Raw genomic sequence first — 113,525 nt, forward strand, 5'->3', positions numbered from 1 at the left:
ATTTAGGGACAGAGTCTTGCTCTGTCACCAAGGCTGGAGTGCAGTGGTATGATCATAGCTCACTGCAGCCTCAACTTCCTGGGCTCAAGCGATCCTCCCGCCTCAGCCTCCCAAGTAGCTGGGACCACAGGCATGCGCCCCAAAGCCCAATTAATTTTTAATTTAATTAATTTATTTTGCAGACTGGGTATCACTCTGTCACCGAGGCTGGAGTGCAGTGGCTTGATCTTGGCTCACTGCAACCTCTGCCTCCAGGGCTCAAGCAATCCTCCCACCTCAGCCTCCCAAGTAGCTGGGACCATGGGCACATGCCACTTTGGCCTGGCTTATTTTTGTATTTTTTGGTAGAAACTGGGTCTCACCATGTTTCCCAGACTGGTCTCGAACTCCTGGACTCAAGGGATCCTCCTGCCTTGGCCTCCCAAAGTGCTGGGATTACAGGTATGAGCACTGTGCCTGGCCTAATTTTTGTATTTTTTGTAGAGATGGGGTTTCGCCATGTTACCCAGGCTGATCTGAAAATCCTGGCTTCAAGTGATCCGCCCACCTCAGCCTCCCAAAGTACAGGGATTACAGGCGTGAGCCACCGCGTCCGGCCAGGAGTTGATTGTTTTTGTTTTTTGTTTTTTTTGTTGTTGTTATTTTTACTTATTTATTTTTTTGAGACGTTGTCTCGCTCTGTCACCCAGGCTGCAGTGCAGTGGCACAATCTCAGCTCACTGCAACCTTCATCTCCTGGGTTCAAGTGATTCTCCTGCCTCAGCCTCCCAAGTATCTCGGATTACAGGTGTGCACCACCATGCCCGGCTAACTTTTGTATTTTTAGTAGAGGTCGGCTTTCCCATGCTGGTCACGCTGGTCTCGAACTCCTGACCTCAAGTAATCCAACTGTCTCAGCCTCCCAAAGTGCTGGGATTACAAGCATGAACCACCGCGCCCGGCAAGGAGTTGACTGTAACTGCAGAAGCCTGAGCGTGTTTTCATGCTGAACTGGTGGAGAGGAAGGAGTAGAGGAGATGGAATAGGGCTGGGGTGCCCCAGGGAGCAGTGTGTCCATGCCTGTTTCTCTGGGAGGGAGTGGAGAGAGAAGAGGGCAGTGGCTGGGAAGTTTGCTCCTGGCCCATAAGGATGTACAAGGAGTGTGCATTTCACTTTCTGCTTTGCTCCGGCCTGGGAGGAGAGGGTGGGGAGAGAACCCAAGCCTTGTGGAAAGGGGCAGGGCAGTGGGCTGGTGCAGGCAGGAGGATGCTCTTCTGGGAGCCCCAGGCAATCACTTGGAGACCTGACCATCATGTTTTTTTGTTTCATTTTGTTTTGTTTTGAGACAGAGTCTCGCCCTGTCGCCCGGCTGGAGTGCAGTGGCGTGATCTCGGCACACTGCAACCTCCACCTCCCCAGTTCAAGCGATTCTCCTGACTCAGCCTCCTGAGTAGCTGGAATTACAGGTGCCCACCACCATGCCTGACTAATTTTGTTTGTTCGTTTTTGAGATGGAGTCTTGCCTTGTTGCCCAGGCTGGAGTGCAGCGGCATGAACTCGACTCACTGCAACCTCTGCCTCCTGGGTTCAAGTGATTCTCCTGCTTCAGCCTCCAAAGTAGCTGGGATTACAGGCATCTGCCACCAAGCCCGGACAGTTGTTATATTTTTAGTAGAGATGGGGTTTTGCCATGTTGGCCAGGCTGGTCTTGAACTCCTGACCTCAGCTGATCCACCCGCCTCAGTCTCCCAAAGTGCTGGGATTACAAGTATGAGCCACTGCGCTCGGCCTAATTTTTGTATTTTTAGTAGAGACAGGGTTTTCCCATGTTGCCCAGGCTGGTCTCGAACTCGTGACCTCAGGTGATCCATCTACCTCGACCTTCCAAAGTGCTGGAATAATAGGCGTGAGCCACCACGCCTGGCTATCATGTCTTGATACTTAGGATAGTGCCTGGCACGTAGGTACTCAAAATGAATGAAAGGGCCTCTGCTGGCATGGTAGCTTACTCCTGTAATTCCTGCACTTTTGGGAGGCTGAGGCTGGAGGATCACTTGAGGCCAGGAGTTCGAGACCTGCCTGGGTGACATAGTGAGACATTTCTACAAAAAAAAAATTAAAAATAAAGTTAGCTGGGTGTGATAGCACATGCCTACCCATAGTCCCAGCTACTTGGGCAGCTGAGGCAGGAGAATAGCTTCAGCCCAGGAGGTTGAGGCTGCAGTGAGCTATGATTGTGCCACTGAACTCCAGCCTGGGTGACAAAGTAAGACCCTGTCTCTGTTGAATGATATCAACACCAGCAAACATTAGCGCCGGGCGTGGTGGCTCACACCTGTAATCCCAGCACTTTGGGAGGCCGAGGCGGGCTTATCACCTGAGGCTGGAAGTTCGAGACCACCCTGACCAACATGGAGAAACCCCGTCTCTACTGAAAACACAAAATTAGCTGGGCGTGGTGGCGCATGCCTGTAATCCCAGCTACTCGGGAGGCTGAGGCAGGAGAACTGCTTGAACCCAGGAGGCGGAGGTTGCGGTGAGCCAAGATCGCGCCATTGCACTCCAGCCTGGGCAACAAGAGCGAAACTCCGACTCAAACAGAACAAAACAAAACAAAACAAAAACATTTATTAGCACTGCCTAGGCACCAGGTTCTGTACGAAATGCTATCCATGTGTCATCTCTTAAATCTTCCAACAATCTCAGCTACTTGGGAGGCTAAGGCAGGAGGATCACTTGAGCCCAGGAGGTCAAGGCTACAAGTGAGCTATGATCGTGCCCCTGCACTCCAGCCTGGGTGACAGAGCGAGAGTGAGGCCCTGTCTCCAAAATGACAAAAAACAAACAAACATTCTTCCAACAATCTTAGGTGGGTAGAGTATTAATTTTTCTATTTCTGTGTAACAAACTACCATAAACTTAGAGGCTCAAAACAACACCCATTTATCATCTTGCACTTCTGTAGGCCAGAAGTCTGGCTGGGTACTTGTCTGGACAGTGCACATGCTGAAATTGGAACAAGAGTGAAAAAGTTAGCATGGCCCTTGGCCAAGGATGATGCGTACATTTGTAAAGCATTCAGATCTTTACAACAGTGTACATGTAGTTAATGCTGCACTGTACATTCAAAATTTGGTGAAGAGGCCGGGCGCAGTGGCGCACGCCTGTAATTCCAGCACTTTGGGAGGGCGAGTTGGGCAGAACACTTGAAGTCAGGAGTTCGAGACCAGCCTGGCCAACATGGTGAAACCCCGTCTCTACTAAAAGTACAAAAATTAGCCAGGTGTGGTGCACTCCTGTAGTCCCAGCTACTCGGGAAGCTGAGGCAGGAGAACTGCTTGAACCCGGGAGGTGGAGGTTGCAGTGAGCCAATACAGCACCACTGGACTCCAGCCTGGGCGACAGAGTGAGACCCTATCTATTTAAAAAAAAAGAAAAGAAAAGAAATTGGTGATGAGTAGCCAGGCATGATGGCACATGCCTGTAATTGCAGCTAATTGAGACAGATTCTCCTGCCTCAGCCTGTGAGGTGGAGGCTGCAGTGAGCCGAGATTGCACCAGTGCACTCCAGCCTGGGCAACAGAGTGAAACTGTGTCTCAAATAAATAAATAAATAAATAAATAAATAATAATTGGGCTCACGCCTGTAATCCCAGCACTTTGGGAGGCTGAGGCGGGTGGATCACCTGAGGTCAGGAATTCGACAGTAGCCTGATCAAGATGGTGAAACCCTGTCTCTACTAAAAATACAAAAATTGGCCTGGCATGGTGGCACGTGCCTGTAGTCCCAGCTACTCGGGAGGCTGAAGCAGGAGAATCACTTGAATCCAGGAGTGGAGGTTGCAGTGAGCTGAGATCGTGCCACTGCACTCCAGCCTGGGTGACAGAGTGAGACTTCATCTCAAAAAAAAAAAAAAAAAAAAAAAAATTATCCATGCATTAGTTTGGCACAGAAAAAAAAAATTGGTGAAGAGGGCAGATTTCATGTATTTCCCTTTTTATTTTATCTTTTTTAGAGACAGGGTCTTCTTTCTGTGGGCCAGGCTGGGGTGTGGTGGCATGACCATAGGTCACTGCGGCTTCAAACTTCTGGCTCAAGTGGATCCTCCTGCCTCAGCTTCCCGAGTAGCTGGGACCACAGGGATGCACCATCACACTTAGCTAATTTTTAAACTTTTTGTAGAGGCTGGGGTCTCTCTATGTTGCTCAGGGTGGCCTCCAACTCCTGGCCTCAAGTGATCCTCCTGCCTCAGCTTCCCAAGTAGCTGGGATGACAGGTGTGAGGCACTGCATACAGCCTCTGGGGTCTCTTTTATGAAGCATTAATCCCATTTATGAGGGGCCATTATGACCTAGTCATCTCCCAAAGGCCCCACCTCTTTTATTTTTTATTTTTATTTTTTGAGATGGAGTCTTGCTTTGTCACCTAGGCTGGAGTGCAGAGGCGAGATCTTGACTCACTGCAACTGCCACCTCCCGGGTTCAAGCAATTCTCCTGCCTCAGCCTCCCGAGTAGCTGGGACTACAGGCATGCACCACCACGCCCAGCTAATTTTTGTACTTTTAGTACTGATGGGGTTTCACCATGTTGGCCAGGCTGGTCTCGAACTCCTGACCTCAGGTGATCCACCCACCTCGGCCTCCCAAAGTGCTGGGATTACAGGCATGAGCCACTGGCACCCGGCCTAAGTTTCAATATATAAATTTTGATAGAGAATACACACATTTAGACCCCAGCAATTATAGCAGCCCAGGCTGATGGACACAGTTGGCTCCCCTGGATTAGTGGAGTCCTGCCTTCAAGGCTGCCTGTGTATGTGGCAGGCGGGGTGCAGGGGACCTTCCCACCCACATACGGGGGAGCGTGCATTGGAATATGCAGGCAGGGCCAATGATGAAGTCAGGAGCCACTCTCTGGAGACGCGTCCAGAAAGCCTGTTCCTGGGAGTGTGTTCATCCAGAAAGAGTGAGATTTTCTTCTGGGTGGTCGCAGAAAGACCCTTTGTATTATTCATCTACTGGTATGTGACAAATTACCCCACAACTTAATGGCTTAACAGAGTAGAATGTTAGTGGCCAAGGGCTAGGGAGTGAGAAGCTGCTGTTTAATGGGTATAAAGTTTCAGATATGCAGGTGCGGTGGCTCATGCCTTTAATCCCAGCACTGTGGGAGGCCGAGGCGGGCGGATCACAAGGTCAAGAGATCGAGACCATCCTGGCCAACATGGTGAAACCCTGTCTCTACTAAAAAATACAAAAATCAGCTTGGCGTGGTGGCGCATGCCTGTAGTCCCAGCTACTCGGGAGGCTGAGGCAGGAGAATCGCTTGAACCCGGGAGGCGGAGGTTGCGGTGAGCCGAGATCGCGACGCTGTACTCCAGCCTGATGACAGAGTGAGACTCTGTCTCAAAAAAAAGTTTCAGATATGCAAGATGAATACGTTCTACAGATGGGTTATATAACATCTTGCCTGTAGTTACCAATACTATCCCGGGCACTTAAAAATTTTGCTAAGAGGGCCAGGCGCGATGGCTCACGCCTGTAATCCCAGCACTCTGTCACAAAAAAAAAAAAAAAAAAAAAAAAAAAAAAAAATCACATCATGGTAAATAGGATATTGAGACCTCATCTTTTATTTTTTTTTTTTTTTTTTTTTTTTTTTTTTTTTTTTTTTTTTTTTTTAATTTCTGAAGTATTTATTGATCATTCTTGGGTGTTTCTCGGAGAGGGGGATATGGCAGGGTCATAGGATAATAGTGGAGAGAAGGTCAGGAGATAAACACATGAACAAAGGTCTCTGGTTTTCCTAGGCAGAGGACCCTGCGGCCTTCTGCAGTGTTTGTGCCCCTGAGTACTTGAGATTAGGGAGTGGTGATGACTCTTAAAGAGCATGCTGCCTTCAAGCATCTGTTTAACAAAGCACATCTTGCACCACCCTTAATCCATTTAACCCTGAGTTGACACAGCACATGTTTCAGAGAGCAGGGGGCTGGGGAAAAGGCCATAGATCAACAGCATCCCAAGGCAGAAGAATTTCTCCTAGTCAGAACAAAATGGAGTCTCCTATGCCCACCCCTTTCTACACAGACACAGCAACAATCTGATCTCTCCTTCCTTTCCCCATACTTCTTCCCCTTCTCTTCAACAAAACCGCCATCGTCCTCATGGCCCGCTCCCGATGGTCGCTGTCTCTTCGGAGCTGTTGGGTACACCTCCCAGACAGGGCAGCTGGGCAGAGGCGCTCCTCACCTCCCAGACAGGGCGGCTGGGCAGAGGCGCCCCTCGCTTCCCAGACGGGGCCGCCCGGGCAGAGGCGCTCCTCTCCTCCCAGACGGGGCGGCCGGACAGAGGCGCTCCTCACTTCCCCGACGGGGCCGCCCGGGCAGAGGCGCTCCTCGCTTCCCAGACCGGGCCGCCCGGGCAGAGGCGCTCCTCAGTTCCTCCCAGACCGGGTGGCAGCCGGGCAGAGGCGCTCCTCACCTCCCAGACGGGGCGGCCGGGCAGAGGCGCTCCTCACTTCCCCGACGGGGCGGCCGAGCAGAGGCGCTCCTCACTTCCCAGAGGGGGCGGCCGAGCAGAGGCGCTCCTCACTTCCCAGAGGGGGCGGCCGGGCAGAGGCGCTCCTCACTTCCCAGACGGGGCGGCCGGGCAGAGACGCTCCTCACTTCCTCCCAGATGGGGTGGCGGCCAGGCAGAGGCGCTCCTCACCTCCCAGACAGGGCGGCCGGGCAGAGGCGCTCCTCACTTCCCAGACTGGGCGGCCGGGCAGAGGCGCTCCTCACCTCCTAGACGGGGCGACCAGGCAGAGGCGCTCCTCACTTCCCAGACGGTGTGGCGGCTGGGCAGAGGTGCTCCTCCCTTCCCAGATGGGGCAGCCAGGCAGAGGCGCTCCTCACTTCCCAGACGGTGTGGCGGCCGGGCAGAGGTGCTCCTCCCTTCCCAGATGGGGCAGCCAGGCAGAGGCGCTCCTCACTTCCTCCCAGACGGGGTGGCGGCCAGGCAGAGGCGCTCCTCACTTCCCAGAGGGGGCGGCTGGGCAGAGGTGCTCCTCACTTCCTCCCAGACGGGGTGGCAGCCGGGCAGAGGCACTCCTCACCTCCCAGACGGGGCGGCCGGGCAGAGGTGCTCCTCATCTCCCAGACGGGGCGGCCGGGCAGAGGTGCTCCTCATCTCCCAGACGGGGCAGCCGGGCAGAGGTGCTCCTCACTTCCTCCCAGACGGGGTGACGGCCGGGCAGAGGCACTCCTCACCTCCCAGACGGGGCGGCCGGGCAGAGGCGCTCCTCACCTCCCAGACGGAGTGGTCAGGCAGAGGCGCTCCTCACTTCCCATATGGGGTGGCGGCCGGGCAGAGGCGCTCCTCACTTCCCAGATGTGGCAGCCGGGCAGAGGTGCTCCTCACTTCCTCCCAGACGGGGTGGCAGCCGGGCAGAGGCGCTCCTCACCTCCCAGACGGGGTGGCCGGGCAGAGGCGCTCCTCCCTTCCCAGACGGAGTGGCCAGGCAGAGGCGCTCCTCACCTCCCAGAGTGGGCGGCCGGGCAGAGGTGCTCCTCACTTCCTCCCAGACGGGGTGGCGGCCAGGCAGAGGCGCTCCTCACCTCCCAGACGGGGTGGCCGGGCAGAGGCGCTCCTCCCTTCCCAGACGGAGTGGCCAGGCAGAGGCGCTCCTCACCTCCCAGAGTGGGCGGCCGGGCAGAGGTGCTCCTCACTTCCTCCCAGACGGGGTGGCGGCCAGGCAGAGGCGCTCCTCACCTCCCAGACGGGGCGGCCGGGCAGAGGCACTCCTCACCTCCCAGAGTGGGCGGCTGGGCAGAGGCGCTCCTCACTTCCCAGAGTGGGCGGCCGGGCAGAGGCGCTCCTCACTTCCCAGAGTGGGCGGCCGGGCAGAGGCGCTCCTCACTTCCCATAGGGGGTGGCAGCCGGGCAGAGGCGCTCCTCACTTCCCAGATGGGGCAGCTGGGCAGAGGTGCTCCTCACTTCCTCCCAGACGGGGTGGCGGCCAGGCAGAGGCGCTCCTCACTTCCTCCCAGACGGGGTGGCGGCCAGGCAGAGGCGCTCCTCACCTCCCAGACGGGGCGGCCGGGCAGAGGCACTCCTCACCTCCCAGAGTGGGCGGCCGGGCAGAGGCGCTCCTCACTTCCCAGAGTGGGCGGCCGGGCAGAGGCGCTCCTCACTTCCCAGAGTGGGCGGCCGGTCAGAGGCGCTCCTCACTTCCCATAGGGGGTGGCAGCCGGGCAGAGGCGCTCCTCACTTCCCAGATGGGGCAGCTGGGCAGAGGTGCTCCTCACTTCCTCCCAGACGGGGTGGCGGCCAGGCAGAGGCGCTCCTCACCTCCCAGACGGGGCGGCCGGGCAGAGGCACTCCTCACCTCCCAGACGGGGCAGCCGGGCAGAGGCGCTCCTCACTTCCTCCCAGACGGGGTGGCAGCCGGGCAGAGGCGCTCCTCACATCCCAGATGATGGGCGGCCGGGCAGAGGCGCTCCTCACTTCCCAGATAGGGCGGCCGGGCAGAGGGGCTCCTCACATCCCAGACGATGGGCGGCCAGGCAGAGACGCTCCTCACTTCCTAGACGGGGTGGCGGTGGGGCAGAAGCTGTAATCTTAGCACTTTAAGAGGCCAAGGCAGGAGGCTGGTAGGTGGAGGTTGCAGAGAGCCGAGATCACACCACTGCACTCCAGCCTGAGCACCATTGAGCATTGAGTTAGCGAGACTCCGTCTGCAGTCCCAGCACCTCGGGAGGCCGCGGCAGCCAAGGCTGCCTGTGTATGTGGCAGGCGGGGTGCAGGGGACCTTCCCACCCACATACGGGGGAGCGTGCATTGGAATATGCAGGCAGGGCCAATGATGAAGTCAGGAGCCACTCTCTGGAGACGCGTCCAGAAAGCCTGTTCCTGGGAGTGTGTTCATCCAGAAAGAGTGAGATTTTCTTCTGGGTGGTCGCAGAAAGACCCTTTGTATTATTCATCTACTGGTATGTGACAAATTACCCCACAACTTAATGGCTTAACAGAGTAGAATGTTAGTGGCCAAGGGCTAGGGAGTGAGAAGCTGCTGTTTAATGGGTATAAAGTTTCAGATATGCAGGTGCGGTGGCTCATGCCTTTAATCCCAGCACTGTGGGAGGCCGAGGCGGGCGGATCACAAGGTCAAGAGATCGAGACCATCCTGGCCAACATGGTGAAACCCTGTCTCTACTAAAAAATACAAAAATCAGCTTGGCGTGGTGGCGCATGCCTGTAGTCCCAGCTACTCGGGAGGCTGAGGCAGGAGAATCGCTTGAACCCGGGAGGCGGAGGTTGCGGTGAGCCGAGATCGCGACGCTGTACTCCAGCCTGATGACAGAGTGAGACTCTGTCTCAAAAAAAAGTTTCAGATATGCAAGATGAATACGTTCTACAGATGGGTTATATAACATCTTGCCTGTAGTTACCAATACTATCCCGGGCACTTAAAAATTTTGCTAAGAGGGCCAGGCGCGATGGCTCACGCCTGTAATCCCAGCACTCTGTCTGGGTGACAGAGCAAGACTCTGTCACAAAAAAAAAAAAAAAAAAAAAAAAAAAAAAATCACATCATGGTAAATAGGATATTGAGACCTCATCTTTTAAACCAATGGTCCCCAACTCTTTTGGCATCAGGGAACAGTTTCGTGGAAGACAATTTTTCCACAGAAAAATTGTAGGTGTAGGGGGAAGTGGAGGATAATTTCAGGATGATTCAAGTACATTACATTTTTTGTGCACTTTATTTCTATTTATTATCACATTGTAATATATAATAATTATACAACTCACCATCATGTAGAATCAGTGGGAGCCCTGAGCTTGTTTTTGAAAGACTCTCCCCAAGGCCTGAAAGCTTGAAGGGATGAGGAACTCCTCCTATCTCAGGCCCAATCCCAAGGTGCAAGGCCAGTTGCACCAGCAGCGGGCGCCAGCAAGATTGCAGAGCAGGAAGAGAGCCTGGCTGGAAGACAGGTACCCTGGCCGGAAGACACCTACCCCTGAAGATGGAGAGAGAGGCCATCCGGGTACCATGTAGCAGTTACGTCAGACTGGGGCACTGCCTGTTTACAGGAGACTATAAAACCCCTGCCCTGTCCTCATTTGGTGCTGATGCCATTTTAGGCCTCAGCCCGCCTGCAACCAGGGGCTCACTAAAACAGCAAGTTGCGGCTGGGCGCGGTGGCTCATACCTGTGATCCCAGCACTTTGGGAGGCCGAGGCAGGTGGATCACCTGAGGTCCAGAGTTCGAGACCAGCCTGACCAACATGGATAAACCCCGTCTCTTCTAGAAATACAAAATTAGCCGGGCGTAGTGGCGCATGGCTGTAATCCCAGCTGCTCCTGAGGCTGAGGCAGGAGAATGGCTTGAGCCCGGGAGGCGGAGGTTGCGGTGAGCCGAGATCGCGCCATTGCACTCCAGCCTGGGCAGCAAGAGTGAGACTCCGTCTCAAAAAAAAAAAAGGCATGTTGCTCCACACTGCCTCGTGTTGTCTGTTGGCACGTTCTTGGGGTTCGAACCGATTACAAGAACCTTTCAGTTTTCCTATAACTAGATGGTCCCATCTGGGGGTGATGGGAGACAGTGACAGATCACGGAGCGCGCAACCTAGATCTCTGCCTGTGCAGTTCACAACAGGATTTTGTGGGATATGATAAGGTTTCTCTTCAAATAATCTGATCAATCTTTTATTCTTTAATTCATCTTACCCCCCCCCCTTTTCCTTTTTCTCCTTTTTTTCCTTTTTGCCTTTGTTAGATGCCCAGGCACACCACAGTACCAGGCGTTATCAGTACCAGCTCACATTCCTTTCCTTATTTAAAAAAAACCCCTAAATTTCTAGCTCATTAAAGACACCCCTTCCCCTTTCCTCTCCACTTTCTTTTACGTGCCCACCTTATCTAAAAAAGATCAAATGTTTAGCCAACCAAAATTAGTTTAAATTATACAACCCGAGCCTGGCCAATAAAAAAAGAGTACAAAAAACAAAACTTGCGTCAAAAATAAAGGCTCTCGTGCCCCTCTGTTCAAGTATACTCATAACAACTGGCCAAAAAAACGCCCCTCTGCACAAAAATAAAATTACTTTGCTAAAAATCCTTCGTTCAAGTGTTCAATTTCCTTAAAATTTTAAGCGTTATTCCTAACAGTTTGCACTCCTGTGAGAATCTAATGCCGCTGCTGATCTTACAGGAGGCTTGAGTGATGGGGAGCGGCTGTAAATACAGATGAAGCTTTGCTGCCTGCCTGCTCACCTCCTGCTCTGCGGCCCAGTTCCTAACAGGCCACAGACAGGTAACAGTCTATGGCCCAGGGGCTGCAGACCCCTGTCTTAAACAAAAACAAAAAACCAAAGCACACTTAATGTGAGATCTACTCTCTTATCAAAATTTTTGTTTTTGTTGTCGTTGACACGGAGCCTCGTTCTGTTGCCCAGGTTGGAGTGCAGGGGCGCGATCTCGGCTCACTGCAACCTGCTTCTCCCGGGTTCTAGCGATTCTCCTGCCTCAGCCTCCCGAGTAACTGGGATTACAGGCAACCACCACCACGCCTGGCTAATTTTTGTATTTTTAGTAGAGACGGGGTTTCACCATGTTGGTCAGGCTGGTCTTGAACTCCTGACCTCGGGTGATCCACCCCCACCTTCGCCTCCCAAAGTGCTGGGATTACAGGCGTGAGTCACCGTGCCCGGCTACTGTGAAGTGATTATTATGCATCGTATGCCTGTATCAACATATGTCCTGTAGACCATAAGTATATACACCTACTATGTACCCACAAAAATTAAAAATAGGCAGGGCACAGTGGCTCATACCTGTAATCCCAGTACTTTGGGAGGCTTAGGCGGGAGGATTGCTTGAGCCCAGGAGTTCGAGAACAGCCTGGGCAACATGGTGAAACTCCGTCTCTACAAAAAAAAAACAAAAAAAAATTAGCCAGGTGTGGTAGAGAGTGCCTGTGTTCCCAGCTACTCAGGAGGCTGTGGTGGGAGGATTGCTTGAGCCCAGGAATGAGAGGCTGCAGTGACTGCATCACTGCACTCCAGGTAACTAAAGTACAATGGGGCCGGGTGTGGTGGCTCTCACCTGTAATCCCAACACTTTGGGAGGCTAAGGTGGGTGGATTGCTTGACGTCAGGAGTTCAAGGCCAGCCTGACCAACATGGTTAAAATGTGTCTCTACTAAAAATACAAAAATTAGCCGGGTGTGGTGGTGGGTGTCCGTAGTCCCAGCTATTCAGGAGGCTGAGTCAGGAGAATCACTTGAACCTGGAAAGCGGAGGTTGCAGTAAGCTTAGATCGCACCACTGCACTCCAGCCTCAGCAACAGAGAGATACCCCGTCTCAAAAAACAAAAATAGAGGCCGGGCACAGTGGCTCACGCCTGTAATCCCAGCACTTTGGGAGGCCGAGGCAGGCGGATCACGAGGTCAGGAGATCAAGACCATCCTGGCTAACACGGTGAAACCCCATCTCTACTAAAAATACAAAAAATTAGCTGGGCGTAGTGGCGGGCACCTGTAGTCCCAGCTACTCGGGAGGCTGAGGCAGCAGAATGGCATGAACCCGGGAGGCGAAGCTTGCAGTGAGCTGAGATCGCGCCACTGCACTCCAGCCTGGGTGACAGAGCGAGACTCCGTCTCAAAACAAAACAAAAAACAAAACACAAAAAACAAAAATAGGCCAGGCGTGGTGGCTCACGCCTGTAATCCCAGCACTTTGGGAGGCTGAGGCGGACAGATCACGAGGTCAGGAGATCGAGACCATCCTGGCTAACACGGTGAAACCCCGTCTATACTAAAAATACAAAAACTTAGCCGGGCGTGGTGGCGGCGGGCGCTTGTAGTCCCAGCTACTTGAGAGGCTGAGCCAGGAGAATGGCGCGAACCTGGGAGGCAGAGCTTGCGGTGAGCCAAGATCGCGCCACTGCACTCCAGCCTGGGCAACAGATCGAGACTCCGTCTCAAAATAAATAAATACATAAAATAAAAGTATAAATAAATAAATAAATACATACATTACAATGAGGTTATTAGAGTATGAGCCCTAATCCAGCACAACCGGTATCCTTATAAGAAGCAGAGATCGGGCAGGGTGCGGTGGCTCACGTCTGCAATCCCAGCACTTCGGGAGGCTGAGGCGGGCGTATCACTGAGGTTGGGAGTTCGAGACCAGCCTGAGCAACATGGAGAAACCCTGTCTCTACTAAAAATACAAAATTAGCTGGGCGTGGTGGCTCACGCCTGTAATCCCAGCTACTCAGGAGGCTGAGGCAGGAGAATTGCTTGAACCCAGGAGGCGGAGGTTGCAGTGAGCTGAGATCGCGCCATTGCACTCCAGCCTCGGCAACAAGAGGAAAACTCCATCTCAAAAACAAACAAACAAACAAATGAACAAACGAAGCAGAGATCAGCTGGGTGCGGTGGCTCAAACTTGTAATCCAAGCACTTTGGGAGGCTGAGGTGGGCGGATCACAAGGTCAGGAGTACAAGACCAGCCTGGTCAACATAGTGAAACCCCATCTCTACTAATAGTACAAAAATTAGCCAGGCGTGGTGGCATGTGCCTGTAGTCCCAGCTATTCTGGAGGCTGAGGCAGGAGAATCACTTGAACCTGGGATGTGTAGGTTGCAGTGAGCCAAGATCACGCCACTGCACTCCAGCTTGGGCGACAGAGTGAGACTTCATCCCCTCCACAAAAAAAGAAGTGGAGATTAGGACACAGATACACACAGAGGGATGACTGTGGGAAGACACGAGAAGACGGCCATCTGCAAGCCAAGGAGAGAGGCCTCAGAAGAAAGAGACCCTGCTGTCACCTTGATCTCAAACTTCCAGCCTCCAGGACTGTGAGGCAATGCATTTCTACTACTGAAGCCACGCGGTCTGGGTGCTCTGTTACCTGCAGGCCAAGCAAACCAATGCAGGTGCCCCTCAGCCTCTTCCCTCTGGCTCCCAGCCCCCCACCCACTCGCATTGGCTGCTGCGTGCAGGCCTCTGCCATCTGTCTGCCTTCTGTCTTGCTTCCTTTCCACTTCTGTACCTTCTACCCAGCGGACTCCTCCATCTCCGGTTCTCCTTCTCGAGGTATAATTATAGCTGCTGGCACTAGTGCCTGTCTCCTCTGTGCCAGAGAGTGTTCCTGGCCATTGGAGGCCGTATCTTATTTAACACCAACTTGGTAACCCTGGGAGGCAGGGGCTATCATTAGCTCTCTTATACCAAAGCGATGCAGCACCCAAGGCTTCCAGAGTGGAAGGGGGTTGCCCAGGGCCACGCAGCTAGCATGTAAAAGAGAATCTGTCACCTGGGCATGGTGGCACATGCCTGTGGTCCCAGCTACTCAGGAAGCTGAAGTGGGAGGAGTGATTGAGCCCAGGCGTTCGAGGCTACAGTGAGCTGTGATTGCACCACCGCACTCCAGCCTAGGTGACAGAGGGAGACCCTGTCTCAAAAATTAAAATAGAAGCCGGGCACGATGGCTCATGCCTGTAATCCCAGCACTTTGGGAGGCCGAGGCAGGTGGATCACGAGGTCAGGAGTTCAAGACCAGCCTGGCCAAGATGGTGAAACCTCTGTCTCTACTAAAAATACAAAAATTAGCTGGGCGTGGTGGTGGGTGCCTGTAGTCCCAGCTACTCAGGAGGCTGAGGCAGACAATTGCTTGAACCCAGGTGGCAGAGGTTGCAGTGAGCTGAGTTTGTGACACTGCACTCCAGCCTGGGCAACAGAGTGAGACTGCGTGTAAAAAAAAAAAAAGAAAAAAAAAAGAAAAAAAGAATTAAAATAAAATACAATACAAAAAATAAAATAAATAGCAGGGTGTGGTGGCATGTACCTGTAGTCCCATGTACTCAGGAGGCTGAGGTAGTAGGATCGCTTGAGCCCGGGAAGTCAAGGCTGCAGTGAGCTATGATGACATCCACTCTAGCCTGGGTGACACAGTGTGAGACACTGTCTCTAAAAAAATTCAAAACTGGCTGTGGCCAAGGCATCATTTCCTCCTGCCTGGATTCCGGACTTTCCGGAGGCCTTTGGCCCTACCGGGGCAGTTCAGGCATCTCTCCTGAGAGGTCCCAGGTCCATTACAGGCTAGTTCCACGGTCTCGACTTCCCCAGCTCTTTGACGCTGGCCAGTGGCCGGCCACGGGCTGTGGGTTGGGGGATCCATGGCTTTCGCTGAGGACCCGCAGGCCTGTCTCCATGAGGCTTGACTTGATAGAAACTGGCACTGGGGCCTGTCCTGTCATGACTACCCTTGTCAACTGCCCCTTCCTAGGTGCACCCTTCCCCCACTCTCTTATCCAGGGTTCCGTCAACTGGAAAGGAGCCTGATTCAGTGGCCTTGCCCAGGCCTGCTCCCTCTCCTCCCTCCATGCGCTTGCTCTCTCAGCTGCAATTTCTTCTCCTTACCCATGCCCCACTCACTCCACTGGCCGTCGGCCGGCTGCCATTCCATTCCTCCTACCTGTCCTCCTCCACCTCCTCCTCCTCCTCCTCTCTCTCCTCCTCCTCTTCCCTCCTTCCTCTCCTATTCTTCCTCCCTCACCTCCTTCCCCCTCCTCTCCTCCTCCTCCTTCTCCTCCTCTTCCTCCCTCTTCTCCTTCCCCCTCCTCCTCCCCCTTCTCTCCTCCCCTTCCCCTCTCCTTCCTCTCCTCCTCTTCCTCCCTCTCCTCCTTCCCCCTCCTCCTCCCCCTTCTCTCCTCCCCTTCCCCTCTCCTTCCTCTCCTCCCCCTCCTCCCCTTCCTCCTCTTCCTCTTCCCCCACCATCCCCCAGCATTAACATCCCTCACTGTGAGAAAACCAAACAGACAAAATGCCATCCTTGCAATGAAGGTGAAAGGACATGGTCTACAAGAAGTCCTAAGATGAACTGAAAAGTTCTGAGCGGAGACTCGATTGCATCAGGTATTTGGGAGAGAATTCCCCAGTCAGGGCCTTCAGCAGCTGCCGGCAGGGACCCCGGGGGGAGGAGGCTGCCCAGGAGGCGCAGGGAGTGCAGGGGAGGTTGACAGGTGCTCAAGAGCCCCCGGCTTGGGTTAGTGCTTTCTGTTGCCATTTTGAAATTCTTTTTTTTTTTTTTTTTTTTTTGAGACGGAATTTTGCTCTGTCACCCAGGCTGGAGTGCAGTGACATGATCTGGGCTCACTGCACCCTCCACCTCCCAGGTTTAAGCGATTCTCCTGCCTCAGCCTCCAGAGTAGCTGGGACTACAGGTGCACACCACCACGCCCAGCTAATTTTTGTATTTTTAGTAGAGACGGGGTTTCGCCATGTTGGGCAGGATGGTCTCAAACTCCTGAGATCAGGCGATCCTCCCTCCTCATACCAGTTCTCAGGACAGGTTGCTGAGAACTCCTCAGGCTCTGAGGACACTGAGGTGGGAGGGAACCCGCGCTCTCCTCGCCCCTCGCCCCCCAGTGAAAACACTCTCATGTCAGGACTCGGCTCTCGTATTACTAAACACAAACCGTGGTTCTCCGGACAACGCAGGTGTCTAGGTTTCTCCTTCTCTTCCAGAAATCCTTTTAAGTTGTGCTAAGAAATTACTGAGGTTGAAACACACACACAAAGCCCAGGGGAAAAAGGATGCAGGCCTCAGACCCTTGACCTTGAAGGGAGCAATGGAAATAGCTCCCCCCCCGAGGCGGGGGTCCGGAGGGGACTGGTGGAACTCGAACGTCCCCGCAACACACAGGGCCCTGGCTCGGGGCTGGACCTCTCGGGCTCTGAATTCTGGGGTGAGGTGGGGATCGGGAGCCATCTCTTCTCCTTGGAGGAGCTCGGGGTGGGGATTTCCTTGCTTGGTTTGGGGTGGCAGCAAGACCTGTGGTGAGAGCATGGGGGGTGTCCAGGCCCCCTGGTGTCTGATCCTGAGCCCCTGAGCCCTGTCTACCCCTGCAGGTCATGCAGGCAGTACTCAGCCTCCTGCCCACCCTCAACTTCCCATCCATGTCTAAACCCAGAAACAGATAGTTCAGAGGCACAAAACTAAGGGTGCGGCCGAAAGCCAGGATGCTCTACGCCAAACTAAGAAAATTATCACCAGCACAGCGTGTGTTTTCTAATCTGCCAAGTTCCGCTGTGTCATCTGTGAAATGGGTGCATGAACAGTAAAGTACTGTGTACAGCAAAAAGCCAACATTCACTTGTGTCCTTCCTGTTCCAACATCACTCCCTTAAGGGCCCTGCCCCTGCTGCCCAGAGCGTCCCGGCATTCAGCACCCCTACTGTGTGGGGCAGGCGTGCCCAGTCTGTTCTCTCTGCTGCCCAGTGGGTGGGCCCAAGGGTGGGCCCTTCTGGATGGAGTAGAACATGTTTAAGTCCTTAACCTGGGACCAATGCTCCCTTGTCCACAGGGCTGCTGTGGGATGTCAAGATGGTTTCCTGGCCAGGCGAGTTGGGTGGCTCACTCCACTTTGGGAGGCCGAGGTGGGACAATCACCTGAGATCAGGAGTTCGGGACCAGCCTGGCCAATATGGTGAACCCCGTCTCTACTAAAATTACAAAAAACTAGCCGGGCGTGGTGGTGTGCTCCTGTAATCCCAGCTACTCAGGAGGCTGAGGCAGGAGAATTGCTTGAACTGGGGAGGTGGAGGTTGCAGTTGAGTCAAGACCGCGCCACTGAAGTCCAGCCTGGGCAACAGGCAAGACTCCATCTCAGGCCGGGCACGGTGGCTCAAGCCTGTAATCCCAGCACTTTGGGAGGCCGAGGCGGGCGGATCACGAGGTCAGGAGATCGAGACCATCCTGGCTAACATGGTGAAACCCCGTCTCTACTAAAAATACAAAAAATTAGCCGGACGAGGTGGCGGGCGCCTGTAGTCCCAGCTACGCGGGAGGCTGAGGCAGGAGAATGGCGTGAACCCCGGGGGGCGGAGCCTGCAGTGAGCCGAGATCGCACCACTGCACTCCAGCCTGGGTGAAAGAGCGAGACTCCGTCTCAAAAAAAAAGGCTTCCTGAAGTTGTGGCAGAGGATCAGGGACAGCAGAGGGTGAGATTCACTGCGCTCCCCACCACCCCAATAAAAACACTCTCATGTCACAGCTTGGCTCTGGTATGACTAAACAAACCGTGGTTCTCCAGACAACGCAGGCATCTGTTTCTCCTCTTCCAGAAATCCTTTTAAATTGTGCTAAGAAATTATTGAGGTTGAAACACACACACGCAAAACCCAAGGACAAAAGGATGCATGCCTCAGACCCTTGACCTTGAAGGGAGCAATGAAACTAGCCCCCATAGAGGCAGCGGTCTGGAGAGGTCTGGTGGAACGTGGGTGTCACCTGCCATGCACAGGCGCCTCGCTGGGCCTCCCGGGCTCTGAATTCTGGGATGAGGCAGGGATGGAAGCCATCCCTGGAGCAGAGGTGGAGATGGGGGCTGTCAGGTTTCATTAAGGTTCGTCCCACACAGGGGACTCTTCTAAACTTCTTGCTTCTCAAGGCGAGTCTCTGACACTGCGTCACCAGGGAGAAATACAGGTTCTCAGGCCAGGCGCCGTGGCTCACGCCTGTACTCCCAGCACTTTGGGAGGCTGAGGAGGGCAGATCACCTGAGGTCAGGAGTTTGAGGCCAGCCTGGCCAACATGGTGAAACCCCGTCTCTACTAAAAATATAAAAATTAGCCGGGTGGCGCGGGCCTGTAATCCCAGTTGCTCGGGTGGCTGAAGCAGAATTGCTTGAGCCCGGAAGGCGGAGGTTGTAGTGAGCCAAGATCGCGGCAGTGCACTCCAGCCTGGGCAACAGAGCGAGACTCTTTAAAAAAAAAAAAAAAAGAAAAGAAAAAGAAAATGCAGATTCCCAGGCACACACCAGACCTGCAGAAGCTGAATCTGCTTTGAAACGATGCTCCCCTGTAGGAGGCAGATGCATTCTTAAGTTTGGGAGGCGCAGACACCCGGACCCCTTCTCCTGGGTTCACAGGTTGGGCGGTCAGGAGATCCACTAGCCTGAGCCAGTGGAGCTGCCCAGAGGCCACAGGAGCCCCAGCTGTCGGCCCCTGGGGTCTGAACACCTGAGGGATGGCCCTGAGCACTGTCAGGGCTCTGGCTGGAGCACAGCCCTGGCCCTTTGGCCCCAGGTGGTGTTGGACAACATGGGTTTTTCCTGGAAGCCGAGGGATCATTTAGTCACATCTGGAAGAGAAGGTGATGAACGCAGACCCACAAGACGCACAAGCAATAGAGAAACTAGCAACTTGAAAACGGGCTCCATAAATGCTTTCCGAGAGGCTGGCCTGCGGGCCCATGTTAGCTCAGCTCTCTGGGTGCTGGGCGCGACCATCCAGTCCTTGGCTGATTCTTGGTAGCAACTGTCACCATTCCTACTTGATCTCATTTTCCTGAGGATCTGGAGCAGGTGGGCAGCGTGGACCCATTTCACAGAGGGTAGAGTGGAGACTGAGAGAGCCAGGGACTTTCCCCTGGGTGGCATGCTGGGGAGTGGTGTCAGAGCCAGGATTTGAACCTGGGCTCTCTGACCTTGAGACCCCTAACCATTCCCATCCCAAAGGAGATCAGTCTCACGGAGGGGACGCTCAGGATGGCCCCAAGGCTCGGGAGTGACTATGGTTCCACATACGGACAGGGAAGAGGCAGGATCCCTGGGTCACTGCTGGGGGAGCACTGGTGTGGGAAGCAGACGGAGGGGGGCCATACACAGGGGCCACTCGGTGGGCCCACTGACCTGTGAACCTAGAGAAGAGGGGCATCTGGGTGGGAGCTGAAGGGCCATGGGTCAGCCAGCACAGGGCACACCCGAACTGCGTGTCCCCTCGTGGGCTCCCGGGGCCTGGCACAGGCTTACCTCGGAGGAATGAGGTCCCCATCCCCTGGCACTCTATTACTGGGCTGTGGGCTGCTCACAAGTCATACACCATCACCCCTACACCAGCACATCGCAATGATCCCACTTCATTTATTACCAAAATATCACAGAATTCCAGTCATAGTTAACATACAGTGTTTAACACGAACCTGATACCTGTAGAAAGAACTGAGTATCCGGACAATTGAGTCGTTTGGAACTGAAAGCCACGCCCCAAACCGCATCACTCCGTACTTCAAAAATATGCTTTTTTGAGAGCTTTGGAAACTGAATTAAAATGTCTACACAGCTATGAACAATTGTTTAATAAAACTTTTTCATGTTTCCATTACATGTAAATATATCAATTTGGCATCTCTATAAAAACTCTGAAAATGGTGCAAAAGTTTCATTCTCTTTGAGAAAGCCATTGACAAAAAATATTCACACTTCACTAAAATTTTGAAAAATGGTCTTCTTTCAAAGCTTCTTTATTAATCTGAAGTCTTCTGGGTTATCAAAATCTAGGTTTGCTTTTTCCTCCTAAAACACTAAAGAACATTTATTCACAAGGATTAAAAAAAATAAATAAAAAGGCAATGGGCTGATGGAAAACTGATAAGGGCTTTTTTTTTTTTTTCTGAAAATAATTTAAAAAGCTTAAAAGTTACATAGGCATCTTCAAAAGAACACAATGGGATTCATTTTTTTGTTGACTTTTGGACACCAGTGTCAGACTTTATTGAAAACAAACCCATGTAAAAACAAAGTTAAAATGAAAAATGGCACCTGAAAAATAAATTATTTTATATAAAACAAATCAATAACTTAAAACACACTAATATACAAAAGGTCTAACCATCTACTGTACAACATGGGAATCGGTTAAGAGAGCCTCCCCTCCCCCAAAGCAAGTCACTGTAAACGGAACATCACATGGTCATGGTCAAAGAGGTGGCCCCAAACCAACGGAAAAGCCTTCTCTTCTGGTGGAAGAAAAATCCAGTCCTGTCAAAGTCTCCGTTAGCCTAACTTAGGTACTGGCAGTGACTTACAAGTGAGAAAAAAAAAATTGTTTTTTTAAATGGCCAAGAAAGAAACCTGAACGATGTCACTGAAAGGTTGTAGAAAAATAGGATCCAGCCATTAGAGGTCAGGGGAAATCAAAAGGTTTGGAAATGTGAACCCTGCCTGGGATCCGAGATTCAGATTCTACTGCCATCGTTACATGCCAATTGCCAATGCCACTCAAAAGAAAGCACTTGTGACTTCAGGGCTGTCTTGGGAAGTTTGGGGACAGGACCCCTTGACCCCCAGAGTCTGCTAAACCCCAGGGGTCTCTGCTAAGGAGCTGCCTCAGGTCCTAGTAGGTGAGGTAGGTCTGGGGAAGATGGGAGGGGATTGAGATGGAGGGTGGGGTGGAGGGACAGGATAGAGGCCTTCTGTCAGCTGAATTCTTATTCTCTTTCATCCAACACAGGAAGGCTGCGAAAAGCACATGGAAATAAAACGGGGCTGAATCGGATGTGAAATGTAACAGCTGAGTGATGTCAATTTCGATTTTTTCAAGTCCGATGCCGGACTGGGTAAGTCATGTCTTTTCAATGCCTGGTGGACAAATGGCCTTCGTTTGGAAGCAAACCGGGTCAAGGAATTGCCACTAACCGTCTTCGGGTGCTTCTATTTCTCTGATCCAGCAGGGACCCCTGGGCTCCCGGCTCCAAAGGGCCGGTCTTGGCTCCCGACAGCAGCACGGTTCAGTCCCTGGAGGCTGGGTCTCCAGGACTAAGGCCAAGCGCAGACTCTCAGAGGTTAAGGCAGCTGCCCTTGGCCAGGAAAAGGCCCACCTTCCAGGAGAAGGTGGCGGAACCCACCCAGCACCACCTGCGGGCGGGCCCCCAAGGAAGCCCATGAATTTCAGTATATTCACGCAGGATGGTGGCCAGGGAGGGGACTGAGCACCCGGGAGGGAATCAGTCACAGAGCTGTGACTAGAGGCACAGCCAGCACAGAAAACTGCGGCTTGGCAGATTACATTGAAAACGAAATAATGGCAGAGCCAAGGGGGAACAAGGGAGAATTCATCTGGAAGCAGGTTCACAAATTCGGAGCTGCCTGGGGTCTAACTACCAGAGGAAGTTACACACGGGTCAAAAGGGAATTCAGTCAAAGCCTCTTTGGTATTTCCCAAACCAGATTTTTGATAAATGAACATTATCTACTCTGAACGCTTTTTCATCGAAATTCCCAAATAAAAGGAGAGCACTCATTTTTGCTAAATACAAATACAACTGATCTATGTAAAATTTTTTAAGAAATGGTTTCTTTTGGGTTGAGCCTTTTTTAAGAAAAGGGATCTCCCTTTTGCAAACAGGCCTTGATAAGATGTAATGAACTTTGAGGGCACAGGGCCAGCAACTAGAACCCTGATGGAACGGAGATTGCTTTTCAGGAGTGACAGTTCAAAAGCTAAATCCTTCCACAAGCTTGCAAGCTAAGACTCCCAAATAAAGGCTTTGGAATTTTTTAGCTAGAAGGCTGTTCAAACAGTGGAGACCACAAACAATGAGAATGTTCCTGAACTGAGAAACTTCAGGGAACTTTCAAAGGCTCATATACTTCAGTTTCTTCTCACCTGTCCCAGCATCAGAACAATTGATAGGATTCAGATAAAAGGGGGCGAGGAAAGAAGCTGAGGTGCTGGCTACAAGCCCGTCATCATTTTCACAGTTGAAGCTTAAGACAGAGTTCTCTGTTGAATGCTAGCTACGGGCATGTGTGGGAGTGAGACTCCAGGGGGCGTTTCAGAAGCGGGAATCCCGCCTTCCATCAGATGTTGGCTCCCACCTTCCATCAGAAGATGCTGGCCCAGGGAAACCTGAAAGGCTTCTTTTTCCAGGAAAACATTCTGGTCCCAGGATGGAAACTGCTCTCAGGCAACAGAGCAGGGACCCTCTTTTGTGTCGAATCCGGGCAACGGGCCTCGGTTTTGGCTTTTCCTGAGGATCTGGATTCTGTGGGAGAAAGGAGGTCCTCTCTGGCACCAGGCCGACTTTTATGAGACACGGCCTGGGTACGGATGGCAACATCATCAATTTGCAAGGATCGCGCACACAGCCCCTCAGTAAAAGATCAGGGAAAGGGGAGGGGATGGGCATCCTCAATTGTCCAGGGGCCTCTCGAGACGCTGACCTGCTCTGGGGACGGTGGTGCCTGCCTATTGCTCAATTTCTCACTTCAATAAATAAATACATAAATAGATAGGTATAAATAAACAGATAAATACAGCCGTCATCTCATGAGAGCAATAACTAAAAAACAGCCTACGGTCACGTTTTAGTCTCACGTCAAGATTAAAAACTGCTGGTACTAAGTTATCCTGTTTGTGATTCTCTCTGTATACTAGTTATTTATAAATGCCAGATCCCAGTCCTGAGGAGTTTTGGGCGATCTGGCCCTGCCTATTTCACAGGCTTTCTCTTTCACCCTTCCTCCGGGCTCCTGGTTTAAAAGCCACCAGCCTGTAACTGCACATTCCTGCGTGCGTCACAGATTCAGAAATGCTTTTGCTTGAGGCAAGTATTGGTTTCTTAAGATCTCACGATTCCTCCCTGAATGCTGGGCCGCCTGCACCTTCCCTAGCCAAAAAGAAAGAAAAGGTAAAATAAAAAACAAAACAAAATTCGAGCAAAACAAAATCAAATTTAATGGTCTTAAATGCAAAAGTAAAAACAAACAAAAAACACAAAAAAGCAAAAGAAAATTAACAGAACAGAACAACCCAAAATGTCAAGGCAGTTATGAAGAGAACTTTGAGGGTTAATCTTTAAAACTACAAATCAAAGGGTTTGGTTAATAGATAACTGGCAAGAAGTAAGTACTTTTCTGCTGAGTGTTCATACAAAAGCAAAATTCCAAAACAAAATCTGACTAAAACAGAAAAAGGTCTAAGCGCTCACGAGAAGGGATGCGAGAAATACAATGCTCAAATGTTTCTGTGTTATTAAAAAACAGAGCCATTTTACGCCTCCAAGCTATGTTAAATGCTCTGGAAAACGGGAGAAATTATCGTGAACAACAGTATCCAATGTGTGGGGCGCTGTGCATGCAATGTGTGGACAGAAACTCGGGGTGTCAGAGTAGCAACACATCTTCAGGCGTGCCTGGAGCTTAGATCTGACTCTGGAATATACTGGAGTTTCCCTGAAACTCTTTGGTCCATTCCCATTGGTGCCTGGGCTTACGAAACACGTTTGTGTCCTTCTCTGGAGGGCCCGTCCGGCATGCGGCCCCCGGCCCCAGTGGTGGCCCACGCTGGACGGGCCCACCGCCATTCCCAGGACCACTCGGCAGAGCCCGGGACTGAGTGAGCAGGAGGTGGCAACGGGACCTGCCTGGAAAAGGAACTTCCTGTCAACCAAAGCATACATCGCTTACAATGTTGAAGCGGTTGAGAAAACGCACACTCAGCATCTGTCTAACATCTTTAGATTAAAAACTAAAACTAAAAGGTGATTTTTTTTGCTACCCAGTCTGTGGAGACATTGAATGAAACGCGTGTTAGACAGTCTTAGAGGTTAAAGCATGCTTCAGGTTCACCACCATCCAGAGGGACTGGTTAGTCAATGCAGTTCTACTTAGATTTCTGTTTAATATATATCTTAAAGGAAATAACTTACGAAACTTAAGATTGGTCTAACATTGTGGGATTTCAAACATTTGAACATGTCGGTTGCATCCCAGAGTATAAAAACCTTCTCACTTCTCATTCAGACAAAGACAAACACTTGTGAAAATTGGCGCAAAATGAGTTGTACACTAACAAGAAAAGTTTCAACTCCTTCACTCTTAATTATCTATTCCGTACAAAAAAAAGCATGAGCGAGTTATTTGTGGGACTTGTTGGTTTTGAAGGAAACCTGTAAGATTTTGTCCCCCAGGCGGTAGCCGTTCAGGCTGGCTATGGCCATCGCGGCTTCTTCATAGTTTGTCATGGTCACAAAGCCAAACCCTTTGCACTTGTTGGTGTTGAAGTCGCGGATCACTTTCACATTGGTGACAGCGCCAAACGGCCCAAACATCTGCCAGAGGATCCCCTCGTCGGCGTCCTGCCCCAGGTTGTAGATGAAAATGCACCAGCCGGAGGAGGCGTTTCCTGGCACGTTGACGCCAGAGAGCCCGCTCATGTGATCGACGCCCATGGGGGAGAACCTGGCAGACAGAGAGCAAGCGTCAGGCCACAGTCAGCGCAGGCAGCCTGGGGATGGGGCAAGGCCTGGACGCATGCTGACCATGGCCGCCGGGCCCCATCTCGCTCTGCGCAGCCATGAGGTGCTCACGGTCGAGACACCTGCATGGGTCAAAACCCTGGGAGGAATTAAATACAGTAGTGGAGGAGCGGGACCCTGTTCTGCAGGGAGCTGACTCTGAGGGGCTGGTTGGTACCCTCCACTCCTCCCACTGTGTATGTGGGGGTTTCTGTTTAGGGGTTCCTGCAGTTCCCCACATTTTAGATGATGGGTGCTTCTCCTGGTCCTCCGTTGAGGGTAGAAACGCTCTGCAGGCCTCTGACAGCCTCAACTCTCCCTGGAGGAAACTCTCCTCGTACTGTGGGGTACGTGCAGGGGCTGAACTCCTTTTTCCAAATTTTGCACCTTCCGCTCATCATGACCCGCCCCCAAGGGTTCACAGCCCAGTGGTCTCTGGTTAGAGCACACCTTTGCCAGGGCCACTGTAGGGCACAAAAATTCCTTCCCAAGCACCAGGCAACCAACCCTCTGGGGCTGGAGCTCAACATCCCACGAGGGTCAGGGGCCAAACCACTGAGGGTTGAGAACTCAAGGGACAGGGAAGGGCCCTGGGACACCAGCAACGGCAGGTTCACCAAACTTGACCACACACGTGGGGCTCTTTCCACAGTGATACTTTTATTTACATAAAAAATAAGCCTTTCTGGGCCAGGCATGGTGGCTCAAGCACGGAATCCCAGGACTTTGAGAGGCCAAGGTGGGAGGATCACTTGAGGCCAGGAGTTTGAGACCAGCCTGGGCAACACAGAGAGACCCCATGTCTAGGACAAAAACAAACAAAAACCTCAGAAAACGAAAACTAAACTAAACTAAAATAAAGCCTTCTGAAAACGTACAGATGCCGTAATAAGGATTAAGGTAGATGACAAAACAGTTCCTAAAGCCATGGTTCCCTCTGGAACTTTCTCAAATTAAAAAAGTAAAGGTCTGAGGGTCAGTTTGGGAATATCTGAGTAGCATAATCTGTGAAGCTGGCATCTGTGAAGCCGCACGATGCATGCAGAGAAGCATCACCTGCTCCAAAATAAAACTGGGCTTCAGGCTATGGCCCTATCAGCCAAGTGCAGCCCTGCAGGCCCCAGCCGGGGTAAGCGAGTGCCTTCAAGTGCCATTAAACAGATTCACCCTCTCGACAGACACGAGAGGACACCAGCTGCCACGGGGCAGCTCACTAGCCCAAGGGTGATTTTCTTTTTTTTTTTGAGAGAGGGTCTCACTATGTTGTCCAGTATGGTCTCAAACTCTTAGGCTCAAGTGATCCTCCTGCCTCCTGAGTAGCTGGACCACAGGTGTGTGCCACCATGCTGGGCTAATTTTTACATTTTTTGTAAAACCATTTTCAGGATGGAAAGACTAAGGAGACAGGGTCTATGTTGTCCTGGCTGGTCTCAAATTCCTGAGCTCAAGTGATCCTCCTGCTTTGGCCTCCCAAAGTGTTGGGATTACAGGCGTGCGTCAATGTGCCTGGCCTTCTTAGGAATTACTCTTGTTGGTAGTTTTTCTCCTGCTGATTTCTCTGGTCTTGACAGTCATAAATCTTCTCCTCTCTTCCTCCAACCCAATTCTTTGCCATCCCTTATCTCTGGGCTTTTCTGGACGTGATAGGGATTGACTGCAAACTCCCTGCAGTCTGGGTCTTTCTTCCTCCTCTTCTCTCAGCCTCCTGAATGAATCTTTCCCTCTTTCCCTCCAGACTCTCCCACCCTCCCCACTTCCTTCCATCACTTTGTCTTAGTGGTTGCCCTGCCACTCGCTTTACTGCTCGACCAGAAATATCCACTTCTCCGGTTTCCCCTTTCTTTTCTTGTCCTCATTACTGGGACCAGAGTCCCATGTCTCCTCCAGCCTTCCCTGTTTTCCTTCCAGGCTAAGAAGCAGTTCACCCAACCCCACCGCCCATATAGCCTGCCCCATCAAGAGCAGGGCCGACTGTATGACCGGATTTCTAGAGCTGGATTTTAAGATTCAGCTCCATTCCATCCAGAGAAGCTTCCCCAGCCTTGTCTTCAAGCCAGAAACCTCAAGGAAGGCAGGCCAGCTTTGGAATTTGAGCCAGGCTGAGAATGCTGGGTAACTCAGCCATGAGAATAACACCTCTCACAGCAGCATGTGTGGCACTGGGCAGCGCCCACCCAGCCTCACTGTTAAAACAACAATGGGGCCGGGCTCATGCCTATAATCTCAGTACGTTGGGAGGCTGAGGTAGGAGGATCACTTGAGGCTAGGAGTTTAAGACCAGCCTGGGCAACATAGTGAGACCCCATCTCAACAAAAAATAAAAACATTAAAAAATTAAAAAAGGGAAATTTATCCTTGTCATACCTGAGATAAGCCCTCGATGCCACTCCTTGAGGTTTTGACAAAAACAAAACAAAACAGCCCTGACACTGGGACCTCCGCTGTTTCTGAGGTGACAGCACACCAGGAGTCCAAGGCCCTGACTCTCATCGCCTCTATCCCACTTCATCCTGGCAGCCAGAACCATTTTCAGGATGGAAAGACTAAGGAATCCGGGAAAACTCCTCCCCTCTAGGACAGGGCTTATAAACAGAATGCATACATACAACATTCACCAATACAAATGACTCCACAAGGCAGGTGTTTGAAAAAGGTTTGCCTTAGGGCTGCTGATCAAATGTCTAAGAACTCTGGAAGATCTGCTCTCACCCGAGTATACCTAAGGCAGCATCTTTTCTCCCACAGATATGAGATGTTCATTATTCATTTATTTTTTAGAGAAAGGGTCTCACTCTGTCACCCAGGCTGCAGTGCAGTGGTGCAATCATAGTTCACTGCAGCCTCCACCTCCTGGGTTCAAGCGATCCTCCCACCATGGCCTCCTGAGTAGCTGGGACTAAAGGCCAGCACCACCAAGCCCAGTTTTTTCATTACTTTTTGTAGGAACAGGGGTCTCACTTTGTTGCCCAGGCTGCTCAAACTCGGGGCTTCAAGTAATCCTCCTACCTCGGCCTCCTGAGAGCTGAGATTACAGGTGTGTGCTCCCCCACACTGGGCATGAAACCATCTTTAAAGCTCGCAGCTCCGTTCTGCTGTTACTAGGAACTGCGTGCTGAAGCTCTAAGTGCTCACACTCACAGCAACTGGTGGGGACTGGTGCTATCTTTTTTTTTTTTTTTTTAAATAAAAACAAAAAAAGACAGGTTCTGGCTCTGTGGCCCAGGCTGGAGTGCAGTGGTATGATCACAACTCACTGCAGCCTCAACCTCCTGGGCTCAAGCAATCCTCCCACCTCAGCTTCCTGAGTTGCTGCAACTACAGGAGTGCACCGCCATGCCTGGCCAGCTTTGTATTTTTCGTAGAGATGGGGTCTCGCAATATTGCCTAGGTTGGTCTTGAACTCCTGGGCTCAATTGATCTTCCTCTCTCGGCCACCCAAGGTGCTAGGATTACAGGAATGAGCCACTGTGTCCAGCCTGGAGTCACTGTTTTGATTCCCATGAAAGACAACGCCCCATTGGAAGTAAACGGCTTTCCTACAGACACCTTTCTGATGGAGGTTGTGGTGTGGAGCTGCAGAATGATTCTGAAACGCGCTCTCTGATGGGATCAGTCTATCATCCCCGTGGTTTCTACTCTGTGGCTGTGCCGTCGCCTGCCAGCGGGGCTAAGTATGGCTTTCAGGAGTGCGCACCCTCCCGACCCACCTGAATCTCTGCGCCTGGTGGTGAACGGGGCCTCCGAACCGTCGCGCTGGCGAGTGGTACAGCTGCGAGAGGAGTGCCACGTTTTTGTTCTGGTTGGGGTTGGCTGCAAACTTCACTGTGATGGGCTCAGAGGAACCTGGGGGTTTATGACCATTGAAACTGGTAATTGCCTCTTCTGCCTCCGACCGTTTGTCAAACCGGATAAACGCAACCCCTCTGGACAAACCTTTTTAACAAATCAACAAAAACGGAGTTAGGGGGAAAAACGCTAGGACTTTCAAAACTGAAAAGCAAAAGTCAGGTCAGTCTACTGTGGGCCAGGCTGGAAGTCTGGTTAAGGAAATAAACAAAAATTAAACCTAAAAGTGAAAACAAATGGATGGAGTAAAGAAAACCAATGACTAACAGAAGATTAAAGCTTCAGACTTTCTTCCCGGCTGAAGCCATGACTCTACAGTGTCGGCGCCCAAAGACATTTTGGTGACAGACATCCCCAATAGACACCCAGGCCTCTTATTTGGAAGAAAGCAACATTAGGAAACAGCACATCCACCGTCACTATTTAGTCGCCAGGTGCCTGCCACAGAGTGGGTGCGTGGGTGTGGTGTGTGGTTGGTGGGTGACAGGGTTGGAGTGGGGACTGCGTCTGAGAGATCCTCCCTGGGCTCTGGGGCCACTCTCCTGGCTGCTGTCTCTGGGCCCGCTGTGACAGCAGGCCTTGTGGCCGAGCCTGCTGCAAAGGTGCCCAGCTCAGCCTGCATGCCTTCTCCTTCATGCCAGGAGGGAGTGGGATCCTGTGGCCACCCGCTGCCAGCTCCATGCTGCCGCTGTCACCTCACTCCTGTCTTGGGATACTCCACTCTAAGGTCCTACACCCTCCCGTGGGCCCCAAATTGCCGTCAGAATCAAATGAGGCCAGAACACTGCCCAGGCTCACACAGCAGAGCTGAACCTATCCACAGGCTCGCCAGGCAGGCCTGGGGTCCCTGTGTGGGAAGGGCCAGGGCCCCAGCAGCCAAGCCCAGAGGGCACCTTCTCTTGCCACCTCAACTGACCCACCCAAGGGCCAGTCCCGGTTTCCCGGCTAAACCCAATCCCTGGACGGAGCAGTGTGAGACCTGAGGCCCGTCCTGCTGTGGGGGACACTGGTCAGCTGGGGCATGGGTGTGAGATGCCGAGCAAGGCGGGTGGAAGGAGAGCATGGCTGTCCTCCACTCCTGCCCATCTATACGCTAGGCCCAGGAGGGAAACATGAGTAGCCCGTCCCTTGAGGAACCTGGGGAGCGGGCTGGAAACTGGATGAGGGGGATGGGGATGAGGGCACACTGAGCAGCAGACTAGCTCCTTCTCCTGGGGCAAGGACACGATGGAGTCAGGGGAAGGCCCAGGGGTGGGGGAGGTGACAGCTGAGGGGCCAGTCTGAGAGTGACATCACTAGGCGGGAGTTGCGGGTGTGTCCTAGTGGGAGAGGCTGTCACAGACAGCCCAACCCAAACACCCTGGTTCTCAAGACTTTTAGTCAAGCCAGGCCAAGGCTCGTGCCTGTGGTCTCAGCTACTCCAGAGGCTGAGGCAAGAGAATCGCCTGAGGCCAGGAGTTCAAGACCAGCCTGGACAACATAGTAAGATCTCACCTCTTAAGGAAAAAGAACGACTTCCAGTCAAAGGGTGTCTTAAGTCAGGTTTCTTCTCCAGGCAAAGGCCTCTGGCGCATGGTAACAAACAATGACCAAAGCCAGGCAGGCAGGGCCTTGGGTGACCTGTCCAGCGGGCACCCAACTGTCCCCATGTCCTGTCTCCATGCCTCACGCGGCACCTTACTCCACCACTTCCCAGAGGGTCCCGCCAGCTGCCCCCACAATCGCGACACTGCAGGCCCCCCGTGAGCACACAGACAGCAGCTTTAGTAAGGTCAGACCTAGCGCTACGCACATGTGCCAGGAATATTCTGGGGCTCAAGCTCATTTCTGAGCTGCTGCTCAGAAGGAACACCTGAAAACATAACCCTGACAGATGCTGTTTTCTTTGAGTCTCTCACGACACGAATGACAGCTTAGTCAGTCTTGGAAACCTAAATGAAAATCTAACTTTAGGCAAATACGACTTAGAGCTGACGCTGGCCAGCTCGTAGGGAAGCTGGCTCCAAGCAGATGGCTTCATTCTGTTTCTAAAGACCCTGCGGCCCAGCAGAGAGAAGGCATGCATGCAAGTGTCGGTTCCTCGTCTGGGGTTGTAGAGTGGCTTTCAAATGCAAACTGCCTGAGTGAGACGAAGAAAACTCTAGTAAGGGGGGTAGGAGGGATGCTGTTTAACACAGGGGGATATCAATTCACTCAATTATTTAATGGATGTATACTTTCTGAAGATGGCTCTGCATTTTTGTTTTGTTTTGTTTTTTTCTTCTCCTAGTGTTTTTTATTTATTAATTTTTCTTAAGATGGAGTCTTGCTCTGTCGCCCAGGCTGGAGTACAATGGCACGATCTCAGCCCACTGCAACCTCCACCTCCCCGGTTCAAGTGATTCTCCTGCCTCAGCCTCCTAAGTAGGTGGGACTCCAGGCGCCTGCCACCATGCCCGGCTAATTTTTATTTTATTTTACTTTATTTATTTATTTAGAGACAGAGTTTCGCTCTTTTTGCCCAGGCTGAAGTGCAGTGGTGCGATCTCGGCTTACTGCAACCTCCGCCTCCCGGGTTCAAATGATACTCCTGCCTCAGCCTCCCCAGTAGCTGGGATTACAGGTGCCTGCCACCATGCCTGGCTAATTTTTTGTATTTTTAGTAGAGATGGGGTTTCACCATGTTGGCCAGGATGGTCTCGACCTCTCGACCTCGTGATCTGCCCACCTCGGCCTCCCAAAGTGCTGGGATTACAGGCGTGAGCCACCATGCCCGGCCTATTTTTAGTACAGATGGGGTTTTGCCATGTTGGCCAGGCAGGTCTCGAACTGCTGACCTCAGGTGATCCACCCACCTTTGCCTCCCAAAATGCTGGGATTACAGGCGTGAGCCATGGCCCCTGGCCCCCTTGTGTTTTTTAGAATTTAACAGCAGAGTCCAAGAAACGGCATAATCTCCAGATGAATACACTATAAAGTTCACAATTAAGGTGGATATAGAAGCGAAGGAATAAAAAAAATTAAGCTCTGTCAGCTCAGGATGGGATTTTTTTCTCTTTTTTTAAAAAGAGTTGGGGGTCTCACTATGTTGGCCAGGCTGTTCTGAACTCCTGGGCTCAAGCAATCCTCCCACCTCAGCCTCCCAAAGTATTAGGATTACAGGCGTGAGCCACTGCGCCTGGCCATCCTCATCTATTTAACACTAAAAAGCCCATCACAGGAAGGCAAACTCCACACAGGCTGGCCTGCCACACACTTCCCTGCTGGCCGCCTTGGGCCTCATGAGATCCCAGCAACAGGCACCCTCTGTCTCCAGCAGAGGGAGCCACAGCCCTGGGATGGGAGCCTCACCTTCCCACCAATTCTGCACCCTGGGGTGGGAACCAGAGCCGGGAGACTCTCCTGGCTCCCTTCTCTCTGCCTCCCTCACTGCTCTGCAAAGATGCCAAAGGTTCCTTAGGCCACCTTGAGGTTCACAGCCGACCCTGGGGGCGCAATACTGAGGTGCCCCCAACACCCTGGGAGACACTACCTTGCAGAGGGAAAGGAAGCAATGCCCCCAGCAGCTGTGTGCAGAGGGGAGTTCCCCCTGCCTGCGGCCCGTGTGTGCCTGAGAGACTAGGGAAGGCCCCAGGAGGGTTGGGTGGCTGGAGGTGTGTTCTCAGGCATTGGGGGCTCCAAGTGGAGCACAGGCTTCCCTCATCAGGGCCATACTGGACACAGACAGGCCGAGGCAGAGCCGTGCATGTGGGGTCTAGAGGAGGAGGGGAGTGGACTGTGGGCCAGTGAGGTCGGCTCCCCCGGCCCTGGGCCCTGCGCAGCCAGCTCAGATGCCCCAGTGCAGAATGGGGGGCAATAAACCCACACACTGGCCCACTAACAGGATCGTTCGCTCAGCTGGCACTTGAAGGTAAGTGAGGGGACTTCAGAGACCACAGGAGACTCTTCTGGTGCAGACCAGGGGAGTTTACACCGAGTAACTGGCATCCCCTGACCCTCTCCCCAGAGCAAAGGCAGAATGGCGGCAGCCGTGCGAGTGAGCCCTGTCCTTCGGCACTGCCCGGTGCCAGGGCGCGAGTCTGTGCTAGGCTACAGGCAGCTCCCAGGGCCCCCATGAAGTGCAAAGGGGCCCTTCTCCTCCTTGGGCCCCAGCGGGAATGAAGGCCGGCAGGGGCAGAGCCAGTGCATGCCAGGTGGGGTTCCTACAGCCGGAAAGAAGGAGGGAGAGAGACTGATAAGGCCGCCCACCCCAAAGCATGCAGCTCAGGGGATGCAGGACAATGTGCGTGCTCCTCTAGCCTGCAGGCCAGGAAGGCCCCACCTGTGTGCACATGAAAGGTGAGGCTCTGGGCTGCTGGGGGAGTGCTGCTGTCCTCTCAAAAAGAGGTCACCTCAGAGCATGACTTCCTGTGGCCCAACTACTCGGTGTTATTTCAACATCACAGTCAAGGTGGGGCACACACAGTCTGTGTGGGAAGAATATGAAAACCACCCATACAACACATGGGCCTCACTGGGCTCGGGGAGCGGACTCTTCCCTGCTGGTTAGTTAGCACACTCTTGCTCCTGCCCCAAACAGAGCTGAGCGATCCTAAATCCCCTCAGGGTGGCCCGAGCTCCCTGTCCCCCAGGCGGGGCCACGTGCAGGGCTTGGCAAAGGATGTGGTGGGGCACTAGTTCCTAGCCTAGTGCGGCAGGCGGGCCAGACAGTGGGGCCGGAGCACAGCCGTGGGCGTGAGCGTGTCCCCTGCTCATCTCCGCCTGACGGCGTCACACAAAGCCCAGAGCCCACGTCCAGTGCCAAGACGGACTGGGAGGGCCAGCAAAGTGGCCAGGATTGCCTGCCCATTAGAGGAATTCACTGCCATGTGCTCTGTGCACTTTAGATGTGCTCCCCAGAGAGGGGCATCCGAATTCTGGGGATTTGGGCCATCAGACTACTGCACCCCAAATGCCTGCAATGAAAGCCACAGTGGACAAATGTGCAGCAGCCTTTTTTTTTTTTTAAGAAATAGGGTCTTGCTCTGTTGCCCAGGCTGAAGTGTAGTGGCGTGATCACAGCTCACCACAGCTGTGAACTCCTGGGCTCAAGCAATCCTCCCACCTCAGTCTCCTGAGCAGCTGTGATGACAGGCCCGTGCCACCGCACCTGGCTGCAGTATCTTTTTTTTTATTTTTTTTTGAGATGGAATCCCGCTCTGTTGCCCAGGCTGGAGTTCAGTGGCGCAATCTCGGCTTGCCGCAATCTCCGCCTCCTGGGGTTCAGGCGATTCTCCTGCCTTAGCCTCCCGAGTAGCTGGGATTACAGGCGCCTGCCACCACACCTGGCTAATTTTTGCATTTTTAGTAGAGATGGGGCTTCACCATGTTGGCCAGGCTGGTCTCGAACTCCTGACCTCAGGTGATCCGTCCGCCTCGGCCTCCCAAAGTGCTGGGATTACAGGTGTGAGCAACCACACCCAGCCTGCAGTGACCTTTTCACCCCATTCATGGGCAAGGCCAGGACATTTGGGTGCCTAAGGGAAAGTGCTAGAATCTCTTGGTGTTTTCACTGTACATAAAATGCTGGCCTAATCCCCAGATTTTTTTTTTTTTTTTTTTTTTTTTTAAAAGACGGAGTCTCGCTCTGTCACCCAGGCTGGAGTGCAGTGGCAAGACCTCGGCTCACTGCAACCTCCGCTTCCCAGGTTCATGCCATTCTCCTGTCTCAGCCTCCCGAGTAGCTGGGACTACAGGCGCCCACCACCATGCCCAGCTAATTTTTTGTATTTTTAGTAGAGACAGGGTTTCACCATGTTGGTCAGGCTGGTCTCGATCTCCTGACCTCATGATCCACCCGCCTTGGCCTCCCAAAGTGCTGGGATTACAGGCGTGAGCCACCACGCCCAGACATCCCCAGCTTCTTTTAATGCCATCTTACCTCCTCAGCCTCCTCAAACCAAAGCCAACGTCTTCTCATTTTGGTGCTGTCCTCGTTTGCGGAATAACTAATGACATTTAAAATCAAATGGTGATCTGCCTTCCCTAGAAAACCCAGCCCCCACCTGGAGAACACCCTCCCCACGCGTCTGGGGCCCCTCTGGTACCTGTAGTCTGATCCACGAGGACCCGCGAGTTGATGATCCGCCCAAACCGAGAGAACATGTCTTCTACGTCCTTCTGGGTCATGGTCCGCGGGAGCCCGCTGATGTACAAGTTGGCGTCTTTGATCACCTCTGAGCTCGGGCGAGCATACGACACCTTGAGAACACAACCACTTTCCGAGATTAGTACAGGCACGTGGCCAAGGCATTGAGGAGGGTGCTGAATGTTGGGTTAGGAAAAGCCAACACTGCGTGTTACAAATCATGCAGGGAACGATTATCATCACTGACGCTCACCGCCTGCAGCCGCATGGTGGCAAGCTCACTGAGGGATGGGCCATGAGCCGGGGTGCCTGGCAGCGCTTCCTCACTGGGTGCTCACCATCCTCAAGGAGGCAGGCGTGACTCCTATGTCACAAAGCCCAGCAACCGAGGGCCCGCAGCTTGTGGGTGGCTACCTCTCTGATGTGCTGGACAGTGAGCCGGTGCCACAGATAGGTCCTGGTGCCTGAAAGCAGCCCGTGCTGCAGCGGGCAAGCAAGCTGGGAGCTACTGGGAACACATGAGACTCCCCTGCCAAAGGGCAAGCTTGCCACAGAAGCCCTGACGGGGGCCGTGAGTTCTGGGAGGACCCCAAGTTTGTACTCAAATCCACTCAAGTGTTCAATATTAAACGACTCAATGCCTTTTGGATTTATATTTTGCAAAATCAAAGAAAACTGAAGAGAACCTTCTGGGTGCTTTGACAAAATGGTACATTCATCATTCCTGTGGAGAGGGTGGTGAGGGGAGCCCGGAGACCAATGCAAGACAAGGTCTTCGGTGCTTTCTCAGGTTGGCGCTGATGGCCGTGCAGACCCCATGGGCCCAGAAGGAGGAAAAGGACCACGGCGGAACCCCTCTGCCTGTGAAGGGGCAGCCTGGCAGGACTCACAGCCTCGTCAGTAGGCTGGAATATGGAGGAGGGAGCAGGAGCTGTGTTCCCAAGAAGGGTGGGGACTTGAACTTGTGTGAAAGGAAGTTCGTTCCCTTTGAGTGAGGGGCACAGAACTGATGAGCCAAGGTAACTGAGACCAGAACGCAGGGAGAAGCCGCCGCTCAGGAGTCACTGGGCAGAATCTGTGTGCCGAGAACACACACACAGCATCCTCTGAGAAGCTCCTATCATGTTCCAGAGAAGGAACAACAGACATTGCCCCTGCTCATAGGGCAGTGGGCGGCCCAGCAGAGGAACAGGACAGCCCCACAAGGAGAGGAGTGTGGGGCTGGAGGCCAGCTCCGCCTGGTAGCGGTGGGAATCGAGGGAGCATGTCACTACGGAGCCTATGAGGTCTCTGGGGAAGCCGTGCTGCTCTCAGGCCGGGGGCACCTCCATCAGCCTGTGGACAGGAGCTCTGGGGACACTTGCTCACCCCATGATGTGGGTCAGGGGCTGCCAGTGCTGTCCCCAGAGAAAAAGAGGCTGCCTTGGCCCCCAGCCTCCCCTAGTGTCCGGGCCTGCCCTGGCTCTCTGCAGACCCGTGTGGACTGGGGCAGTATTTGGGGGCCTGCCAAACCGTGACCCTGGCGCCGGTGGAGCAGAGCTGAGGCTGACACTGACTAGACCTACTGCCGTCCCTGGATGAAGCCCCAGAGGAGAAGTGCCTTAGAGCCAAATGCTGGGGAAAGCTCTGATGCCTCCCAAGGACAGGTGTCTCCAAGGACCATGGGAACTCTGCTTTCCTCTTCTCTCTGGACACTGTCATGTTCAGTCAGGCTAGAATCAGAGCAGCTGGTGCACAGCGGGCGTGCACTGACCTGGGGCTCCCCGGCCCCTCGGCCAGAACCCTCTTTCCTAAGCTCCCAACATCGCTTGCTCTTTTGCCTCAATCAGGTCTTTTTCTGGCTGCCCATTCTCAAGAATTCATCCAGTGAGGGGTTCAATCGTGTTCCCCCCACCCCACAATCCAAATTCATATGCCGAAGTCCTAACCCCTCGGGACCTCAAAACGTGACCCGATTTGGATACAGTCATTGCGGATGCAATCAGTTAAGACGAGGTCACACTGGTATAGGGTGGTCTCTAATCAAATGTGACTGATGTCCTTATAAAAGAGGGAAATTTAGGCCAGGTGTGGTGGCACAGGCCAGTATTCCCACTGTTTTGGAGGCTGAGGTGGGAGGATCGCTTGAACCCAAGAGTTCAGCCTGGGCAATATGGCAAGACTCCATCTCTACAAAAAATAAAATTAGCTGGTTGTGGTGGGGCATACCTCTAGTCCCAGCTACTCAGGAGGCTGAAGTAGGAGGATCACCTGAGCTCAGGAGTTTGAGGCTGCAGTGAGCCGTGATCACACCACTGCAGTCCAGCCTGGGTGACTGAGTGAGGCCCTGTCTTTAAAAAAAAAAAAAAAAAAAACTATTTTTTTTTTGGCTGGGTGCGGTGGCTCACGCCTATAATCCCAGCACTTTGGGAGGCCGAGGCAGGTGGATCACCAGGTCAGGAGATCAAGACCATCCTGGCTAACATGGTGAAACCCCATCTCTACTAAAAATACAAAAAATTAGCCGGGCATGGTGGCAGGCGCCTGTAGTCCCAGCTACTCGGGAGGCTGAGGCAGGAGAATGGCGTGAACCAAGGAGGCAGAGCTTGCAGTGAGCCGAGATCGCGCCACTGCACTCCAGCCTGAGTGACAGAGCAAGACTCCGTCTCAAAAAAAAAAAGTATTTTTTTTGAAAAAATAAATTCAATTTAGAAAGGCGGGAAATGTGAATACAGGCACTCTCACAGGGAGAAGGCTGTGTGAAGATGGAGGCAGACACTGGGGTGATGCTTCTCTAAACCAAGGAATGCCAGAGACCGCCAGCCTCCACCAGAAGCTGTGAGAGAGGCCTGGAACAGATCCCTTCCTAGTGCCTTCGAGAGAAACCAACCCTGCTGACACCTTGGTCTTGGGCTTCCAGCCTCCAGAACTGTGAGTTGATACCCTTCTTCTGTTGAAGCAACCTGGCCTGTGGGGCTTTGTCACGGCAGCTGAGCAAACTCCTGACCACTCAGCTTGCCACAGATCCCCCCACTGGCATCAACGCCCAGTTCCTCCTGTCCCTATTTAGTTCTTGACTGCGTTGATCATGACCTGACACGCTACATTTTTTATTTATTTTTTTAGTTTTTTTTGTAGAGACAGGGTCTCACTATGTTGCTCAGGTTAGACTTGAACTCCTGGGCTCAAGTGATCCTCCTGCCCCAGCCTCCCAAATGGCTTGGATTACAGGCATGCACCACCCTGCCTGGCATCTATTTTACTTATTTAACTTTCAACTTTGCAAACAGACTCTGTGAGGGCCAGACTTGTGTGTCTCCTGCCGTATCCAAAGCACTCAGAGTAGCCTCAGGTGAACGGCAGGCATCTGGGGACCGCTGTTGCGTGAGTGGAGTGCATAGTAGCCGCTGCTGTGAAGAACGCCTGCCTATCTGCACTGCAGTCCCCGGTGCTGGCTTCTGTGGGTGACAGGAGTTTTGCTGTTCTGGTTCCTGAGGCTTGGATCTCACAATGTGCTGGGGAAGCCTCCAGGTGACAATGTTAAGTGCCTATAGCCACACACAGCACCCAGTTTCACACCCTGGCTTTGCCCCTCCATCCCTCCGTGACCTTGGCAGAGCTGTTTCACTACTCGAAACATCAGCTTCTTCAACCCGAATCTGGGGACCATTTTTTATGGGGCTATGGAGAGGGCACGTGAGATACAGGATGGAAGGTCTGGCCCCCCGTCAGCCTTTGGTAAGCACTGGCTGTGTGTGGCACACAGGGAGCCAGCAGTGATGCAGAGCTGCACACAGAGACTGTGCAGCATCCCGGCAGGGACACCGAGCTGCATCTGGGACATGCTCAGCCTGTCGCCTCCATGCAGGACCACTCCCATTGTGGCTGCCTGGGCTGCTACTACGGGAAAAAGATAGACAGGGATGAGGAGACAGGACTCCTCCTTCTCCACTCTGCCACCAAGGCAATGACATCAGGACCAAAGAGGACAGAGCAGACAGGGTGAAGGCAAGGCACATCTGGGCTTTCTGTGCAGGGCTGGGGCCTCAGAGCCCAGGATGAGCACAAGGCTCCGGGAGACCCCGCCTGCAGGGGAGGAGCAGGGCAGAGGCTTGGGGCCAGCCTGCAGCTCCCATGATGTGCCTGGCCACCGGGTCTCCTCTAGGATGCGGCCCTTGCCTTGTGCCCTTGCAGGTCCTGCTGCTCAGAATACCCTCATCTCTACCCTGGCCTGGCTAACTCTCTCTCCTCCTCCAGATCTCAACTCTGGCTTTCTTTAGGGAGCCTCCTCTGGCACTGGCCACTATTATAGGCTCCTGAGCCCACCCTGGGACCACCTTACAGAGAATAGTGGGCACCGCTGGGCTCCCCGAGGGCGGACCATGGGCCAGTGACCCCCAGCACCTGGCAAAGGGCTTGGCCCTAGCCTGTATTGTCATAAAGGATTTGTCTGGTCTTTGTCCCAGATTCCTAGGAGGAAGCTTGTAAAACCCCTGGAATTTCTGTCTTTGTTACCATGAGGCCTTGGATCCCACTTGAGTTTGTGCTAAGATGGCTCAGGATGGGCCCTGGCACCAGAAAGACCAAGCATGTGACTAGAGGGCTGCGGCTGTGAGCTGGGCGATACCGGCCTGACCTCCAGGGTGGGGGAGGGGAAAGGGGTGCTGGGGATGGAGTTCAATCACATGGCCGAAGAGTCAATCGGTCATGCATTTGTAATGAGCCCAGTAAACACGGCAGACACCAAAGCTCCACGGAGCCTCCTGGCAGGTGCACAGGTCACATGCAGGGAGGACTAGGCACCTGATCCCACCAGATGCAGACAGGTGAGCTCTGTGCTTGGGACCCTCCCTGTGTGGCTCTTCATTTGGCAGGCCCTGAGTTGCAACCTTTATAAACAAACTGTTATCAGAAGTGTGAGTTCCAGGAGTCATTCTAGTGAGTCATGCACCCTGAAGGGGTGGCAGGAACCTCTGAATTTGTAGCCAGTTGGTCAAAAGTGCAGGGGCCTGGGGTCCCCCAAAGGGTGACTGGCATCTGAGGTGAGGGTGGTCTTGTTGGGGACTGTGGCCTTAAATGTGCGGGGGCTGTGCTAACTCTGGGTGACTGGTGTCAGAACAGAACTGCAGGACACCAGGTGGCATCAGACCAACATGCAATAAAATCCAGGACGAGTTGAACGCACAACTCCATCCAGGCCCTTATCACGCTGCACAGATCAGTCACCTTTAAACTGGGGAGGGCAGGGGATCCGAAGTCCCTCAGTATCAAGGTATCTGGCCCAGTACCAGACACTGGCCAGGGGCTCAGTAAAGGTTTGCGGAATGAACACACTTGGAACACAGAGGACCCCAGGGCCGCGCCAGGGGAACTGCTAGAGGAGCCAGGCCCAGGCAGCCTCGGGGAGACCTGGGGAGAAATTACTTAGGGCTGTCACGTCCCCATGAGGCTGGCCTGTTTCTGCAGAACTAGGACAGTGGTGGGAAGTCATCGAGAAGCAGACTCTGCCGGCAGAGGGCAGGGCCGCCGAAGGTGAGGCAGGCTTCTGCATGCATGGCCGGGATGACAGGGAGGGACACCTGCCCAGGCCTGGGCCCCTGGGGTCCTGTGAGGCTCTGGCTCCAAACTCAGGCAGCCACTCCAGCCTTTCCCACCAACATCAATCCTAGAGAGGTAAGAGAGTCCTGTTTACACACTGGGCACCTGGCTCCTGCATCTGAGTAAACGGAACAGCTGTGCAGGAATAATCAACCATTCTGCTCCACACCTCAGCCTGGCTGCCTCAGAAACAAGAACCTTCAAACATTTTCTAAATGGGGGAGAGAATTCCTAGAGGGGGAGTCCAGGGCCAAGGATAAGCCACCCGGGGCTGGAGGCGAGGAGGGGCTGCCCCTGCTCAGGTGGAATCCCATGGCTCTTGGCTGCCCTCACCAGCCCCCACCAGGGAAGGTGCCTGCACTGGACACGAGGCAGGAGTGGCGCCTGCCCTCAGGGAGCCCACTGCACACCACGTCCATGCGGCATGGGGCGGGTCTGGGAGAGCTGCTGCTGAGCCAGGGTTTGGCCACTGGGTAACCAAGATCATGGGGCAGTCTGAAGGCAGGGACAGAGGCCACCTGTTGGCTGAAGATGCTGTCACTGCCAGGTCAAAGAACCCCTCTTGGTGGGCAGGCAAAAATCCAGGCTCCCAGGCCCACCCTGCAGTGACTCAGGAGGCCCCCCTGTGGCCTTGGAATCTGTATTTTACAGCTCCCCAGGAGGCCCTAATAATTGGCAGGTCCAAGAGGGACCCTTCAGGGTGCCTGATGTGACTCAGGGAGCACCTTTCTCTGGGGCAGGGGAATCTAGCAGATCTAAAGGCTCCCACAGGACCACCTCATTCCAAATGGCCTCGGAGCCAGAGAGGGGATTCTGGCCGGGAAGCCCTCACGTCTGTGGGTATCTTGTGAAGGTGGGCACTGAGGGCAGGTGGGTGCAGTGGCTGCTGCAGGAAGCCCAGTTGCAGGGGCCTGCCTGGGGCACGGGAGGCTCAGGGAAGGCTCAGCAGCACCCAGGACTGACAGGAGACCAGGGAGCAAAGGTTGGAAAGACACGAGGCTTGATCCAGGTGGCAGGAGCTGCCCACGAACCCGGGAGCCAGAAGGCAGACACGTGGGGACGGGGGTAAGTGGGGCTCTGGGTTGATAGCCCCAGTGCACGAGGGCACGGGTCAGATGATGACAGAGGAAATCCATCTGTGTGACCTGGAGGACCTGCGACTCGTCCCAGGAAGCCACTATGGCCCTGCTGGAGGTGCCGCCCCTGGGCTGCTGCACAGTTGGCTTCAAGTCACCTGCCGCTGTGGAGCCTCCACACACAGCAACTGCCTGTCACACGTGGCTATCCTCTGTCTTGTTTACTGTCTGCACCCCCGACCCATGGGGGCACTGAATTTGTCTATTTTGGTCACTGTGGGGTACACAGTAGGTGCTGAGTGAGGTGCTGGGTGAGGGAAGGGTTACAACTGGCCCCAAGGAGCGCAGAGGGAGCGCTGGGCAGGATGGGGGTGGATGGAGCTGTCCAGGGATGGGAACACAGAGAGCCAGGCAGGAGAGACGACAGGGGAGGCCTGGGAGCTGACGCAACCTGTGGGCACCCTGGGCGGGGAGTGGGTCCTGAGACACCCATGTAAGGCCTGGGTCAGATACACCTGACCAGGGTATCTGATGGGAGCCCCCGAGGAGCGGCTGTGCTCATAGTCCCTTGGAGAGTGACTGTGAGGCTGGGTGGGGCCCAGCACAGACCTGTGCCCAAGGCAGGAATGGACGCGGTGGTGATCAGATCCCTTTACCTTAATGGTTTTTGACTGGAGCCTCAAGCCGTTCAGCGTGTTGATTGCTCTCTCTGCATCCTTCGCGGTCACGTAGTTCACAAAGCCATAGCCCAAGCTGTGTCCTGTGCAAGAGAACATGAAGACATTGGTAAGCCAACCATTTGCGAGTGAGGGACAGGGAGGTCGGGAAGCACTATATCTGCCTGGCTTTTGGGAAATGGGATTACAGGTGCTAGCAAACTTTCTTATTTTCTTTGGCAAAGACATACATTTTCTGCAATGAACACAGGTTACTGTTTTTGTTTTTTTTTTAAGAGATAGGATCTTGCTCTGTCACCCAGGGTGGAGTCCAGTGCTGTGATCACAGCTCACCGCCACCTCAAATTCTTGGGCTCAAGACAGCCTCCCACCTCAGCCTCCAGAGTATCTGGGACTATAGGCCCGCTCCAGGAAGCCCAAGCTAATTGTTAAAATGATTTTTAGAGATGGGGTCTCACTATGTCACCCAGGCTGGTCTAAAACTTCTGGGCTCAAGCAATCCTCCCACCTCGGCCCCACCTCGACCTCCCAAAGTGTTGGGATTACAGATGTGAGCCACTGCGCCTGGCCAAGAGGTTTTACTTTTGTAATTAAAATAACCCCAAAAGTTATTTACAAGGAGTATTTTTAAAAAATACTGTGCTACGGACAGCATCTTTCTGAACGACCAGTCCCGTGGGTGCCGGCCGCTCTGTGGGGCCTGGGTGGTGAGGATGAGGAAGGCCACGGCAGTGGACAGGCTGGTGGGACCCCAGTTTGTGTCACTGCTGTTTCTCTGCCACTTCCTTGTCCAGAGCAGGAGGGCCTGCTGGCACCACCCACCACCAGTTCCATTTACCTTCCCAAGCCTGAGACCAGCCCGACCCCGCTGTGGGGCAGAAGAGTCCAAGGAGAGGCCAGGGGCTGAGAATCCCCAGCCCTGCCAGACAGTGGAGGAGAACCAGGTTCACAGGCAGGTGTCCCTGCACCCCCTTTGTGAAACACTCAGCACAGGTACAAGTGAACACTCACTCACTGGATACCATGGGAGGGACTCGGGAGGGCAAGGGCAGGACCAGAGGGGACAGCCTCTGGGGTCAGGGTTCAGAAGGAGCTTCAGAGGACATATGGCCAAATGCTCTCACTAAAGGGGAAGTGAGGAGGCACAGGGAAGAGCGCAATCCCCGTCTCCCGCAGCTTATCCATGCACTTGCAAGGCTGCTGAGCATCTGCTGTGGGCCTGAGCCTCGCCCAGCACTGCTCCATTCCCCCAGCCGGCAGAGCGCGACAATGACCAGGTCACTGAAGAGGCGGCGGCCTTGAGCCCCACTGAGGCAGAGATCCTCCTGGCAGCTGCGCCACGGGCATCCAGATCCATCTCACCGACAGCAAGATTACAAATCCAGCAGAGAGCCTAACCCAGGTTTGCCACTTTCTTTTTAAAATGAATTTTATTTTTCAAAACAGTTTTAGGTTTACAGAAAAATTACAAGGATAATACCAAGTTCCCATATGGCCCCCTCCCAGTTTCCCCTATCGGTACCACCGCAAGTGAGTATGAAATGCTGGTGACGATGAATCTTCCCATTACCTCTGGTCCACGCCCCAGTCGCTTCCTTAGTCTTTCCCTCAGGTTCTTTCCTGCCCCAGGACCTCATCCAGGATCCCACGTGACATTTAGTAGTCACATCCCCTCAGGCTCCTCTCGACTATGACAGTTTCTTGTTTCTCATGACCTTGACGGTTTTGAGGACTGGTCGGACATTCCGTAGACTCTCGATGGGGTTTGATGGAGTCTCTGTCATGGCTGGAGCGCCCTTCTGGTCACACCATGTCAAGGGCACAGGCCGTCAACGTGACTCATGGCTGCTGGTGCTGACCCTGATCACTGGGCCGAGGCAGTCAGTTTGCCAGGTTTCTTGGCTGTAAAGTGACTCCCACCCCTTTCCACACCACCCTCCGCAGAAGGAAGTCAGGACGCCCAGCCCACACTTAAGGCATGGCCCTGACGTAGCAGCTACAGAAATGACGTGCAGTTAGTTCTGCATGGGGCACTCTCTTTCCTAAAGAACAAAACCAAAATCAGATCCTCTAGACCTGTATTTCTAATAAAACTCCACGGGGCTAAGAGACTCAGCTCTGGGGCCCTGGACAAAGTGAGAACCCGGAGCACCAAGACCGCAGGACCAGGCCCGTGTGGAGCAAATTGGGATCGCAGCCTGGAGAACAAGCAACGGAGCAGTGCAGCCAGGTCAGGACTGCCAGGGCCTCTGCAAGTGCTCCAGAGAGCAGTGTGGAACTGGCAGGGCAGGTGTCCCCGCACCCCCTTTGTGACACACTCAGCACAGGCACAAGCGAACACCCACTCACTGGACACCACAGGAGGGACTCGGGATGGCAAGGGCAGGACCAGAGGGGACAGCCTCTGGGGTCAGGGATTCCTGTGATATGGATTGTTGACCACGACACCAGCCTGGCTGGGTTTTTTTCACTCCTGAACACCTGCTCTCGAATTGCTCAGCGCCATCTGCATCCGGGCCCCATCTTTCTGCTCCATAAACAAGCCTGGACCACCTGCCTCCTTGGCTGCGGCGCCTCAGGCAGCCTAAGTGCTGCTTGAGAAAGTCATACACTGGTAAGGACTTGAGCACCAATCCCCGTTCCTGTGTCCTCAGCCACAGCCGGTTCCTCTCAACACAGAAACATGGTCCCTGCTTCCTCATCTCCCAGGTGCTGGGTGGTCCTGACTGGTCCCCTAGGATGGTCACTGCCCCGGGGACCATTTCAGGATGTGTTCCCTGAGCTTTCGGCAGCTCAGGGTAGGGCCTACCTTCTTGGGACACCCCTCCTCTGGGATGTGGAAACCACACCAGGTTTCCGTCTCCCTGGCTGTCCCTCCTCAGGCTCCTCACTCCCTGTCCATTCCATGGAGACCCACGGGCCCTGAGGACCCACCTTTGGCCCTTGTCTCTGCCATATGCTCTTCCTCACCACATGTGCCCACACCTGCCAACATCACCGAGGGAGTCGCACACCCTTGGGCTGCCCGTTGCCTTCCATGGTCAAGCTCTTCTCTGTCCTCAAGGGCCTGACGCACTAACTGAGCACCTACTATGTGTCAGGCCCTGTGCTTGGCTGGGGGTTAGTGATGCATGACAGAGGACGGTCGCTGCCGTCATGAAAGCCGTCACATCCCTGGGGGCAAGTCAGACAACATGGTGGTGAGAAACTGACAAGCATTAAGACAGGGGTCAGGAGGGCCCGTGGCAGAGGAGATATTTTAAACAAAACCTCTGCGTGGCTGGCGTGAGCATTCCAGACAGAAGAGCAGGTGCCAAGTCTCCGAGGCAGAGACAATGCCAGTGTATTCCCAGAAAGTAGAGGTGGCCCGTGTGGCAAGGGCCTAGGAAGTGGCCACTGGCAGCAGGGCAGAGCCAGTGTGGAGCCAGCGGGGCTGGTGATCTAATCCAGATGGGAGACGCAGGCTATGTGCACAGGCCAGGGCAGTAGAGGAATGCCCCACCCAGAGGACTGGTAGTGGGGGCGGGCCCCTGACCTCCCTACAGGCTGAGCCTTGTGAGTCAAGGCCTGGTTTCATCCCCAGAATCTGCTCTCCTCTCTGTGGTAGGTGCCTGGAGGCAGCGGGAAGACAGGCAGGTGAGGGATGAAGGTGCCCTGGTTTCCACCCGCTGGGTGAGGCCGTCACTGGAAGGGCTTTGTCCAGCACCTGACCACCCACCTCCACCTTTGCCTCCAATACAAACAAACCTGGGCAGCTTTCTAAGCCACCACTGACTGCCCAGGCGACACCCCCAATCAATGAAGTCAGAAAAGGAGGAGGTGGGGGGGTTGCCAGTTGGCCTCAGTAGTTTTAAGACAGGGTCTCAGTCTGTTGCCAAGACTGGAGTGCAGTGGCATGATCTCGGCTCACTGCAACCTCTGCCTCCTAGGCTCAGGCGATGCTCCCACCTCAGCCCCCCAAGTAGCTGGGACTAGAGGGGCACGCCACCATGCCCGGCTAATTTTTTAATTTTTTGTAGAGATGGGGTTTCGCCATGTTGCCCAGGTTGGTCTCAAACTCCTGAGCTCAAGCAATCCTCCCACCTCGGCCTCCCAAAGTGCTGGGATTACAGGCGTGCACCACCGCGCCCGGCCTCCTCAGTGGTTTTTAAAGCTCCCTGGTGATTCCAGTGCATGCGGGGCATGGGGCTTCCCATGGTTATGCAGAGGAGAGGAGGCCTCCAGAGGAGAAGTGGGAATGGGCCCCCAGGTTACTGTTTCTCCAGGCAGGGTCCACAAGCCACCTGCACCAGGGGCATCTGGAGTTCAAGGCAACAACTTGGCTCCCTAGATGCCCCTACCCCATCCCGGGACCCATGATGTCAGGCAGGTGTGGGATTCCACATCTCCAAACTCCTTACAGATGCTCCTCCTGCCCACCAGTGGCAGAGCCTGCCAAAGCCCCTGCCTGGAGATGGGAGATCAGCCCCAAGACAGGAGGCCTGAGGGTCTGCGAGGGAGCAGGAGGACTGGGAGCCAAGCTCAGAGGGGCCTGGCTCCTGCACAGGCCGCGGTGGGCCTGCCTGGTGTCGGTGTTTGGGGGGCAAACGGGGCCCCTGGGATGGGAGATGGGATGGAGAGGATGTGGGTGGGAGATACGGGGAAGCAGGAAGGAGACTGGCAGGGAGGAATGCAGGACGCAGAACCCAGGAGTGAAATGCAGGGCTGTCCCGGAGGCCAGCGCATGCCCGGCTCTCACTTCCCTCAACTGGAGGAAGAGCCTCCTCACCCTTTCTGGCCACAAGGCAGGGTCTGAGACTCACATTTCCCCAAGTATCCTGATGCTGCTGCTGGCCCAGGGACTGCACCCTGAAAGCTGCTGCCTGAAGACAAAGCTGCCTCTGTGGGGAGCACCATGGTTGCCTTACTGGGCACCCATACCCCGCCCACACTGGGCAAACACCGGCCAGTGCTCTCAAACTTTCAAACACATTTCTCCCTCTCTTTGGATGAGGGTTAAGACTGGAGTGCTGCTTCCTTGTCTTACGCTGCCAGACACAATGCTTCCACCCCTCTGTGCTTCTTGCAGCTGGAAGCGCCCTGACCTGACATGGGGTGCAGGGCTGAGGGGGCGAGTGCCCTGTGGGTGAAGCCCTCCTCTGCACCGTGAGGGCAGGTACCGTGAGTTCTCTCTTTAAAGGCTCAAGGGAAGACTTCACTGAGAGACAGAGACTGGAGGTGGGGAGTGAATTAATTCAGCAATAAATAAGAAACAGCAAAGGTCCGCAAAAGAAAAGAAACGGGCAAAGGACAAGAAGGATATTTTACAAAAGAAGTACAAACAACCACTAAATAGAAACAGTGATGAACTTCACTCGAAATAGGAATCACCCTGATCGGATGTTGCTCATCCCTCACAGGGTGGCAAACGTGAGAAATCCTGCCAAGGCTAGCGGATAGCAGGGCTGGACAGAAGGAAGGGTGAACTAAGCGTCCCCTAGAGAGCGAGTTAGCGACAGGCACCAAGAGCCTTTAAAAGGTGCGCTCTCCCATCTGACACTTCGCAGGCAGGAAGACTTTCTATGGAAATAACTAGTGAACAAAGATTTGTGCCAGGACATTTATCTCAGCGGGGCTTCAAATATCAACAAATGGGAAGCAGAATACTATGCGACCGATGATGATGGGATCGCAAGATGTTCAGCGAAGTGGAAAAATGTCCAGATACAGGAAGGAAAGTTTATCCACAGCCTGAGGGAAGAGCCCATTCTGTAGAAGTACGTGACTGCTTATGGCCATGAATACGTAAAGAAAATCGTTTGGAGGGACATGTGCCCAACAGCTAACAGCGGTGTGATTGTGGGTGATTTTTGTTTGTTTGTTTGTTTTTGCTTGGCTCATGCTTAAGTTTTTTTTTCTGTGAGGAGCAAACATGACTCATATTAAGAAAAAAGCCGTCAGGCTGGGGAAAGTCCGGAAGGGCATTCCTGCAGAGGGAACAGTGTTCAGAGAATCATGAGCGCCCAAGAGTAAGGCCTGACTGGGGGGTGCCGGGGGCGGGGGGGTACAGCGAGTGGGGAGAGGGGGCAGGCGCCCAGGGGTGTCTCTACCCTCTCGGGACACCCCTCCTCCGGGATGTGGTTAAAGCCTTGGGTGGGGGTGCGGGCTTTAACCTAACCAGAGATACACAGCAAGACAGAAGCCGTGAATGGGGCTGCAGCCTGGTGGCTCCGGCATGACAGGCCGTCCATGACAGTAGAGGGCTGATTCCTTCTGATCCCCCGAGGGACATACGGGGCCACTGTGGAGAGACCAGACACTGGGGCAGGGCTGCCCAGGAAGGCAGCGGGCAGGACCGCTGGGCGCTGCAGTGGCCTCCTTAGCTGGTGTTTGTGGATGGAACAGCCAACAACCAACCAACCCCATATCCCCAACATAGGGACCAGGGCCAGGCCAGCCAGAAACATTCTGAGTCTTGAGGGCAGCACATGGGGCAGTCCCTTCCTCCCAGCCATCACCACGCCCCTCCTTCCTCCCGCCACCAGTGCCCAGCCCATGGCTGGCACTCAACCAGTATTTGCTGAATGATGATCTGCACTCTCCCCTATCCCCAGCACCACTCATTCATTCATTCCTTCCTTCACTCTGCAAACACCGACTGGCTATGTCTAGGGCTACGGAGATTAACAAAGCTTCTCCCTCCAGGAGAGATACTGATGTGCTAGACCAGAAAGCTCCAGCTCAGTGCCAGGTGGAAACCCCACAGTGCAGGTCGGCCCAGGTGCCATGGGAACCCACAGCGGAGCATCTGACACTTGGGCCAAGGGAGGCCTCCTTAAGCAAACACAACCAGGACCTGAATGGTTTGAGGAGGGGAGTGATAGGGTCACATGCGGGCTGTCAAACAGGCCCCTCTGCTGCAGTGAGGAGAGTGGTCTTCAGGGAGCATAGGAGGCCAGTTAAGAGGCCAAAATGACAGCGCAGGCCACAAGCAGTGGTGTCCTGGGCTAGAATGGTGGCTGAGGAGAGACGGGAAAGGGATGGACTGAAGAAACACCCAGGAGGATGAGAGCCAAGGACACTCCTAGATTTCTGAGCAGAGTTACCAAGTGGATGGTGGTGCCATTGGCTAAGGTGGGGCCAACTGGAAACGAGTGGCTGGCTTTAGGGAGAGTCAGGTCAGTTTGGAATATACTGAATTTGAGGGGCCGAGGGCGTCTGGAGCTCAGGACAGCTTTCTGGTCAAAAAGGAGGTGGCAGACAGAGGGCAGCTGGGAGCCATGGGGTGACTCTGCCCACCCTGAGTGTCAGCTTTGGAAGAAGAGGAGAATGACATAACCCTCTGAGCATAACCCTCTGGCATAACCGGCTGAGTCAAAGGCTGGGGAAAGGTGCTAAAGACAGATGGTGCATGGCCTCAGGGGCAGTTAGACGGGTGGGAGGAGGAGGTGCTCCTGAAAGCCAATGGGAGAGGATGCTTCTGGAAGGAGATGGAGACAGAGAACGGGACAGTATGTGGGTGGGAGGCCAACACACACAGCAGTGGCTCTCGCTAAGGGAGACTCTGCCTCCCAGGGGACATGCGGCAATATCAGGACATTTTTGGGTTTCACTACTGGGATTGTCACTACTGGGACCACGTGGGTGGAGGCCAGGGATGCTGCTCAACACCCTGCAGCATCCAGTGCGGTGTCCAGCCCTGACGTCAGGAGCCACAAACGTGGAGGAACTCCGAGCTAGAAGAAGCTGGAAGTCTGGAAGGAATTCAAGACACTCGAAGCCCAGGAAAAGTGGGCACTTGGAGAGCCTGAGACACTGTTAGTTCCACTGCGAAGCGGAGGGTGGTCATCAGCTGAGGGTGAAGGGGGTGGTCAGAGGACTGCGGAGGGTAAACATGGGGAAATGGCTGCTGTGGGGCTCGGGGACACCCGTGTTGTGAGCTGAGCTAGGCCAGGGATCAGATTCGCCGGGGTGCCTGCCTGGCCGGGTGAGAGGCTGTCTTGGGAGGCTGGGAGAAAGCCGTTGGCTAGGGAGAGTGGTGGTGAGACCCAGCGCTGTGCCCTAGGCCCTGCCAGCGAAGGTCTGCTCACACTGGCGGCAGGCTGAGCAAAGCCAGGTTGCAGCATGTTCTCCATAAAGCTCCAGTCACTTGAAGAGCTGCTAACAAGAGGCTGGGCCAAGATGAAAGCCCAGGCCCAGCCACTCCACAACTCCTGGTGCGCCAGTTACTAACTACTGTCCAAAGATAAGACAGGGCTCACCTCTGAACTGAAATAATTTCCAAATTACACTTTTGCAGCCTTCACTGATTCTCAAAACCAGTTCTCTCCAGACTCAGCCAAATCTAGGTGTTCCTTTAGCATAGCTCACATTCCTGTGAAAACCACAAGGGAATAGACAAAGAAGTCAGGCTGCAGGAGAATGACTGCAAATTCCATGGGAATGCTTGCAAAATCTCCGGTGCTCAGGAATATCAAGGAAAATTCCCTTCCACCAGAAAGTCAGAGGAAAAAGGTGAGACTTGTTAGTGGCACAGGAGAATTTTAAAACCCTTCTCTTATTCAGGATGGTCTCCTGGAGCAGGAGAGAGATGCTGGCTTCTAGAACATTCTAACACTGCTCAAGTTTGTATACTGCGTAAAATCCCTATTGAGAAGGCGTTTATTAAATCAGACTCTCGGAGTTGGAAGGAGAGAAGGCTTTGTTATTCAGTGCCTGCATCTGAAGAGCTAATTCCCTGTAGAGCGGCCAGGCAGGCTCTTTGGGAGTCATTCCAGGGTCAGGTGTCTTAAGGTTACTGGGGAAAATATTGAAGATAAAGTGCAATGATGGTTACATCAGGTTCAACACATCACTCTATATTCATGTATGCTTGAAATGTTTCATAATAGAAACTTTTTTTAACTTTTATTTTGAGATAGAGTCTCACTCTGTTGCCCAGACTCGAGTGCAGTGGCGCAACCTCAGCTCACCGCAACCCCCGCCTCCCAGGTTCAAGTGATTCTCCTGCCTCGGCCTCTTGAGTAGCTGGGATTATAGGCGTGCGCCAACACGCCTGGCTAATTTTTGAATTTAGTATAGACAGGGTTTCACCATGTTGGCCAGGCTGGTCTCGAACTCCTGACCTCAGGTGATCTGCCTGCCTTGACCTCCCAAAGTGCTGGGATTATAGGCATGAGCCACCGTGCCCAGCATTTAACTTTTAAATTAGTTTTTTTTTTTTTTTTTTTTGAGACAAGGTCTCACTATGTTGCCCAGACTAAAGTGTAGAAGACACTTTAGTACCAAGTGGTACTTGGTAAGGTGCAATCTCAGCTCACTGCAACCTCAACCCCCGAGACTCAAGCAATTCTCCTGCCTCAGCCCCCCAAATAGCCAGGACCACAGATGCGGGCCAACACGCCCAGCTAAGTTTTTGTATTTTTCGTAGAGATGGGGTTTCACCATGTTGCCCAGGCTGGTCTTGAACTCTGAGCAAGTGATCCTCCCACCTCGACCTCCCAAAGTGCTGGGATTATAGGTGTGAGCCACCATGCCCAGCCTGAAGTGAGTTTTCAGTATAGGGAATCACAGTCCCCAAATCCAGGGTGGCAGCCAGAGCCCCAAGAGGACTGGCCACTCCTTGGCTTCCTAAAGCAGGGCAGAGACAGAGAGGAAGGCAGGGGGGTGGGGGCGGGTAGACGGAGGAGGAGGAAGAGGGGCCATTGGGAGAGGAGGAGGAGGAGGACAGCTCTGCACATGGTCTCTCCATAATTCTCTCCAGAGTCCCTGAAGCCACGCTCTCAGAATGGAGGCCACTCTGTAAGGAGGGCCTTCACAGGTGCCAGGACCTCTGCAAACACCTATGAGGTAGGGACCACCGGGATGTAGGAGCCACAATCTCCACATTCCGGATGGGGACACAAAGGCTTAGAAGTCCCACTGTGAGGGAGTGGAACAGCAGGGCTTTTAGCTGCCAGGCTCCTGCCCCTCTGAGTTCAAGCTCAGCATGGTGCAGAAGTTCAAGTTGATGGCGTTGACAGTAGACAGAGCAGCCCAAACATAATGAAGGGCTGTTCACGAGGTCCTCGGTGTTCTGCTGACCTGGGCCTGACCAAGCATGGGGGCCCGGACAGACATGGGCGGGCCTACTTGCGCCTGCCCTGGACAGTACACTCACCAGGGTCCCTTCCACACGTGGGACCCAATCAATCTGCCCAGGCCAAGCCAGGTCAGGCTGTGGTTCTCCAGCCCCTTCCAGCTCTCAGAATGCCCTGTCTCTGGTTCCTTCCTCTCCTCCCACTGTCTTATTTTGTACATGCTCTCTGTCTTACAATGAATTTTTCCTCTTTTGGGAACTTATGTCCGATCTTATACAAGAGCAATGGACAGAGTTTGAAATAAAAATGAAACTTCACAGCCATCGTTTCAAGGCTGTAGTTATCCTGCACTGAGGAATGCCACAGAGTCACAGGCAAAGGAGACAGTGCCCAAAGGACGGCCACCAATACCCGGTTTACTAAAACGCCTCCATTTCTTTACCTGCTACTTTATCCCGAATAAGTTTTGCAGATTCAACTTCACCAATGCTGCTGAACAGGCTTCGTAACTCATCCTGGGTCATGTTCTGAGGGAGGTAGTTGACGATCAAATTCGTTCTCCCGATGTCACCCCTGCAGTCTTCGGCCATGTGGTCTTCATAACCATTAGACATTGTATTTTTCAAAAATCTGCCAAGAGAAGAAGAGCAAGTAAATTCAAAATGTTCATACTGCAGTATATGAAGGCAAAACTAGTAACTGCATCTGCATTTAGAGATTTTTTTTCTTTCCTTTCTTTTGTTTTGTTTTTGAGACAGAGTCTCACTCCGTCACGCAGGCTGCAGTGCAGTGGCACAATCTCAGCTTACTGCAACCTCTGCATCCCAGGTTCAAGTGATTCTCCCACCTCAGCCTCCTGAGTAGCTGGGATTACAGGCATCTGCCACCATGCCCAGCTAATTTTTGTATTTTTAGTAGAGCCGGGGTTTTGTTGTGTTGGCCAGGCTGGTCTCGAACTCCTGACCTCAGGTGATCCACCTGCCTCAGCCTCCCAAAGTGCTGGGATTAGAGGCGTGAGCCACGGCACCTGGCCCTGCACTTAGAGATTCTTTTCTACGCTGCATGTTAACTTACAGCCACACAAAAATCTGCACGTGGATGTTTACAGCGGCTTCACTCATAATTGCCAAAACCTGGAAGCAACCAGGATCTCCTCCAATGGGTGAATGAATAAACAGACTCCATTCATGTGGTTCAGCTGCACACCGGCATATTTTTTGACGATAAAAAGAAATGAGCTATTAAGCCAGGGAAGACATTTAAAGGAACTTTAAATGTCTATTGTTAAGTGATATACTGTATGATTCCAACTCTATGACCTTCTGGAAGAGGCACACTACAGAGAAAAAAATCAATGGTTGCTAGGGATGCAGGTCGGGGTGGGGGGACAACAAATAGTGGAACACGGGATTGTCAGGGTTTTAGGGCAGTGAAACTATTTTGCATGATATATAATGGTGGATGTGACAATACATGTTTGTCAAAACCCATAGAATGAACAATATACAGAGTGAACTCTAATCTGAATTACGCTCTTTAGTTACTAATAATGTGTCAATATTGATTCACCAAGAATAACAGGTACCACGTGAATGTGAGATGCTAATAATGGGTGTGGTGGCGCCATCACAGCTCACAGCAGCCTTGAACTCCTGGGAGATCCTCAAACGATCCTCTCACCTCAGCCTCCTGAGTAGCTGGGAACGCAGGCATGCGCCACCACGCCCGGCTAATTTTTAAAATTTTTGTAGAGATGGTATCTTGCCCAGGTTAATTTTGAACTCCTGGCCTCAAGTAATCCTTCCATCTCACCCTCCCAAAGTGCTAGGATTACGGGCATGAGCCACTGTGTCCGGCTTCTTTCTATTTTAAAAAAATTTTATTCAGTCAATACTTCATTGTAATGCTACGGAACGAGTGTTCTCCACTTCGAATTTTTCTGTAAACCTAAAACTGCTCTAAAAAATAGTCTATGGACACAAAACAGAACAACTCCAAGTTCACTAAGAGGGCTTCGGAGAGACCTACAAACAATTCCAGCACCACAATTTAAGATCCTGTAAAAATGCCTTTGGGTTGTCTCTTGAGAGAATTCCAGATTTCCAATTGTTTTCTCCCCATGTCCAGAGCCTGTGGGGTGTCCCTGAACCCCACCCCTGGACACCCTGCTGCTGAGGGGGCAGGTAGGCAATGGTCCTCTGCACCTGTTTATTCCCAAAGATGCAGTGACTGAGCTGGAAAGAGGTGAGGGTTTCTCTACCAGTCAGAGGAACTTGGTCTTCACAGTTTGCAGGCTTTGAAATGTCTTTCTCAGTTGCTGAAGTCTTTCCTTTCAGTGATAAACATCAGAGCCAGTGATGACTTTGGAGAAGAGTCCAGATCAATGCGGCCAAGCATGCCGAGCCTGCCCTGCTGAAAGTGCGCCGCACACTGGGCTCGCTCCTCAGAGGCCCCTCATCCCTGCCTCTAAACACGCAGGTAGTCATCCCTGTGGATGGCCACCCGCCTGGAGGGCTCGGTGAGAGCCCACCCCTTTCCCCAGATCCCTGTTGCTCAATTCTGTTATGTTTGAACACCCAGTGCCCACGGTCACGCGCCTTTGGCCTTCTTTAAAAATAGCCTTGCCAGCAGTTACATAAAAATCTGAACACACCTCTCATGTGGAGATTTCCTACCTACTCCCTGAATCAACGCCGAGGGAAGAATTAGGTCTGGTTTCTTTCCTCCTGGTAGAAACATCCAGGTCTTCCCTACCCTCCTACTACTCTCAGACAATGTGCAAAATCAGTACAATTTCCTAGCATTTCTTTTATTTGAGGATGTCCTATGCTCCCTGCTCTTTAAAAAGTAGGTTAGCATCAAAAGCCATAGAAAAAAAGACTGAGAAGTGAGACTCCATGAAATTAAAAACTTCTGTACAGCAAAAGGCATCACAGACCTAGACAAGGAGGAGTAGCCTGAAGAAAAGATTCACTGCATATTCTATTATTTAGACCTGTGGTTTTCACACTGGGCCATTCTGCCCCCAAGGGGACACAGGGCAATGTCTGGAGACATTTTTGGTTACTGTGACTTGGTGAGGGCCAGGGGTCAGGGGGAGGGGGTGCTACTGACATCTGGTGGGTAGAAGTCAGAGAGCTGTAAAGCACCCTTCAGGGCACAGGACGGCCCCACAACCAAGAATTATCTAACCCCAAATGTCAGTACTGCCGAGGTTGGGAAAACTTGATTCGGAACATGTACAAATTGGTAAGGGATAAAAGAAGAGACGTAACCAAGAGGGAAGCAGGCAAAGGATGTGAGCAGCAATTTATAAAGGCCTTAAATTCAAATGGCTCATAGGTCCAGAAAAAGACACTGAACTTCATCTTCATGAACAATGAGGAAAATGCAAAAGAAAACCAGATGCTATTTTCTGCCAGTCACATGGAATAAAATCCAGCGCAAGATCACCTGCTACTGATCTGAGTATGAGATGGTACAACCTTCTGACTCACAACTGCAGGATCTTCCTACAGAAATAATCACGCAAATGCAGGAGTTCAAGACCAGTCTGGACAACAACATGAGACCCTGACTCTCAACAAAAAATAAAATAATTTAGTGGGTATGGTGACCCAAGCCTATAGTTTCAGCTACTCGGGAGACAAAGGCAGGGAGGATCGCTTGAGCCCAGGAGATCAAGGCTGCATGAGCCATGATGGCGCCACTGCACTCCAGCCTGGGCAACAGAGTGAGACTCTGTCTCAAAACAAAACAAAACGTGCAAGGAAGGCACTACCTCATGGTTCATAAGAGTATAAAACTGGATAGAATTCTAAATATTCGCTAACGGGAAATGGCTAAATTTCAACTTTCAGTAGCAGCTCGGGACCTACAGAGTTTAATCATGAGAAACTCCACGTGTCTGTTACACCATCTGTGGCCACGAGATTTTAAAATAGATCACTGGCTCAAAAACAAACAAACAGACAAAAACATTTGCTGGAAGCTGATCCAAACAGACCACAAGGGTTAACTCTGAAGAATTAAAATGCACACTGAAGCTTGCTCAAAATGTAATTCAAGCATTTCCCTTCTTTCTTCCTCTTTTTTCCTTTACTTTTCCTTCTCCTCGCCGTTTCTCTAAGAGTTAGGCATCTACTTTGCTTTTTCCCTCATTCTGCTTTCATGGACGGTGAGATGGACAATGGCTGCCCCAGGCTTACTGTCCACAGTGTGGTATCCTCTAGGCCTGGGAAAAGTGGACCTTCTGAAACATACATCATGGCCTGTGGGACAAATCTGGCCCATTGCCTGTTGTTATAAATAAAGTTTTATTGGAACACAGCTTGTCTCATTTGTTTATGTATTGTCTGTCTATAGATAGTTTTGTACTACAATAACAGAGTTAAGTAGTAGCAACCGTATGGCCAAAAAAGCTGAGAATATTTACCATCTGGCTCTTCACACAAAAAAAATCTGCCGACCTCTGTTTTAAAATGTAAAAATATAAAATTTCTTGGAGAAAAATCTTTGTGGCATTGGGCTGGGGAAAGATTTCTCAGACACAACACCAAAAGCCCACTTCATTACAAAAAAAAAAAAAGGATAAACTGGATATCATCAAAATTTAAAACTTTTGCTCTGTGAAAGATACTGCTACGAGAATTAAAATCCACCAACTGGAGTAAACATTTGCAAAAGAGACTTGTAGTCAGAACTCTTTTTTTTTTTTTTGAGTCAAAGTCTCAATCCATTGCCCAGGCTGAAGTGCAATGCCATACTCATAGCTCACTGCAGCCACAAACTCTTGGGTTCAGGCAATCCTCCTGCCTCAGCCTTCTGGCTAATTTTTTATTTTTTGTTGCGATGGGGTCTCACTATGTTGCCCACGCTGGTCTTGAATTCCTGGTGTCAAGTGATCCTCCCATCTTGGCCTCTCAAAGTGATAGAATTATAGGCGTAAGCCACCTCACCCAACCCAGAACACTTTTTTTTTTTTTTTTTTTTTTGAGATGGAGTCTCGCTTTGTCACCCAGGCTGGAGTGCAGTGGCATGATCTTGGCTAACTGCAAGCTCCACCTCCCGGGTTCACGCCATTCTCCTGCCTCAGCCTCCCAAGTAGCTAGGACTACAGGCGCCCGCCACCACGCCCAGCTAATTTTTTGTATTTTTAGTAGAGACGCGGTTTCACCGTGTTAGCCAGGATGGTTTCCATCTCCTGACCTCGTGATCTGCCCATCTGCCCACCTCAGCCTCCCAAAGTGCTGGGATTACAGGCGTGAGCCACCGCACCTGGCCCAGAACACTTTTTTTTAAGCTCTCAAAACATAAGCAGGCCAGTGTGGGGGCTCACGCCTGGAATTCCAGCACTTTGGGAGGCCGAGGTGGGTGGATCACCTGAGGTCAGAAGTTTGAGACCAGTCTGGCCAACATGGTGAAACCCCATCTCTACAAAAATACAACAAAAAAAACTTAGCAAAGCGTGGTGGTGGGCATCTGTAATCTCAGTTACTGGGGAGGCTGAGGCAGGAGAATCGCTTGAACCCGGGAGGCAGAGGTTGCAGTGAGCCAAGATCGCGCCACTGTACTCCAACCTGGGCGATAGGGCCAGACTCCATCTCCAAAAACCAAAAACAACATAATGAGTAAACAACCTGGTTTCAAAAATGGCAAAAGATCTGAACAGATACTATACCAAAGAATATATATGGATGGCAGACAGGCACATGAAAAGATGCTCAACATCATTAGTCAAATTAAAACCACATCGAGACACCGCTACCCACCTATTAGAATGGCTAAAGCAAAATAAAACAAAAACAACCAACAGCAACAAAACAGACAATGTCAAGTGTTGGCAGGGATGTGGAGAAGCCAGAATATTCATGCACTGCTGGTGGGAATGCAAAAATGTGAAATGTGACAGCCACTTTGGAAAACAGATTGGCAGTTTCTCATGGTGAAATATACACTTAGCATGGGATCCAGCAATCCTACTCCTAGTATTAAAGCAATAGAAAGGAAAATCTATGTTCACACAAAAATCTGTATATAAATGTGCAGAGTGGCATTATTCATAATCATCCAAAACTACAACAACCCAAATATTCTTCAAGCCATTCATGGATAAACTGGGATACACCACACAACAGAATACTACCTGGCAATAAAAGGTATCACCAATTTATGCTACTTGTGTGAATCTCAAATACATCTTGCCACATCATTTCTGTGCCTTCCTGGAAAAGGCAAAACCATAGGGATGGATCTGTGGTTGCTAGGGTTAGGGAGTGAGGGGAAAAGTTGATTACACAGGGACAGGAGGATGGAGTATTTCTGTTTGTGGGAGAGCGAACTTTCCAATCTTTATTATGGTGGTAATCAAACAACTTTATCCATTTGTCAAAACTCAGAGAACTCTACTCGAAAAAATGAATTTTCCTACATGCAAATTTAAAAATAAATTGTCTGAGTGTGGCGACTCATGCATTTAATCCCAGCGCTTTCAGAGGCCAAGGTGGGAGGACTGCTTAAGCTTGGAGTTCAAGACCAGCCTGGGCAGCACAGAGAGATGCCATCATTACCAAAAAAAAAAAAATTAAAAATTACCCAGGAATGGTGATGCACACCTGTATGCAATACCAGCTAATAGGGGGGCTCGGTTGGGAGGATCACTAGAGCCTGGGAGGTCAACACTGCAGTTAGCTATGATTGCGCCACTGCAGTCCAGCCTGGGCGACAGAGTGAGATCCTGCCTCAAAAACAACAACAAAACCACAATAAAAATAAATTTTAAAAGGTTTAAAAAGAGAACTTCTGCTTTGCGGCCCTGTTCCTCCTAACACTCTGAGTCAAGGCTGAGCAGCCCCTGCAGGTCAAGTTCTTGGTCAACTAGCAACACGGGAGAAACCAACAACCTGCCCTGCAAAGCAGTTTCATGGCATTTCTGGGCCCCCACCCCACTCTCTGGAGGCCCTTCCCTTGACCTTCTCCAAATCTGCATCATCGATCCCGGGCCAAATCAGCTTCTATCCCACAAGCTCCAACCACAACCAGGCCTTGTCACCACTCAATTATCAATGACTCCCAAGTCGTAGCCACTTCTGTCTCTCGAGGTGCAAGGCCTGCACTGTCCCGCAATCAAGATGCTCACCCTTCTGGTCTTCCCTGTCAGTAGTCACCACCCACTGAGGCTCGGCGGTCACACGATGATGCTCACCGTCAGGCATGCCGTTAATAAGTGGCAGGGCCAGGCCTCAAGTTGTCATGACAGTGCAACTGTCAAACTGGCAAGGCCCTTCACAATTGGACCCAGGTGGTTCTCCAGCCTCAGTCACCACCCTCCCTTCCCGCTCACTCCAGCTTCTTGCCAATATGCTACAGGCCTCTGTTTTGGCTGTTCCCTCTGCAGGGCACTAGTGTCCTCTCCTTCACTTTCCAGCTCATTTTTTAAAATTAGTATTTTTTTTTAAAGAGATGGGGGTCTCGCTTTGTTGCCCAGGCTGGTCTTGAACTCCCAAGCTCAAGTGGTCCTCCTACTTTGGCCTCCCAGCTCACTTTTATATTTACTTATTTTTCTTTTGAGACAGGGTCTTGCTCTGTTGCCAAACTGGAGTGCAATGGCACAATCACGGCTCACTGCAGCCTCAAACTGCCTCAGTTTCCCAAGTAGCTGGGACTACTGGCGCGTGCTACCATACCCGGCTGATTTTTAAATTTTTTGTAGAGACGGGTCTCATTTTGTTGCCCATGCTGGCTTCAAGTCATCCTCCCACCTGGGCCTCCCAAAGTGCTGGGATTATAGGTGAGAGCCACTACACCAGGCTGGCTCATCTTTAAAAAGCTACCTTCCTGGCCTGGTGTGGTGGCTTATGCCTGTAATCCCAGCAATGTGGGAGGCCAAGACAGGCAGATCACCTGAGGTCAGGAGTTTGAGACCAGCATGGCCAACATAGTGAAACCCTGTCTATACTGAAATTACAAAAATTAGCTGGGCATGATGGTGCATGCCTGTAGTACCAGCTACTCAGGAGGCTGAGACACGAGACTCGCTTGAACCCAGGAGGCAGAGGTTGCAGTGAGTCAAGATCACGCCACTGCACTCCAGCCTGGGCAACAGAGTGAGACTGTCTAAAAAAAAATAAAAAATTTAAAAAAAAAGTCACCTTCCCCCAAGACAACAGGTTACTTACTCTAGTTCTCAGTGCCTCCATGCCATTGCTGTAAACCTTTGTTACTGTCCCAACCACTCCTATCATTATTTGCCTTACACTCAATGACCAATGTCAATGGTGAGAACCTTGAGGGCCCAGGTTATATCATTGCCATCTAAGAGTCCCCAGGCAAACCCAGGGTGTGTCACACAGCAGGACAGGAGGCTGCTGGCTCTCAGACCAGGCTGGAGTGCAGAGGCATGATCACGGCTCACTGCAGCCCCGGCCTCCTAGGCTCAGGTGATCCTCCCACCTAAGCCTCCCAAGTACCCAGGACTGCAGGTGCGTGTCACTACGCAATCCTACTAAGTCCTCTATGTAGTTCTGTCTAAGCTTTTTTATGTTCTGCAGAGAGGGGGGTCTTGCTTTGTCACCCAGGCTGGAGTGCAGTGGTGCAATCTTGGCTCACTGCAACCTCCGCCTCCTAGGTTCAAGCGATTCTCCAGCTTCAGCCTCCCGAGTAGCTGAGATTACAGGCACCTGCCACCACGCCCGGCTAATTTTTTTATTTTTAGTAGAGACAGGGTTTCACCATGTTGGCCAGGCTGCTCTCGCACTCCTGACGTCAGGTGATCCACCCGCCTTGGCCTCCCAAAGTGCTGGGATTACAGGCATGAGCCACCACGCTTGGCCGCTTTTTTATGTTTTGTAGAGATGGGGGTCTCACCATGTTGTTCAGGCTGGTCTTTAACTCCTGACGTCAAGTGATCCTCCTACCTCAGCCTCCCAAGCACTGGGCTTACAGGCGAGAGCCACCGTCGGTGCCTGGCCTCTGGGAGAAGTCTTGTTTGGATGATCTCTGAAGGTTTTTGACTCCAATGCACTATCTTAAACAATCCTGGTTGTCTATGTGACATCAGTGATGTTGTTCACATCCGTCGATCATCTAGCGCATATCCAGGGGAGAGAGATGTGTGCGTCTTTATGTGTGACAGAAAAAGAGTGAAGCAGTGAGGCTGCTTTCCACCAGGCATGCATGAGCATCACTTCCATTGCATCATGACGGAGCAGGTATTCTAAACCACTTGAGCCAGAGCAAAACTAGAACAGTCAAATCTATCTTCAGGCTCAATCTTGACACTTCACACATCATCTGACAGGGCTTGGACCCAATAATGTTTAAGGTCCTTTCCAGATGCAACATTCTGTCTTCAAGGTAAAAAAGGCTTAGGTCATTCAGGAAATGCTCTGCTGCCAGAAAAAACCCAAAGCACCACCTGACCCAGTTATAAATGCCATGCAAGGCGAGGTCTCAGGTGGACATGGCACCAGCTTCTTCCAGGCCCCTGCCCATGGCCCACAGAAGGGCAGGATGCCTGGCTGGAGCAGCTCCAGCTAAGTGACAATTCCCTTTCAGACAGGCTGAGAAGCCCGGGGCAGGAGCAGGTCAGGTGTGGCTGGCCTGTGGCCCAGTCCAGGCACCCCACAGCCCTGCTAAGAGCTCTGGCTTCTTTTTGGCTGGTCAAGGCCAAAGGCCACTGCAGGGATCTCACACAGAAGTGCAAAGCAACAGGGCATGGCAGGAAAAAACCCTGAGCTCTGGAGCCTGGCAGGCCTGAGCTGGGCACTAAGTCTCCTGCTCATCGGCTGAACTACTGTGCAGAAGTGGCTCCTCTTCCCAGAGCTTCAGCTTCCTCCACTGGGGATATCACCCCTTGCTCCACAGTGCCTGGTACAGCGAGCACCTGTCTCTAGTCCCACTTCATGAACAAAATCAAGGTGAATGTATGTCTCCCCAACCTCCCTGTCTGCAGCTACAAACACCTTCATCTCCTCTCCTCCTGTCCTTGCCCTCTCTTCAAACCGCCTCCGCCCCCGAATTACTTCATTTGGTGGCATAGCCCCACCTGTCCCCCAAGCCACCTCTCTCTATCCCGTGGACCTAATCAAGCACCATGTCCTGCCAGTTTGACATGTGAGATCTCTCACTGTCCTGCCACCTCTCTGCCACCATCCCTATTCAGATTCCTGTCACCTCCTGCTAGACCGACTCCTAAGTGGGATTTCAAACTCAGTGTCTCTAAACCCAGCTTCATCTTCTTCCTCCTAGTCGCTCCCCTTCCTTGAGTCTGCCTGTTTCTGTTCATGGTGACATGAGTCTGGCCATCAAGCTGTTCAGGATTGTTCCCTCTCCTGTGATTCCTTCCCCTGACATAAACGTCTCGCTCTTAAAATTTTTTTTTTTTTTTTTTTTTTTTTTTAGAGATGGGATCTCGCTAAGTTGCCCAGGCTGGTCTTGAACTCCTGGCCTTGAGCAATCTTCCACCTTGGCCTCCCAAGCTGTTGGGGTTACAGGTGTGAGCCACTACACCCAGCCACAGATGTCTGTTTGACAGGTACCTGGATCCAGTCACTTCTGAGTAGTCTGCCAATCTTTCCTTTCCCTGGCACAGACAAAATATCAACCACGTGCCAGGCACAGAGCAAAGCATCAGGCATACAAAATAAAGCAGCAGTCCCAGTCCTGACCCTCAAGCGGTTCAGCCATTACCGGGCCACCTCAGTACTGCAATAGCCTGTGACTGGTTTCTCCTTGTCTCCCCCCAGCCTCTCCACCAGGGTGAGCAGTGAACTAAAACTGCTCAGTAGCCACCCCTGGCCTAGCTGCAGGGTAACAGCCAAGCCCTCTGCCCAGTGGACACCTGAGCACTCCTGCCGCCACTACCCATTTCAGCCTTCTTGCCCCTAAAGAACCCACGTGGTTCTTTGAACACACCATGTTCTCTGAACACTGCGATGTTCCCACCTCCGGGCTTGGCTGTATCCTACAAAGCCCCACCCTATTGTCTTTGCCTGGTTAGCTCCTCCCCACCGCTACTGCCTCCTCTCCTCCAGGAAGCATTCTGGGCTCTCCTGTGCCCACCCAGGTCCCTTTTCTGGGCTTCCACATCAGCCAGGGCATAATTCTCACAGCACTCATCAGAGTGGGCTGAGATGACCTACACACATCATGCACACTCTCCAGAGCCTAGCGGGGGCCCGGGACACAGCAGCGGAGCAGGGAGAGTCGTTCAGAGGAGGGAGCGAGCCTCACTTCCCTCCCACAGGCTGGCTTCCGTCGGTCTTCCCCTGACCCACAGCTCGGGTCGGCCGCACCGCCTCGCTACTGCCACCTACGGGCGCCAGCCCGGCGCTGCGCTTCTCTCGCCATTCAGCCTTGAATTCGATTCAATAAACTGAATGGGATGGGAACACTAAGGAGGGAACAGTTGATTCCGGTGCGGGTGGAGGAAGAGTGGCAGTCAGACGAGGCTTCAAACGGCCAGTGAGCTCTGGGCTGAGCCATGGAGCATAAGCAACGGATCTCCAGGTGGAAGAGATCTGTCTCCAGGTGGAGGCTGCAACAGGCAGGGAGGGTTAGAGTTTGGGGTCTACGTGCAGGGGCGGGGAGGGTTAGGGAGTGAAGGAACTGGCACTCCAAACTAAGGGCTTCTAGCTTTATCTTTTAAGCCACCAGAGAGGTCAAGAAAACGTGTCTTTTTTCTGCGCAAAGATTTTAAATCAGAAGGGATACAATTAGATGTGCATTTACAGAACACAACTCCTGCTGGAGTGTGAAAAGAGGGAAGAGATGGAAAGCGGAGAGTGAGAGAGGCAAGAAATTTTCATAAACAGTTTTTTCATAATTCTCTCATTTCTTTTACTTGAAATAGCACCATGGGCCGGGCGCAGTGGCTCACACCTGTAATCCCAGGACTTTAGGAGGCCAAGGCGGGTGGATCACCTGAGGTCAGGAGTTGGAGACCAGCCTGCTCAACAAGGTGAAATCCCATCTCTACTAAAAATGCAAAAAATTAGCTGGGCGTGGTGGCGGCTGCCTGTAATCCCAGCTACTTGGGAGGCTGAGGCAGGAGAATCGCTTGAACCCGGGAGGCGGAGGTTGCAGTGAGCTGAGATGGCACAATTGCACTCCACCCTGGGTAACAAGGGTGAAACTGTCTCAAAAAAAAAAAAAAGAAAAGAAATAGCACCATGGGCCAGGCGCGGTGGCTCACACCTGTAATCCCAGCACTTTGGGAGGCCGAGGCAGGCGGATCACGAGGTCAGGAGATCGAGACCATCCTGGCTAACACGGTGAAACCCTGTCTCTACTAAAAATACAAAAAATTAGTCGGGCGTGGTAGCAGGCGCCTGTAGTCCCAGCTACTCGGGAGGCTAAGGCAGGAGAATGGCGTGAACCCGGGAGGCGGAGCTTGCAGTGAGCCGAGATCGCACCACTGCACTCCAGCCTGGGCAACAAGAGCGAGACTCCGTCTCAAAAAAAAAAAAAAAAAAAAAAAGAAATAGCACCATGATCTCAGACTCAATACATCCAGACTGAAACTCTGTGTGCTCAAAACCAACGCATCAACATAAACAGTATTATTTCCTTCCACATTTGGAGACGTTCATGTATCTCAACCTCTTTGTGGGCCTCAAAGTTGCAGAATTTGATAATAGATCCCAGCACAGAACTTTGCACACAGAAAATATTCGATGACAACTGAGTGGAGTGCCCTGGAGCCTTGTGATTATAGGAGCAGTACAATCGAGTGGTTAACAGTAAGGGTTTTGAATCAGAGGGCCCGAGTTCAAACCCTGGCGCGGCCACTTTAGTGCATGAGACTGGTCATATCAAGTGACCCATCTAAGCCTCAGTTTCTTCATCTCTAAAATGGAAATTAATGGAAATTATAACATCACCTGCCTCAAGGACTGCAGACAAACGTCCACAAAGTGTCAACCACATAGTAAATCCTCAATAAATACTGGTGGTTATGTACAACATTATTTATTCAGTGCCTACCAGGCACAGACCACGCACAACGCAACGGGCTTCCCACCCTCTTCAATTTGCACCACACTTTTGTCCTTCCCATTTTACAGATAAGAAAACTAAGGCTCAACAGAGTCAAGCTTGTTCGAGGTCTTGGGAGCATCTCCCAAGGCATTAGAACTTTTGGAGGAAGAGCATTTAGTTCAGTAATGGTTCTCACCTGTGTGTGTGAGAGTGAAGAGACCCCTCCCCCGCAACCCGGGCCATCTGGCAATGTTTGGAGATACTTTTGATCCTCACGACCTGGGGCATGGGGATACTGCTGGCATCTAGTGGGTAGAGGCCAGGAATACGGCTCAACTTCCTACATTGCACAGGGAAGCCCCCACCACCACAACCAAAAACTATCTGACCCCAAACATCAGTAGGGCCAACGTTGAGAAACCCTGCTCTAGACACATCATTCTCCTCATCTTCCCACTTCTGGCCATCCAGATCTTAGACGAACACCTTCTAGCAAGGGGGCTCAGTCCCACCACGGGAAGCCCGTGCAGAAGTTGTGCAGAAGTTCTTCTCCACCTGCCCTGCACACAGTAGGGACCAAAACCCATTTTAACAAGCCCCACAGCCCAGAGCACCGGAAAAGGAAGGAAGGGCATCCATCCCCCATTGTTCAACTGTGTGCAGCTTGTGTTTCCAACAGGCACACACACATATTTTACAAATCCTAACGTCCCACGCCCCACAAACAGCTTTGTTAGAGATGGCGCTCAAAAAAAGATGCAGTTTAGATTTTTATTTTCCCCAGGACTCCCGTGTATCTACTGAAGGGTTTGCACACTTCTCAAAGGACCTCGCACCGGCCGCGGTGCTCTGACAACGACCACAAAAGAATCTGTGGGATTTCCCGGGGGAGCAAGCCCGTGGGCCGTGACCTCTGCGCGCTCAAAGCGTTCCCGGCGCTCCCCCGTCGCTGGCCCCACTCTCCCGCCCCCGGAGCCGGAGCTTCCAAGGCGACCCGGGCCCCCGGCCGTGCAGCCCGGCCCCCCGGCGCATGCCCACGCCGTATCCCCCTCGTCCGTCCCTCGAGGCGCCAGAGGAATCCGGCCCCGGGGCCTGTCGCCGGCGCCCACACCGGCCCGCCCCGACCCGCCCGCCGCGGCCCCCGCGCGCGTCCCCTCCCCCGGTCCGGCGCGGCCTGGGCCTCGGCCGGTGCAGGCCCGCGGGCGCCCCGCGGCCAGGCCAGGCGAGCTCAGGCCTGCCGCGGCCTACCCCGTCGGGCGCCGCCGAAGGCCCCCCACTGCCTCACCTGGACGCGGGCGGGCGGGCCCGGGGCTGCTCCGGGGCGGGCGGGAGGCGGCGGCGGCGCGGCGCTAACGGCTCCGCTCGGCCTCGGTAGCGGTGGCGGCGGCGGCGGTGGCGGCGACGGCGACGGCGGCAGCGGCTCCTCCTCAGCGCGCACGACCCGCTCCGGCCCGCGGCCCGGACACGCCCCCCCGGCGCGCGAGCCCATTGGCCGACGTCCGCCACGGCGTGCTGCTCATTGGCCGGCGTGGCTGTCGCGACGCTCCGAGGCGCGCGGGAGAGGCGGGACTTCCGGTCGGCGCCGCCAGCGAGGGGCTCCGCGGCCGGCGGAGACGAGGGCAGCCAGCGATGGCCGCGGAGGGGGCGAGCTAGGTTCCGGCCCTCGGAGGCTGACGGAAGGCGGTGGCTGAGGAGCGGCGCCTCTGGTTGAGCGCTCGCCGTGTGTCCCGCACTTGTCTGTCCTGCCGCCGCCCGGTAAGGTAGGAACGGTCAGCGCGCCGGGGTTACAGGTACAGAACCTGGGTTCGAATCCCGGCCCCGACGTTTCCGCGCTACGTGCCGTTGGGCAGGAGCTGACGTCACCTTGCCGGGCCTCAGTTTCCTTCTCTGGTACGCTGAGGAGGCGGGGCATGGAACGTGGTCAGCGCTCCATCGGTGCTGGCTCTTTGAGCAAGCCAGTTCCCGAAGGCTCAGCATCTCATTCATTCATTAAAATGTCATTGAGCGCCTACTGTGTGTCAATCACTGTATGGGCAGTGAGCAGAAAAATAATACCTGGTCTTATTGGGCTAACATTCTAAGCCAGCGCTGGCCTAGAATGCCCTAGTAGAAATACATGCAAGCTACATGTTTAATTTTTTTTATATAAAGATGGGCTCTGGTTCTGTTGCCCAGGCTGGTCTCGAACTCCTGGACTCAAGCGATTCTCCTGCCTCCGCCTTCCAAAGAGCTGGGATTACACGCATGCCTGCACTCTGCCTAATTTTTTCTTTTTTTTTTTTTTAATGATCTGAAAATAATAGGCTTTTTATTTTTATTTATTTATTTATTTGAGACAGAGTCTCGTTCTGTCGGCAGGCTGGAGTGCAGTGGCGTGATCTCGGCTCACTGCAACCTCTGCTTCCCAGGTTCAAGCGATTCTCCTGCCTCAGCCTCCTGAGTAGCTGGGCCTACAGGCGCTGCGCCACCACAACCAGCTAATTTTTGTATTTTTAGTAGAGACGGGGTTTCACCGTGTTGGCCATGATGATCTGTATCTCTTGACCTCGTGATCTGCCCGCTTCAGCCTCCCAAAGTGCTGGGATTACAGGCGTGAGCCACTGCGCCTGGCCTACAATTTTGCTTTTCTTTTTGTTTGTTTGTTTGTTTTTTGAGACAGGATCTCACTCTGTCACCCAAGTTGGAGTGCAGTGGTGTGATCACGGCTCACTGCAGCCTCAACTTCCCCAGCTCAGGCAATCAATCCTCCGGCTTCAGATTCCTGAGTAGCTGAGACTACAGGATGTGCCACTATGCCCGGCTAATTTTTAATTTTTTAGTAGCGATGAAGTCTTGCTGTATTGCCTAGGCTGGTCTCAAACTTCTAGACTTAAGTGATCCTCCTGCTTTGGCCTCCCAAAGTGTTGGGATTACAGGCGTGAGCCACGGTGCCCAGCCTATTTCTTTTTTTAATCATATTTTCTTAGAAAAGTTTTTTGTTTTGTTTTTTTTGAGACAGCGTCTCAATCTGCTGTGCAGGCTGGAATGCAGTGGTGTGATCTCAGCTCACTGCAACCTCTGCATCCCTATTCAAGTGATTCTCATGCCTCAGCCTCCCAAGTAGCTGGGACCGCCTGCTACCATGCCTGGCTAATTTTTTTGTATTTTTAGTGGAAACAGATTTCATCATGTTGGCCAGGCCAGTATTGAACTCCCAACTTCAGGTGATCCACCAACCTCGGCCTCCCAAAGTGCTGGGATTACAGGCATGAGTTGCTGCACCTGGCCTCCGTGTGTGTTTTGTAGGGTTTTTTTTTTTTTTGCACTTGGCACATGGCTGGTACCATTAAAGAACTGACTTTCTGGCCAGACAACGGTGGCTCATGCCTGTAATCTCCAGGACTTTGGGAAGCCGAAGTGGGAGGATAACTTGAGGCCAGGAGTTCAAGACCAGCCTGGGCAACATAGCAAGCCCCCATCTCTACCAAAAATAAAAAAAATAAGCCAAGTGATATGGTGTGGGCCTTTAGTCTCAGCTACTTGAAAGGCTGAGGTGAGAGGATTCCTCAAGCCCAGGAGTTCGAGACTGCAGTGAGTTGTGATCATGCCACAACACTTCAGCCTGGGCAACAGAGCAAAACCCCATGTCGAAAAAAAAAAAAAACTGAGCATAAGTTTTTAATTAATTCAAATTTAAATAACTACATAAGGCTAGTCGCTCCTATAGTGGACAGCATAGGGTTGGTATAGTGGTGACAAGTCCTCTGAATTAAGTGGGTCCTTCAGGGCAAATGCTTTATGGACATCCTCCTGTGAAATCCTAGAAATAGGCCGGGTGCAGTGGCTCATGCCTATAATCCCAGCACTTTGGGAAGCTGAGGCGGGCGGATCACGAGGTCAGCAGTTCAAGACAAGCCTAGCCAACATAGTGAAACCCCATCTCTACTAAAAATACAAAAATTAGCCGGGCATGGTAGTGGGCGCCTGTAATCCCAGCTACTCGGGAGGCTGAGGCAGGAGAATCGTTTGAACCTGGGAGGTGGAGCTTGCAGTGAAACGAGATCACGCCACTGCACTCCAACCTGGGCAACAAAAGCCAAACTCCATATCAAAAAAAAAAAAAAAAAAAAAAGGAAACATTTTAAACTGAGATTGGGGTGATGGGCAACAGAGTGAGACTCTGTCTCAAAAAAAAAGTAAACTGAGATTGGGGTGATGGGCAACAGAGTGAGACTCTGTCTCAAAAAAAAAAGACCTTATTTTTTAGAAAAATTTAGACCCGGCACAGTGGTTCACACCTGTAATCCCAGCACTTTGGGAGGCTGAGGCAGCAGGATCTCTTGAGGCCGGGAGTTTGAGACCAGCCCACGTAATATAGCAAGACCCCCATCTCTAGTAAAAATTTAAAAAATTTGCTGGGTGTGGTGGCATACACCTGTACTCCCAGCTACTGGGGAGGCTGAGGTGGGAGGATTGGTTAAGCCTGGGAGGTCAAGGCTACAGTGAGCTGTGATTGCACCACTGCCCTCTATTCTGGGTGACAGAGTGTGACCCTATCTCAAAAAAAAAAAAAAAAAAAAAATTTTTAGATTTACAGAAATACTGCCAAAGTAGTAGTAGAGAGTTACCAGGCCTGGTGCAGTGGCAGGTACTTATAATCCCAGCTACTGGGGAGGCTAAAGTGGGAGGATCTCTGAGCCCTGGAGTTGCAGACCAGCCTGGGCAACATAGCCAGACCCTGTCCTTTTTTTTTCTTTTTTTTTGAGACCGAGTCTCACTCTATCGCCCAGGCTAGAGTGCAGTGATGTGATCTTGGCTCACTGCAATCTGTGTCTCCTGGGTTCAAGTGATTCTCCTGCCTCAGCCTCCCGAGTAGCTGGGATTACACGTGCCCACCACCACACCCAGCTAATTTTTGTATTTTTAGTAGAGCTGGGTTTTCACTGTGTTGGCCAGGTTGGTCTCCAACTCCTGACCTCAGGTGATTCACCTGCCTTGGCCTCCCAAAGTGCTGGGATTACAGGCCTGAGCCACCAGACCCTGTGTTAAAAACAAACAAACAAAAAAACAGAGTTATCATTATTCTCTATTAGTAACATATTTTAGTTACAAATGAGTAACATATTGGTAACAAATTAATAATGATAATTTGTTGCAGTTAATGGACCAATACTGATACTTTGCTATTAACTGAAGGTCAGAGTTTATTTAGTCTTCCTTTGTGTTGCCCTAGTATCTTTTTTCTCTCCCAGGATCCCACCCAGGAGACTATCTCACTTTTTTTTTTTTGAGACACAGTCTGGCTCTGTCACCCGGGCTGGAGCGCAGTGGCGCGATCTCGGCTCACTGCAGCCTTCACCTACCTCCTGGGTCCAAGTGATCCTCCCGCCTCAGCCTCCTAAGTAGCTCGGACTTCGGGCACCCGCCATCATGCCTGGCTAATTTTTGTATTTTTAGTAGAGACGGGGTTTCGCCATGTTGGTCAGGCTGGTCTTGAACTCCTGACCTCAAGTGATCCACCTGCTCGGCCTCCCAACGTGCTGGGATTACAGGCATGAGCCACTGCACCCGGCCAGTCCATCTCACTTTTAGTTCTCTTATCTCGTTAGGCTCTTCTTGGCTGTGACAGATTCTCAGACTTCCCTAGTTTTTGATGATCTTGACAGTTTTGAGGAGTGCCAGTCAGGTATTTTGGTAAGAGTGTCCCTCTTTTGGAATTTATCTGGCGTTTTTCTCATAAGAGTGGGATGACACATTTTTGGCAGCAAGATCAAGGAAAAAAGTACCATTTTAATCACACCATATCAAGGGTACATCCTATCAAATTTATTATTTATTTACTTAAAGAGGCAGGGTCCCGGCTGGGCACTGTGGCTCACGCCTCTAATCCTAGCCTTTTGGGAGACAGAGGCAGGTGGATCACTTGAGGTCAGGAGTTCGAGACCAGCCTGGCCAACATGGTGAAACCCCATCTCTACTAAAAAAGTACAAAAATTAGCTGGATGTGGTGGTATGCACCTGCAGTCCCAGCTGCTCTGGAGGCTGACGCATGAGAATTGCTTGAACCTGGGAGGCAGAGGTTGTAGTGAGCCAAGATTGTGCCATTACACTCCAGCCTGGGGATTACAGGTGTGCACCGCCATGCCTAGCTAATTTTGTATTTTTCAGTAGAGACGGGGTTTCACCATGTTGGCCAGGCTGGTGTTGAACTCCTGACTTCAGGTGATCCACCCGTCTCGTTCTCCCAAAGTGCTGGGATTATAGGCATGAGCCACCGTGCCCAGCCGCCCCCCCCCCCTTTTTTTTTTTTTAATACTGTGGAAGGAAGTCACTATATGTAGCCCACATCTAAGTTGTGGAAGGTTATACTCTATTTCTTTAAGGGTAGACTGTCTACATAATTTTTTTTTAATTTTAGAGACAGAGTCTTGCTGTGTTGCCCAGGCTGTAGTACAGTGGTGTGATCATGGCTCACTGTAGCCTCAACTTCCTAGGCTCAAGAGATCCTTCCACCTCAGCCTCTCTAGTAGCTGGGACTACAGGTGCGTGTCATCACATCTGGCTACTTTTTGTATTTTTTTGTAGAGATGGGATCTCACTATGTTGCTCAGGCTAGTCTGGAACTCCTGGCCTCAAGCACTCCTCCTGCCTTGGCCTCCCAAAGTTTTGGGGTTATGATTTGCATCACCACGTCTGGCCCTACATAAATTATTATTATTTTTTAAGCTTGTCCACAGCTGAAACATAAGTTTTCTAGAATCCTGCCACATGGGAGATTTTTCTCGCTCTCCCCCACTTATTAGGTCATTGAATTATATCAGGATGGAATGCTGGATATTTATTTATTTATTTATTGTATTTTGCTTTTGAGATGGAGTTTTGCCCTTGTTGCCCAGGCTGGAGTACAATGGCATGATCTCGGCTCACCACAACCTCCGCCTCCCGGATTCAAGCAATTCTCCTGCCTCAGCCTCCCAAGTAGCTGGGATTACAGGCATGTGCCACCACGCCCAGCTAATTTTGTATTTTTAGTAGAGACGGGGTTTCTCCATGTTGGTCAGGCTGGTCTCGAACTCCCGACCTCAGGTGATCCACCAGCCTCAGCCTCCCAAAGTGCTGGGATTACAGGCGTGAGCCACTGCGCCCGGCCTGGATGTTTCTTTTATGCTTTGTGTTATAACCCAATACTACTGTATTTTGTCGGTCAAATTGTTCCAGCTTTGGCCGTCTACCACTCTTTAATTTGGCTTCTGTGGCCCTTTGACATATTCCCATCAATGTGTTTTTCAGTTGTTTTTTTGTTCGTTCATTTTATTCGAAGCAGTTCCTTAAACTTTGTGGCAACAGAAAACGCTGCAGGCCTATCTTGTGTATTTCTGCCCTTCATCCTAGAAGCAGCCATGTCTCCAAGGGGGCCCTGGTTCCTTTTGGTAGAGAATGATATAGAAAACCAGGATCTGGGGTACCGGAAGTGCTCATTGCTACTGGAATGTTGTTTCTTTAGATCTTTAGATCACCAATAGCTTTTTTTTTTTTTGAGACGGTGTCTCGCACTCTCTCCCAGCCTGGAGTGCTGTGGTGTGATCTCGGCTCACTGCAAGCTCCGCCTCCCGGGTTCATGCCATTCTCCTGCCTCAGCCTCCCAAGTAGCTGAGACTACAGGTGCCCGACACCACGCCCGGCTAATTTTTTTGTATTTTCAGTAGAGACGGGGTTTCACTATGTTAGCCAGAATGGTCTCGATCTCCTGACTTTGTGATCCACCTGCCTTGGCCTCCTGAAGTGCTGGGATTACAGGCGTGAGCCACTGCGCCCGGCGTTTTTTTTTTTTTTAAGACAGGGTCTCACTATGTTGTCCAGGCTGGAGCGCAGTGGTGCTCACTGCACCTCAACCTCCTGGTCTCAAGCTATCCTCCCACCTCAATGTCCCAAGTAGCTGGGACTGCAAATGCACGCCACCGTGCCCACCTACATTTTTGTATTTTTTGTAGAGATAGGGTTTTACCATGTTGCCCAGCCTGGTCTCGAACTCCTGAGCTCAAGTGATCCACCCACCTTGGTCTCCTGAAGTGCTGGGATTAAAGGCGTGAGCCACCAAACCCAGCATCAATAGCTCTTTTCTTTTCTTTTTCTTTTTTTTGTTTTTGGGAAAGGGTCTGCACTCACCAGCTGTGTGACCTTGGGCGAGTCATATAATCTCTCTGAGTTTCAGCTTCCTCATCTCTAAAATGGGGGTGGGCCAGATGCGGTGGCTCACACCTGTACTCCCAGCACTTTGGGAGGCTGAGGTGGGCAGATCATTTGAGGCTAAGAGTTCAAGACCAGCCTGGCCAATATGGTAAAACCCCATCTCTACTAAAAATACAAAAATTAGCCAGGCATGGTGGTACACACCTGTAATCCCAGCTATTCTGGAGGCTGAGGCAGGAGAATCACTTGAACCCGAGAGGGGGAGGTTGCAGTAAGCCGAGAGGGTGCCACTGCACTCGTCTGGGCAACAGAGCGAGACTCTGTTTCCAATAAATAAAAATAAAATAAGGCCGGTGCGGTGGCTCACGCCTATAATCCCAGCACATTGGAGGCCAAGGCAGGCAGATCATCTGAGGTCGGGAGTTCGAGACCAGCCTGACCAACATGGAGAAACCCTGTCTCTACTAAAAATACAAAATTAGCTGGGCGTGGTGGCGGGTGCCTGTAATCCCAGCTCCTCGGGAGGCTGAGGCTGGAGAATCGCTTGAACCTAGGAGGCGGAGGTTGCGGTGAGCCGAGATCGCACCATTACACTCCAGCCTGGGAGACGAGTGAAACTCCGTCTCAAAAAATAAAATAAATAAAATGGGGGTGATCACAGTACAGGTGATCCTTGAACAACCGGGTCTGAACTGCACAGGTCCACTTACAACTGGATTTACTTCCACCTCTGCCATCTGTGAGGCAGCAAGACCAACCCCTCCTCCTCCTCCTCCTCAGCCTACTCCGAGTGAAGATGACGAAGATGAAGACCATTATGATCCACATCCACTTAATGAAAGATGAATGTATTTTCTCTTCCTAATGATTTTTTTTTTTGTGGAGACAGTCTTGCTGTATCCCCCAGGCTGGAGTACAGTGGTATGATCTTCGCTCACTGCAACCTCCGCCTCCTAGGTTCAAGTGATTCTCCTGCCTCAGTCTCCCGAGTAGCTGGGATTACAGGTGCCCGCAACCATGCCCGGATAATTTTTGTATTTTTAGTAGAGATGGGGTTTCACTATGTTGGCCAGGCTGGTCTCAAACTCCTGACCTCAGGTGATCTGCCTGACTTGGCCTCCCAAAGTCCTAGGATTACAGGCATGAGCCACCTTGCCTGGCCTCTTCCTAATGATTTTTTAAAATACATCTTGTTTTCTCTATCTTACTTTATCATAAAAATATATGATACAAATAAAATACAGAATATGTGTTAATGGACTGTGTATGTTATGAGTAAGGCTTCCGGTTGACAGTGGGCTATTATTGGTGGTTAAGTTTTGGGGGAGTATGTGTTCAAGGGTCAACCGCACTTCCTGAGGGCACTGTGAGAACTAAATTAAATAACCCACTTTTACAATCTTTGGAACCAGGGACAGGTGCTGGGGCTCACATCTGTAATTACAGCACTTTGGGAGGCTGAGGCAGGAAGATCCCTTGAGGCCAAGAGTTTGAGACCAGCCTGGGCAACAAAGCAAGACTCCGTCTCTACAAAAATTTTTAAAACTTAACCAGGCAGCTGGGCACGGTGGCTCACGCCTGTAATCCCAGCACTTCGGGAGGCCGAGGCGGAAGGATCACAAGGTCATGAGATCGAGACCATCCTGGCTAACATAGTGAAACCCCGTCTCTACTAAAAATACAAAAAATTAGCCAGGCGTGGCGGCATGTGCCTGTAGTCCCAGCTGCTGGGGAGGCTGAGGCAGGAGAATGGTGTGAACCTGGGAGGTGGAGCTTGCAGTGAGCTGAGATTGTGCCACTGCACTCCAGCCTGGGCGACAGAGCGAGACTCCGTCTCAAACAAACAAACAAACAAAAAACACTTAACCAGGCGTGCTGGCGTGTGCCTGTAGTCCCAGCTAGTCAGGTGGCTGAGGTGAGAGGATTCCTTGAGCTCAGAAGTTTGAGGTTGCCGTGAGCCATGATCGTGCCACTGCACTCCAGCCTGGGTGACAGCAAGACCCTGTCTCTAAAAAAAATTTTCTAAAAAAACAAAACCCAGGTCTGCTTGGTCTCAAAGATCTTTATTTGCCTGCTCTGATTGTGAGATAGGAAGTTCTTATCTGGTTTTGCCTTTTTATTTATTTATTTGTTTTGAGATGGAGTCTGTCTCTGTCATCCAGGCTGGAGTGCAGTGGCACAATCTCGGCTCACTGCAACCTCCGCTGATAGCGGATTACACTTTTATTTTTAGTTTTTTATGAGATGGAGTTTTGCTTTTGTCGCCCAGGCTGGAGTGCAATGGCAAGATCTTGGCTCACTGCAACCTCCACCTCCCGGGTTCAAGCAATTCTCCTGCCTCAGGCTCCCAAGTCGCTGGGATTACGGGTGTGCACCACCATGCTCGGCTAATTTTTTTGTATTTTTAGTAGAGACAGGGTTTTGCCATGTTGGCCAGGCTAGTCTCGAACTCCTGACCTCAAGTGATCCACCCACCTCGGCCTCCCAAAGTGCTGGGATTACAGGCGTGAGCCACCACGTCTGGCTCTGTTTTGCTTTTTTTTTTTTTTTTTTTTTTTAATCAGAAGCATAGTCTTGATCCTGGGGAGTAGGAATCAGCCACGGTAGTTTGGGGTATTCTTGCTGTCCCTTTCAGTCCCTGTCTGTTCCTTCAGCACAAGCTGTTGTGAGTCCAGGAGGTCAGGAGACACAGAAGCTGACTGGGCCCAAGTCCCTGCTCTAGAGGACATCACTGCCCTGAGGCAGAGATGGACACGTGGACACATAAATCCACCCAGTGTGACAAGGGACGGGCACAGATCGGCCTCCCACGGAGGGCAGTGTTGGGGCCACATTAATCCATGAGGAAAGGTCGGCTGGGCAGAGAAGAGAGATGGGGAGTTGCAGACAGAGGGACCGGCAGGAGCAATGGCACAGATTTGTCAGGGAGGGTCATTTGGGGAGCAGGGGTGCCGCTTCGGAGGGGAGATCACAGTGAGGTGGCACTGGCCTCGAGGAGCCCTGGAAAGTCGGGCAGAGAAGCTCTGATGTGATCCCATAGCTCATGTAGTCAGCCCACTACAGCCTGATTCGGCCCATGCCTGTTTTTCGGCGGCCCGTGAGCCAAGAATGATTTTTCCACAGTTGGAAAAATAACAATAGTGTTTTATGACATGTGAAAATTACATGAAATGCAAGTTTCAGCGTCCATAAAGTTTGACAGTAACACAGCCACGCCTCTCCTTTGTGTGTGGCCAGGGGACGCTCTTGAGCTGTCATAGAGGCGGAAGTTGTGCAGACAGGACCCGCTTCATGGATGTGCAAACTGCATCACGCGGGGCCCTGGCCTTCCACTGTCCCCATTCTGAAGTTCTTTATAGTTTATGATTGAAGGGCCCCAGGTTTTTATTTCGCATCAGGCCATGGACATTATATCATGTAGGGTACATAACAAGAGACCATGTACCCTACAAAGCCCCAAATATTTGCTATCAAGCCCTTTTCAGAAAACATTGATGGATCCCCCGCAGAGATTTACATGTCCTGACACCCTGGAACCCATGAATATGGTACCTCACACGGCAGGCTTAAGGGTTTTTTTTGTTTGTTTTTTTTTAAGAGATAGGGTCTTGCTGTGTCACCCAGGCTGGAGTGCAGTGGCACAATCACAGTTCACTACAGCCTCAAAACTTTTAGGCTCAAGCAATCCTCCTGGCTTAGCCTCCTGAGTAGCTGGGGCTACAGACATAATGCCCAGCTAACTAAAAAAAAAAAAAAAAAAAAAATAGAGATAGGGTCTCACTATGTTGCCCAAGCTGGTTTTATTGAATTCCTGGCCTCAAGTGATACTCCCAACTCAGCCTCCCAGTGTTGGGATTACAGGCGTGAGCCACCGTGCCCAACCTGGTTAAAGATTTTGAGATGGGCCAGGCATGGTGGCTCATGCCTATAATCCCAGCACTTTGGGAGGCTGAGGTGGGCGGATCACCTGAGGCCAGGAGTTTGAGACCAGCCTGGCCAACATGGTGAAACCCTGTCTCTACTAAAAATACAAAAATTGGCCAGGTGTGGTGGCACACACCTGTAGTCTCAGCTACTTGGGAGGCTGAGGTTGCCGTGAGCCGAGGTCACGCCACTGCACTTCAGCCTGGGCAACAGAGTAAGACTCCATCTCAAAAAAAAAAAAAAGATCTTGAGATGGGAGATCATTCTGGATGATCTGGGTGACCCAATGTCATCACAGGGTCCTTTATAAGAGGGAGGGAGGAGGGTCAGAATCAGAGATTGGAAGAGGCTGCATGCTGGCTTGAAGGTGGAGGAAGGGGCCACAAGCCAAGGAATTCAGGTGGCCTCTAGACGTTGGAAAATGCAGGGAAATGGATTCTCCCTTGGAGCCTCTAGAAGGAACTAGCCCTGCACACACCTTGATTTTAGAACCTAGTAAGAACTAATTTCAGACTTCTGACCCCAGGATTGTAAGATAATAAAAATGTGCTGCTTTGGGCTGGATGTGGTGGCTTACATCTGTAATTCCGGCACTTTTGGGAGGCCAAGGTGGACAGATTGCTTGAGCTCAGGAGTTTGAGACTAGCCTGGGCAATATGGTGAAACCCCATCTGTACAAAAACTGAAATTAGCTGGGCGTGGTGGCACGTGCCTGTAAGTCTTAGCTACTTGGGAGACTAAGGTGGGAACATCAGCTGAGCCGAGGAGGCTGAGGCTGCAGTGAGTCATGATCGCACCACAGCATTCCAGCCTGGGCGACAGAGTGAGGCCCTGTCTCAGATTAAAATAAATAGCTGGGCACGGTGGCTGATGCCTGTAATCCCAGCACTTTGGGAGGCCGAGACAGGCGGATCCCGAGGTCAGGAGATCAAGACCATCCTGGCTAATACGGTGAAACCCTGTCTCTACTAAAAACACAAAAATTAGCCGGGCGTGGTGGCAGGCGCCTGTAGTCCCAGCTACTTGGGAGGCTGAGGCAGGAGAATGGCGTGAACCCAGGAGGCGGAGCTTGCAGTGAGCCGAGATCGCACCACTGCACTCCAGCCTGGGCAACAGAGCGAAGTCTCAAAAAAACAAACAAACAAACAAACAAAAACAAAAAAACCACCACCGCCACCAACAACAACAAAATTAAAATATATGAAATAAAATAGTTGTTTTAAGTCACGAGGGTTGTGGTTATTTGTTACAGTAGCCTCAGGGAAATAAAAGGGGGTAGGCATTGAAAATTTATTGGACGGGCACGGTGGCTCACGCCTGTAATCCTGGCACTTTGGGAGGCTGAGGCGGGCACATCACTTGAGGTCAGGAGTTCGAGACCAGCCTGGCCAACACGGTGAAACCCCGTCTGTACTAAAAATACAAAAATTAGCCGGGCTTGGTGGTGGGCGCCTGTAATTCCAGCTACTCAGGAGGCTGAGGCAGGAGAATCGCTTGAACCCGGGAAGTGGAGGTTGCAGTGAGCTGAGACTGTGCCACTGCATTCCAACCTGGGCGACAAGAGTGAAACTCCGTCTCATACAATATATATAAAAATACAAATACAAGTACAAAAATTAGCCGGGCATGGTGGCACATGCCTGTAATCCCAGCTACTCAGAAGGCTGAGGCAGGAGAAAGGCAGGAGAATCGCTTGGACCCAGGAGTCGAAGGTTGCTGTGAGCTGAGATCGTGCCACTGCACTCCAGCCTGGGCGACAGTGTGAGATCTGTTTTAAACGAACAAACAAACAAAGAATTTATCTTTTAGCTGAAAGAGTTTAAAACTGAGAGACTTACGTGATTCTCTTTTTTTTTTTTTTGAGACAGAGTCTTGCACTTGTTGCCTAGGCTGGAGTGCAATGGCGTGATCTCGGCTCACCGCAACCTCCCCCTCCTGGGTTCAAGCAATTTTCCTCCTGCCTCAGCCTCCCGAGTAGCTGGGATTACAGGCATGTGTCACCACGCGGGGCTAATTTTGTATTTTTATTAGAGATGGGGTTTCTCTATGTTGATCAGGCCGGTCTTGAACTCCCAACCTCAGGTGGTCTACCCACCTCGGCTTCCCAAAGTGCTGGGATTACAGGCGTGAGCCATGGCGCCTGGCCGTCTCTGTCTCCTAATTTCTCTCTTTCTTTCCTTTCTTTCTGTCTCCCTTCCTTCCTTTCTTTTCTTTTCCCTCCTTCCTTCCTTTCTTTTTCTCTCTCCTTCCTTCCTTCCTTCCGTCCTTCCTTCCTTTTTTCCTTCTTTCCACTGGAACCTGGGGCAAGTAGAAGATACAACATGAGAAGGGGGAGGCCTCCAGGGAGGCCATCTAGACAACTGAAGGAGAGACGGCAAAGCGGACTGGTGGCCGGAGGAGTGCTGGAGGGTTCTGGAGAGAAGGAGGCTGATTCCAGATGTTTAAGATGTGGGGTCAGCAGGACCCTGGGTGACCAGTGAAATGTGGAGAAGGTGGCAGCCAGGTCAATTAGAGACAGATGTAGGGGAAAGCCATTCTCTCTCAAAATTTTGGAGGGTTCCATATATGGGATGGAGTTATTCTGGGGACATCATCAGAAATGGGTGTGCCTGTCAGGCGAGCAGTTCACTGGTCAGCCCCCACACAGAGCTGAAGCATCATAGCCCACCCCAGTTCACTGCCCATTCTGAAAACAGAAGCCGGGCAGGCTCCAAAAAGCTGGAAGAACCTTCTAGAAGCCCTGTGTTCTTCTGAGGCCCAACTTCAATCTGATGCCATCTCAAGCGCCAGTGAGATCGGTCATAGGAGAAGATTAGAGTCTTTATTTTTTCTCAGGCAATTGAGTTTATTTTCAGGTTAGCAGCAGTTTGGAGTTCACTTCCTGGATGAGGTCAGAGTTGGAGGGGCAGGTGGCCACAGTGTGCTGTGTGCAGAGTCCTTGCAGCCACAACACTTTGGCCGTTCTACCTTGTGCACAGTTCTGACTCAAAGAGACTGGCCCCAAAGCAGGCACAGAAATACCAGGCTTACTTACTTACTTTATTTATTTATTTGTTTATTTTTGAGATGGAGTCTCACTCTGTCGCCAGGCTGGAGTGATCTCGGCTCACTGTAACCTCTGCCTCCTGGGTTCAAGCGATTCTCATGCCTCAGCCTCCCAAGTAGCTGGGATTACAGGCACGTGCCACCACACCCAGCTAATTTTTGTATTTTTAGTAGAGATGGGGGTTTCACCATGTTGGCCAGGATGGTCTTGATCTCCTGACCTTGTGATCTCCCTGCCTCAGCCTCCCAAAGTGCTGGGATTATAGGCGTGAGCCACCGCACCTGGCCTATTTATTTATTTAAGACAGGGTCTTGCTCTGTCGCCCAGGCTGGAGTGCAGTGGCACGATCTCAGCTCACGGCAATCTCTGCTTCCCAGATTCAAGTGATTCTCTTGCTTCAGCCTCCTGAGTGGTTGAGATTACAGGTACCCGCCACCACGCCTGGTTAATTTTTTTGTATTTTTAGTAGAGACAGGGTTTCACCATGTTGGGCAGTCTGGTCGCGAACTCCTGATCTCAAATGGTCGGTTCGCCTCAGCCTCCTAAAGTGCTGGGATTACAGGCGTGAGCCACTGCGCCTGGCCACCAGGCTTAACTTTAGGAATTACTTCACTTTCCCCAGCCGCAGTTTGTTTATTTGTACAAGGCAGGCAGTACCGGTGCCACCACCTCGAGAGCCTGTTTAAAGCAGGCACCAAGCAGGGCACTTAAAGCACCTTCTTGGTGGCTGTCCAGTAAACAACATGGGGGTCAGTGACCCAGAGGGCAGCACAGACCTCTCCACTGCTTGTCACAGAATTGCAGCCTCTTTAACACCACGCACAAGATAACATGGGTCACTGGCCTGAGCCAGCTCAGGACGTTTTCCAGAGTTCACTTTCTGGATCCTACCTATAACCCTTCCATTCCTCTCTCTTTCTCTCTCTTTCTTCCTTTCTTTCTTTCCTTCTTTCTTTCTTTCTCTCTCTCTCTTTCTTTCTTTCGCTTTCTTTTCTCTCTTTCTTTTGCTTTCTTTTCTCTCTTTCTTTCTCTCTCTCTCTTTCTTTTTCTCTTTTTTTTTTTTTTTTTTTTTTTTTTTTGAGATGGAGTCTCGCTCTGTTGCCCAGGTTAGAGTACAGTGGCATGATCCCGGCTCACTGCAAGCTTCGCCTCCCGGGTTCACGCCATTCTCCTGCCTCAGCCCCCCGAGTAGCTGGGACTACAGGCGCCTGCCACCAAGCCCAGCTAATTTTTTGTATTTTTTAGTAGACACGGGGTTTCACTGTGTTAGCCAGGATGGTCTCGATCTCCTGACCTTGTGATCCACCTGCCTCGGCCTCCCAAAGCGCTGGGATTACAGGTGTGAGCCACTGCGCCCGGCCTCTTTTCTTTTTCCCTCTTTCTTTCCTTCTTTCTCTTTCTTTCTCCCTTCCTTCCTTCCATCCCTCTTTCCCTCTCTCTCTTTCTCTTTCTTTCTTTCATGGAGTCCCATTCTGTCACCCAGGCTGGAGTGCAGTGGTGCAATCTTGGCTCACTGCAACCTCAGCCTCCCAAGTAGCTGGGACTACATGTGTGTGTCACCACACCTGGCTAATTTTTGTATTTTAGTAGAGATGGGATAGTGCCATGTTGGCCATGCTGATCTCAAACCCCTGACCTCAAGTGATCTACCCGTCTCGGCCTCCGAAAGTGCTGAGATTACAGGTGTGAGCCACCATGCCCAATCTCCAGAATATTTTCATCACCCCAGAGAGAAACCCTGTACCCATTACCTGTCACTCCCCATCCCTGGAACCCACTAGTCTACTTCCTGACTCCATGGATTTTTCTACTCTAGGTACTTCTTATAAATGGAATCTTATCCAATGCATTATTTTGTGTCTGGCTTCTTTCACTGAGCATGTTTTTAAGGTTCACGTGCTATTGCAGAAGGAGTTAGTACTTCATTACTTTTTAGGGTTGAATATAATTTCATCCTATGCCGGAGGCTGAGTCAGGAGGGTTACTTGAGGCCAGGAGTTCCCTTAGGCAACATAGCAAGACTCTAACTTTAAAACATCTTTGAAAAATTAAGCCCGGGCTGGGTGGTTCATGCCTGTAATCCCAGCATTTTGGGGGGCCAAGGCAGGCAGATCACCTGAGGTCAGGAGCTTGAGACCAGCTTGGCCAACATGGTGAAAGCCCATCTCTACTAAAAACGCAAAAATTAGCCAGGCGTGGTGGCAGGAGCCTGTAATCCCAGCTACTGAGGAGGCTGAGGCAGGAGAATTGCTTGAACCTGGGAGGCAGAGGTTGCAGTGAGCCAAGATTGTGCCACTGCACTCCAGCCTAGGCGACAGAGCAAAATTCCGTATCAAAAAATAAAAATAAAATAAAAATTAGCTGGGGGTTGGCAGGGTGCAGTGTCTCACCCCTATAATCTTAGCATGTTGGGAGGCCGAGGGGGGCTGATCACCTGAGAATTGCTTGAACTCAGGAGGCGGAGGTTGCAGCGAATGTAATGGTGTGATCTTGGCTCACTGCAACCTCTGCCTCGTTGGTTCAAGCGATTCTCCTGCCTCAGCCTCCCTGAGTAGCTGGGACTACAGGTGCCCGCCATCACGCCCAGCTAATTTTTTTTTTGTATTTTTAGTAGAGACAAGGTTTCACCATGTTGGCCAGACTGGTCTTGAACTCTTGACCTCAGGTGATCCTCCCGCCTTGGCTTCCCAAAGTGCTGAGATTACAGGTATGAGCCACCATGCCCGGCCTTTTTTGTTTTCTTTTCTTTCTTTTTTTTTTTTGAGACAGAGTCTGCTCTGTTGCCTAGGCTGGAGTGCAATGGCACGCTCTTGGCTCACTGCAATCTCTGCCTCCAGGGTTCGAGCGATTCTCCTGCTTCAGCCTCCTGAGTAGCTGGGATTACAGGCACGCACCACCACACCCGTCTAATTTTTGTGGTTTTTATTTTTATTTATTTATTTTTTGAGACAGAATTTCTCTCTTGTTGCCCAGGCTGGAGTGCCTCGATCTCAGCTCACTGCAACCTCCGCCTCCTGGGTTCAAGAGATTCCTCCTCCCTCAGCCTCCCGAGTAGCTGGAATTATAGGCATCCACCACCATGCCCGGCTAATTTTTTGTATTTTTAGTAGAGAGGGTTTCACCATGTTCGCCAGGCTGGTCTCAAACTCCTGACCTCAGGTGATCCACCCACCTCAGCTTCCACCTCAGCTTCCCAGAGTGCTGAAATTACAGGCGTGAGCCACCACGCCTGGCCTAATTTTTTTATTTTTAGTAGAGACAGGGTTTCACCATGTTGGCCAGGCTGGTCTTGAACTCCTGACCTCAGCTGATCTGCCTATCTCAGCCTACTGAAAGTGCTGGGATTATAGGCGTGAGCCACCATGACTGGACTTCTTCCTATTTTTTTTGTTTTGTTTTGTTTTTTGAGACCGAGTCTCGCTGTGTCGCCCAGGTTGGAGTGCAGTGGCGCGATCTTGGCTCACTGCAAGCTCCACCTCCCAGGTTCATGCCATTCTCCTGCCTCAGCCTCCAAAGTAGCTGGGAATACAGGTGCCTGCCACCAAGCCCGACTAATTTTTTGAATTTTTTTTAGTAGAGATGGGGTTTCACCGTGTTAGCCAGGATGGTCTTAATCTCCTGACCTCGTGATCCGCCTGCCTCGGCCTCCCAAATGCTGGGATTACAGGCGCGAGCCACCGCGCCCGGCCCCTTCTTCCTATTCTTTCAAAGCCACCAGTTGCCCTCCTATGATAACCCATTATCTATTAACCCATAGATCTGTTCACCCATGAATGGATTAATCAGTTGATGAGGGCAGAATTCTTATGACCCAGTCACCCCTTAAAGGCCCCACCTCTGTCAACACGGCCACATCAAGGATTAAGTTTCAACGTGAGTTTTGGAGGGAACGAACATTGAAACTGTGGCACCAGGTGTTATCAGTCTATTAAAAGCTCATGCAAATTGATAAGCACCAAAGGTGCAAAGATCAGAAACAGACGATTCCCAGGAGGATAAGGGGGGTCTAGGAGCCTAAGAGTGGATGTACTGGGCATCAAGGGAGGGCCTGTTGGGCAGGGTTGGTCACAGCAAGGATCATTCCAATGCTGCCGGGACCTCAACACTTGCTTTCCGGCCGGGCGCGGTGGCTCCCACCTGTAATCCCAGCACTTTGGGAGGCCGAGGTAGGTGGATCACGAAGTTAGGAGATCAAGACCATCCTGGCTAACATGGTGAAACCCTGTCTCTACTAAATGTACAAAAAATTAGCCGGGCATGATGGCGGGCACCTGTAGTCCCAGCTACTTGGGAGGCTGAGACAGGAGAATGGTGTAAACCCGGGAGATGGAGCTTGCAGTGAGCAGAGGTCGCACCACTGCACTCCAGCCTGGGTGACAGAGCGAGACTCTGTCTCAAAAAACAAACAAACAAAAAACACTTGCTTTCCAAAGGGGTGGCTGCCACTTCCATTGGAAAGACCCTTTGGACAATGCACACCCAGCATACAAGAGGGTTCATAGGCCAGGCGTGGTGGCTCCCACCTGTAATCCCAGCACTTTGGGAGGCTGAGGCAGGTGGATCACCTGAGGTCGGGAGTTCGAGCTCAGTAGCTCTCTAAAAACACAGATCACCTGAGGTCAGGAGTTTGAGCTCAGTAGCTCTGTAAAAATACAATAATTAGCCTGGCATGGCGGTGCACGCCTGTAATCCTGGCTACTGGAGAGGCTGAGGCATGAGAATCGCTTGAACCTGGGAGGCGGAGGTTGCAGTGAGCCAATCGCACCATTGCACTCCAGCCTGGGCAACGGAATGAGACTCCATCTCAAAAAAAGAGGGTTCGTAGTCTGAGCTTGTGACTATACCACTGAAAATTACCCCAAGCCACCTGTGGAAGGGCTGCCTGCAGGAGGACGTGTCTTAGGCTCTTTAATAAGTTATCTTCTGGTTGGAAACTACCTAAACGCCCAGCATGCAGGCTGGCCCGGTAAATCATGCACCCATAGGAGTTATGGTCAGGAGGCCTGTGACTCTGTAGAGTGGTAGTGGCTCCTGGGCACTGGGCCAAGCGCTGTACTGATGCCCTCAAATCCTCATGGTAACAGCCTGTTCAGTTCTGTTCACCCCATTTTACAGCAAGGGGCTGTTCTGGGGAAGGGGAGGAGCCCAGCTGGGTGGGAGATCATGGATTCATGGTGGCATCTGTGGGTACTCCATGCAATCAAGGGCCAGAGGCTTAAGAAGCTTGAATTTGGGGGAGACAGGGACATTCTCAACGGTGCAGTTAAAGCAGTGGCTTCAGGTCCAGGTGGGAGAGGAAGAAACTGAGCCTGGGGAAAAGGGATGTATTGGTCTCTTTTTTGGAGACAGACTTGCTCTGTCGCCTAGGCTGGGCTGGAGTGTAATGGCACGATCTCGGCTCACTGCAACCTCCGCCTCCTGAGTAGCTGGGATTACAGGCATGTGTCGGCACGCCCAGCTAATTTTTGTATTTTTAGTAGAGACAGGGTTTTGTCGTGTTGCCCAGGCTGGTCTCGAACTCTTGGGCAACAGTGATCCGCCCACCTCAGCCTCCCAAAGTGCTGAGATTACAGGCATGAGCCACCGCCCAGTCTCACTGATCTTTCATCTTTGTTCCATCCTCATTCCCATTCAGCACCTGATGTGCTTCTCTCTTACTGGGGTGCACCCCAGAGGACGCATGACTGTGCTACAGCCCACAGGGTTTCAGCAGGGTGAGCAGAGGACCTCAGGTGGCCCTTGTTACCCACACTCATTCCCTGCCAGGTCTTCCACAGGTCAAGGAGCCAGGATTCTGGGGTTTGGACACCCCATTCTCTGGTGGATGGGGCTGGCCTGGAGCCTGGGTGGCAGTGCTGGGTTTCATACATCAGGGGCTCAGGCTTGCGGAGGAGGCACATGGAAGTCACCTGGCTGGCCAGAGCAGTTGCAGCCACAGCAGGTAGAAGGCAGGAGCCAGGATTGGGTGGGCCCCCATGGGAGGGACGGCCAAACCCTGAAACTAGCCTCCACCCTCTGGGGTGCAGGGGCTTCCCTGGACACACGCTGGCCTTCCTCGTCCTCCTCTTTATACCATTGCACCCAGGTTTGTCTGTTTTTAGTGACAGAGGCTTGTTCTGTCGCCCAGGATGGAGTGCAGTGGCACAATCTCAGCTCACTGCAACCTCTGCCTCCCAGATTCAAGCGATTCTCCTGCCTCAGTCTCCTGAGTAGCTGGGATTATAGGCATGTGCCACCACATCCGGCTAATTTTTGGTTTTTTTTTTTTTTTTTAGTGGAGACGGGGATTCATTATGTTGGCCAGGCTGGTCTTGAACTCCTGACCTCCAGTGATCTGCCTGCCTCGGCCTCCCAAAGTGCTGGGATTACAGACATGAGCCACTGCACCTGGCCCCTGGGGTTTTATTTACCCAGATCCCTGCTGCCTTCCCTTCCTGTGGCTGACATCTCCCTACCTTGTCCCCCAGAAACACAGCTGCTTTGCCCTCAACCACAACTCCTGCATCCAGTGCAGGGCCTGGCTCTTGACTGAGACATCAGCAAATGTGAGCCCTGCTCTCCTGAGTCACTGCAGGCTCCTTCAGGAAGGAGGCGGGGATCTGTCCCCCTTGGCATACCCAGTGCCCAGCATGGGGGGCCTGGCACCCATGAGGCAGCCAAGGCTTTCGGACCGGATGAACAAGCAGTGAGCCCTACATTCGAGGGCCTGTCTTGAGGACACCAGGTGGGTTTATGACATCTCAGTGGACATGAGGCCCCCAGGGACCAGTTCCTCTCCGGCATTGGCACCAGGGCCCCTGCCCCACTGGATCAGACCTCCCAAGCTTGGGGTCCCTTTTCCAGTAGGCAAGAGAGGCACCTCACTCCTGCTTCAGCCCAAGGAGAACCTGCCGACTCAAAAGGGTGGCCATTGAGGGGATCAGTGACGTAAGTCCTTCAGAGGCAGCAGGGACAAGGAGCTGTAGGGAAAACAGGGCAGGCCTGGGGTGGGGGGGGGTGAGGGGTGCTGGCAAGGTGCAGACCCACCACCCCAACCCAGCCCCTCCTCTGCAGATCCATCACCTCTGCCCCATGCCCCATGAATGAACCAGCTCATTCTCTGGCCCAGTGACCAGCACGGGCTCCAGATGTTTCCCTCGGACATTGTCTGCCTGACCACGTCTTCCAGCACAGTGAGGGGCCTGGGATCCGGAGGCCAGAGTGGGCCAGGCCTAGGGGTGGGGAGAAAAACGTCCTCCAGGGCCCAGGCCAGGCGGAGCAGTCACATTCCAGAGGTAGAAACCATCAGCCCACACAAATGCTTGTGTTCCCTGAGGAGGCCAAGGGTCACCAGGAACTAAAATCAGCTTTTCCCAAGAAAGGCGGGAGACAGGGTGAGGGGCGGGAGGCAGGGTTAGAAAGGCCAAAGGTCACCCAATAAAACCTTCCAGCTGCCCTTGGTGGAAAGCCCCTCTGAGTCCTGAGGGATGAGGACAGAAGGATTCTCACCCTCTAATCTATTCTGTGGGCTGGCTGATTCTTCCTGGTAGGGGGCGGTCCTGTGCAGTCTAGATTATTTAGCAGCTCTCTGGCAGCCCACCGTCCCCCCCAACCCCCCAGTGGTGACAGCCAAATCTCTCTCCAGGCACGGGCCAGGTGTCCCCTGGGGGAAAAATTGACCCCAGATGAGAACTGTACTTTCCCAAACAGAGCTTCCAGGTCACGTCTGGGGTAGGTATTTAGGATCGTGCTGTTCTATGGACTCTGTTCTCTCAGCCTGGAATCCTCTTCCCGCATAGCACAACCCCCCGCCAGCCCTGCAATCTTCCAGAACTAAACCCACACATCACCTCCCTCAGGAAGTGTCCTGTGGGCCCCCCATCTTGTGATTTTGGCCCCCACGGATGCTGTGGTAGGTAAAATAAAGCCCCCTTGGCCAGATACGGTGGCTCACACCTGTAATCTCAACACTTTGGAATGCCAAGGAGGGAGGATTGCTTGAGCCTAGGAGTTTGAGACCAGCCTGGACAACATAGCAAGACACAGTCTCTACAAAAATAAAAATAAAAAAGGTAGCTGGGGCCAGGCGCAGTGGCTCACGCCTATAATCCCAGCACTTCGGGAGGCTGAGGCAAGTGGATCACCTGAGGTTGGGAGTTCGAGACCAGCCTGCCCAACGTGGAGAAACCCTGTCACTACTAAAAATTCAAAATTAGCTGGGCATGGTGGCGCATGCCTGTAATCCCAGCTACTCGGGAGGCTGAGGCAGGAGAATCACTTGAACTCAGGGGGCAGAGGTTGCAGTGAGATGAGATGGAGCCACTGCACTCCAGCCTTGGCACTGCACTCCAGCCTTGGCTATAGAGCGAGACTCTGTCTCAGAAAAAAAAAAAAAATGAGGAGGCAGGAGGGTCACAGTCAGAAAGGGACTGGAAGAGGCTGCACTGCTGGCTGTGAAGGTGGAGGAAGGGGCCCCAAGATGAGAGCTGTGGGTACCTCTAGAAGCTGGGAAAGGCTGAAAATGGAGCCTCCAGGAGGAACCAGCCTCATCAACGCCTTAATTTTAGGACATCTGACCTCCAGTGCTGTAAAATCATAAATCTGGGTTGCTTTAAGCTGCTCTGTTTCTGGTCATTTGTTTCAGCAGCCACGAGAGACTCATACCAGCCTCTGCTCTGTGGCTCTGAGTCAGCCCTGGAGAGTCACCGGGCAGTCGGCCTGGCATTTGCCTTTCCTGGCATGAGCTTTGTAACCCGGCAGAGCTGCTGGCCATGGCAAGTATCTCCTAGGAGATGGGAGAACTCAATGGAAAAAGGTTTCAGAGTCAGGGCTTGGGTGGACCACATTCCTTCAAGCTTTATACCATAGAGAGCTTCGTTAGGGAGGTGGAGAAGCAAAGTGACTTGTGTTCTCTCCAATTTATTTATTTATTTAATTTATTTATCTTCAGACGGACTCTCTCTCTGTTGTCCAGGCTGGAGTACAGTGGCTTGACCTTGGCTCACTGCAACCTCCGCCTTGTGAGTTCAAGCGATTCTCTTGCCTCAGCCTCCCGAGTAGCTGGAATTACAGACATGTACTACCACACCCAGCTAGTTTTTTGGTATTTTTAGTGGAGACAGTTTCACCATGTTGGCCAGGCTGGTCTCCAACGCCTGACCTCAAATAATCCGCCTGCCTTGGCCTCCCAAAGTGCTGGGATTACAGGCTTGAGCCACCATGCCCAGCCCAAATAATTGTTTTAAAAGGCCAGGCTGGTGGCTCATATCTGGAATCCCAGCCCTTTGGGAGGCTGTGTTAGGAAGATCACTTGAGCCCAGGAGCCCGGGGGTCCCAGGCTGTAGTGAGCTATGATTGCACCACTGCACTCCAGTCTGGACGACAGAGCCTACCCCCATCCCTGCCCCCACAAAAAGTTATTCCTATAAAGACCCAAGGGCCCAATCTTTGTTTCATGGTACCTTTGTTCTTTATTTCTTACTACTTATTCATTTTTAAATATTCTGAATAGTCAAAGTCAAGATGTAGCTGACTTTAAAATGCTTCCCTGTCAGGTGCAATGACTTACACCTGTAATCCCAGCACTTTGGGAGGCTGAAGCAGGAGAATTACTTTAGCTTAGGAGTTCAAGAGCAGCCTGGGCAACATAGCGAGATCCCTGTCTCTACAAAAAAATGAAAAAGTTAGCTGGGCATGATGGTGCACACCTGTAATCCCAGCTACTTGGGAGGTTGAAGTGAGAGGGATCACTGGAGCCCAGGAGTTTGAGACTGCAGTGAGCCATGATCACACCACTGCACTCCACCCTGGGTAACAGAGTGAGACCCTGTCTCAATCAATCAATGAATCAACGTTTTAAATATGAAACGTTTTCCACATTCTTCAACATGTCCTAGGGCAATCCTTGTTCCGTTTCCCTAGGACAGCTCATCTTTGAATTTTAGAACCAATGCTGAAAGGAAAATGTGTCTGTGTTTTTTTTTGTTTGTTTGTTTGTTTTGAGACAGAATCTCACTCTGTTGCCCAGACTGGAGTGCAGTGGCACGATCTCGGCTCACTGCAACCTCCACCTCCTGGGTTCAAGCCATCTTCCTGCCTCAGCCTCCCGAGTAGCTGGGACTACAGGTGCCCACCACCACGCCTGGCTATTTTTTGTATTTTTAGTAGAGACGAGGTTTCACCGTGTTAGCCAGACTGGTCTCTATCTCCTGACCTCGTGATCCACCCGTCTCAGCCTCCCAAAGTGCTGGGATTACAAGCGTGAGCCACTGTGCCCAGTCCAGAGGCATACTCTCTTACAGACTAAGAGGTTTTTTTGTTTTTGGGTTTTTTGTTTGTTTCTTGTTTTTGTTTTGAGACAGAGTTTCACTCTTGTTGCCCAGGCTGGAGTGCAATGATGTGATCTTGGCTCACTGCAACCTCCGCCTCCTGGGTTCAGGTGATTCTCCTGCCTCAGCCTCCCGACTAGCTGGGATTACAGGCATGTGCCACCATGCCCAGCTAATTTTTGTATTTTTTAGTAGAGACGGGGTTTCACCATGTTGGCCAGGCTGGTCTCGAACTCTTGACCTCGTGATCTGCCCGCCTCAGTCTCCCAAAATGCTGGGATTACAGGCGTGAGCCACCGAGCTCAGCCCAGACTGAAAGTTTTTAAGGATTCAGGGTGGGAGAGTTTATCAGAGGCTTGGACTGCTTCTGTGTCTCTTTGTTGTGCATATCTGGGAGGGAGAGTTGTATGTCTGTCCCCATACATCTTCTTGCAGCTGCAGGCATACCCGCCCCCCAACAACCCCCTCCTGGAGTCTGCCTTTAGCTTCCCTATTTCAGTGCATCTGAAGGGAAAAGAATGTGCTTATTAAGTAAGGCCCCACTGTTTTACTGGGGCCCATTGTATGAGGGTGAAATTTGGCAATTACCCAAGAGACTTTCCCCCTACTTCCCTCTGTGCCTGAGCTGTCTTATCTGTGTTTTACTATCTGCTCTTTCTGGCTGCTTGTAGTTAGAAGATAAGTGATTTCCTTGAAATGTAAGAGGCTAGAGAGGGAGCTGGAACTTAAAGTGGTGGGGTTTGTCCGAGATGACGGTGCTCCTGCTCTGTCATTCCAGACCCTATAGTTGTAAAAGGACAAGGGGCGACGTGTTCTTTCTGGCTACTTCCTGCTGATGTGGGGTGAGGGGGAGGTGCGGAGAGTTTTTTGGTCTTGGATTGTCTGCAGGAGCAACATTGTGTGTAGATGTTTTGGGTAGTTGTCTGCGAAATGGCCATAAAGGGTGAAAACATTAGTCCTAGGCTTTTCAGCAGCGTTTCTTTCTTCTTTTCTTTTTTTTTTTTTGAGACGGTAGGCTGGAGTGCAGTGGTGCGATCTCGGCTCACTGCAAGCTCCACCTCTGGGGTTCATGCCATTCTCCTGCCTCAGCCTCCCAAGTAGCTGGGACTACAGGCGCGCGCCACCACGCCCGGCTAATTTTTTGTATTTTTAGCAGAGATGGGGCTTCACTGTCTTAGCCAGGATGGTCTTGATCTCCTGACCTTGTGATCCGTCTGCCTCGGCCTCCCAAAGTGTTGGAATTACAGGCGTGAGCCACTGCGCCTGGCCTTCAGCAGCGTTTCTTATTAGGCCTAATTGGTTGAGACAGAATCAACATATTTTTTCCCAATGACAGGCAGAGGTGCATGTTTGGGAAGACCCATGTGTTGTTTGTTTGTTAGCAACTGTTATTCCTGGTGTGAGGATAATAACTAAGCCAAATGCTACAGTAATTGAGACTCTCTGTCTGCTATCCCACCCTGAGGGTACTACAGTATATAGTCCTACTGCAAATAGTAGACTAAAGCAATTCCCACGAGGGTGGCATAGTAAATAATTTCCATTAAAAAAGGTTTTAATATTTGGCTTAAAAGGAGACGTAGAAATGACAAAAAGTATTTGGTGAGGTAGGGGTGAGACTAAAATGAGTAATTTTCACTTAGTTACTTATCTTTTTTTTTTTTTTGAGACGGAGTCTTGCTCCATCGCTCAGGCTAGAGTGCAGTGGTGTGATCTCAGCTCACTGCAACCTCCGCTTCCCGGGTTCAAGCAATTCTCCTGTCTCAGCCTCCCGAGTAGTTGGGATTATAGGTGTCCATCGCCACACCTGGCTAATTTTTGTATTTTTAGTAGCAACGGGGTTTCACCTTGTTGGTCTCAGGCTGGTCTCAAACTCCTGACCTCAGGTGATCCACCCACCTCAGCCTCCCAAAGTGCTGGGATTACAGGTGTGAGCCACCTTGCCCAGCCACTTATCTTTCATGATTTTCAGGTTAAGATTTCTTATTTTTTTTACATTGATAAGACATTTTTCTGGGCTGTTAGGGGTTGCTTTCTCCGCTCTTTAGGCTTTGAGTGTAATGTATCCAGGAGTTGTTTTCTGTAACACATATAATTTAAACTATAGAAAATAATAAAAATTGAAAAACACTAGGCAAGACTAGAATTTAACAACAGGTGTGCTATAGTTTTTGAAACATAATTTTCACTCTTCAGTCTCCCATTTTTATTAAAAGACAAATCATGGTAGGACCGGTTTGCTTTATTATATTTGGCTTAATTATTTGTATAGAGTGCAGCAAGAATAATTATTTGCTATACAGGCCTTTTTTTTTTTTCTTTTTTTCTTTTTCTCGAGACGGAGTCTTGCTCTGTCACCCAGGCTGGAGTGCAATGGTATAATCTCAGCTCACTGCAACCTCCGCCTCCTGGGTCCAAGCAATTCTCCTGCCTCAGCTTCCCAAGTAGCTGGGATTACAGGTGCCAGCCACCAGGCCCGCTAATTTTTTGTATTTTTAGTAGAGATGGGGTTTTACCATGTTGGCCCGGCTGGCCTTGAACTACTGACCTCGTGATCTGCCTGCCTTGGCCTCCCAAAGTGCTGGGATTACAGGCGTGAGCCACCATGCCCAGCCGCTACATAGGCCTTTTAAATCAGCTTTGATGGAACTTTGTTATATAGAAGAAATTTGAGGTAAGACTTGTTTAAGCCAAGCCCAGCCATGGCTTTGTACCATTAAATACCTATGAGTTGGGTGAATTCCTCTCCTCTTGAGGTTTTAAGATAACTTGGGGTTCCTGGCCTGTCAGAAAGTGACCTTCTTTACTTACCACAGATCAGAAACCCTGTACAGGAACTGTGTACACAAAATATAAGGCCAGTTTCCAAGGGCTTTATTGACTCCATAAGTCACTCAAGGTCAGGAGTTCGAGAGCAGCCTGGCCAACATGGCGAAACCCCGTCTCTATTAAAATACAAAAATTAGCCAGGTGTGGTGGCACGCGCCTGTAATCCCAGCTACTTGGGAGGCTGAGGCAGGACAATCCCTTGGATCCAGGAGGAAGAGGTTGCGGTGAGCTAAGATCACGCCACTGCACTCCAGCCTGCATGGCAGAAGGAGACTCCGTCTCAAAAAAAAAAAAAAATTAGCTGGGCATGGTGGCAGGTGTTTGTGAATTGCTTGAATCTAGGAGGCAGAGGTTGCAGTGAGCTGAGATCGTGCCACTGCACTCTGGCCTGGGCAACAGAGGGAGACTCTGTCTCAAAAAAACAAACAAAAGAAAGGAAATTCACAGTCAAATGGACACCTACCCTATGCAGCACCCTTAACCCTTTCAGTAGCAGCTAAAATAGGAAGATCAGGCTGTGTTGCCTCGGCATCCCCTGGCCTCTGCTGTCAGCCGGGGGGTCCACCATGCCTCTTCCTGATGCCAGAGATGAGGGCTGGGGGAAACGCCTTGAACAAACAGCCTTGTGTCAGAGGTGATGGAAAGGAGGCTGTGATACAGACACTCATAGGGCTGTTTCTGCAGCTGAAAGAGAGAGAGCTGTAGGGAGCGGGGGCTAAGGCTGTTCAGCTTAAATTGGGAGCCAGTGCAGGGGTTTAGGACCGGAAGGCGAGAGAGGGGACAATGAGGCAGGATGGGATGGGGGAGCTGGATTTCTTTGGCCTGGGGGAAACTTGAGAGCAATCCTGGCATTTATCCATCTGGTGCCAGAGGGAGCGGCTGTGGAACCAGGGAAGGGAAAACAACAGGTGGTCAGAGAAGACAGAGGGTGATGTATGAATCGTGGTTTTAATTTTCTGTGCTTATGATACTTTAGATCTAGGGCTTTGAAGACCAGGAGAGGGACGGACGGTCCCTTCTGGGGCTGGCCAGTTCCTAGAGATAGAAACACTTCCCTCCAAGTGTGCCTTTTCTGTTCTGTTCTGTTCTGTTCTTTTCCTTTTCTTTTTCTTTTTCTTTTCTTTTGCTTTTCCTTCGTTCCTTTCCTTTTCTTTCCTTTCCTTTCCTTTATTTCCTCCTTCCTCCTTCCCTCCCTCCTTCCTTCCTTCCTTCCTTCCTCCCTTCCTTCTTCTTGGCTTTCTTTCTTCTTTCTTTCTTTTTTTTTTTTTTGGCTCTGTCACCCAGTCACCCAAGCTGGAGTGCAGTGGTGCAATCTCAGCTCACTGCAACCTCTACCTCCCGGGTTCAAGCAATTCTCCTGCCTCAGCCTCCCAAGTAGCTGGGACTACAGGCGCACACCACCACACCTGGCTAATTTTTGTATATTTTTTAGCACAGATGGGGTTTCACCATATAGGCCAGGCTGCTCTCAAACTCCTGACCTCAAGTGATCTGCTTGCCTCAGCCTCCGAAAGTGCTGGGATTACAGGCGTGAGCCACCGTGCCCAGCTTCTTCTTTCTCTTTTCTTTTTCTTTTCTGTTCTTTTCTTTCTCTCTCCCTTCTTTCCTTCCTTCCTTCCTCCCTTCTTTCCTTCCTTCCTTTCTCTCTCTCTTTCCTTCCTTCCTTCCTTTCTTTTCTTTCTTTCTTTTTCTTTCTTTCTCTTTCTTTCCTTCTTTTTCTTTCTCTTTCTTTCTTCTTTCCTTCTTTTTTGAGACAGAGTCTTGTTCTGTAGCCCAGGCTGTAGTGCAGTAGTGCAATCACAGCTCACTGCAGCCTCAACTTTCCAGGCTCAAGCAATCCTTCTGCCTCAGCCTCCCTAGTAGCTGGGACTGCAGATGTGTACAACTATGCCCTGCTCATTTTTTTTTAAAGATGGGGTTCTGCTATGTTGCTCAGGCTGGTCTTGAACTCCTAGGCTCAGGTGATCCTCCTACTTCAACCTCCCAAGTAGCTGGGATCACAGATGTGTGCCACCACACCTGGCTAATTTTTAAATTTTTTGTAGAGACAAAGTCTCACTGTGTTGCCCAGCCTGGTCTCAAACTCCTGGGTTCAAGTGACCCTCCCACCTCGGCTTCCCAAAGTGCTGGGATTACAGGTGGCAGCCACCGTGCCTGGCGGGGAAGCATTTCAAAGTCAGCTATGTCTTGACTTCTACTATTCAAAATATTAAAAATAAATAAAAAATAAGGAACAGGCCAGGAGCAGTGGCTCACGCCTGTAATCCCAGCACTTTGGGAGGCCAAGGTGGGCAGATCACGAGGTCAGGAGATTGAGACCATCCTGGCTAACTCGGTGAAACCCTGTCTCTACTAAAAATACAAAAAATTAGCCAGGCATGGTGGCAGGCGCCTGTAGTCCCAGCTATTACTCAGGAGGCTGAGGTAGGAGAATTGCTTGAACCTGGGAGGCAGAGGTTACAGTGAGCCGAGATCACACCACTGCACTCCAGCCTGGGTGACAGAGCGACACTCAGTCTCAAAAAACAAACAAACAAACAAACCTGTGAGTAGCTGGGACCACAGGTGCACCTGTGGTCCCAGCTACTTGGGAGGCTGAAGTGGGAGGATTGCTTAAGCCTAAGAGTTCAAGGCTTCAGTGAGCTGTGATTCTGCCACTGCATTCTTCCTGGGTGACAGGTGAGACTCTGTCTCAAAAAAAAAATCATTAGCCAGGCCTGGTGTGGTGGTTCACACTTATAATCCCAGCACTGGGACAAGAGGATCACTTGAGCCCAGGAGTTTGAGGCTGCAGTGAACTATGATCACATCACTGCACTCCAGCCTACCTGAGAGAAATCCTGTCTCTAGAGAAAATAAAACAAAACAAAACAAAATAAAACACTTAGGTATACATAGACAGCAACGGGAACTGCGAGTAACAAACTTTTTCAATAGTCTTCTGATCTGTTGGGCTCCCCATACTTGAGTAAATACTAAAACCTGCATTTCAAAACAATGAGGGACAGAGCTGTCACTGGAAAGGGACAAGAAGGAGAAAATGGGCACGAAAGAGGCAGAGGAAGCCTCCGTGGGATGGAGGTCCCCTTGGCACATGAGAGAGAATTGAAACTTGGATCAACAAAGTCCCCACTAGAGCAGTGGTTCTCAGCAGGAAGGGAGGGGCAGGGATTTTTGTCTGTAGACATTTTTGGTTCTCGTGACTAGGGAGCAAGGCTATCGGCAGCTAGTGGGTCGAGGCCAGGTCTCTTAGTCTGTTTTGTGTTCCCGTAATAGAATACCTTAAGCTGGATTGTTTATAAAGAAAAGAGGTTTATTTAGCTCACAGGTCTGCAGGCTGGGAAGTTCAAGAGCATGGCCCTGGCTTCTGGTGAGGGCTTTTGGGAAGTGTCATAACATGACAGAGAAGGTCAGAAGGGATGAAATTAGACATAGAGATAAAACCAAGAGACAGGAGTTCAAGGCCACAATGAGCTATGATTGCAATACTGCACTCCAGCCTGGGTGACCAACTAAGACACTGTGTCTTAAAAGGAAAAAAAAAGGCCAGGCGCAGTGGCTCATGCCTGTAATCCCAGCACTTTGGGAGGCCAAGTTGGGCAGATCACGAGGTCAAGAGATCAAGACCACCCTGGCCAACATGGTGAAACCCCATCTCTACTAAAAATACAAAAATTAGCTGGGCCTGTTGGCACATGCCTGTAGTCCCAGCTACTCGGGAGACTGAGGCAGGAGAATTGCTTGAACCTGGGAGGCAGAGGTTGCAGTGAGCTGAGATCATGCCACTGCACTCCAGCCTGGTGACAGAGTGAGACTCCGTCTCAAACAACAACAACAACAACAAAAACCCAAAAAACTCTAGGGGCGTGTTAATCCGTTTCTAAAAGAACTGGTCTAGTCTCACCACAGTGAGAACTCAGTCACTACCTTGAGAACAGCACCAGGCCATCCATGAGGGATCTACCCCCATGACCCAAACACCTCCTGCTGGGCCCCACCTCCCAACAGTGGGATCAAGTTTTTTTGTTTTTTTTTTGAGACACAGTCTCGCTCCGTTGCCTAGGCTGGAGTGCAGTGGTGCAATCTCGGCTCACTGCAAGCTCCACCTCTTGGGTTCATGCCATTCTCCTGCCTCAGCCTCCCGAGTAGCTGGGACTACAGGCACCCACCACTACACCTGGCTAATTTTTTTGTATTATTAGTAGAGACGGGGTTTCACCATATTAGCCAGGATGGTCTTGATCTCCTGACCTCGGGATCCGCCTGTCTCAGACTCCCAAAGTGCTGGGATTACAGGCGTAAGCCACCGCACCCGGCCTTTTTTTTTTTTTTTTTAATGTATATATGCAGTCTCACTCTTCCACCCAGGCTGGAGTGCAATGGTGCAATCTCAGCTCACTGCAACCTCCGCCTCCTGGGTTCAAGCAATTCTCCTGCCTCAGTCTCCTGAGTAGCCGGGATTACAGGTGTGCACCACCACGCCCCACTAATTTTTGTATTTTTAGTAGAGATAGCATTTCACCATGTTGGCCAGGCTGGTCTCGAACTCCTGACCTCAGGTGACCCACGCGCCTTGGCCTCCCAAAGTGCTGGAGTTACAGGAGTGAGCCACTAGGCCTGGCCACTGGGGATCAAATTTTAACATGTGTTTGGTGGGGACAAATAAGCCATATCCAAACCTTAGTGCCAGGGAGCTGCTCAATATCCTACAATGCAGGCTGGGCACAGTGGCTCACGCCTGTAATCCCAGGACTTTGGGAGGCTGAGGCAGGCAGATCACTTGAGGTCAGGAGTTCGAGACCGGCCTGGCCAACATGGTGAAATCCCATCTCTACTAAAAATACAAAAATTAGCCGGGTGTGATGCTGGATGCTTGTAATCCCAGCTACTCGGGAGGCTGAGGTAGGAGAATCGCTGGAACCCGGGAGGCAGGGGTTGAAGTGAGCCAAGATCAAGCCACTGCACTCCATCCTTGGAGACAGAGTGAGACCTGGAGAAAAAGATTACAGCTGGTATACACAGTAGATGCACTGGAAGATTGGTAGGAAAAGCTAGGAAGAGCTTTGCTTTGGGGAATAAGGGCTTTGAGACACCTCCTGCATATAACAGGGAATGTAGAAAGCCATGTGCGCATGCGCAGTATGGCACGCATGCTCAGGAACGACTAGGGAAGACCCTAAGCTTTCACCTCCAGCTGATCTTTAGGCTTAGTACAAGCAGGCAGTGAAGGCTACTGCAGATTTGTAAACAGTCTGCATTAGTGGTTTATTTTATTTTAATTTTTGTTTGTTTGTTTGACGGAGTCACTGTTGCCCAGGCTGGAGTGCAGTGGTGAGATCTTGGCTCACTGCAACCTCTGCCTCCCGGGTTCAAGTGGTTCTCCTGCCTCAGCCTCCCGAGTAGCTGGGTAGCTGGAATTACAGTCATGTGCCATCACCCCTGGCTAATTTTTGTATTTTCAGCAGAGACGGGGTTTCATCACGTTGGCCATGCTGGTCTTGAACTCCTTGCCTCAGGTAATCTGCCACCTCGGCCTCCCAAAATGCTAGGATTATAGGCGTGAGCCACCACGACTGGCCCACATAAGTGTTGAAGGAGTGCCTCAGCTCAGAGTTCATCTGCAAAGACTGGCAGAGTACTTTATACTTTTTCTTTCTTTTCTTTCTTTTTCTCTTTCTGCCTCCTGCCCTCTTTTGGCTCCAGGCATTTATGAAATTTCTGTCAAATCACTAGCTGATCAGAAGCTAAAAAGCTAAAGGACCACACTCCATAGACCACACACAACAGGGAATACTTTTTTTTTTTTTGAGACACAGTCTCACTCTCTTGCCCAGGCTGGAGTGCAGTGGTGCAATCTTAGCTCACAGCAACCTCCGCCTCCCAGGTTCAAGCGATTCTCGTGCCTCAGCCTCCTGAGTAGCTGGGATTACAGGCATGCACCACCACACCCAGCTAATTTTTCTATCTTTGGTAGAAAATGGGTTTTTTCCATATGGCCGGGCTGGCCTCAAACTCCTGACCTCAGGTGATCCACCCAGCCTCCCAAAGTGCTGGGATTACAGGCCTGAGCCACCGCCCCCAGCCAAGAAATACAGTCTTTAGAAAACAGTTTAGGCATTTGTAAACTATTCATCGGACAAGGAATTAATAACCAGAAGATAAGGAACTCAACTCAATAGCAAAAGCCCCAAATAATCTGATTTTTAAAAAGGCAGAAAAACTGAATAGACATTTCTCAAAAGGTGACATACAAAAATGGCCAACAGGTATATGAAAAATGTTCAACATCACTAATCATTAGGGAAATGCAGATCAAAACCACAGTGAGATATTGCCAGGTGCAATGGCTCATGCCTGTAATCCCAGCACTTATGGAGGCTGAGGCAGGTGGATCATCTGAGGTCAGAAGTTCGAGAACAGCCTCACCAACATGGCGAAACCCTGTCTCTACTAAAAATACAACAATTAGCTGGGTGTGGTGATGTGTGCCTGTAACCCCAGCTACTGGGGAGGCTGAGGCAGGAGAATCACTTGAACCTGGGAGGCAGAGGTTGCAGTGAGCCGAGACTGTACCAGTGTACCCCAGCCTGAGTGACAGAGCAAGACTCTGTCTCAAAAAAAAAAAAAAAAAAAATGAAAGGAAATCAGTGTATTGGGGTGATATCTGCATACTCATATTTATTGCAGCACTAATCAAGCTAGACATCCATTGACATATGAATGAATAAAGAAAATGTGGTATATATGCACGATGGATTGTTATTCAGCCCTCAAAAGGAGTGAAGGCTGGGGATGGGGGCTCGCACCTGTAATCCCAGCACTTTGGGAGGCTGAGGTGGGAGGATTGCTTGAGCCCAGGAGTCCAAGACCAGCCTGGGCAACAAAGTGAGACCCCCATCTCTTAAAAAAAAAAAGTTGCCTGGCGTGGTGGCTCACACCTGTAATCCCAGCACTTTGGGAGGCCGAGGCGGGCGGATCACCTGAGGTCAGGAGTTCGAGACTAGCCTGACCAACATGGAGAAACCCTGTCTCTACTAAATATACAAAATTAGCCGGGCGTGGTGGTGCATGCCTGTAATCCCAGCTACTTGCTACTTGGGTGGCTGAGGCAGGAGAATTGCTTGAACTCGGGAGGCAGAGGTTGCAGTGAGCTGAGATCACACTATTGCACTCCAGCCTGGGCAACAAGAGCGAAACTCCATCTCAAAAAAAAAAAAGTTTAGCCAGAGATGGTGGTGTGCACCTGTAGTCCTAGCTACTCAGGAGGCTGAGGTAGTAGGATTGCTTGAGGCCAGGAGTTTGAGGCTGCAGTGAGCTATGATCACATCACTGCACTGCAGCCTGGGTGACACTCCAGCCTGGGTGACAGGCTGGTTCAAGACCAGCCTGGACAACAAAGTGAGACCCCCATCTTTAAAACAAACAAACAAACAAAAAAGTTTAACCAAACATGGTAGTGTGCACCTGTAGTCTTAGCTACTCAGGAGGTTGAGGTAAGAGGATTGATTGCTTAAGCCCAGGAGTTTGAGGCTGCAGTGAGCTATGATCATGTCACTGCACTCCAGCCTGGGTGACAGAGCAAGACTGCCTTCTTCTAAAAACAAAACTCTGGCTCATTCCCTCTCCAAGCTGGTGACCTTGGGAGCTATATGTTAAAGATGGCAGAGCCAGAAGATGGAAGGGACCTGTGTTCTGGAAACAGCCCTCAGAGGAGCCCTACCTGCCAATCAGGAACATTCATCATGGGGACGTGACTGTGGTGGGTGGTATCATTTGTTCACAATTGTCTTGGTTTAAATGTTTGTGTCCCTCCAAAATTCATACATTGGAACTTAAAACCCAAGGTGTTAGTATTAGAAGGTACAGCCTTTGGAACATGATTAGGTCATGAGAACTCTGCCCTCATGAATGGGATTAATCCCATTAGAAAAGGCTGGGTGAGGGGGCTCATGCCTGAAATCCCAGCACTTTGGGAGGCTGAGGAGGGAAGGATTGCTTGAAGCCAGAAGTCTGAGAGCAGCCTGGGAAACACAGCAAGTCCCCATCTTTACAAAAAACAAAAAAGTTATCTGGGTGTGGTGGCATGCTCCTGTAGTCCTAGCTCCTTGGGAGGCTGAGACTTGATGATTACATGAGCCCAGGAGTCAAGGTTACATTGAACTATGATCGCACCCCTGCACTCCAGCCTGGGCAACACAGCAAGACCCTGTCTCTAAAAACACAAGAGAGGGGGTTGAAGGGGAGTAGGTAGGTCCTTTTTACCTTTCTGCTATGTGAGGGTGCAGCAAGAAGGCTCCACCTTGGGAGCAGAGAATGAGCCCTCACCCAGGTACTGAATCCTCTAGTAACTCGATCTTGGACTTCCCAGCCTCTAGAACTGTGAGCAATAAACTTCTGTTATTGACAAATTACCTGGCCTCAGGCATTTTGTTATATCAGCACAAAGAGACTAAGACAACACATCTTCCTCTAATACAACACATCTTCCTCTCTTCCTCCCCTGGTCACTGCTCCCTGTGGGTGGGGTGCACTCCCCATTCTCCAGCTTAGGTGTGGCCATATGACTTGTTTTGGCCAATGTGACCTGCATGGAAGTGACCCTCACCAGATCAGAGACAAAGGCTGAGGAAGCACCACGTGGTCCCACCACTCTGCTTGCATGTCACCTTCCCATGAAACAAATATGGGCCCTGATGAATTGCCTGAGTTCAGGAGTTCGAGACCAGCCTACTCACCATGGCAAAACTGTGTCTCTACTAAAAATACTGAAAATTAGCTGGGCATGGTGGTGGACACCTGTAATCCCAGCTACTTGGGAGGCTGGGAAAGAATGAAACTCCATCTCAAAAACAAAAAAACAAATATGGGCCCTGAAGACTCTGAATGAAGAGACACATGGAACAGATGCAAATCTAACTCACAGCCTGGAGCAAGTTCCAGTGGGGCTACAGGTGACCCCCAGACCCACAAAGGGAAAATCATTGCTTTTTATTTATTTATTATTTATTTATTTATTTAATTTATTTATTTATTGAGACAGAGTCTTGCTCTGTCACCCAGGCTGGAGTACAGTGGCATGATCTCGGCTCACTGCAAGCTCTGTCTCTGGGTTCAAGCGATTATCCTGCCTCAGCCTCCTGAGTAGCTGGGACTATAGGTATGCACCACCACGGCCCAGCTAATTTTTGTATTTTTAGTAGAGATGGGGTTTCACCATGTTGGCCAGGCTGGTCTCAAACTCCTGACCTCAGGTGATCTGCCCACCTCGGCCTCCCAAAGTGCTGGGATTACAGGTGTGATCCACCATGTCTGTGCTTATTTTATTTTTTTAAAACAAAGCAAAACAAAACAAAAAACCACTTGGGGCCGGTTATGGTGGCTCATGTCTATAATCCCAGCATTTTGGGAGGCCAAGGCAGATGGATCACTTGAGGTCAGGAAATCAAGACCAGCCTGGCTAACATAGTGAAACCCTGTCTTTCCTAAAAATACAAAAATTAGCCAGGTGTGGTGGTGGGCACCTGTAATCCCAGCTACTTGGGAGGCTGAGGCAGGGGAATCACTTGAACCAGCAAAGTGGAGGCTGCAGTGAGCTGAGATTACACCACTGCACTCCAGCCTGGGTGACAGAGTGAGACTCTGTCTCAAAAAAGTAACAACAATACTTGGCTTGGCTACCCTGATCAAATCACAAATTCCTCATGTGTAGAATGGAAATAAGTATATTGTTTACCTTAATGTGCCACTGTAAGCATCTACTGCAACAATGCACATGAAATTAGCCCAGAACAAGGGAGGCACACAAGTAAGTGTGGAGTGTGGGGGGAAGTGGGAAAGCTGGGGGAAAGGGGGGCCTGAGAAGAGTTTTTATTTTATTTTTTATTTTTTTGAGACAGGATTTTACTCTTGTCACCCAGATTGGAGTGCAATGGCACAATCTTGGCTCGCTGCAACCTCTGCCTCCTGGGTTCAAGTGATTCTTCTGCCTCAGCCTCTCGAGTAGCTGGGATTACAGGCACATGCCACCATGCCTGGCTAATTTTTTTGTATTTTTAGTAGAGATGGGGTTTTGCTTTTTTTTTTTTTTTTTTTTTTTTTTTTTTGAGACAGAGTCTTGCTCTGTCGCCCTGTTGCCCAGGCTGGAGTACAGTAGCACGATCTCGGCTCACTGCAACCTCTGCCTCCCAGCTTCAAGCGATTCTCCTGCCTCAGCCTCCTGAGTAGCTGGGATTACAGGCACGCACCACCATGCCCGGCTAATTTTTGTATTTTTAGTAGAGACGGGGTTTCACCATGTTGGTCAGGCTGGTCTCGAACTCCTGACCTCATGATCTACCCACCTCAGCCTCCCAAAGTGCTGGGATTACAGGTATGAGCTACTGTGCCCAGCCTGGGTTTTGCTTTTTTTTTTTTTTTTTTTTGTATTTTGAGTAGAGATGGGGTTTAGCACTATATTGGCCAGGGTGGTCTCGAACTCCTGACCTCAAGTGATCCCCCCACCTCGGTCTCCCAAAGTTCTGGGATTACAGGAGTGAGCCACTGTACCCGGCCAGGCCTGAGAAGAGTTTATAGGCCTGTGAAGGGCTGGACAAGGTGAGAGCTCCCTTGGGCACTTGGGGGCCTACAGCAAGGAGGCTTGGTCCACTCTCAAGTCTGAGGTGCTTGCTCAGACTCTGTTTGTGGGAAGGGGAACATCACAGGCAAAGGGATGACTGAAATACATCCCTTACATGAGACTTGATGGCCTTGAAGTGGAGGCACGTACACAATAGGATTTCAGGGGCAGACAGAGATGAATAGAGCAGTCCTGGCCAGGCGCAGTGGCTCACGCCTGTAATCCCAGCACTTTGGGAGGCCGAGGCGGGTGGATCATGAGGTCAGGACTTGAGACCAGCATGGCCAAGATGGTGAAACCCCGTGTCTCCTAAAAATACAAAAATTAGCCAGGCATGGTGGCAGGCACCTCTAATCTCAGCTGCTCGGGAGGCTGAGGCAGAGAATTGCTTGAACCCAGGATGCGGAGTTTGCAGTGAGTCGAGATTGTGCCACCACACTCCAGCCTGGTTGAAAGAGCGAGACTCTGTATCAAAAAAAAAAAAAAAAGAATAGGTCAGTTCCAACATGTAGCCCAGGGTGACAGGGTGTCAGAGCTCAGAAGCTGAATACATAATCCCAGCCATGCTGGCTGCCTGGAGATGGGCAGAGTGAGGGCTTGCCAGGCAGAGTGCCCTGCTAGGGCAAAGGCTCAGCAGGAGGCAAGTGGAGGTGGGAGCCCTGGGGGAAGAGAAGGCGCCGTGAGAGAAGAGGCAGGAAAGAGGAACCGTGGTGACCCAATCTTCCTCCCCAGCCTCCTCTCCAGCACCTCGCCCCCAGGACTGAGTGGGCAACTGGCAGATCTTAATCCATGTGCTTAGAACAACCAGGAGAGGCCAGACAAGGTGGCTTATGCTAGTAATCTGAGCACTGTGGGAGGCTAAAGTGGGCAGATCATCTGAGCCCAGGAGTTGGAGGCTCCAGCAAGCTGTGATAACACCAGCACTCCAGCCTGGGTGACAGAGTGAGACCCTGTCTCTAAAAACAAAAAATTGGCCAGGCCACGGTGGCTCATGCCTGTAATCCTAGCACTTTAGGAGGCCAAGGTGGGTGGATCACAACGTCAGGAGATTGAGACCATCCTGGCTAACATGGTGAAACCCCGTCTCTACTAAAAATACAAAAAATTAGCTGGGCATGGTGGCAGGTGCCTGTAGTCCCAGCTACTCGGGAGGCTGAGGCAGGAGAATATCATGAACCTGGGAGGCGGAGCTTGCAGTGAGCCGAAATCACACCACTGCACTCCAGCCTGGGTGACAGAGCAAGACTCTGTCTCCAAAAAAAAAAAAAAAAAAAGAAAAAGAAAAAATTGGCCAGGCATGGTGGCTCATGCCTGTAATCCCAGCATTTTAGGAGGCCGAGGCAGGTGGATCACTTGAGGTCAGGAGTTTCACACCAGCCTGGCCAACATGGTGAAACCCCATCTGTACTAAAAATGCAAAAATTAGCCAGGTGTGGTGGTGCGCACCTGTAATCCCAGCTACTCAGGAGGCTGAGGCAAGAGAATCACTTGAACCCGGGAGGCGGAGGTTGCAGTGAGCCAAGATCCTGCCACTGCACTCCAGCCTGGGCAACAGAGCAAGAATCTGTCTTAAAAAAACAAAAACAGGCCAGGTGCGGTGGCTCACGCCTGTAATCCCAGCACTTTGGGAGGCCGAGGCGGGCAGATCACGAGGTCAGGAGATCAAGACCACACTGGCTAACATAGTGAAACCCCATCTCTACTAAAAATACAGAAAATTAGCCAGGCATGGTGGCAGGCACCTGTAGTCCCAGCTACTCAGGAAGCTGAGGTAGGAGAATGGCGTGAACCTGGGAGGCGGAGCTTGCAGTGAGCCGAGATTGCGCCACTGCCCTCCAGCCTGGGCAACAGAGTGAGACTCTATCTCAAAAAAAAAAAAAAAAAAACGAAAAAAACAAAAAAAGAACCACAAGAAGATGGGTTGGAGGAGCAGAGGTGAAAGCACAGACAGGCTCCCTAATCCTATAGGCACTGACAGCCTCCTGGGTTCCCTTTGTATGCATGGCCGGCCTACTGGACTGCCAGGGTTCCCACATTTGAGAACTAGGTAGCAGTGGGAGGGAGGTTTGTCTGATTCTCCAGGGAGCTAAGGAGGCGGCTCAGATCGCCCCCATCATTCCAGAAAGAGAGACCTAATTCTAGGATCTGCCCACCTTCACCCAGTAGGTCCAGCATGCCACTTTCTTTTTTTATTTTTAATTAATTATTTTTTTGAGACTGAGTCTTGCTCTGTCACCCAGCCTGCAGTGCAGCACGCAGTGCAATCTTGGCTCACTGCAACCTCCACCTCCCGGGTTCAAGTGATTCTCCTGCCTCAGCCTCCCGAGTAGCTAGGATTACAGGCACCCGTCACCATGCCCGGCTAATTTTTGTAATTTTGGTAGAGACGGGGGTTTCACCATGTTGGTCAGGCTGGTCTCGAACTCCTGACCTCAAATGATCCACCCGCCTCGGCCTCCCAAAGTGCTGGGATTACAGGTGTGAGCCACTGCGCCCCATCCTGTTTTTATTTTTTTCAGAGGCAGAGTCTAACTGTCGCCCAGGCTGGAGTGCTGTGGTGCAATCACAGCCCACTGCAACCTTGAACTCCTAAGCTCAAGCAGTCCTCTTGCCTCAGCCTCCCGAATAGCTGTGACAACAGGTCCACACCACCATGCCCTACCATGCCTGGGCTGTTGAATCTCCCTGCCTTCACCTCACCCTCTGTGGCATCTTCCAGATGACCTTGGCAGAGCTCAAATGCAGACTTGACCACAACCCTCCCCTGGCTAAATACATCTATTCACGGTGGGTGCGATGGCTCACGCCTGTAATCCCAGCACTTTGGGAGGCCGAGGTGGGCAGATCACCTGAGGTCAGGAGTTCCAGACCAGCCTGGCCAACATGGTGAAACCCCATCTCTACTAAAATTACAAAAATTAGCTCTGCGTGATGGCACGCGTCTGTAATCCCAGCTACTCGGGAGACTGAGGCAGGAGAATTGCTTGAACCCAAGAGGCAGAGGTTGCAGTGAGCTGAGATCACGCCACTGCACTCCAGCCTGGGCCGCAGGACTCTGTCTCAAAAAAATAAAAAATAAAAATAAAAATAAATAAATCTTTTCGGCAGCTTCTTCATGGCCTCTGGATGAAGGTCACCCTTCTGGGCTTGGCACGTGAGGCTCCAAATAGCTTCTCCCTGCCTACCTCATCTTCCGCTATCCACCCCCGCACCTCCTGCCCCAGATACTCTGCACTTGGCAGTTCCCTCTAGTGTCCTGCCCTGCTGGTCTCTGACTAACACGAGGTTGTCCTTCAGGTCACCATTCAGCTGGAGGTCCCCCTGGAGACAAGTGGGATGCCCTTCACATCCCCACAGCCTGATGCAGACGTTCCTCCAGGAATGTCTGATCAGGAGACATGGCAGCCTAAGGCAGAGCGAGGTGGCTCAGGCCTGTAATCCCAGCACTTTGGGAGGCCAAGGCGGGAGGATCCCTTGAGCCCAGGAGTTCAAGACCAGCCTGGGCAACATAGGGAGACCCTGTTTCTACAAAAAGTTACAAAATTAGCCGGGCATGATGGCATGTGCCTGTAGTCCCAGCTACTCGTGGGGCTGAGGTGGGGGGATCGCTTGAATCCAGAGGTCAAGACTACAGAGAGCTGTGATCATACCACCGCACTCCAGCCTGGGCAACAGGAACATTATCTCGGCCAGGCACAGTGGTTCATGCCTGTAATCCCAGCACTTTGGGAGGCCAAGGTGGGCGGATTGCTTGAGGTCAGGAGTTTGAACCAGCCTGGCCAACATGGTGAAACCCCATCTCTACTAAAAATACAAAAATTAGCGGGGCGTGGTGGTGTGTGCCTGTAATCCCACCTACTGGGGAGGCTGAGGCAGGAGAATTGCTTGAGCCTGGGAGGCGAAGGCTGCAGTGAGCCAAGATCGCACCACTGCACTCCAGCCTGGGCGACAGAGTGAGACTCTGTTTCAAAAAACAAACAAACAAACAAACCAAAAAACAAAACAAAAAAACAAAACCAAAAACAAATCAAAGACATTATCTTGAGAAAAAAATCCCCCTATTAGCTGCGACGGCCACTTGGAGAGTGGTATTATCTGCCTTCTGTCTCCAGCTCCTCGCACATCACTGCGCACCTGTTTTTATTTACTCAATTAATTTATTTAGAGACAAGCAACTTAGTCAAGTTACTTGGTCAAGCAATGTAACCTCTCTCAGCCTCAGTTGATTGTTCTTTCCCTATAAAGTAGGAATGAATTTTAACCTAATAAGGTTCTTGTTACCTCAAGCCACTCTCTAAAGGCATCCACTAGCTGGGCGTGGTGGTACATGCCTGTAATACTTAGGAGGCTGAAGTGAGAGAATCACTTGAGCCCAGGAGGTGGAGGTTGCAGTGAGCCGAGATCGCACCACTGCACTCCAGCCTGGGTGACACAGTGAGACCCTGTCTCAAAAAAAAAAAAAAAAAAAAAAAAGGGCATCCAACCCATCCCTAGTCTCTTCCAATCACACCAGCATTGGTGACAGTGATCCTCATCTGAAAATTGTTTTTAAAATTTTTTTTAATTAAAATTTGTTTTTCCTTGTCAGCAGAAAGTCACATCTGAATGTCTTACTTCATTACTTGCTGCTTCTCTTGTCTGCAATGCTACTAGGCACTGAGCACATGGGACTGACTCCTTCACTGCTTGTCTCCAGCACCCAGCCCAGTGCTGGGCACATAGAGGGTGCTCAATAAGTGTTTGTTGAATGAATAACGAATGGTCCCACATAGACGTTCCATGAGGCATCTGTGACATCAACATCATCATTTTTTTTTTTTGAGATGAGTTCTTACTGTGTTGCCCAGGCGGGAGTGCAGTGGTGCAATTATAGCTCACTGCAGCCTTGAACTCCTGGGATCAAGCAATCCTCCTGCCTCAGTCTCCTGAGTAACTGGGACTATAGATGAGGGTCACTTTGCCTGGCTATTTAAAAAAAATTTTTTTTTTTTTTTGTAGAGATGGGGGTCTTACTATGTTGCCCAGGCTGGTTTGGAACTCCTGGGCTCAAGTGATCCTCTTGCCTTGGCCTCCCAAAGTGTTGGGATTATAGGCCTGAGCCACCACGCCCAGCCAGTCACCATCATCTTTGATAGCTGCAACATGTTGGCTTGCTCACTGCCGTCACCCTGGGGCCCAGCATGTGGCTGGAACATAAGGGATACTCAGAAAACAGATGTGGAAAGGGTAAGTGGAGCTCAGCACGTTCAAAGAGGGACTCAGGACCCTATGGGACCCTCTCCCCAAGGCCTGCCACCCTCTCTCTCCATGCAACCCCTCCTCCAGCCCCAGGCAGCAGGGCCAGGATCAGGCAGTCACTCTTCCCAGCTGTCTGGCCCCCGCACATCCTGCAGGCGCAGGACAAGTACAAGGACGAAAGCCAAGGTTATGAGCTACCAGTAGTCTGAATCCCTCTGGAGAACCAAGGCCCCTGCCCAGGCCACTGCTACAGCTGTCCCCTGGAAGACAGAGGCCTCAGGTTAGCCTGGGGTGGGGAGCCCCTCAGAACTGACTTTCCAGGAGCCAGCAGAGCCAGCTACATCAGGGACTTAGGGTTCCGGTTAGAGTTAACCAAATTCTCAAACATCAGGCCAAAGGCTTGCAAGACATCCTGGAAAAACCCTTCTTCCTTCCTCCTCCTCCTCCTCCTCCTCCCCCTCCCACTCCTTCTCCTCCCCCTCCTACTTCTCCTCCTCCTCCTCCCCCTCCTCCTCCCCCTCCTCCTCCTTCTCCTCCCCCTCCTCCTCCTTCTCCTCCCCCTCCTCCTTCTCCTCCTCCTCCTCTTCCCCCTCCTCCTCTTCCCCCTCCTCCTCTTCCCCCTCCTCCTCTTCCCCCTCCTCCTCCTCCTCCCCCTCCTCCTTCTCCTCCTCCCCTTCCCCCTCATCCTCTTCCCCCTCCTCCTCCTCTTCCCCCTCCTCCTTCTCCTCTCCCTCCTCCTTCTCCTCCTCCTCCTCTTCCCCCTCATCCTCTTCCCCCTCATCCTCTTCCTCCTCCTCCTTCTCCTCCCCCTCCTCCTTCTCCTCCCCCTCCTCCTTCTCCTCCCCCTCCTCCTTCTCCTCCTCCTCCTCTTCCCCCTCATCCTCTTCCCCCTCCTCCTCCTCTTCCCCCTCCTCCTTCTCCTCCTCCTCCTCCTTCTCCTCCCCCTCCTCCTTCTCCTCCTCCTCCTCCTTCTCCTCCTCTGGTTGCTGGGCAACCACTATGCATCTGGACCAAAGCAAGAGGCAGCTGGTTTAAAGACACACATAGACTGAAAGTGAAGCGAGGCAAAAAGATATTCTTTGAAAATGAAAACCAAAAGAGATCGGGGGTAGCTATACTTGCATCAGATAAAATATTTTTTAAGTCAAAACTCTAACATGAGAGGAAGAAGGTCATTATAGAATCAAAAAGGGGTCAGTTCATCAAGAGGATAAAACAATTATATATATATGCACCCAACATCAGAGCACCTAAATATATAAAGGAAATATATATAAAGGAAATATGAATAGATCTGAACTATAATACAGGAATAGTACTGCACTTTCAACAATGAACACCAGCCTGGGCAACAGGCCACAAAATTAAAAATATATATTTGTGGGGTGTGGTGGTGCATATCTGTGGTCCCAGCTACTTGGGAGGCTGAGGCAGGAGGATTGCTGGAGTGCAGGGGTTCAAGGCTGCAGTGAGCCATAACAACATCACTGTACTCCAGCCTGGTGGACAGACTGAGACTCTGTCTAAAAAAAAAAAAAAAAAAAAAAAAAGCAATGAACAGATCCAGGCAGAAAATCAGTAAGGAAACATTGGATTTGAAATACACTGTAGATCAAATGGAACTAATGACTTAAGTAGAACATTCCATTTGACAGCAGCGGAACGCACATTCTCCTCAAGTGCACAGGGGACATACTCCAGGATAGATCATGTTAGACCACAAAGCAAGCCTGAACAAATGTAAGATTGCCGGGTGCAGTGGCTCACACCTGTAATCCCAGCACTTTGGGAGGCCAAGGCGGGTGGATCACGAGGTCAGGAGATCGAGACCAGCCTGACCAACATGGTGAAACCCCGTCTCTACTAAAAATACAAAAAATTAGCCAAGTGTGGTGGCGGGCACCTGTAGTCCCAGCTACTTGGGAGGCTGAGGCAGGAGAATGGCATGAACCTGGGAGGCAGAGCTTGCAGTGAGCCGAGATGGTGCCACTGCACTCTAGCCTAGGCAACAGAGTGAGACTCCGTCTCAACACCAAAAAAAAAAAAAAAAAAATGTAAGATTGCAATTATATCAAGTATCTTTTCTGACCACAGTGATACGAAACTAGAAATCAATAACAGGAGGAATTCTGGAAAATTCACACGTGAGAATATTAAACAACACTCTCCTAAACAACCAATATGTCAAAGAAGAAATTAAAACGAAATTAAAAAATATCTTGAGGCCAGGTGCAGTGGCTCATGCCTGTAATCCCAGCACTTTGGTGGCTGAGGCAGGAGGATCACCTGAGGCCAGGAGTTCAAGACCAGCCTGGGCAACATAGTGAGACCCCCCCCCATCTCTACAAAAAATAAAAATAATTAGCCAGGTATGGTGATGCTCACCTGTAGTCCCAGTTATTTGGGAGGCTAAGGTGGGAGGAACACTTGAGTTGGAGGCTGCAGTGAGCTACGATTGTGCCACTGCACTCAGCCTGGGTGATAGAGGGAGATCTGTCTCTAAAAACAAAACAAAAGAAACAGAAACAACAACAACAAAAAACTTGAGACAAACTGAAATGGACATACAATATACCTAAACCAATGAATGCAGCAAAAGTGGTTCTAAGAGGGAAGTTTATGGAGGCTGGGCATGGTGGCTCAAGCCTGTAATCCCAGCACTTTGGGAGGCCAAGGCGGGCAGGTAACTTGAGGTCAGGAGTTCGAGATCAGCCTGGGCAACATAGTGAAATGTGGTCTCTACTAAAAATACAAAACTTGCTGGGCGCGGTGGCTCACGCCTGTAATCCCAGCACTTTGGGAGGCTCAGGCGAGTGGATCACCTGAGGTCAGGAGTTCGAGACCAGCCTCAACATGGAGAAACCCCGTCTCTACTAAAAATACAAAATTAGCCGGGCATAGTGGTGCATGCCTGTAATCTCAGCTACTCGGGAGGCTGAGGCAGGAGGATTGCTTGAACCTGGGAGGCGGAGGCTGCGGTGAGCCGAGATCGCACCATTGCACTCCATCCTGGGCATTAAGAGCGAAACTCTGTCTCATAAAATAAAATAAAATAAAAAATAAAAATACAAAAATTAGCCAGGCATGGTGGCAGGCGCCTGTAGTCCTAGCTACTCGGGAGGCTGAGGCAGGAGAATTGCTTGAACCCAGGAGGTGGAGGTTGCAGTGAGCTGAGATCATGCCACTGCACTCCAGCCTGGGCAACAGAGCAAGACTCTGTCTCAAAAAAAAAAAAAAAAAAAAAAAAAAAGAGGCAGCTGTAGGCACAACAGGAGTCCAGGCCTGGCAAATGCGGCTCCTGGGGTGTGGATTGCTCCCTACAAGACTCGTGACCATGCAGGGCAGTGGGGGCTAATCAAAAGCCAAGAGTCTCATCAAGGACCTGGAGGCACCAGAGTTCAGGAGAGCTGCAGGCAGCTGGGATCTGATATGCAAAAGTGACTACAAGAGGACCCCCACTTCTGCCTATAGTGTTCTCCCAGTGCCCCTGCGCCTTTGCCGATGACCTCCCAGGCATCTGCTCTATGGCACTTCCCCATTGGGGGACTGTCCTTTTCATCACAGTATTTAAGAAATAAAAATTAGATTTTCCCGGCCAACAAAAAAAGTAAGTAACTTGGCTTCTCTGACCCTCAGTCTCCTCCTTTGTACAGTTGGGCCAATGGTGAGCACCCAGGAGCATCCTTCATCCAACTAGAGGTGACTGCCACTGCGTGGGGCAGAGGTGGTGGTGGCTGGTGCAGGTTTCCCAGAACATCTCATTGCCCCTGCCCACCACCTGGCCACTGCAACCAACTGGGATTGTCTAGAAAGACACCTGCCTGCCCGCCCAACCCTGCAGGCTCTGGGGTATTGTCTCTGAGTTTAGCTGAGCTACAGGATGGAGACCACCCTCAACTGCTCCCATCATCAGAGATGCAGAACAGAAGTCGGTGTGGGGGGGCACTTGTTCCCCCCAGCTGTGCTGATTTCACACTGGCAGAGAAGAGGACCCCTGCTGATAGCGGATTACTCTTTTATT

General features: G+C 51.5%; 1 protein-coding gene and 1 non-coding gene across 2 annotated transcripts; one reads left to right on the forward strand and one right to left on the reverse strand.

Moving 5' to 3' along the window:
* Window positions 1-2,961: 2,961 nt before the first annotated feature.
* On the forward strand, window positions 2,962-3,068 carry LOC112130275 (U6 spliceosomal RNA). Its single transcript, XR_002912546.1, has one exon. It is a non-coding gene; the product is annotated as a U6 spliceosomal RNA (small nuclear RNA).
* Window positions 3,069-23,473: 20,405 nt separating this feature from the next.
* ELAVL1 (ELAV like RNA binding protein 1) lies at window positions 23,474-66,845 on the reverse strand. Its single transcript, XM_024236970.3, has 6 exons — window positions 66,662-66,845; window positions 52,841-53,028; window positions 42,320-42,423; window positions 34,970-35,123; window positions 28,766-28,991; window positions 23,474-25,002 (listed from the first exon to the last, which is right to left on the reverse strand). Exons 2-6 carry the CDS (start codon window positions 53,010-53,012, stop codon window positions 24,678-24,680), a joined length of 981 nt encoding a protein of 326 aa, XP_024092738.1. The 5' UTR covers window positions 53,013-53,028; window positions 66,662-66,845; the 3' UTR covers window positions 23,474-24,677.
* Between the last annotated feature and the right edge of the window lie 46,680 nt (window positions 66,846-113,525).

This window comes from Pongo abelii, chromosome 20, assembly GCF_028885655.2.
Source record: "Pongo abelii isolate AG06213 chromosome 20, NHGRI_mPonAbe1-v2.0_pri, whole genome shotgun sequence".
NCBI lineage: Eukaryota > Metazoa > Chordata > Mammalia > Primates > Hominidae > Pongo > Pongo abelii.

Excerpts from the sequence above, each read along its gene's own strand:
- ELAVL1 (XM_024236970.3), bottom strand. The coding sequence starts at position 53,012 with ATGTCTAATGGTTATGAAGACCACATGGCCGAAGACTGCAGGGGTGAC. Across the intron at positions 42,424-52,840 it reads TATTCGGGATAAAGTAGCAG|GACACAGCTTGGGCTATGGC; the intron begins GTAAAGAAATGG and ends TCTCTTGCACAG. Across the intron at positions 28,992-34,969 it reads CCTCGTGGATCAGACTACAG|GTTTGTCCAGAGGGGTTGCG; the intron begins GTACCAGAGGGG and ends TTTGTTAAAAAG.